General features: G+C 43.0%; 1 protein-coding gene and 1 pseudogene across 3 annotated transcripts; both read right to left on the reverse strand.

Moving 5' to 3' along the window:
• Positions 1–14,553: 14,553 nt before the first annotated feature.
• On the reverse strand, positions 14,554–107,550 carry UACA (uveal autoantigen with coiled-coil domains and ankyrin repeats). 3 transcript variants are annotated; one of them, XM_075858364.1, is made up of 19 exons: positions 107,362–107,550; positions 29,393–29,526; positions 26,162–26,250; positions 25,157–25,221; positions 24,745–24,802; positions 24,586–24,656; positions 24,354–24,460; positions 24,068–24,249; positions 23,939–23,976; positions 22,862–22,921; positions 22,487–22,594; positions 21,940–21,972; positions 21,725–21,823; positions 21,038–21,074; positions 20,765–20,817; positions 17,625–20,393; positions 17,413–17,532; positions 16,974–17,039; positions 14,554–16,812 (listed from the first exon to the last, which is right to left on the reverse strand). In XM_075858364.1, the coding sequence occupies exons 1-19, from the start codon at positions 107,407–107,409 to the stop codon at positions 16,741–16,743; spliced, it is 4,209 nt and encodes a 1,402-aa protein (XP_075714479.1). In that variant the 5' UTR covers positions 107,410–107,550; the 3' UTR covers positions 14,554–16,740. The 3 variants fall into 3 exon arrangements, with proteins under 3 accessions (XP_075714479.1, XP_075714477.1, XP_075714480.1); XM_075858362.1 differs by having other exon boundaries at positions 21,038–21,077; XM_075858365.1 differs by lacking the exon at positions 107,362–107,550 and adding an exon at positions 35,012–35,394 and having other exon boundaries at positions 21,038–21,077.
• LOC142751150 (U2 spliceosomal RNA) lies at positions 82,834–82,945 on the reverse strand (annotated as a pseudogene).
• Positions 107,551–140,986: the final 33,436 nt, after the last annotated feature.

Raw genomic sequence — 140,986 nt, forward strand, 5'->3', positions numbered from 1 at the left:
TAAAAGTAGGGGGGGGGGGTACTGGCTGTGATTTAGACACATTCATAAATGCGACGACTTTAATAAAGCAGACATTGGCTAAAATCACTTGATAAAATGTGGGCCATTGGCTTTATGAATGTATTTTCATATGCATTGATGGTTTTTATTTTTAGTCTGTTGTCCACAATACTATGAATTTCTAAGGACAACCTGTAGAATTGGGAATACGGCTTTATTCGTGTATACACAAATGTCTGCAATAAATGGTGTTCACGGGGGAATACAGGCATTGCTTTCATTATAGATGTGCTCATATCTAACATATTGTATATGTATAAGAATGTAACTGGTTTTGAGTTTTCCCCGGCATCGGACTACAAATTATATGATGGTTGTCTGTGGTCGCACAAATATTCTCAGCAGGGTACAAAAGCCGAGCTGCTGCTACATGGGTGGCCAGAACAGCAGTGCCTGAAGATGTTAAAAATGGTTTATGATCAAAGGAGGGTATTCTGAGCTGAACACAACACTGGGAACTTGAAATAGAACAGTGTCTCAGACAGGTCCAAATTCACGATCAGCTACCCTGCTAATAACATAATACTGCCAAGGCTCTTCTTTCATGATCCTACAATCCTAGACTGTCTATGCAGATCCAGATCCTGGGGCCCGGGGTTTCAATCTGACCAAGGACAACATCTGCATGGAGTTTGTATGTTTGTGTGGGTTTCCTCCCTCGCTACAATTTTACTGATAGTCACTGGCTTTCTTGAGATTCTGCATGGGTCTGAGATCGATAAATTGATTGTGAGCCACCACTGGGGACTGATGTGGATGGTGACAATCTGTACAGCGTTTCAGAACATGTTGGTGCTTTATAAGCAGTGGAAATAAGAGGAAAACTGACTTCTGTACATTTTCCTTTATGACGTAGTTACTAAGAAGATCTAACAAAGTATTCCGCACTGCTGTCTGTTGTAACCGCTTCATAATGTTTGGAGTCATCATTGAGAACAAAGCAGTTTGCGAATTTCATCAATGTGAACATTCACGTCACATGCATAAGGCTCTATTCACACAATGGGCCTCATTTATCAAAACTGTCTGACAGGAAAAAAAAATGGCCGTATTATCCATAGCAACCAATTATAGCTCAGTTTTTTTGTTTTTTTTAAATATCAAATTAAAGGTCAGATTTTCGGTTTGTTTTGATGAGAGCCCCCCTATTTATAATACTGGTGTCCTTTTGTGGTAGAGGGCCCCCTTAGGTGCCGAGGCCTGGGTACGACTCCTACCTCTGCACCCCCCTATAGCTATGCCCCTGATTCCCTGGAACATTAGCCCCTCTGGTTAATCCTATGTGCTACTGTGTACAGCGATGAACTCATTTAAACTGAGCTTTCAATAAGTTAAGTGGTAGCTTGTGACTATTTAACAGGCTAAGCTGCATTGATGTCATATTCAGCACGGGATAACAGATCTGAGAGAAATATCCATATAATTGCTAGCTTAAGACATGTTTAAAATACTTTGCCATTACCAGAGGCTCTGCCCCTTACCCAGATTGCACCCTACAAAGTTCTTGTACAAGTGCCCTCATCCTAATAATGCTCTCTTCAGTTACAGGTCAAACCCTCTGAATACTGGCAGGATTAGTGCCTAGGGCAGCAGTCTATGCTCTCACATGTGCCACTTACTATACTCAGAATAAGCGGTAATGCAGACAGCTAGATGAGCTGAGGGCGGCTAATTACTGCTACTGGATATACAGGGGGGCAGGGGTCAGATGCTGCTCATTCCACGGTCTGCCCGGCCTTAGAGTGGGGCTTAGCTAATTATGGTGCAGGGCTCCAGTCTGGGCCTGAGCTTCTGTACTTAGCCCAGCTATTTACACTGCCAGCTCCTGGCACAGAGACGTACAGCAGACGTTACATTTGTTGCCTGTAGTTTACACTAACATCATGACGTCTCCCCGTTCTTATAGTCCAACAACAGGATTATATAATCCAGATAGAAGCGTTAATAGACGCTGTGCCCTCACACGTCAGTGAATTTCAGTCCAGTAGCATTTATCTTATGTCTGGACCTTACGGAACAGCAGCAGTCTGTTATTAAGAAAAATAAGATGTAACATTCTGTAGAAGCAAAGCACAGGCCCATAGATTGTATTATTAAAGAAGCAGACTCCACAACAGACAACGCACTTCAGTTTTAGGCCTCGTTTACACGAGCGTGATATACGTGCGTGCGACGCGCGTGCTTTTCACACGTGTCGTACGCACCTATATTAGGCTATGGGGCAGTGCAGACAGTCCGTGAGTTTCACACAGCGTGAGTGCGCTGAAAAAAACCTCACGACATGTCCTATCTTTGTGCGCTGTTCGCGCATCACGCACCCATTGAAGTCAATGGGTGCGTGAAAACCACGCATGCCACACGGAAGCACTTCCGTGCGAACTGCGTGATTCGCGCAACAACTGTCAAACTCTGAATGTAAACAGAAAAGCACCACATGCTTTTCTGTTTACAAACATCCAAACGGAGTGTCATAATGATGGCGGCTGCACGAAAATCACGCAGCCGCGCATCATACGCTGATGACACACGGAGCTGTTATGTGCCTTTTGCGCACGCAAAACGCAGCATTTTTTGCGTGCGCAAAACGCACACGCTCGTGTGAGGCCTTAGGCTGTGTTTACATCTGCGTTGGAGACTCTGTTTGAAGCCTCCGAGCTGCACTATTTTGTTCAGTAACACAACAAACCTCATTATAGTTGACGGGATCCGTGGGCGCCGTTGGTGTCTGTCATGTGACGTATCTGTCACAGCCTTTATTTTTGTCGCTCTGCTCCTATGACAGAACAGAAATAACGAGCGTAGATATGAACAGAGCCTTAGACAATAACATGTTTAGCCAAACTTCACATGTAAATGTTACAGATATACACCGTGTTCCAAATTATTATGCACATTGGATTTAAGTGTCAAACATTTAATTATTAGTTTTTCAATTAAACTCATGGATGGGATTGTGTCTTAGGGGGTCTTTGGATCATTGTAATCAATCTCAGACACCTGTGATAATTGGTTTGCCCAATCAAAGGAAAACTACTTAAGAAGGACGTTCCACATTATTAAGCAGGCCACAGGTTTCAAGCAATATGGGAAATAAAAAGGATCTCTCTGCTGCCGAAAAGCGTGAAATAGTGCAACACCTTGGACAAGGTATGAAAACATTGGATATTTCAAGAAAGCTTAGGCGTGATCATCGTACTGTGAAAAGATTTGTGGCTGATTCATAGCACAGACGGGTTCGTTCAGATAAAGGCATAATGAGGAAGGTTTCTGACAGACAAATGAATAGGATTAGGAGAGCAGCTGCTAAAATGCCATTGCAAAGCATCAAACAGGTATTTGAAGCCGCTGGTGCCTCTGGAGTCCCGCGAACCTCAAGGTGTAGGATCCTCCAGAGGTTTGCAAGTGTGCATAAAGCTATTATTCGGCCACCCCTAAACAATGCTCAAAAGCAGAAACGGGCTCAGTGGGCTCAGAAAGTGGGCTCAGAAATACATGAAGACTAATTTTCAAACCCTGTTGTTTACTGATGAGTGCCGTGCAACCCTGGATGGTCCAGATGGATGGAGTAGTGGATGGTTGGTGAATGGCCACCATGTCACAACAAGGCTGCAACGTCAGCAAGGAGGTGGTGGAGTCATGTTTTGGGCTGGAATCATGAGGAGAGAGCTGGTAGGCCCCTTTAGGGTCCCTGACGGTGTGTGAAAATGACCTCTGCAAAGTAGGTAGAGTTTATGACTGACCACTTCCGTGGTACAAAAAGAACCGTTCCTTCCGTAGCAAAATTATCTTCATGCATGACAATGCACTATGTCATGCTGCAAAGAATACCTCTGTGTCATTGGCTGCTATGGGCATAAAAGGAGAGAAACTCATTGTGTGGCCTCCATGTTCCCCTGACCTCAACCCTATTAAGAACCTTTGGAGCATCCTCAAGCAAAATATCTATGAGGGTGGGAGGCAGTTCACATCAAAACAGAGACTCTGGGAGGCTATTCTGACAGCCTGCAAAGATATTCAAGCAGAAACGGTCCCAAATACTCACAAATTCAATGGATGCAAGAATTGTGAAGGTGATATCAGAGAAGGCGCTATATAAATAAAGATTATTATTATTATTATTAAGGGGTCCTATGTTAACATGTAACTTGGCCTGTTAAGTTTTTTTTTTTATTGAAAGAGCTTTTGATTTCTGTAAATATGACCTCCTGATGCTGCAAATTCAACAAATTACCATTTTAGTTCTCTTTACAACCTTTAAAATGTTTTGATCTCTGTTGTGCATAATAATGTGAAACAGTGCATTTTGAGTTTTTTACTTCTAAAAAAAAATCTGTTATCATTAGGAGATTTGTTCAATAAAATTCGCATTATACTCCAACTGTCGATGGCTTGAAGATTATACTGACTGTCATTTGCATCGACTATTTAGGAAAATCAACGAAAAATAACATTTGCATAATAATTTGGAACGCGGTGTAAAAACCCAAGGAAAGGGCTTTGTTACAGAGGCATCATGGGTAGGGAGAATCTCTGCGGTTAAGATGATGATCCTCCCAAAAATACTATATCTATTTAGAAATGTACCTATTCTGCTATCAGTATCTTATCTTAAAAGACTCCATGGTATAATTAATAAATATATATGGAAAAACTCCCGCCCTAGAGTAGCTGCTGAGGTATTATACCAGCCAATTGTTTTTTTTGTTATATATTCTTTTATTTGTCATTTTGTTTTTTATATTACAAATCTTACAGAATATACACAACACAGTGCGAAAAAAGGCAATGAAAAACAGTCTACGTTTCACTGGTCAGTTATCTGCCCCGCATAAGTACATGGGGTCACCTGAAAGTACCATGTCGCTAAATACAGTTAATTAAGGAATCTCCGATATGCACCCTGAACCCGCAGCCGTGCATGATATATCCTGAGTGCGCACAGGTGCATCAAAGGAGAAGAGAGATGCAGAGACAGAAAGAAGAAAAGACAAAAATAGTGAGGAAAGAAAGAGAAGGAAATGGGGGGAGAAAACAAAAAAGAGGGGAGGGGGGGGAGCTGACCTGACATACCGTGTCTAGACGGGGATTCACGAGGCCATGATGGTTTTATATTCCTCGGTCGTTTGGAAACTAATCCATTCACGCCATGTTTTTAGGAAGGAGGCATGAGTCCCCTTCATTGATGCCGTGAGGTCCTCCATTCTCATGATCTCCTGGATCTTGCCGAACCACATGCCCACCGTCGGCGGACCGGACTGTCTCCACAGTGCAGGAACACATGCCCTAGCCGCGTTTACCAGGTGTTGAACTACCGAACGTCTATACAAGGGCAGTGGGACCTCGCACAAATGAAGCAGGAAGAGGCCCGGAGATCCAGCCAATTGTTAAAGGGGGTTTGGGTCTCCCGAACTTGGCTCATTATTATTATGCAGCAATTTTGGATCAAACTAGAATGTGGAAGACTAAAGTTCCTATGAAACATTGGATTTCTATGGAAAAGGAATTACTTGATGGATCTTCTGTAGAAGCGCGCATGTGGCTATTGTCCACTGGTGCTAAAATATCTAAATCTTCTTTTTTAACGATTGATGCAGGGCTCCAGGTCTGGAAAAAAATTACTGTTACTCACCCTATAATCCCGGTGAGATTTTCTGATCTTCCTCTTCGACTGCTTCCGCTTCTGATACCTGATATTGATATCCAAAATTGGCTGATGTCCGGCATTGAGTGTATTTCTGACATTATGGAGCGAACTCATCTAATGGCATTTAATGATATATGTCTGAAGTACAACATACCCCATAGGGACTTTTATAAATTCTTTAGAATACGTCATTTGTTGAGTACATTGCCTCCTCTGATTGATTCCCCTAAAACGCCTTTTGAATTGTCATTCACTAATCTGGATAAAACATGCAAAGGGATATCAAAAATTTATAAGGTATTGTGTGAGGGTTTGCTTCGGGAGGAATTTCCTTGTCTGGGGCATTGGGAGAGAGATCTGGGAATCCCTATAAGTACGCAGGATTGGGAAGCTACTTTCAATCTAGCTTGCTCTCTCTCTAAGTGCGCTACACATTTGGAAGCGTCTAGGAAAATAATGTATAGGTGGTATTACACTCCTAATCGTTTGTCGCGAATATATCCAACATCATCAGATAGGTGCTGGAGGTGCCACACTTCTAAGGGTACCATCCTCCATATTTTCTGGGAGTGTACAGTATTGTCCAGCTTTTGGCAGCAAGTAGAAGATTTCTTATGATCTCTTTTAGGGGTTGACATTCAGCTCGCTCCTGCTCTAGCCCTACTGCATGTGGGATTGGTGGATTTCTCTCCGGGTGTCAGAAACGTACTTTTTCATGCATTGCTGTCTGCAAAAATATTGATTGCAAAATACTGGAAATCTACAAAAGCGCCTAGTATGAGTGAAGTGATTTTATATGTTAACAATAATTGTGTTATGGAACGCGCTTTAGCCTCTATTCAAGGGTCCTACGCTCGTACTTCCTTATGGGATCAATGGACTGACTCTACTTACTCCGATATACTCTTATGATTACCTTAGTCGAATATGTGGTCAATTTGCCGTATCTGGATCGGGAGTTTTGTTTGTATGTTTCTCTTTTGTTTTCCTGTAAAAAATGTGATCCTTATCCCAATGCTTTGTTTGCAATGTTTCATTGCTGTATGTAATGATTAGATGTATACTGGATCAATAAAAATTTGTTTATCAAAAAATAAGGCTTCACCCTGCAAATTACAGGGGTACTTAACTAACTTTGTGTTCACATCAGTGTTGCCCTTCCGTCGAGGGGTTCCCCGGATGTTTCCGTTCAGTAACCTTAGTTTCTGTTTGCATCACCATTGATCTCAATAGTGACGGAAACGTTGCTCAAGGCTTCCGTTTGTCACTGTTGTGATAGGGTTCCGCTGTTTTGATGGAATCAGTAGCGCACTCGCAGCTAAGGTTTCCGTTTGCCTTATTATTGAGGGGGTAACCTGACGGAAACCTCAGACGGAACCCCTCAACGTAAGGGCAACGCTGATGTGAACAGGCCCTAAACCAACATCTAATACATACCAACAACAGTCCAGACCATGAGAGGAAACATTTCATCGATGTTTAGTAGATTAGGGGTATCGCTTTGAGAAATATTGGAAATTATACTCTGGACTATTAGCATATGCAGGAGAACCCCCAATAAAGTCCTAACAATAGTGGGGAAATAGTAGGCCAGTGACATAGAAGAGAAGCATTAGAAGATAAACTCAAGCACTCCTTAGGTCAATATGCAAAAAATTGGTTTATTAGTGTAAGGCAATATTAAGAGATAAGTAACGTTTTGGCCACAATCCGGCCTTTGTCAAACTCTATTGCCACTGGTCAATAGAAAAAAAAACTACCTCTGGGAAATAGCACTGTGGAATGAAGTAACTGGTACCATTGGTACGCGTATACCAATGGTACACTAGAGAGAAAGTACTATGCACACCAGAAGGGAAATTATTTACCAAATAAATTTTATTTATAGCCAGTGACAGTGAGACGTTTCGGTCAATACCGTGACCTTCCTCAGGAAATTTGTCAATGCTAGATCCTGTTTGATGGCACATTCGTATGGCGGCTGACTGCTAGAGTGAGGCGAATACGCCATCAAACAGAATTTCCCTTCTTGTGTGCATAGTACTTTCTCTCTAAAGGATCGGGTTGGGCCCCTACTTATGCACCCACGCCTAAACCTAGTGCTATCCAAACCTTGCTACGCCAATGGTACACTAGTTACCCCGTTCCACAGCACTATTTCCCAGAGGTAGTTTTTTTTCTATTGACCAGAAAATATTTATATTGCCTTATACGAATAAACCAATTTTATGCATATCGACCTAAGGACAGGGTGGGAACCCTACCCATAGCACCCAGACAACCTGCAGAGTGCCACAGATTTGATCTACAGAGAAGAGAATAAGGCACACTCCGGGGTACTATAAACATTGGGGCAAATTTACAAAGCTGTCTAAGATAAACTTAGACCAAATATAATATAGTGGTGCACGCTGTAGAGTAAACTTGCCGCATCTTGCTACACAAGCTAGATACTTTTCTCTTATATTAACTCTTGGTTGGCTTAGTCTTCGTTTGGTGCACTTTAGAGCATGTCCAGCCACCCCCTCTTTCCACTCAGCCACATCCCTTTTTCTAGACACTTTATTAAAAGTGTCTAGTGAGGCAAAAAAAAAATCTGTTCTTCAAGGGAATGTGTTGCCAGAAAAACATGTTTGTTTTTTTTAAATTAAACTTTTAGTGTGTAGGTGATTAAACATTGTTCACATTTTTTTTATTTTTTTCACGAGTCAGGAAATATTATAAATTAGATTCTAATTTATAATATTTCCCATTGCTGGTCACTAGATGGAGCTATTCCCAAAATTGCAGCATTGCAAAATTGGGTAAAAAGCCCTCGCTCTAGTGAGCTCTCAGCATCCCCCCCCTCCTTTATCCTGGCTAGTGCCGGGATAAACGAGGGGTTTGAACGGTCTAACCTCCTACACTGTGTGTCGCCATTTTTTGAGCTAACACACAGTGTAGAAGGTTTACATACAGTAGTAAACGTACACAAACACGAACATACATTGAAATCTCTTACCTGCTCCTGCCGCCGCGGCTCCCTCCGGCCCGTCCGCTCCGTCTGCTGCCGCTGGTCCAAGTGCACAAGTCCGGAAGCCGCGACCGGAAGTAGTAATCTTACTGTCCGGCCGCGACTTCCGGTCCACAGGGAAATGGCGCCGGACGGCGCCAATTTCAAATTAGACTGTGTGGGAGCGGCGCATGCGCAGTTCCCACACAGACGGCGTACACAGAAGTGGATGGGACGGGACCCGTTCGCAGTCCCTATGGGACTGTGGCTGCCGTATTCCATGTCTGTATGTGTCGTTAATCGACACATACAGAAATGGAACAAAAAATGGCAGCCCCCATAGGGAAGAAAAAGTGTAAAAATAAGAAAAAGTAAAACACAAACACACAAATAAATATAAACGTTTTTAATAAAGCACTAACATCTTTAACATATAAAAAAAAAATTTGTGATGACACTGTTCCTTTAAAGAGAATCTGTCACCAGATTTCACAATACCAACTGCATGCATTATTAAATAGATCTCTCAGACCTGGTAAAGCTGGTGCATTTACTTTAAAAATCTGTGTAAGACCCCCCCCTTCTCAAAGCTTTTGTGCCCTATGTTTACCATGTATGTCAGGAAAGCTCGTGATCTACACGATACACGTATTCATAGGGCTCCATTAGTCCGACAAAGACCAAGAGTATTTTTTTGGTTTCCGTCGGACTGGTATGTGTCAGCATACCTTTTTTTTTTTTTTAAAGTATGTAATAGCATACTAGACAACGCTATTTCATCCTGAGGGATCCCGCAAACAAACATCTACTGCAGGCTATATGGTTTTTAACATGGGAGCCTATAGGTGACAGATGCCACAGTATACTCCTGAGGAAGCAAGGTTTCTCTTGGCGATACGCGTGGGGCTGGTCTTTATTTTTTTTAGTGTGCACCCCTCTGCCTGGCTTGTATCTATTGTCTTATTCTCATGATGTTTTAGGTATGTGCCTTTTTGCATTGTATGTCACATTAATTCATGATCTTATCCTATTTTAGGAATTACCACATGTATTGAAGTGGGATCCTTCTTACGGCCATTCATGTGTCCGACAGGTCTTATCTAGTTTGGGGCTCTTGCACACTTTACGGTATATCTTACGGTGTAAGCATATACTGTACTTTCTTTTCAGTAGGCCAACATTTCGGTATCAAAAATCTTTTTTTAAAATTGGGCTTATTGAACCCCTTCAGGACACAGCCTGTTTTGGCCTTGCGGATGCAGCCGATATCTTCAAATCTGGGGTGTCACTTTATGTGGTAATAACTTTGGAATGCTTTTACCTATCCAAGCGATTCTGATATCGTTTTCTCGTGACATATTGTACGTTATGTAAATGCAGAAATTTGGTCGATAAATTCAGTATTTATTTGGGAAAACCACAAATTTTGCAAAAATTTGAATTTTTCTACATTTAAATGTATCTGCTTGTAAACCAGATAGTAATACCCCACATACTTACTAGTTTACATTTCCAACATGTCTACTTTATGTTTGCATCGTTTTTTCAACATCCTTTTATTTTTCCAGGAAGTTACAAGGCTTAGAACTTTACCAGCAATTTCTCACATTTTCAAGAACATTTCCAAAACCTATTTTTGCAGGGACAAGTTCAGTTCTGAAGTAGCTTTAAGGGCCTTATATAATAGAAACCCCCATATGTCACCCAATTTTAAAAACTGCGCACCTCAAAGTTTTCAAAACAGCATTTAGAAAGTTTATTTTGAAACTTAATTTAATTTCTTTTTTTAGAAAATTTATTCTAATCCATTTTTTTCTGTAACACTGAAGGTTTTACCAAAGAAACGCAACTCAATATTTATTGCCCAGATTCCGCAGTTTTTAGAAATATGCGACCCTAGTGTGGTAATGGACTGAAACTCAGAAGCAAAGAAGCACCTAGTGGATTTTTGGGCCTCCTTTTTATTAGAATATATTTTAGGCACAATGTCAGGTTTAAAGAGGTCTCGTGGGGCCAAAACAGTGGAAACACCCCAAAAAGTCGCCATTTGGCAAACTACACCCTTCAAGGTATTTATAGAGGGGTATAGTGAGCATTTTTACCCCACAGGTTTTTTGCTGAACTTAGTGGAATTAGACCATGAAAATTATTATTTTGTCCAATAAAACTTAGAAATTATAAATTTTTACAAGGAATAAAGAAGAAAAATGACACCAACATTTGAAAAGCAAAGGAACGTGCAGCATTTGGCTTTTGGAGCTCCAGTTTGCTGGATTGGTTTTCGGGTGTCATGACGCATTTGCAAAGCCCCTGTGGGACCAAAAGAGTGGAAACGCCCCAAAAAGTGACCCCATTTGGAAAACTACAGACCTAAAAGAATTTATCTGGCGGTGTAGTGCAGTTTTTTTGCTTAATTTAGTGGAATTAGGCCATCAAAACTTCGATTTTTTATTATTCTTTTTTTTTTTTTTTTTAAATCGTTCATAGTGCGCTATAAATTACATATTTACTTTATTCTGCGGGTTAATGCGATTACGGCGATACCATATGTATATAGTTTTTTTTATGGTTTACGATGTTGGCATGATAAAAGCACTGTTTTAAAAAAATTATTTCGTTTTTGTGTCACCATATTCTAAGAGCCATAACTTTTTTTATTTTCCTATCAAGAAAGCCATGTGGGGGCTTGTTTTTTGTGGCACAAACTAGTTTTTATTGGTACCATTTTTCAGTACATGATCCATATTACATTTTTGGGGGGCTGAAGTGACTAAATATAGCGATTCTGGTATTGTTTTATTATTAAAAAAAAAAATTTACGCCGTTCACGGTGCAGGATAAATAACGTTACATTTTTATAGTTCAGGTCGTTGCAGACGTGGCGATGCCAATTATGCATAGTTTATTTGTATTTTTTTTACTTTTTTTATTTTTATACATTTTTTTTACCTTATTTTTTTGAAGTCCCACTAGGGACTTGAAGATCCAACTGTTGGATCGTTGTTAGAATACCGTGCAATACTTATGTACTAATCGCCTTCCGTAGATGGCAGACCCAGAGACCATTGATAGGCCTCCGGTTGCCATAGCAAGCATCGGCACCCCTCAATCGCTTGGCGGGGTGCCGATGGGGTTTTAACTCCTTAAATGCGGCAGTCGCTATTGACCAACGCATTTAAGGGGTTACGGCTGTGATCCAACCCGATGTCTTCTGTCAGTACTAAGGCTGCTAGTAGCAGCAAGTACTGGCAGATGCCAGGCTGCAAGGAATGCCTGTGCGCTCCGTTAGGAGCACATGTAGATTAACGGGTTGCAGGTACAAGGACCAGTGCTGCAGCCCGTTGATCTACGTGGGGTGGTCGGGAAGGGGTTAATAAAAAAAAAATGCTGGCAATAGATCACTGTGTGTGTAATGAATCTATATAATATATGAGTTTCACTTTTTGAGTTGAATTACTGAAATAAATGAACTTTTTGATGATATTCCAATTCATTGAGAAGGACCAGTATGTGGCAGATTTTAGATGGAATGCTCCTTTGAAAAGACCCAAAATAGCTGGATGGCCTCAGCAGGATAATGTGCCCTGCCACACTGCAAAAATTGCCAAGTTCCTCAAACCATTCCTGGACAAAAGTTAAGAGTTAAACGGGTTTTCTTGGACTCCAAATTCCCCAGATCTCAATCCGATCGAGCGTCTGTGAAATGTGTTGGGAAGAAAATTTGAACCATGGAGGACCCACTTTGCAACTTACAGGACTGCTGCTACACATACCACATGACACTTTGAGATTTCTTGTAGAGTCCATTCCTGGATGGGTCAGAGTTGTTTTGGCAGCATGAGAGAGGCCGAATGGTATGTATCTTTTTAACATACTCTGAGGCAGACTTATATTAACGGTCTTAAAATTTTCTTAAAACTAGACTAGAGAGGTAGAAGATGCGCCAAATTTATCACAGTGGTGCAGAAGTGGTGTGATGAATGTGGTGCATCTTGCACGTTAGACACTTTTCTTCCTTACGTCACCTTTTGATTGTCACAAATAATTGGTCTAGGGTAAACCAAAGTTCTAGTACAAGTGTGCCTTTTAAGCCATGACCCCTTTTTGCTAAGCCACACCCCCTTGTCTAGACCCTTTTAAAAACTGTCTAGTGAGCTACAAAAATTGTCTAACACATAAATGTGGCGCAGGGCATGTATGCCAGTTTTTTGGTGGTGCATTTGGCTTCATAATTCTCTCCCTCTACTACGATCCCTTACAATTTAATGGGAACTAAGTGTTATTGTTTTAGCAAAAAAAAAAAAAGCATCCTCATTGTGTAATTAAAGGTTACACACGTTTCCAATATGCTTTCTGTATCACGTCATGGTTTACTTCCATTGGATAAAAATCTGTCTGGGTCCCACTCTTGATTTTGTTGAGGTTAAGGGACGGCTGTCCTGGTACGTGGTCAACGAGACATTGACGGCTATACTTCTATATAAAGTGGACAAGTTTTACGCTATTTGGTCCTCCTGGGCTGACTATGTCGGCAACTCTCTGCGTGACCTGTTTGACTCCTCCATATATGATAGGGTTGCTTTTTCCTTTTCACTTATTGATTTGGGCTTGTCACAAGCGGGATCTCTGTTCTTCCCCTCCTTCTTGCTTTTCTCCTTTCCTTCTTCACCCTCGCTGGTGCTCTTCAGCACATTTGCTCAGTGGCCTCCTATGCTGTACCTGGCCCAGATCTCTAGAATATAACAGTTTTATTGTGCTCCGGGTGCTACTTTCTAATGTATTGTTCCACTGTACTATTTTAATGTTATCCATTCTATGCCTTCCCTATTGTTGGCACACATACGGGTCTTGACTAAACTTTGATGCCAATTGTTTTAGCATGTGCCCGACTACAATTGGTCTCATGTTGTGACTTATTGTCCTGCCTTCTAATCCAATTGTATCTTGACAGTTAGGCCCTATTCACACATTTTTTTTGGCACTAATTTTGAAGCGGAAACCACGTCTGAATCCGCACCGAAAAGCGGCCGAAATGGCTCCCATTGGGAGACAGAGGCATTTTTTTCCCAGGCTACTTTTGGTCACCTCGCAGGAAAATGAAGAGGTATGCCCTTTCTTGTCATGGTTTCCACCTCTGACGAATCAATTGGAGGCAGAAAAAACCTGCGGCACTCTTTTCCAAGCCTTTTTGGCTGCGTTTTTTACCCGCAGCCCTTGCCTTAGCTTCAATGGCCACAGGTAAAAAACAATTTGTATTGTTTATGCCTTTCAGGCTTTGGACTTGACTGTTTACAAACAAAATAATTTGTAAATCGGTCAATTGTTTATTTTCAACAAATCTTTCTATGCCTTGTAGGGTCCCATGCACACAACCGTAGTTTTCATCCGTAATTACGGATGAAATTGTGGACCTATACAGTTCTATTGGCCACAGACACCTTTCCGTATATATTTACGGATGGGTGTCTGGGCCGTAGAAATGTTCTGCAAAATATAGAACATGTCCTATTCTTGTCTGCTTCCACAATTGCAGCGGGATACGGATGTGTATCCGTAGCAATTTGATCCGTATTTGCAGACAGTAAAAACCCTTACGGTCGTGTGCATGAGACCTAACTTTGTACTTTTAAAAAGGTTTATAAATAAGCAAGTTTAAATACAATCTTTCCTGGTCATGTGATCGATACACAGTTGTATGACTCGTTACAATACAGTTATTAGAGCTGTGAAATGTAATGTGATCCTATTAAATTCGGTAATAAATAAACTTCTGTTCAATTTAAATGAACTGGAAGTGTATTGCTGTATATTTTGTGCAATGAACAAGCATAGAAGACAAAACAACAGGAATCTCCCCACAAACTATATTTATTATAATTTATATTTATCCAGTTCAGAACCAGCGAACACATATTAGCCATAAGTCTGCAGTTTATCTCAAAGTTGTGTAGTTATGCAAACCGTAGTTCTGGACACCACACAGTCCACAACCAATGTCCCTGTGTATAACTGTATTCCATTACGGAAAGGACATTGGTATTAGCTAAACTAGAAAGCATGATTGGTAAGTACCAAGCCTATAGGTCTACACGATAAAGATCTGCCACCCCAAGGACTATATACTACATAGTAAGATCACATGGAACGGCATTCAGGCCAGCTGATCGATTCCACAGAACAGGCACGTGAATCAAAATATCCATACAAAATATATAAATATATATCTATCTCTATATACTGGGAGTGTAAACGTATATTGGAAAGTGTAAACTGGCATAAGAAATTCTAGCGTCTCTTTAAAAAGCACAGATTCTGAACCTGGCCAGCCAAGTCCATACCCTGGGTGACAGGTGGACCACATTGCTCTGCTAAATCACATCACAAGTCTCCTATCTCACATCTTTATGAACCTCAGTTTGTTTCCTTTCAAATTCATTGGTTCCCACTCAGATGTCTCAGCTGAAACTGCCTGTTGAGACCAGATCATGCCTACCTCCTTCCACAAAATGATCTATACTTTTCTGAAAGTCACAAGCAAGTGCACTATGAGGAAGTCTGAAAAGGAGCCAAGTAGAGCACAATGCCAACCAAACGAGGCGGCAACGAAGAAAAAAAGCTGGCATTGTACAAATTATGGATTTAACTGGCAATGATCTAATCAACCAGTCGGCCCATTTAAGCCTGTCGCTTATTCAACCAGCTTAGTGTCTTCTCATAGTGCCAAGTCATGATTATAAAAGCTCATAATATTCTTGAGCCATTAAAGTCAAGAGTCAAAGCTACAATGTAGAAGATACAGGACTATTAAATAACCCATTCAGACAATAAATATAAATCTGTCAGGGCCACTTGCCTGCCTGCTAAGACACTAGATCAACCACTCAAAGACAAAGTGCATGTCTAAAGTCAAACACCAAGTTACTTAAATATACCATACTATAACTTGGTAAACACATGGTTTCATTTAACTTGTACTAATCCGGAGTTACAGCCTGTACTATAGTCCAGAGCTCCATTCACAATCCTACAGGCTTCAGAGCCTAAATCTCCCAGCATTCCTTGCGGGCTCAATGTTGAGCTGGTAATTGCTTCTCCAACATCAGATTACTGTAAAGTGCTTGGGGCAAACTGTCCCACTGCATTTTTGGAGCTCAATGTCGTTGGGGAATGTGTGTTCCAACTGTCAACGGTTTCCAATGAGTCATGACGACTAGCAGAATTCTGAATGGAGCTCTGAGGTATAATACAGGCTGACTCAAGATCAGTACAAGAGAAGTAATGTAATGTATTTACAAAGTTACTAAACTTTTTATGTAGATTATATCCATCTATATTGTGAAATGATGTTCAACGCTGGACATACCCTTTGACATACATAAATAATAATTAAAAACCTGGTATCCTGGATTCCAGAGGCCTTTCAGAGGGAACCTCCATTTTCAACTTCACAGGTTCCTATGACTTGTTTAGTTGCTGCTGTGATACATATAAATTACCTTCCATATAAAACTATTCACATTACCTTCTATTTTCGAATACAAGTCGAAAATACGAGCCCATAACATTTCTACCCAGCATGCCACAATGTAAGTGTTCACCTTCTACCTCATGTGAGCCAAGTCTTTCCAGCGTCTCTTCTATTCTTATTCTTTCTTACACACTTTCAACATAACTTCTATGTAGGACACTTGCTTTTCGTTCTCTATCCATCATTCATGTTATTTCTTCTTTTATCAACTTTGGTTGACCACTTACGTGTTCCATCCCAGCCAACATACCGGTTACCCTTTCAAAAGCGAACGTTCACATACTCCCACCCCACCATTCCTCCTTACTTTATCTAAACCACAATTCTTTTAATACATACATTATCCAGTGTATCACATTCCTCAATTTTTAAGCAGAGTGTGTGTAGGGTGTGCATGTTTTCATTTCCACTATGAGCATATATTTTTTTTTTATTGTGTAAATGTGGATTCAGTCTCCTGCAGCAGCTTTATTGCCCACTACCCCACCAATTTAGAGACTGTTTATTGACAACACATCAGCAGACAATTTCTTGTCGCATGTGTATGATCTGTAGTAACGCATCTTGTACATCTGCATCCATGTGGCCCTGTGAAGAACAAAACAATGCTTTAGTATAAGTTATCCACATGCCTATATGTCAGATAGTACAATTAATGTATGTCTCTAGAATAAACAACGATTTTATTTCACAATTAAACAACAAAAGGACACATTGTATATATTTATTACTCTATATTCCTGGCTTACCTGCACAGCATTCAGAAGATGTGCACGATAGATAGAAATGATCTCCTGGTGTCTTCGATGGGTGTCCTGTGACAAAGCATTATGGTGAAGTAAGGATTACAGATTGAAGAGGGTACAATACATAAGGATTATTATTGTGATATTGACCAGAAGAATGCAAAGTTGAGATTGTCCACCACTGGAAATACTGAAGCGCATATGACTTACATGGGCTAAACCCTCAAGCTCTTTATTGCGCACGTGGGCAAATGGGACTGGTGGATCACCAAAGATCAGTTGTGTGGTCATTTATGGTCTATAACAACAGGTTTTAGCAACTGGATATGTGCTGCCAAATCAAACTTTAGTCTTACTACTCCAAATGTGCCAAGTGGCAGGAGAGGCTTGGTGGTATTGTTAATCTATAATTTAATTATAAGAGTCGTATTATAGAACTTACATCTAACTGGCACTGTAGGGATTTGATCTGATTCTGCAGGGCCTCGGCAGACTGGGTCTTCTCAGGGAGCAGGGACAAACTCTGTTTCAGCCTGTCCACATCATTAAGAAGGGAACGGATCTGGTGACCGGACAAAGAACTTTACATTAGATCTTTGTAGTATCTAAAACTTCTACAACCGCGACATACAGCATACACATTTCGTGTCTCACTTGCTTGTCTTTGCTTTCCAGATCTCCACCTGATCGCTGAATGGTCTCCTTTAGTCCCTCCATTGTAGACAGCGATTGTTTGTGCCTCTCCATGAGTTTATTGATCTCTTGTTCTTGACCGCTGCTCTTTTGCCTTAATTTCTCGCTCTGCCGTAAAGCTTCTTGCAGGTCTTTAGCTGCTCGGTTGCTGTCCTCTCTGAACCTGTTGCTGGCCTCCTCAAGCTGAGCCACTCTCTGTTCTAGTGCGATCCTAACCACACTAAAATCGTTTTTTTCTCTATTGCTGTAACGCTCCCGTTCATCTAGATTTTTATGTGCCTTCTTTAATTCCTCACGGAGTTTATTCATTTCCTGCTCAGCCAACGACCATTTCTCGTCCTTTTCCCTTAATTTCTGTTCTGCTGCCGCGGCACTCCTCTGCCAGGCCTCCTTTTCCTCAGCATGCAGGGTGCTGGAGACAGAGCCAGCTTTCTGTTTCTCCAATTCTTTTTCCAAGTTTTGGACTTTTTCCTGCATCTTCTCACTCAGGAAAGCTTTGGCTTGAAGTTCAGCCTCTAGAGTTGTCTTTGTGTTGTTCAATATGCTTTGCAACTCATTGTGTTTCTCTATGGGAATGTATTGACAGCCGAGACTTTCCTGCATTTCCTTGAGTTTCCGTGTGACCTGGAGGTTCTCTTCCTGTAACACATCATTTTTCTCTTTGAAGTCTATCTCTTTCTTCTGAAACTGCTCTATGCAGCCTCGGAGATGCTCCAATTCAGAAAGCATCGAACTTCCTTCTCCCTTTCGGGACATGCGTTCCTCAGCAAGGCTACATTCTGCAATCTCCAGTTCTTTCCTAAGATTCAAAGTTTCTTGCTGCTGCTTGGAAAGATCATCTTGCGCTGCCTGAGTTACACGACGCTGTTTCTGCAGCTCAGACTCCATCTCATTTCTTATTGCCTGGAATTTTTTCTCCTTCTCCTCAATGCTGGTAAGAGGAGCATATTTTTCAGTAATGCAGTGCTGCAATGTGTCCAATTCTGCGCTCTGTTCTTTGAGAGCTACCTGTAGCCGCCTCACCTCCTCTTTTTCATGCTGATAGCTGGCGTGCACCTGCATATACTCCTGCTCAATCTGTTCTTTACATTTCTGCAGCTCTGCCACTTTCTCCTCGTGTTCTTTTTGCATCACAAAATCAGAACTCAACTGTTTTTTGATATTGTGCAGATGGGTCTGCAATTCTGCTCGTGCAGTAGCCTCTTTGGTTGCTTGATCCCGCAGTCCTGCAGTCTTTGCAATCTCACATTTCAGCTTCTCTTGCAATTCCGCCTGCTTTGCAACCTCAATCTTCAGCTGTTTCTGCATGTCAGATTTAAGTGCAGACTCCCTGTCCAGCTGTGCTTGCAGTGCGGTTTGCTTGGCAACATTTCTTTCTAGCTCTCGTTGAACCATTGTAATCTCCTTTGTCTCACTTTCCAGTCGTTTCCTGGTCGTGGTCACCTCCGCTTTAGTCTTCTCTAACTCAGCAGTGAGAGACGCAGAAGTCTGCAGATGTGTAGTCAGGGGTATGTGGTTCTCTCTCAAATTAGCATTCTCTGATAGAAGAGAGTTTGATCTCTTTGCCTCCTCCTCGTGTTTCTTTGACACTTCTGCTAGTTGTTTTTCCAGTTCTCTGATCCTTATCTGCATATCCTTCATATTTTTCTCATGCTCTTCACGGGAAGTAGTGGATGATTGGAGAAGCATCATACCCTCTTTTAATGTTTTCCTCTCCTTCAGCAGCCCCTCTTGTTCCTGCTCTGCTTTCCTGTGACTCGCCTCGGACTCTACTAATTTTTGGCTTAGTAGAGCTATGGTTTCCTCGCAGGCTCTCTTGGTCTCTGCATGCAATTGTGCTGGAATATGTTGACTTCTCATCTCTCCTTTTAACTCTTCAATTTGCCTTTGCAGCAGAGTTTTCTCAGTTTTTAGCTTTTCGCCTTCTCGACTAAGAGTGCCGTTCTTTACTTTAAGCTCATCCAATTCTTTTTTGAGCATATCCCACTTTTCTTCTGATCGCTTCTTTTCTCGATTTGCATTTTCAAGATCATCTCTAACTTTAGTCAGTTCCTGCTCAGTTTCTTCCAAGCTCCGTGACCTTTCATTTACTTCATTTGTCAGAAGGCATCTCATGTTCTCAAACTTGTCTGTGGTGACAGCAAGAGCTAGTTGCTCTGCCTTCTCCTGTGCCCTTCGTTCTGCACGTTCCTTTTCTTCCTCACACAGTGCTAGTTCATCCTGGAGGCGGCGATTCTCCTTACGCAAGCGTGCATCTTCCCTCCGCAGCTCCTGCACCAGAAGCTCATTGTGACGCAGCTGGTTGCGTAGCTTTCCAACTTCAGCAGATGCACCTTCATATTTGCTCTTTATCTCTTGCAGCTGCTCCTGCAATTCCTCTGCCCGAGAGGTGCCATTCAGAGCTTCTTTCGTTAGGTGATCTTTCAGTGCCAAGAAATGTGTTTGCATCTGTTTCACTTTACTTTCAGAGTCCAGCATGCGCTTCTGGACATCACGGAGTGCTTCTTCGAGCTGACGGATCTGCTTGTCTGACTCCGCTTTACTCCGATCCCTCTCTGATGCCAGGGTTACACACTCAGAAGATCTCCTTGAAAGCTCTTGCTGCAGCCTCACAGTCTCCTCTCTGGCCATTTCATAATATCTGCGGATGGTGTCCTGTTCCTTGCCAGCATTTTCCCCGGGAAGTTCCAGAGGTCGCAGCTGAGACCTGGCCGGCAGGTGAGCTGCAAGCTAAGAGTAAAGATACAAAGTGTAAATGCAATGTAAAGACTTTCTTTTACATAAACAAAAAGTTGTCAACGCCTTCCCCAAAATTTAATTAGTTTCTCGACCAGACACCAACATGCATCAGGACTTTGCCACAAGCACTCAGAGAAAAACATTCAGATTTTATTCAATTGGACTTTTAGTGGCATTGACCAAATCTGGCCCACCCAAAAAAAAAAATGATACATGATACATTTAATTAATGTTTCAGGACAATCTCAAAGCTTTATTAAACGGTACTAAATGAGTAGCATTGTCCATCGGAGGAGACCAAACATTGGAGGACAATCTCAAAAAACATTGCAGTCATACATTCCCTTCTTCACACTCCTCACCTGTGGATCAGCATGAAGAACAAGGTTTTGCTTCATTACTAGGTCTTCTTTACCTAGAACAGAAAAAGAATTAGACTGGGTTCACACTGCACTAGTATGGTGTTTATAACATGCGTTTTCTGTTGTAGTACACAAACTCCCATGCCTCTCAGTGGGAATTTATCAACCAAAACAAAAAAAACGCAACAAAAATGCACATTGTAAACCCAGCCTTAGAGATCCTTACATCCAGGTAGGACTGTCCGTACGTTGTGTGAACGCCCTCATACTCACCATTGCTGAAAGGGCTGTTTGGAGCGGAGTGATTTTTCTGCTGAACAATAAAAAAGGAGAAAATAGTTTGTATTTTAAAAACTTCTCAAATTGTCCTTGGGAAGATAAATAAATAATAAAATTCAAGTTCTGACAAAAACAACCACCAACAGAATTACTTGAAAATATTCCAGTGATCTGATGCAGCTTCAACTTCAGAACCCCCCCCCCCCCAAGCAAACGATAATCGTTCTGCCTATGGTAATAGGGGGGTCAGTTATAATCGGAATAATAAGTCTTTCGTGATTAACATTGGAACTGTGGCATTTCAATAAGAACATTTGCAATAAATAGGTTTTCTGGTATTTTACATTTGCAGCTTTAAGTGTGGTATTATATACCTCCAATTGCAATTTAGGTCACAAACACCTCCATGTACTATGGTACTGCGATTTTCACTCATGGACTGAAGTGCTGCAGCAGTTAGATCAGAAAGTTCCAACATCTTACAAGCTGAATCTGCAGTAATATTCCAGAGAATTCCTTTAAACCATTATAGTTCCTTCCTATGGCCGACACCTGTACACCATAGTCTGACTAGTCACATTGCATAAAAGGTTCTTCACTTGACTGCGGACCACATTCTGGTTGGTCTCCTTATTCTCCAGCCACATCTCGGCACCAGCCTATATCACGACTCATGCTAACCTCGTAATATCTCAGTTTCCCACGCAGGTTCTCCATAGTTCTCAGGCTCTCCTCAAGTTCTTTTTCTTTAGCTTCCAACAGTGATTTTAGCTCCTCTCTCTGCGATTTTAATTATGGAGAAGAATAAAAAGTAAAAAATGTAAAAAAAAAGTTCGGTAAGTTGCAAACAAAAGTACGATGATGTACGTTACATCCCAAACACGATGCCGTCCTACCTCATTCTCCAGATCATCGGTCATCATCTGTTCCTGCAATATGAAGTAAATATAAGTGCCCCTGTCGGATACAATAGACTGGCCCCTCTTCTTTATTACTCACCGCTCTTGAACACACAGACCCTAACTGGAAACCCCACCTAGTTCCCTGCATAGAGAAATAAAGTCCACCCCGCCTGGGAAAGTTGCAGCTATTTCCTGTCTCCGATGCACTTGTTTGTAGCTTTATTTTTTTCCCCCTCCCTTGTTTTTCTATTTTAAAGTGAGGATTGTAAGGTTGATTCTTCCTTTTCAGCAGAACTCCCAGTGTTTTATTAATGGCGATTACAATACGGTTATCAAACACCATGACAGAGTCGGTGATGACTCTCATCATAAACACAGACTCATGTCGCTGTATAAACAGACCATTTAATGAGCTATAAATATGAAATGCCTCACACACACCTGACAATAAACGCTAATTATATACTGAAGCCCTTAATCAGATTGCGATCCCTCCACCCGCTAATAAAGGTAGAAATGCGGAGAAGACACCGAACCCCACCTGGCTGAGCTGGTGCTGTAAGCCTCCCACTTTTTCCAGCAGCGCTCTCTGTTCTTGCTGTACTTTTCTGACTCTATCCCGTAGATCTTCATTCTCAGTTTCCAAGTCCTAAAGGAATGAGGAAAATAAATACTCTGTTTAATGCAACTATTATAGCACCTCACCAAATCCCAGGAGCCAGGAAACCAATACACCTAGAAATTCTCTGCTGGTGCCTAACTTTTTGGTTGTTTTCTATTGAGGTCTAAAAAAATTTAAGCCGGCTTCTAGAGTGGTCTAACTGGCTCCTGAAGGCTACAGTAATTTTTCCACCCCTACCATATTACATACATATATCATTGCTAGAATGAATAGTAAAAACATGCTTACACACACCTGGGACTGGTCCTTTGACTTTGCTGGGGTCTCCTCTTTTGAATTATACTTTGCCCATTTCTGTGTGGAAGTAACACATAGCACCAGTTATAGGCAGATGCGGAGAAGAATGCCCAAAACACACATTAATAACTTTGGTTATAAAATAAAAGCTCCCACCCCAGCGTCTGACTAGTTTGGTGTCACATCTTTGCTGATGGGGTGAACATGGTTTGTGGAAGTCGCAGGTTGGGTGGGAGTAAACGAATAGAGGACATTAACACGGGAACAATACTGTGAGCTATCTGCAATAGAAGTGGCAGCCACTACATATAGGCAGGGCAATGTAAGATAATCTGCATGCCATGGGAGGGAACCTGCAAATATACTATGATTTTATAGAAATATTTCATGTACATGCACACACATACTTCACACAGACCCCTGAGGTGAACTGCAAAAAAATATTTTCCATACATGAAGGCTAATGGACTACTGGTGAGAAGATCCACCATCGTTGGAGAGGTTTCTAAAGGTTTACAATCTTTAACGAAGCTTATGAAATTTTAGTCTTTAAAGGTAGACAAAAAAACAAAAAAAAAAACGTATTCAAGTTCAATCTATTAGAAAGAGTGGCAATTGTGAATCACTAGAATGTATGTAAAGGTTTCTGGGGGCGCTCAGAACAAGGAGACTTTTTTTTTGGACTCCCTGTCATTAATTCCATAGAAAACCAGCGTCAACCTCTAGCCAGTCATTACAGCAGCCATACTAGTTGCGGTTACGTCCTTGTTTGTGATGTACCAAAGAGTGAGTTCATGTGGCGGCTACGGGGCTCTGGGAGAGAGGGGGGCTTGGTCCCATCCTCTTTTCTATTAAGTGACGAGAACCTGTGCAGGACTCTCCCCACCACAGAAATTGCAATATTAGCAAACAAGGGGGAGGGAAATTGACCCAAAAAAGAACAGGATTTTCAATCTTTTTGATTGTAGGGTGAAATGCTCTATGAAAGGTACACGGAGCACGAACATATTTTCTGCTACTATCAGCAAAACAAGAACGGACAGAAGCGGTGTAAAAAAAAATAATGACACTCACAGAGCGTAAAGACACCATGCTCCTTATAGGTTCTGCTCCTGTGAGAAAATACAAACAGGTCAACATTACACTTCTTGAGAATAATCCCTTGTGCAATAACTTAAGATCGCCATAGAGAAAAAGGTTCACCTCGAGGAGAGCTCCCAACTGCTGTCCTGATGAGGGACAAGATCTCAAGGTTATCCCCAATTCTGCTATAATAGGCGCAGTCATGTCCCAAAGTGTCGACCAGTGTAACATCAGCCCCTGCTCTCAGCAGGACTTCCACAGCTTCACGGCATCCGTACTCACAGCCCAGCATCAGCGGAGTCCTGAGTGATATAGACCGTATCATATCAGTACATATATATATATACACACACATACACTCACACACACAAATTATTTTAAATGCCTCAGCGTTAACTGAACTTACTTATGCTGCTTGTCTCGGGCATTGATATCTGCTCCTTTCTCTTTCAGAAGTTGGCAAATAGCTGGACGACACATTTGTGTGGCCAATGCTAGTGGGGTCCTTCCATCCTGGAGGTACAGAAGAATAAAGATTGAATCCCTGACTTAATGTTACATATTTCTGAGGGTTTTTTATGTCAGGTGGTGGAAACCGTAGCAATAAAATTGAAAAAATATAAAGCTAAAATTCTCACCAAATCTTTGGCATTTACTAAAGCCCCATGATCGCACAAAAGCTGCACGCTGGAACAACAATCAGACATGGCTGCAGAAGAGGAGACATCAGGCACAGATTCAGATGATGGGGACGAAAGACATTGTTCAGAGACGTTTCATCACACGTGTTCGCTTACCTGCATCATGCAGCGCGGTCCTGCCTTGCAGATCCACATTCTCAGTTGGACAATTAAACTGATGATAAAGCACAAATCTCTCAGAAAACAGATAACTAAATACAATTATAACATGTACATGTGTGAGTAACGGAATAAGATCTTCCTCTCATCCAAAAATATAACATTATGAAGAATCCGCAAAGGTTTTGTGAGCCAATGTCCAACCATCTGTTTTAAAACGTAGATAGCCACTTGATCATTTACTTGGGAATGAGCGTCACGAGGCACTAAAAGTCAGGCAAAAGCCACACTCCTAGAAATACTGCGAGGTGCACAATATTTGAATTTTTTTCCGACCATTTGCAGAACATTTACAAGTAGCTCCATTGAAGTGCACTCTAAATGTAAATTCCAGTACCGCGCCACCTACCTGCAGAAGCTTCTGTAGACAAAGGGAGTGTCCAAACTTTGCTGATAGATGCAACGCATTTCGCCCTGATGCAAGAAAACAAGTGTAAATTGCTGAAGACACATGGTCATTGAACAGTTGAGAAAATTGCAGATTTTTGTACCCCCAGCTATAAAAATTGTTGTAGGATAATATTTAAAAAGGGATCCCAGACCTAAAATGTATAAGGCTGGATTTTCCCATTGCGTTTTAAATGTGTTTTTTGCTGCGATTCTTAGGGTATGTTCACACGAGGGCGTCCGTAACGGATGAAATTACGGGGATGTTTCAGCCTGAAAACATCCCCGTAATTTCAGCCGTACCGGCATGTGCAGGCGCTTGAACGCCGCGTCAATTACGGCCGTAATTAGCGCTGCTTTTCATTGGAGTCAATGAATAGCGGCTCCAATTACGGCCAAAGAAGTGACAGGTCACTTCTTTGACGCGGGCGTCTATTTACGCGCCGTCATTTGACAGCGGCGCGTAAATATACGCCTCGTGTGAACAGACAAACGTCTGCCCATTGCTTTCAATGGGCAGATGTTTGTCATCGCTATTGAGGCGCTATTTACAGACGTAATTCGGGGCAAAAACGCCCGAATTACGTCCGTAAATAGGCCGTGTGAACATACCCTTAATGAAAATTGTGGAAAAATGTTTCACAGAAAAAAAAAAGAAAAAAGAAAAGCATTTAAACTGTGAGAACCCAGCTTTATGGGGAAAAAAAAACAATCAAAACAAATAATTTATTTGACAGCCTACAATATCGCTGCAGGAAACAGGGCTTCGCTTGTCTGTTCTCCATTGCAGACTGAGCAGTAGGGAAGGTTTCTGCAAAAGCAAGCTGCCTCCCAGCAAGAGACAAAGCTTCCTGAGCAACACTTCTTTGACAAACATATCGTTTTAAATGCACTAGTACTGGAGAAAAGGGGAAAGAGGGCAGATATTTCATCCCGAATAGTGAAATTACACGCCCAGTCAACATACCAGCAGCATCAGGGGCTATGAGATCGACCCCATGTAAGAGGATGGCATTCAGACATTCCAGGTGACCCTTCGAAGCAACAACATGGAATCTGAGTGTAAACAAATAGACAATAAATAGAATAAATAACTACACATAGATGATGCAGATAACTACTTCACCCCTCCCCCACAAGGGAACATCTTTCATGGAGGCTGTATGCCTCCCGCAAGCCTTTCAAATTAACAAACACATCAAGTTATACATCCGATCCTGTCCACGGGGTTTACAGGCTTGTCCAGTTTTCATAATACTTAAATGCCTATTGAGAGTGTGAGAAGTATATCATTTACAAAAAATACAACAGAAGGCCAGGTCAACACACAGCGGACAAATCCACTGTAAATCCGAACCGCAAGTCAATTTCTGATCAGCAAAAATCCCAAGGTATGTGGATGAGATTTGTTGGAAGTTCAACCACATGGCTGGTACGGTAATCTGCTGCAGATTTTGCATGTGCAAACCTGCATGGAAAATCTGCAGCATTTCTACTACGTGTGAACCCGGCCTTAGTCGAAAGCCGGCCATACACACGTGTTTGTGGTTTCAGCCAAACGAGCGTTCAGCCCACGACCATCTCCCCCATAAACAGCTGAGCTTGCATGTTTATTTCACTGGTGAAAGCTGCAGCCAGAGAGTCTCCATAGCTTGTATTCCACAAGAGCAAAACTATAGGACATCTTGGAACCCTACATGCCTAATCCACCATTCCCCCTGACATCTGACACTGTGGTTGAAATGTGATGAAACGTGCATACACATTAGAATGATTGCCAATCCGGACTGGCAGGAAGGTTAAATGTGGATTACTATAGAATGTCGGCTGTCATTTCCACCATATTATAATGATCATCATGAATTATGAAACCTGGGTGGTCAAACCTAGTTTTTAGTTTCAAAAGGTTTTTTTATGAAAAAAAAAACAAAAACTAAAAAACACAACAACCAGGATATACAATTGCAAAAGTAGAGTATCGAACCCCACACAGGGAGAGATGGAGTAAAGCATATAAGAAAAGGGAAGGGAATGGGAAACAAAGGTAAAAGATACATTATGGTGAAATTGGCCAATGGTAACAAGAGCCATTAACCGATACAGTAGGAAAAGTCACAAAGCCCCCTATATATGAATGAATAGTAGTATGCAAATCCGCCAGAGAATGATTATGATGATGAAACCATTCTATAAGATGGGTATTCGTAGGGAGTAAACCTAAGCGGTTTCTCTCCCAGTAGGCAAACGGACAACTGTGTAAGGACCGTAAGCGGGCAAATATCAGAGATTAGTGTACATATTTGAAACCAAAGGGTTACTTCCAATGGGCATGACCACCATATACGGTACATGGTCTTTTCAGCAGTGCATTTTCTGAAGCAACAGGGCGAAACATCAGGGTATATAAAGTGCAAGCTAGCAAGAAACAAGTAGGTTCTACGTAGGATCATTATTGAGGTCTCGGCTAAGGAAACCTGCCAGTTACCCTTGCTGATAGTCTCACAACACCGTTGGCACTCATCAGTAGAAAGGCTAATACCCATGTCCTCCTCCCATTAGTTTTTAATGCATATCTACAATTCTGGGCTGGGAAGTTTAGTTTCGAAAATAGGATCAGAATAATTTTTTCCAGCAATAGCGCCATTCTTGTCCATAGGTAGTGCCCAGTATTGCAGCTTTCAGTCCAATTCATATACCCAATACAGCCGATGGATAAGAGTGGCACGGTTTCAGAGGGGGGGATGGGGCAGACCCTTTCTTTATAATATCTTATGTAACTTTAGGTAGACACGGAGGGACATATTTGCAAAACTAGTGCAAGTGAAAAAAAGCAGAAGTTGTCCATAGCGACCAGCCAGATTCTAGTTCTAAATTTTCTTAGGCTATTTGGAAAAAAAATAAATAAAAATAAAGCAACAATGATTGGTTGCTATGGGCAACTGCTCCACTTTTCAGTTTCACTAGTTCTGATAAATCTCCCCAATTGTCTCTCCTGCCAATGCCCCCCTCAGAGGATCTCAACGCATAGTTCAAAATATTATTTACATACCTAGAACTCCTCTCTGGGGAGCGGTGGACATCTTCTACCTCTGCATTATGCAAGAGAAGTGCTGGCGGCGCTGCGTCCTACCAGCATTTCTCGAAGGGCTTATTTACACTAGCCTAGTTCACGCCCGTGATACGCGAGTGAAAATCACGCACGTTGCACGGACCTATGCTAGTCAATGGGGCCGGTCAGACATTCCGTGTTTTTCACGCAGCGTGTCCTTGAAGTCAATGGGTGCGTAAAAACCGCGCACTGAACACTGACGCACACATTGTGTTTTTTGCACGCGCAAAACGCACACATTCGTGTAAATAAGGCCTAACAGAGGTGATAATGCTGGATCTACACTGTGCAGATTTGTCACACTTCCCTCTAACTTTTGCTACACCGCAAGCCAAACTCATTCAGACACTGCCTGCCTAGTAAGCTTTAGACCATATTCACATGCTGTATTTGTAGCAGCGGTTTTACAAAACAAAGATGTGAATGAGGCCTTAAAGGGGTATTACAGTTACAGAAAAAGGTTAGTCATTGCATAATAATATTTTTCCAATATATTTCCTGTATTGCTCACAGTTTTTAAAATCTCTGCTTGCAGTCATTTATGGTTTGTTTCCAGGGGGATGAAAATCAATCCTGGTCATGTGATTATTACACGTTCTCGGCTTGATACAAGACACCGCTCTGATAACTAAACTGGACATATAAAATTTGTCCTGCACTTGTCACATGACCAGGACAGATTTTAATACCCTGGAAGTACACAATGAATGTTCCGAATAAATGACTGCAAGCAGAGATCTTGAAAACCATGAAGAATTGATTTAAAAAAAAAAGTATATTGGAAAAGTGTATAACTTTTTAGAATACAAATAATAAAACTGTATTCACCGAAACCGTAGTACCCCTGTAAAGTACTCCAGAACCTACAGTCTGATACTCCTGCTATTACCTCAGTTCTCTCTTAAAATATCTCATGCTTATTGATGCTAGAGAGGGAGGGACCTAAAACAAGCCTGTGTAGCATGGAAAGGCAGTCTATTGTATAGCAGGTGGCCCACTTTAGTACAAGCACTTGAATATATTCAGATGGCGGTCACCCAGTCAGAATATAAAGCAGAACGATTCACACTGTTTTGTAGTTAAACTTACGCCGAGCGTCCTTCCAAGTCCAGCTTGCTGGGATTAACACCCTTCTTGGCAAGTGTCGATGAAATTTTCTCTACATCCCCCCTTTCAGCTGATCTCATCAACCGTTCATCATATTTATTCCAGTCAGCAGTTTGCTAGGAAAGGAAAGATAATATTAGAATGTTAGCCGACAATCATTACATGTAAATAACACACGTCACAGATGTGATGGAGTAACACGTGAAATTGGACGTAATTATATGAAGTGTTAGGGAATAGCATAACCAGCAATTCAGTAATGTACCACCAGCTTTATTCTACCAATAAACTTAATGTATTTACTGCGGGACGGCCCAGCTGGTCACACATGTAATCAATATTCCAGCCTTCTAGCGGTCAGCAAGGTATCAGCCTATTATGCTGCATGTCCGCCTCCCCATCTAGTAACGCTGGCGAGATACCCCAAAACCCCCCTGAAGGAAATCGGAGCAAAAATAGAAGGTAAGCGGCCGCCAGAAAAGTCAGTTATACGAAGAGATGATTTTGCATATTAACATATAAACAAATATGTAGTCTTGTGAAATGTATGTCAGAAGCTAACCAGATAATGCTTCCAATGTAATAAATAATTTAATTTAATCATCTTCATTTCATGACCGGAAAACAACTACGTCATAAAAAAAAATTAAAGCGGCACAATTGATGTCAGGAGTCAGTGCGCCATTAACAAGTCAACGGCCTATGTACAAGAGATTCATGCAGCCGTTCGTTTTGCATTTCTAAGGCTGTGTTCACACTACCTGTAAAAGACGACCGGTCACCTCTCCTGACATGTCTATCTTAGTAAATGATTGTATTGATCCCTAATGGAATAACAATTCTGGAGAATCTTTTCTTCGAGCTTTACGTTGTGCTGTTCCTGTTATTTCTCCTAGAAATTTATGAATAAATTGACAGCTGGGTGTTACTACTTGGAGGTGTGTCCCTAGACGGTCTAACATTGTCCAATCAGTGCTGACAGAGTGAGGCCCCATGCACACGACCGTGCTCGTAATTACGAGCATGGCCGGCCACGGGCAACCGGCCGTTATTCCGAGCCGTGCTCCCATTATAAAGTATAGGAGCACGGCCCGTAAAAGAAAAAAATAGAACATGTTCTATCTTTTTCAACGGCACGGGCACCTTCCCGTGAGAAAACGGGACGGTACCCGTGGCCAACAGAAGTCTATGGGCCCGTTATTTCGGGTCGTAATTACGACCCGTAATAACGGGTGTTTTTACGGTCGTGTGCATGAGGCCTGAGACGGTGTAGAGACACGCCGATTTGACAAGGAGAATGGTAACACCCAGTTGTCGATTTATTGATATATTTCCAGAAATAACAAACAAATGACACGAGGATTTCTGAAAAATATTCCAGTATGTATTTTTCATGGGTAATACAAGCATTTACTAAAATAGACACGTCAGGAGAGGTGACCGGTTCTTTTTAAGGCTTCACTGTATAACCGTAAGCCACGGCACTGTAGAAGATCTGGTAGTTTTTACAGAACGAATAGGGCTATTCTTGGCGCAAAAAAAAAGAAAAAAAACCAAAATGGAATTCCCAAAAGAGACTCTCAAAGCAACTGTGTACTGAGCCCAAGGCCGGATTCACACGAGCGTGTTCAGCCCGTGATATACGGTCCGCACGTCGGCCGCATTTTCCGGACTGAGCACACTGCAGGGAGCTGGGCTCTTATCGTCATCTATGACGCTAGGAGTCGCTGCCTCGCTGTGGGAAAACGGTCACGTACTGTTTTCAGTACGGGACAGTAGCTCCGCGGAGAGGCAGGAACTCCTAGCGTCATAGATAACGATGTTGCTAGGAGCCCGGCTCCCTGCAGTGTGCTCAGTCCGGGAAATGCGGCCGACGTGCGGACCGTATATCACGGACTGAACACGCTCACGTGAATCCAGCCTAAGGCTGTGCAGTTGGGTTTCCATTGCATTTTGATGTTAAGAATTCTTTACCCATAAGAATGAATACACCAGGGCTTATTTGTGTGATCATGGCTTCATTAAGAACGCTAATGTAAATGATGAGTCGTGTTCGTTTTCCAAGTAGCTACCATTCAGAAGAAGTCAAAGCAACCCATAAGATTTAATAATGCCCCATCCAATAATTGATGGGTTTATGGTGACATCACTTCAGACCAATCAAAATTTGTTCCATTGATCAGAATGGTAATCATAGCATTAAACAAACAGATATGTGATGTGACACAAATATCCATTCAAATTTGCACATTTTTGCAATAAAAACAAATTTAGATAAAAATAAAAAAAAAGATTCTTGTATGTATCAAAATATTTGTGCATGTATATACTATAGTGAAAAATAATATTGCAATAATTATCTGATCATACACACAGATTTATCTCTGAAGAGCAACTAAACCACAGCAGTCAGTTTATAGAAAATCATTAGGCCCTGTTCACACAGTTTTTTTGCAGGCGGAAAAATCTGCCTAAAAATTCCTTCAGTCTGCACTCTTTGGCGCGTTTTTAAGCTGCGGCCATCGCGCGCCTCGGGCAAAAAAATGCAACGAAAACCGCTTTCTATGCCTCCCATTGAGGTCAATAGGAGGTCAGAGACGGAAACGCCTGAAGAAAGGGCGAGAAGCTTTTTTTCCCCGCTCGCGGGGAAAAACGCCTCCACCTCCTATTGAAATTAATGCGAGAAGTTGTCGGCTGTTTTTTGGTGCGGTTTCTGCGTCACAAAAAGCGCACCGAAAAACTCTGTGAACTGACTCTAAGACCCTGTTCACACAGAGTTTTTTGGCGCCGATTCGACGCGAAACCTGAAATCATCCTCTATTAATTTCAATGGGAGGCATAGGCAGGGTTTTTTCCCCAGGAAGAAAAAAAAAAAAGTCATGTCCTTTCTCGCAGCATTTTATGCCCAAGATCCTTACATTAGCTTCATGGCTGCGTGCGAAAAGCACCACGATAAAAAATAAATGTGGAAATACATATGCAGGCAGTGGAAGATCTGCCTCAAAATTCCTGAAGGAATTCTGAGGCGGATTTTTTCTGCCTGCAAAAAACTCTGAAGCAAATGGACAGCGTACTTGCACCACCATGATCATGGCTTTGAGGCGGGGTTCACACGTTGCGGATTTGTCACAGATTTCACCATTTTGAATTGCAAAGTGTAAAATCTGCGCTGAAAATCTACGTGAAATCCGTGACGTGTGAACTCAGCCTTACATTGCAGTATTTATGCTGAAAGAATCACAACATGCCCCAAAAAGCTGTATGGTTCGTTACGGCGAAACCTAAATGAGACGTATAAAACTCGTATTCACTTTAAATGTCTGTATGTCTAGATTTGCTACATTAAAGACCTTTAGGCGGGATTTACACGAGCGTGTGTTTTGCGCGCGCAAAAGGTACTTAACAGCTCCGTGTGTCAGCAGTGTATGATGCGTGGCTGCGTGATTTTCGCGCAGCCGCCATCATTATGACACTATGTCTGTATGTTTGTAAACAGAAAAGCACGTGGTGCTTTTCGGTTTTCATTCATAATTTTTACTGCTGTTGCGCGAATCACGGGCGTCACACGGAAGTGCTTCCATGTGCTGCGCGTGATTTTCACGCACCCATTGACTTCAATGGGTGCGTGATGCGCGAACAACGCACATATATCGGACATGTCGAGAGTTTTACGCAGTGGACACACGCTGCGTGAAACTCACGGACAATCTGCACGGCCCCGTAGACGAACATAGGCCCGTGCGAGGCGCGTGAAAATCACGCTCGTTGCACGGACGTATATCACGTTCGTCTAAATAAGCCCTTAGGGTATGTTCACACGGGTCGGATACTATGCGGAAAAGTCTGCAAAGTATCCGACCAAGATCCCGCAGTGAAATCCAATTATACTTACATTTAATACATTTCTAAGCCATAGTAACAAAATCACATGCCGAAATTCAGGCTTCCCATACTTAAAAATGATGGTCATGATTTTACAAACGCTAACATGCAGTAGTTACGCTAAGGTGCCTTGCTAGTACGATTACATACGCTGGTGCTCATGTGTTCAATAATTATTAGGGTATGTTCACACGCAAACGCAAAATACGTCTGAAAATACAGAGCTGTTTTCAGGCGAAAACAGCTCCTGAATTTCAGAAGTTTTTGCAAGTATTCGCGTTTTTCGCGGCGTCCATTAGGGACGTAATTGGAGCTGTTTTTCAATAGAGTCAATGAAAAACCGCTCCAAAAATGTGCCATGCACTTCTTTGACGCGGGCGTCTTTTTACGCGCCGTCTTTTGACAGCGACGCGTAAAATGACACCTCGTCTGAACAGAACATCGTAAAACCCATTGCAAGCAATGGGCAGATGTTTGCAGGCATAATGGAGCCGTCTTTTCAGGCGTAATTCGAGGCGCAAACGGTCCATCTTATGCTAGAAAGGCAATATTCACTCGAATAAGATGATCCATCTCCCCCGTTTTTTTTATATCACTTCCATAACAGTCCCATGCTGTGCCTAGTTTTTTTTATTCCCCAAGGCCTTATTCACACAAGCGTGTCTGATTTGAGTCCTCAAAAAAAAACAGGCCTTTTTTCCATGCATATGACGGTCCGTGTTGTATCAGGGTGGTTTCCGTGTGTCATTCGTTTTCCTTGTCCATGCTCCTCAGCAAGCACTTCTTGGTTGTACTTTTCTTTTTTCTCTCTGCATTTCTTTAGCAGCGGATGCGTGAAAAAAAAAAAAGACCGCACACGGATGTTGTCAGCGTGCGTTTTTTTTTTTTCACACACCCATAGACTTTAATGGGCCAGTCTGATCCGCAAAAACGGACCAGAATAGGACAGGTGAGTTTCATGCAACGGACACCCCCCCCCCCCCCATTGATTTGCATTGGTCAGTGTGCTGTCCGTTATTTAAACGTGAAATACATGAATAAGTCCTAATGATTTTGTGCCTCAGATCGTGAACCATATTTATAAAATCATTAATAAAAGCCATTTAGTGATATAGTAATAATAAATGCATATACAGGCCTCTTACCAGGTCATCCTGCCGGGTACTGCTCAATAAGCTCCACTATAGCCTTCAGGTACATGGATAGCTGAATCACGGTAGTATTGTGGTGCGGTCTTCACGCCGGGAATGAATGAGTTTACAGGTGTAACATTACTTTACCGTACACGTGCCATTGCTCTATCAATCCATTTTGAAGTGCTGCACAGAACAGGTCATATGCAGAAGTAGGGAATTTGCCATATAAAAGTAAATAAATCACATCTATTAACAGTCACCCCTGGCATAAAGCTTTTTTATGGGCATGACAAGGAGAGAACAGAATAGTATAATTTGGTGAAATCCTTCCATTATACACAAGCAGGTGGACACGACCACATATCCATTAAAAGAAGCAACACAAGTTCAAGACTAGAGGCAGTCACATAAAACATTTTCCACAAAGTACTAAATAACCCAGCCACATAAAAGACAATGCTCCCAAAACAGAATTCCAAGTGCCCCCAGAAAGGAACTATGTTCATCAATGTGGACATAATGCTTGGTGTGAACGTAACATGTATCGGATCTCAGGCGCACTCATACAGTAGACCAAGCTTACCTTGTGCTTGGAAGAACAGGTAAACCAGGGTGTCATCCTGGTCCTCCAAGCTTCAAATCACAGTTACCAAGTTACTCGATAGGAGCGTAAACCGGAACACCGCACCGTCAGCAAATGTTCAGGTCCTGAACACGCTATGCCAACGTCCATCTGCCCCAAGGATACGTGCCCCCTTCCTGCCCAGAGACAGGGGAGCACAAGCAGTCATATCCTGGTCATTTCTTGCCTGCTCCCTCTTCTCTGTGGGACTTGGAAGTTCTTTGTGATGTTACGTCCCCTCCTCCTCAGCAGTGCACTGTGCTCCTGGGTCTACTCTTTGAGGCTCAGCTCCTCACACAAATAGTGGCTTCTCCCCTTGTAAACAGTCTCTGGCCCTTGTCCCAGTGGGAGGGTTACTCTATTTTTTGCCTTGGAGGAGGTGAACAGCTGAGATAGTGAGGAGGATCTGTACACACATGCCCTGCATTCCCATGTACTGAGCCATCCGGCCTGCCTCATAACTCAGGGCAGGGAGCACTAGAATAACAATTACAGCATTGACACCAGGATTTGCAATTCAGCGTCTAAATGTCCCAGTCACGGACTGAAATAAATGACAGCTCCTCTACTTCTTCCAACATCAGAAGACAACAATTAAAGATTTCTAGGAAACAGAAAAGCAAGATTTCTGAAAAATATACAAGTATGTCCTTTTAGGAGGGAGGATCTAGTGCTGGGATGTAAGTCTTCTGATAGCCATCAAATAATTAGATACAAAATAATCAACTTCTCTTTGAGGAAAAGGACAAGTTGCCCAAAACAGCAGATTTACACCATTTTGGGCAATGGCTGTAATAAATCGTATGCAAATGGTTATTCCATGCTCAACCAATGTCTACTAAAAGTGGGATAGTCTCCCCAGTGTCTCCCAGTTTAGGTACCTAGGTGGAGTAGTATCCGCTGACATGCGAAAATATCGGCAACTCCATCCTGAGCTACTTGTAATCTCTACTGAAAAAAAAACTGAAGGCCTGGTCTTCACTTCCACTATCCCCTATGGGATGTATTAATATATTATGATCCATCTCCCTCAATTCGGACATCCCTTGCATAACTGTCCTATTCTGTCCCTTGTATTTTTCCGTAAGATTGATGGCAAGCTCCATTTATTTTATTGGCAAGGTAAACCCTATAGCACTGTATGGAGGACTCTGTGGTTTATATGAGGGCCTTGCGAAAACTTTCTTCTGCTTTAAGTCCCTTGGAGATGACAACTTACTTCCTATCAAAGTAGCGGCTGATGGCTGGAAGGTGGTCCATGTGAAATTAGAGAGTAAGCCCATCCCCCTTCAACTTCTAACAAGTACAATTCTCACCTCCCCCAACTTGATGAGCATCGTAACATGGGTTACTAGGCTTTCCAGATGAAATAAGTATATGCAATAGATTTTCCCGGACTGGTCCAGTTTTCCATCTTTTTCGGAATTGCAAAGCACCTCCGATTTACCAGGTTCTATAGGTACCTACAGCGGGTACTATAGCTACTTCGAACTCCGGCATGCCCTCTTGGCGGAGTGTGGCTCCTTGCAAATCTCCCTAGCTTACTCTATATTCGTGACTTTGCTCCATACTCCGGTTCTAGCTGAACCCCTTACTAGCTTCTATACTCCCTTACAATCAAATGCAGAGATACAGCTTGGTATAACAAGAATTTTTTAATAATGCTTTACAAAAGCGGTCTGTAGATATCCCAGAACTTTCCGCGAATGACGAGGAGGACATGGTTGACTTCTCTCCCTTGCAGTGGTTCATGCTATAGATATGCTAATCCAATATAAAATGTATCCAAAAGGGTTTATTACACCGAAGCCAGAGACTACGCTAGGTATTTCTTATAATGATGCCTGCTTTAGATGTCAAACTGAACAAAGGACATTTCTGCATGCAGCGTAGAAGGTATTCCCTTCTGGATGGCTATCCTATTTATGAATGCCCACTTTCACTTTGCTATAGTCCTTTTTCCCCAGGAGTCTTTTGGGTGTCCTTGACACTTTAATCTCTGGCTCATTGAAGAAGACATTTTCCAGTTTCTGTGTATGCAAAAGTGTAGTCATGACCTCTAACTCTAGTGCTAGGCTTCCCCTCGCACTCTGGATTAATATGGTGAATTCGTATAGCCCCCTTTACAGGATTTTATATAATAACCGTAAATGCCCACTAAAGTTAAACAAACTTTGGTCATCAAGGATAGAGATACCCGCCACCACACTAAGTAATACTGATAAGTATGGTCAAAGGGTTTTATCAGACACTTGTTCAACCTATGAAGGTGTCCTGTGGTATAAGGCACAAGGGCGTTGGCAGCAGATCATTCTAGATTATACGTGGCCTATCTCCTACATAATCTGATCGGCGCTGTAATGTAGATAACAGTGGTTTTTATTTTGAAAAACTACCATTTTTGAGCAAGTTATGAACAATTTTAGATTTATGCTAATTCATTTCTTAATCGACAACTGGGTGTTTTTTACCTTTTTACCAACTGATCAGCGTCCTACACTTCTCTGTACAACGCCCAATCAGTGACCAATCAGCGTCCTACACTTCTCTGTACAACGCCCAATCAGTGACCAATCAGCGTCCTACACTTCTCTGTACAACGCCCAATCAGTGACCAATCAGTGTCCTACACTTCTCTTCATTCGTTTTTAGCTGTACTCACAAAAAAAAAGGTAAAAAAACGCCCAGTTGTCTTTTAAGAAACTAATTAGCATAAATTTAAAAATTGTTCATAACTTGCGCAAAAATGATCGTTTTTCAAAGTAAAAACCACTGTTATCTACATTACAGCGCCGATCAGATTATGTCAGAGCCTCTTTAAATCACAGGTTAGGGCCTCCATGGATTGGACTTGTTTTTTCAGCGCATCCCACAGATGCTCAAACAGATTGAGATCTGGGATTTGGAGGTCAAGTCAACACCTTGGACTCTGTCCGGTTCCCCCAAACAATTCCTGAACGTTTTTTGCAATGTGGCAGGCGAATTGTCCTGCTGACCGAGCCCGATCCATTAGGAAATTCCATTGCCATAGGTGTTTACCATTTACTTCATCTAGAACAATATTTAGGTAGGTGGTACGTGTCAAAGTAACATCTACATGAATTCTCAGGACCCAAGGATTCCCAGCAGAACATTGCTCAAAGGATCTCACTGCCTCCACCAGCTTGTATCCTAGTGCCATCTCTTCCCCAGGTAAGTGACATACCCGGCCATCCACATGATGTAAAAGAGAACATGATTCATCAGACCTGGCCACCTTCTTCCATTGCTCCATGGTCCAGTTCTAAGGCTCTCATTGTAGGCGCTTTCAGCATTCGGCACTCTGACCGCTCTGTGGCTACACAGCAAGCTGCGATGTATTGTATGTTCTGACACTTTCAATCATAACCAGCTTTAACATTTTCAATAAGGCTCTGTTCACATCTGCGTAGTGGTCCTGTTCTGATGTTCCGTCTGGGGTTTCCGTCAGAACGGGACCCTGAGCAGTCACAAACGGACACCGACGGAAACCAGAGGTTTCCGTCTCCATCACCATTGATTTCAATGGTGACTAAGCCGGTGCCTGTGGTTTCCGTTTGTCTCTTTTGTGCACCGGATCAGTCATTTTGCCGGAAGCAATAGCGTAGTAGACTACGCTATTGCTTCCGGCAAAACGACGGGTCCGGTGCACAAAAGAGGCAAACGGAATCCACGGGCATTGGCTCCGTCACCATTGAAATCAATGGTGATGGAGAGGGAAACCTCTGCTTTCCGTCGGTGTCAGTTTGTGTCTGCTCAGGGTCCCGTTCTGACGGAAACCTCCGACGGAACGTCAAATCGGGACCCCAACACAGATGTGAACGGAGCCTAACTTGTGCTACAGTAGCTCTTTTGTGGGATCGGACCTTACAGGCTAGCCTATGCTCCCTATGCACATCAATAATCCTTGGACGCCCATGACCCAGTCACTGGATCATTGGCTGAGCTTCCTAGGACCACTTTTGTAAGGTACTAACCACTGCATACAGGGAACTCCCCACAAGACCTGCCATTTTTGAAATGCTCTGTCTAGGCATCACAATTTGGCTCTTGTAAAAGTTGTTCAGATCCTTACACTTTTTTCCTGCTTCCAAAAGATCAATCTCAAGAACTGACTATCCACTTGCTGCCCTAGGCTGGGTTCACATGGTGCATTTTTTTTTGTGTTATTAGCATGCATTTTTTTGTTGTTTTGGTAGATAAACTCCTAGTAAGAGAAATGCGAGTTTATCAACCAAAGCAAAAAAAAAAATGCACCATGTAAACCCAGCGTAATCTATCCCACCCCATGCCATTATGAGATAATCAATGTTATTCACTTCACCGGTCAGTGGTTTTAATGGTATGTAGGTCTGTCTAGCATAATCAGTTGTCAAGTCTGATTCCTAGTAGGTACAGGGACATAACTTTCATTACACATCCACATCAGTATTTAGTTGCGAATGGATAAAACGCAACGAAAATGGATAAAAAAAAAGCAAAGAAGAAGAAGAGGTGGAGCTCACTAAGCTTGGTCTACGAGTACTGTTAAGAATGGTTTCATCACTTCTGATGGCATGAACAGCACAGCATAAGAAATACTATTCTTGCCATAAAAACAATAAAAACTTAGACGGCTCCCAACAGAAATCAATGGGGTGTCTGGGACGACGGTTGGATCCGTTGAACTACAGATTTACAGCAGCACAATTGCTTCCGTTGTAAACTGAAGGCATAATGCAAAAGTGCTCCATGAGCAGAGAAGACGTAGATGCTCAGCACTTCACATGAGAGGCCACTGGATAAATCATTGTGATAAAAGGAGAGGAAGTCCGTGTAGGAAAATCAACCCCAACATTACAGCTTTATCTTAAATACTCTATCTCTCCAAGTACCGGAAACATGAATCATTTCCAGAACTCCTCACTTGAAAATCTTTCCTCTGCTTACTACCTCGGATGATTTTTGGCTGAAAGGGAACGTTAGGCAAAATAATATGTTATAATAATAAATAAATAAGTTTTTTTGCTGTATTTTTTTTCTTCCACAAGGTGGAAAGTATTAAAAACGAAATAATAATTTGACATGTTTTCCTATGTTGGCCACCAGAGGGAGCACTTCCCAGAATTACAGCAAGGTCAATCAGGCAGAGCAGTCTGACCTACAGTAGCTGCTGAAAATATTTTTGGCTACAAGCCAGGAAAAGGTGTCTTCAAATTTTGATAAAGCATTGCCCGGCTCCCATTTTGGGAGTGCTTTTACAATGGCAGCTGGAAGAGCTCTAGGACACTCCTAGGACACACCAAAAGGCTAAGGCAGGATTCACACGACAGGGTTTCCCGGCCGGGTGCCGGCCGTTCATAAATCGGCCGGCACCCGGCTGCATTAGGGATAATAGACCCCTAATGGGGCTATTCACACGACCGATTTTCTGACGGCCGGGAAAACCGGCCGTCAAAAAATAGGACATGCTCTATTTTCGGCCGGGTGCCCGGCCGCCCGGCTCCCATAGAAGTCTATGGGGCCGGGTAATACACGGCCATCACCGGAATGTGTCCCGAGTGATGGCCGGGTCTAACGTCGCTCGCGCACTCTCTCTCCTCCTCCTCACAGTGCAGAGTGCATGTGAGGAGGAGAGTCTTTTTTTTTGCTCCCTGTAGGAGTCGGAATCCCGCTACAGGAGAAGTGCGTGACTGCACTGTCCATATATGGACACAGCGAAGTCACGCACTTCTGCAGCGGAATCCCCGACTCTATGGCCGGGGATGCCGCTACAGGAGAAGTGAGTGACTACACTGTCCATATATGGACACAGCGAAGTGACTCACTTCTGAAGCGGAATTCCCGACCTGTGGCAGGGAATTCCTCTTCAGGAGAAGTCAGTGACTACACTGTCTATATATGGACATTGAAGTCAGTGACTTCTCCTGGAAGGGGGGGGGGGGATGGGTGCAGCCTGCAGGGGGGCAGGGTGGCATCGCCTGCAGGGGGCAGGGTGGCATCGCCTGCAGGGGGCAGGGTGGCATCCCCTGCAGGGGGCAGGGTGGCATCCCCTGCAGGGGGCAGGGTGGCATCCCCTACAGGGGGCTGGGTGGCATCCCCTACAGGGGGCTGGGTGGCATCACCTACAGGGGGCTGTGTGGCATCACCTACAGGGGGCTGTGTGGCATCACCTACAGGGGGGCTGTGGCATTATCTACAAAGGGCTGTGTGTGGCAACAAATTTAGGCGGGATTCACACGAACGGGTCGTTCCCGAGCCCGAGTGCCGGCCGGTAAAATCGGCCATTCTGCCCGGCCGGTTTGCATAAAGTTTTGCATCCGTGCCGGGCCGGACAGATCCGGACAGTGACATCAGCGGCAACTCCTGAAGGGGAATCCCCATGTGTTCGGGGATTCCGCTTCAGGAGTTTCCCCTGATGTCACTGCCCAGATATGGACAGAGACATCAAGCGCTCTGTCCAGGAGCGGAATCCCCGAAAACACGGGGATTCCGCTCCTTCAAGGAGCTAAAGTGCGGCTAGCACATAGAAGAGCGGGGCGATACCTGCCTGCTCTGCTATAGTGGCGTCGCTACAGTAGTAGCAGCCGCAGCAGCAGCAGCTACTAGCGGCGCCATCGAAGGTGTCGCCGGGCCAGGAAAACAAGCAGGGGACGGGAGCCAGCGCTCCCTTCCACCTGCTGTACACCCCGGCCCTGCCACACAGTGTACAGCGATGCCATTCGTCAGAATGGCATCAACTCCTCCTCCTCACATGCACTCTGCGCTGTGAGGAGGAGGAGATCGAGCGCAAGCGCCGGGAAACCCGGCCATCACTCGGAACACATTCCGGTGATGGCCGTGTAATACCCGGCCCCATAGACTTCTATGGGAGCCGGGCGGCCGGGTACCCGGGCGAAGATAGAGCATGTCCTATTTTTTGACGGCCGGATTTCCCGGCCGTCAAAAAAATCGGTCGTGTGAATAGCCCCATTAGGGGTCTATTATTCCTAATGCAGCCGGGTGCCGGCCGATTTATGAACGGCCGGCACCCGGCCGGGAAACCCTGCCGTGTGAATGAGGCCTTAAATGAAATTCATCCGATTTTAAAACTGACAGGGAAAAAAACGGATGCAAATCGGGTCCAAATCGGCCGGTAAAAACGGCAACTCGGCCCGGAACGGAATCGGAACGGATGCAAACCGGCCGGGAAAAAAAATCGGCGAAAAACGGCCAATTTTCCCGGCCGACACTCGGACCCTGTCGTGTGAATGAGGCCTTAGAATGATGAAATTCAAGAGGGAAGCCCCTGTGGTGAATGGCTTTTCAGTTGACCGGTTCACGCGGCATGTATTTGACGGTTTTTTTTACGCATTTTACGTGCAGAAAAACGCAAACGCTTGATTAAGCTTCCCATTTATATCAATGGGAAAGAGCGCCGGTCGTACATACAAGATTTTTTCCGCAAGCGTTTTTAACAAGCTCGTTGCGGAAAAAAAAGTAGTGTCTTGTCAATTCTTTGGAACGTAAAGCGTACCAAATGTACCCATTGTCTATGGGACTAATAATTACGTGCCAAAAAAATTTGCAATAAGCCCCTTGAAAGACGCGTCAAAAAACACTTGATTAAGCTTCCCATTTAAATCAATGGGAAAGCGCGCCGTTAGTACATACAACACGATTTTTTACACGAGCGTTTCTAAAAGAACTCGGAGAAAAAGAAGAGTCTTATCAAATGTTCCCATAGTCAATGGGACTCCTAATTACGCGAAATACGTCAAACGCGTGGAAAAACACGTAAAAAACGCCTGTATTTTAAAAGGCGCTTCACAACACACACTGGTGCATTTTACACAACTACACGTCTTTTTGTTTTTTTAAGCGCTGTGTGAACATGCCCTAGGGGAATTATCTTTGATTGGCATGTAGTTTATATCGCGGTGCAGGGAGAAGACGGACGTCGCTATGGGTGAGAAGATTTTGCGAACTTTATTTTTTTATTTTGCAGGTTCTGCTCGACCGTTTGGACTATGTCGTAGATACGCTGGACTACTTTGAGGATCTACGTTTTTTAAAACACATAAAATGGTTAACGAGGGTTGTGCGGGGGAGTTTTTATTTGAATAAAAAAAATAATTCTTAGGGTGAATATTTTCCCCACGCAGCCGTAAACCACATTGAAAAAAATTGTGGTAAAAACGCATGCGCTATTCGATGTGGTTTTCGGGCACACGGGAAAGACGTGGCAAAATACCCTTAGGCCCTGTTCACACAGTTTTTTTGCAGGCAGAAAAAAAAAAAACATGCCTCAATTCCTTCAGGAATTTAGGACGATTTTAAACTGCCTGCCCTTTATTCCGCTGTTTTCGTGGCGGTTTTCGTCCGCGGCCATTGAAGTTAATGCAAAAATGCCACAAAAACGCCTCCGAAAGGATTTTAATGGGAGGTCAGAGGTGGAAGCCGCAAAAAAAAAAGGAAACGGCGCCCCCCCCCCCCCCCGTGAGCGGTCAAAAGTCACCCGGGAAAAAAAGCGCTTCCGCCTCCCATTGAAATCAACGTGGGGAGATTTAGGAGGTTTTATGGCACGGATTCCAACATGATTCCCGCATCAAAATCAGCACCAGCAAGCTCTGTGTGAACAGGGAGCTAGAGTTCTGTTTTTTAATACTTTATTACCACCTTAGTAAAGGCAGTTGTCTGTTATACGACATCCATTACTAAGCCGGTGCTTAGTGTTGGCCAGTAAAAAGGCTGCAACTAACCTCCCATCATTACCTAGGTATCCACCACCACCACCAGGGGTATCAGGAAGAGCTGGGTACGATACAGTACCTGACCATCTGTAGTCAAAAAAGAGAGATAGAAGCAGCACTCAAAAAAACTCTGGTTTATTCATCCAGCATCCATTGCAACGTTTCACCTTCTCTATGAAGGCTTTTTCAAGGTCTTGAAAAAGCCTTCATAGAGAAGGTGAAACGTTGCAGTGGATGCTGGATGAATAAACCAGAGTTTTTTTGAGTGCTGCTTCTATCTCTCTTTTTTGGATACACGTTTGTGCAGGGAGAGGTCACTCCCTGTTTGAAAGCTGAGCACCAGCCTTAACAGGCAAGGAATCACAGTGCTGCTCCTACCCTTGATTTGTCTATGACCATCTGTGGTGACGGTCAGGGACTGGGGCAGCCGCAGGCTGGTACTATTATGCTGGGAAGGGCCAGAAAAAGTGGCCCTTCCCACCCTGGTAATGCTAGGCTGCAGTGTAGTTACACGGCGGTTCACAGTAGGAGCAAGGAACGACGGAGCAGCTGCTCCGTCAAGCGCCCCCCCCCCCCACGCACACTGAGGGTATGTTCTCACGGCCTATCTTCGGCCGTTTTTCAGGCCGTAAATGCCCGAAAAATCGGAAGCAGAACGCCTCCAAACATCTACCCATTGATTGCAATGGAAAAAACAGCGTTCTGTTCCGATGGGCTGTTTTTTTATGTGGCCGTTTGGAAAAACGGCCACGTAAAAAAACGGCCACGAAAAAGTGCAGGTCACTTCTTCGGACGTTTTTGGAGCAGTTTTTCATAGACTATTGAAAACCGCTCCAAAAACGGCCGTAAAAAACGCTGCGAAATTCTTTGAGCAAGTTATGAGCAATTTTAGATTTATGCTAATGAGTTTCTTAATGACCAACTGGGCGTTGTACAGAGGAGTGTATGACGCTGACCAATCAGAATCATACACTTCATTATTCCAGTCCAGCTTCTTTCACTGCACAATCACACTGTAACAATGGGCTGGAACAATGAGAAGTGTATGACGCTGATTGGTCAGCCTCATACACTTCTCTGTACAACGCCCAGTTGGTCAAAAGTAAAAACACGCCCAGTTGGTCATTAAGAAACAAATTAGCATAAATCTAAAATTGCTCATAACTTGCTCAAAAATGATTGTTTTTCAAAATAAAAACCACTGTTCTCTACATTACAGCGCCAATCAGATTATGTAGGAGATAGGGCATTTATAATCTGGTGACAGCTCCGTATTCTCAGATGTTTTCAGTCTAGCGTGTGAACATAGTCTAACCCTCCCAAACATGCAACCGTGCCACACACAGACCCCCCCCCCCCCACACACACACAGAACAATGCACGCACACACCTTACCTGCATGTTATGGAGGGGGGGGGGTTTTTGTGTTTGTGGGGTACTCGACTTAGCGGATGTGAAGGGTGCCTCTGATCCTTCATAGCCACCAATCAGCCGTTTTGTAGGAACAGCAGCGAGCACCACCCAACCCCCCTCCCCCCAAACATGCAACCGTACCACACACGCAAACCCCCACAACCTACTTAACTGCATGTTTGGGGGGGGGGGCTCGACGGTTCTGGGCTCCAGTTCATAGAAAGGATGCCCTGGAGTTGGAAAAAATACAAAGAAGAGCAACAAAGCTAATCAGGGGCATGGAGAATTTAAGTTATGAGGAAAGATTAAAAGAACTAAACCTATTTAGTCTTGAAAAAAGACGACTAAGGGGGGACATGATTAACTTATATAAATATATGAATGGCACATACAAAAAATATGGTGAAATCCTGTTCCATGTAAAACCCCCTCAAAAAACAAGGGGGGCTCCCTACGTCTGGTGAAAAAAAGGTTCAACCTGCAGAGGCGACAAGGCTTCTTTACCGTGAGAACTGTGAATTTATGGAATAGCCTACCACAGGAGCTGGTCACAGCAGGGACAGTAGATGGCTTTAAAAAAGGCTTAGATAACTTGTGTAGAATTTTTTTTACTTCCCTTTTCCCATCCCTTGGTTGAACATGGACATGTGTCTTTTTTCAACTGTACGAACTATGTAACATTATGTAGCGTCTAGCTCAATACACAGGTCCACACTCAAACGCATGGATCTGTTCCCCGCTGCTGATTTCAACCTATCCAGAATGTTGAATATGCCACACGCACTTTGAGTCCATAGTAACGTAATGTTACATAACTGCGTCATCCAATCATCGTAGGCCAGAAAAATATTTCCAATGGTGATTTTTTTTTTTTTAACATGTTCCAGGGGTTAATGAAAAATGTCAGGACTCTGGCCAGCCCCTTCTATAGTGGTTTCCCATACTGCACCATTTTAGGCAGCTAAAAATGTTCTAATGCTCTAATATTGCTAGCCATCCAAAATAACACATTCCGTCATTATCATGTTTAAAGAACAGTTTCCTCTTAGCCTGCCCTAAACCAAGTATAAAATATATACGGCTATAGCAGTACGTGTCTAGTACATAATATAATGTAAGAGGGGCGGTACATGACACCGTTTCTGCTGAGGTGCACCCAAATCAGGCTTGTGTCATGCAGATCACCCAGTTACAGCTCCGAAACGTGGTAAACCGAAATGGATCAATACTGCAAACCGCAAAACTCAAAAGGAGAAAAATAAAAAAATGAATCTAAACGGATAAGGAAAGAAATAGATTATAAACAAAGTGCCTATATTTTGTGTATATGTCACACAATAACAGACATCCTAAAGTTTTTGGCAGAAGTGTCCGGAAAACAAATGGTTTTTTATGCAAGTACATGCATCAGAATTTTCTACCACAAACTTTGTGTAAATCCACCCCAGATAGAAGAAAAAAAACATTTCACTAGCCCGATTTTGGCTTGGCAGCGAGAGACAAATGAGCCCCTATCAAGAGCACAAGAAAGAAATGAAAGGATCTGGTAAGAGGAACGAGACGAGCTGTGAATACCAAGCATATAATGTACGTGAATATTAATGGTTTTCTTCCACCACCACAATGTTTGACAAGAACTTAGCCTTTTTTTGTCACTAAAATATTATTTCCATTGACCGAGCGTGAGAAAAACAAAAGCTGGAACCTGGCGTCCGGCTGCGAGATAAGGCAGCTGCTGGTGAATGGACATTGTGCTGTGGTTGCAGGGGTAGCGGACGAGTGACTAGAGATGAATGGGAGGGCTAGTCTGCCAATCACTGTTCCCAACAAACACACACTTCAGTGGAACAAAAGCTCATTACATGGTCTGATAATGAAAAATAAAAAACACAGAAAAATCTGATTAAAAGCGCCAGGAAACCCCAGAACAATTTCCCATGACCCTAGTAGAGACTGCGTCACGCTTACGAAGCGACTTTTATCATGGAAACATCGCTTGGAAAATATTTTGAAAAGTGGTCAGTTTTAGAACTTGCATCATAGAGAAGCGTAGCAGGATCAGACTAACAGAGAAGGTGAGCTATAAACCAGCAAGATGTCCGTAAAGTGTTAAACTAATGTGTGCTGTGTGTGTCAAAAACAAACAAGTCAATGAAGAAGAAAATAAAAAAATTAAAAAAATTCAGAGATGTGTACATAGCCTTTAACTTTTACACGGGCAGATATTCTCCCCGTTAAACAAGCGGCGATCTACAATACAGCTTGTTTTTTTTTTTATAATTATGCTTTTACGTCAAACAGAGCAACGATTGCAAGCATGGAGACGAGCAATTACTACAATCATTCGTCCCCATACATTTTGCATCTTGTCGGCAGTGCCTACCCCGTTTACACAGGGAAATGTGCTGCCCACTTGCGCGCAATTTTCTGGGAGCATAAAAGATCCGATCAGCCGACAAACGAGCGTACACTTGTTCAACAACTGATCGTTGCCCGGTTTACATTTTAAGTTAATACAGGAGTCTCATTTGGGACCTCAAAACAACTTATATGTAAAGGCCATTTTACACAGACCAGTTATCGGGTAAAAAAGCGTATATATTGGGACGGACGATCATATGTCCCCATACTTGTAAACATTACTCAGTTTGAATGGAGCAAACAAGCACGGATAGACATGCTGTAGTGACAAGCGTTCAGCCCTCATACAACAGGCGAAATATCTAAATACCTTAAATGGAGCAATGAATGCAAGTATTGGGATGAACGATCGTCAATACGATCGTTCGTCCCCATACATTTTGCATCATGTCGGCAATACATCTCCCTATGTAAAGAGGGGCTGTTTCACTAGAGACCTTTTTTCTGCCTGTATTAAACATTCAATCATCCGAAGAACAAGCGTTTCCTTGTACATTGGCTGATCGCTGCCCTGTTTATATAGGGCAATGATCTGGAACAAAAGGGTCTTCAAGTGAACCGGTCACCAGAATTTGACCTATTGAACTCTATTCACCCCTTGCTCGCCGCTGGTGTCAAAAGTTAATTGCCGTTATCCCCTCTCCTAAACTTCTCCTCCGACCGTAAATAACGGTCTGCAAATATTTTGCGCCTTTTATGGTAGCTATCCAGCAGTCTAGTTCGTTCCTCTTCTTATGCCCGCCCACCGCCGAAAACTGGCCTGCCCTGAAAGCCAAAATCTCATCTGAGATCGCGCACATGCGCCTGTCATATATGGTCCGATACCGTTCTCTGCTTCGTCCGGGCCTCAAATCTAGTTCCTGCGCATGTGCCGCTATGGTGTCCCATTGTGCGCATGTACCAGAATATCGATGCACAAGCGCTATATTTCGTGTGTGCTGGAGGAGGCGAGGAGCTGTCAATCAAAAGTAAGGAGGCGGGATTAACTGGGAAAGGCTTGAGGGATGAAGATATGACCCTTTTCGAACGAAGATGTGACTTATGTTCATTAGCATACGGCGCAGGAATGCTAAAAACAATGGAATACTAAAAGGTACAGAGCCTACTTAGAAGAGAATGATAGGTTGGGCTACGTTTACACTACCAGAAGTATATATGTTTACGTCTCTTCCGTCAGAGGAAGAGAGGATCGAAAGATTAAGAAAGCAACTGTTAGAATTACTATTACATTTCAATGGTAATTCTTTTGCTTCAGTTGCTTTCCGTTTGTCTCTGTTCTCTAGGTTTCCATTTTTTTTGCACGGAAACAAAAAGTTCTGCAGACTGCAACTTAATTAGTGGAGAAAAGTTAATGTATTTGTGTATTTTATCTCCAAACTTTACTGAGCAAAATAGAAAGCAATGTTTGAGCCACAAAATAGACTAAGGGCCGGATCACATTAACGTTCGCTTTCCGTTCAGGGGTTCCGTCGGGTGAACCCCTCAACGGAAAGTCAAACGGAAACCTTAGCTTACGTTTGCATCACTATTGATGACGGAATCAATATTGCAGTCGACTGCGCTATTGATTCAGTCACAAAAACTGAAACCTGCCGGAGTGGTGACAAACAGAAACCATCAGCAATGTTTCCGTCACCATTGATCTGAATGGTGATGCAAACTGGAGCTAAGGTTTCCGTTTGACTTCCCGTTGAGGGGTTCACCCGATGGAAACCTCCGACGAAACCCCTGAACGGAAAGCGAATGCGGATGTGAACCGGCCCGAATACATATTAAGGTGAACAAATACTGGGTGGCATTATAACCAGTGTGTTTATAATCCGTCCAGAGTCAATGCCTGCCAGGCAGATGGCACAAAGCACAGCTTGTAATTGACTTAAGGAGTAACTCCACCTAGAATGCAGGATTCCTTAAGGCGTAACTAAACGTTCGATCAACTTTTTATTTTTTAGCAGCATGTGTAATATAAATAGATTTTGTAATCTACTTTATTAATGAATTTGGGCTCCTTTTTGTGTTATATGTGTTTTAAATGGCCACTCCTGTTGCTAGCAGAAATCCATAGACCGTTTGAATGTACTCGGTGTTTGGACTCAGCTGCCTGTGTGTACGGATGGACGGCCCCATCCTGACGTCAGATGTGCACACCCCCACCGTGACGTCCGGAAGGTCTCGCTGCCTCCATGTACTATACAGTTCTCTATAGAGTAGCAGGCAGAACGCATGGAAGAGAACGTGATAATCTGCTGCTGTCCGGTCTCTAGTATGGGAAAGTATCTCTAGTATCCCAGGGACCTGATGGGTTCAGTGTCGGTGGGTCCTGCGCGTCTATAACACACAGGATTCACCTGTAATCTATCACATCTAAATTCATAACTTAGATGCAATAGATTACAGGTGGATCCTGCGTGTCAGGACCCGTTGTCACTGAACCCGTCAGATTCGTGGGACCGACGGCTTCGGTGATTATACAGAGCTGCTGTATCTAGTGCTAGAGAATACAGAGCAGCTGTATCTAAAAAAAAAAAAAAAAAGTAAAAGTTACAGGTTTACATAGCCTTTAATAGTTAAGTTATCAGGGATTTATGCATATATTTTTCACATCAGGACATTATTTTTGTACAATTTTTATATACACAGTTTTTGTATTTCTGGTGTAATTAGAGTTTTATCCCAGTTTTACACAAGATTAATACTGGCGCATTTTTTTTTGCACCAGTATCCCGATGGTGGGTCTTGGCGCCAAAATTTCCCCCATATTACATTTGTGTGAGGCCAGAATAAGTGTATTATAATAGTGAAGCCTGGCTTGCTTGGTTATTCTGCATGCGGCCACCTCCACATTCAGTCTACACCAGGCTTGAAGGGAGTCAGGGACCTAGTTCTCCACAAAAGGTGTGGGTCCCAGTGGTGGGAACCGCATCAGACATGTATGGCATACCCTGTGGTTATGGTATAAATGTCTGAATTGGTAATACCCTTTAAGGACTTAACAATCATGTTCCCCAATAACCCAAATATCTTGAAGTTTTTTGAGATCCCATAAAACAATAAAAGACCCATTATTCACCTGACATATCCCCCGGTGTTCCACTACAGCTGCTCCAGCGCTCCCCGCCGCTCTTTGTTGACAGCGCTCCAGCGAGGACGTGTCCATACACCCACGTGATCACTGCAGCTAGTTACTGGCCTTAGTAGTATACGGGCATTTCATCACTGTAGCACTGCCAACAAAGTTTCTCCAGTAACCAAAATGGCAAATTTTAAAATGAAGATCTGCGGAAGAAAAATAATTGATACATCTGATCCAATCTCCCAAATCAAGTTGAAGTAGAAACTGCAAAGCAGCAGTCATGGCTACAACACTTGTCTATGGTGACAGCTATAAATCAGGGAGATCTTTAAAAAGATTGCATTATAAATAAAATAACACAGACATAGAAAATCAACACATCTGACTGACATACAGCCCAGTCCTGATTTATAACCGTCTATAACTGCACAGGATTCCTGCCCAGCGTCACCAAACCTTCTGTCTGAGCGCAGACTGTAAACATATTTTTCTTGGGACCCTCAAGGCTTCTAATAAACGTCCAGAGAGTTATAAAAAGACGCACAGTATTTAAAGGTCCTACAAGGTGACACATTAGAGATCATTACCAGGGACACGCAGCAAGAATGTCACAGGAATCTGCCCTTGTTGTAGCTTTTTCTGGTCCTCTGACCTCTTCTATATCCAACCAACTCCAGACTACCTAAACCTGTCTATGCTCCAGGCTGGTGGTCTGGGAGGATAAGTGCCTGAGCAGCATGCCGAGGTTAACAAGTGTTGTTCAATAAAAAGTCAGCAGCATCATACACAGAGTAGGTATTCAATATTTAAATCCGTGGAGTCATAAATTATATTTTATAGGGGGTTGGGCGTATGCAACACTAGTTACATATAAAAAACAAAAAAGCAAAAAAACTGCCTTGGTACAACATAAGATCACATCTGTTAACAGAGTACTAAGCGAACGGCTCAAGCACATGACTAATTACAGCTCCGTACCCCTGCGGTACATGGAACCCTACCAGTGTTGCTAACTGTACTAAAATCATACGTACATACATACATACAGTGTGCTTTCAACTACAGAGCCCCCAGCCACAGCTGGCCGGGGACTCCGGGATGGAAGAAGCCCCTGACATGACTGTCCATATATGGACAGTCAAGTCAGGGGCTTCTCCTGTCACGGAGTCCCTGGCCAGAACACTAGCGATGACAGCACTGTCCATATATGACGCTCTTTTCACCTCTGTGGGGCTAATGGAGCCCTATAGACACGCTAAATGAAGGGTAAAAATGTGATGTGAACAGGCACTAACAGTCAGCCTCTCCTCAACCTTAAATGGAAGAAAACAGGAAGCAATAGACTGCATTCAACTGAGCAAATTGAAATGAAATAAACTGTAGGCTATATGCAGAAGTTTCCGCTGCTCTGGCCAATTTTTTGAGCAAGGGTGGACAACCACCAGACCCCCAAAAAAAAATAAAAAAAAGAAGATAATACAGTAATCCTAGCAAGGGAATGAGGAGCAGCAGGTGAAGTGCAGGAACATAAACTCCATTACAGAATGATACATTCTCAGAGCTGCAACTATATTAAACATGTGTGCTACATGCCAATACCACACCAGGTATCGAGCGCAAAACCGCAACGTGTGGTATCGCACCCACACCTGCATAGTGGTCATTATTATTTTCATACGCCAACACCGCAGTGAGGTGGCAATTCTAGACTGGGAGAAAAACCTGCTCACGCAAGGATTCGGTGCATTTTATATAAAAAGAACAGTGGATGTTTCCATTCAGATGTCACAAGTCATTGTACGGCCTGAATCTTTATCTGTTACATACCCGCATAATTCAATTTTGTCATTTTGGCGGAACTAATTCAATCATATAGCTTATCTCCTAATGGAATCAGGCATGACGACAGGCTGCTTTTGCTGGTTTGTATGCGGATATATACAAATGAGGGTACAAAATACAGATGCTGCATTTGTTCCTTTTACCGGCTCCATTAAATTCCAAAGAGCTGTAATACAGCCTCAAACATAGCTTGCTGAATATTAAAGGGGTATTCCGGTTAGAACAAGTTACCCCCTATCCATAGATAACTTGCTGATCATAGAGTGTCCAACAGCTGGGACCCCCACCGATCTCGAGAACGGGGGTCCCATACTCCACTGGTTGAACAGAGCGGCAGGTCACTCATGCGCACGGCCACTCCATTCATTCTCTATGGGAGCACCGGAAATAGCGGAGTACAGCATTCGAGATCGGTGGGGGTCCCAGCTGTCGGAAAACCCATCAATCAGTAAGTTACCCTCTATCCTATTAGCACCAAATTCAGGACCTTCTGGCTATAATGCAGATATGGATGGGAAATATGTTCTTGTGAATTAGCCCCTATAATACCTACCCAGGCTTATCCTCTCAGTAGATGCAGGAACACCCAGTAAACAAAGATATCTTCTATTCATACAGTAAAATACAAAAAAAAACCTGAAGTTAGCACTTATTCTGGAGCTAAATGGAATGTTAAATACTTTTGTGTCAAAAAAGACAAAAGTATAGTAGGTATGATACCTTTGTTGGCTAACCATAAAAGTTCTATATGCAGCTTTCAGAGCACACAGGCCCCTTCTTCAGTCAATTTACAAATGAATGACTTAGAAAAAAGCACAACACTGCAATCCACAGTGACTAGGTTATGTTATAGCTTCCGTCTCACCCATCTCCCCTACCCTATAGTACAGCTTCCTTTAAATTAGGGATAAAAAAAATATAATTTTTTTTTACAAAAATGCTAAAAAAAAAACCATTTTTAATTTATTTGCATAGTCAAATGCTTTCACAAAACATACCAAACCTTTCATGTAACAGAAGATAGTGTGATACTAGTAATAAGTGAACATAAGAACTGGTTTTGTCTGGTAAACCAAAAACTAGATATACAAACAATACATTTTGTAAATGCTACCATGTCATACATCGCCATCTAGTGGTCATATAGCAAATGGCTGCCTACTGATCGCTCAAATAAAATCTAAGGCAATGTCCACACGCTTAGCAAAAAACATCTGAAAATACAGAGCTGTTTTCAAGGGAAACCAGCTGCTGATTTTCAGAAGTTTTTTAAGCCACTTGCGTTTTTCACGGGCGTTTTCGGAGCAGTTTTTCTATAGTGTCCCTGAAAAACTGCTCCAGAAATGGCTCATGAAGCGACATGCACTTGTTTTTTGGGCATTTTTTTACGCGGCCGTTTTTCCCATTAAATCAATGGGCAGATATTTGGAGGCGTCCTGCTTCCGGATATTTGGCCGTTTACGACCCGAAAAATGGCCAAAATAAGCCATGTGAACATACAATACATAACCACTTTAACCCTTTTCCGCTTATGCCACTTTATTTTTTTTAAAAACTCTTTTTATTGAAGAAATTCGGTACAATATAGAGTATTGCAACAAACATTTCTGCACATGTGCCAATCATAGCATACAGTGGAAGTGCTCACAGTAAGGCCTCATGCACACGAACGTGCTTTTGCGGCCACAATTCCCCCGAAAATCCATGGGAGAATTGCGGCCCCTTTCATTCCTATGGGGCCATGCACATGACCTTGGTTTTCACGGTCCGTGCATGGCCTAGGAGCCCGCACCGCAGAAAGAACGGGCAAGTCTTATTACAGCTGGGTTCTGCTGTCCGGGCTCACTGAAAATAATGGCCGCGGCCATGTGCACGCCCCGCGATTTGCGGGCAGTTCACGGCTGTCACTCCATGGTTGGCCGACCCGGAAATCACGGCCATGCACATGGCTACGGTCGTGCGCATGAGGCCTAAGAAGAAGATACAATTCAAACCTGAAGCAGAAGAATGTGTCAAGCAATTCAGTAATAATTAAGCAGTACAAATTACTTTACAATATATGTACATTCCAACCATGGCTTCAACCTATGCACCTAACTAGGAGAGTCCAGCTCTCAAATATTCATCGAAAAAAAACAAAAAAAAAAAAATGCGAATCGCACCACGCACCCCAGATTTTCACAAACTTCCTGGAACAGCCTCTGTTTTTATACACCACCTGCTCGAAAGGTATTGCAGTATTAACTCGTTTTTTTTCCAATCGATGGACTGGAGGAGAGAGTGATCGCCCATCCATCTGATTGCTATTACTCATCTGGACAAAAATAGTTATTTGCGTAGTAAAATTCGCATATGGTGTGGCCATGAGGATTCATCCAGGACATCCAATAGGCATAGGAGTATGTGGTACTGGGATCAGAAGAATACTGGTCAATAAAGAGATCACTTCAGACCAGAAGGAGCGAATGTAGGTATTAACGCAATCATGGGCCAAAATATATTAGACTGAAATTTGTAATGGGTATGTCAACCGATACCCGCCCTCCAGTGATTTATCCAGCTTCCAAATCATAGGTAATAGATATATATATATCTGAGAGAAAAGATGACACAGGAGACCATGCTTGTATGCTCAAAATCCTTCTCTGATCTTTATTGATGATAATGACTCTGATTCAGCCAATGAGAATATTTCAATGCATTATAATAATTCTTCACCCTCTAAGCCCCAGGTGGCCTGAACCTTGTCCTATGGGAAGACACACATTTCAGATAAACAAGTTAAAGGAACAGTGTCACGAAAAAAAAAATAATTTGATATCAATTTGCATTTAGTGTTTTATTATAAAATCTTTTATTTATGTGTGTGTTTGTGTTTTACTTTTTTCTAACTTTTACTTCACTATGGGGGCTACCATGTTGTTTTTCATCTCTGCATGTGTCGATTAACGACACATACAGACATGGCATACGGCAGCTACAGTCCATAGGAGTCAATGAACGGGACCCGTTCCATTGACTTTGCTCTATGGCTCTGTACTGCGCAGACGCAGGTCAGAGTCACACAAAGCAGAGCAGCTGTTTGCAGGGAGAGAGCAGGCGCCATCTTGAAGACCAGCTGCACTGCAGGTAAGATGTGTGTCTCTGCATGTCCCACTCTCTCTCTCACAGACCGCCGCTCTGGTGACCCACGATAAATCTCTAGTTGTGCCCTTTCCTGGTTATATCTGCGTCTGGGAAAGCTGGGTGACCACCATTACCCCTCATACTGGAGTGTTTAGGGATGTGACTAATGAACCTCTCACACTCCAGTGGGAGGGGTAATGGTGGTCACCCAGCTTTCATCAGACCCCTGAACGGTAAATCTCTCTAGTTGTGCCGAGACTGTTTGGGGATGTGACTAATGAACCTCTGTCTCAGCACAACTAGAGAGATTTATCGTTCAGGGGTCTGGGAAAGCTGGGTGACCACCATTACCCCTCCTACTGGAGTGTGAGAGGTTCATTAGTCACATCCCCAAACACACTCCACCAGGAGGGGTAATGGTGGTCACCCAGCTTTCCCAGACCCCTGAACGATAAATCTCTCTAGTTGTGCTGAGACAGAGGTTCATTAGTCACATCCCCAAACAGTCTCGGCACAACTAGAGAGATTTACCGTTCAGGGGTCTGGGAAAGCTGGGTGACCACCATTACCCCTCCCACTGGAGTGTGAGAGGTTCATTAGTCACATCCCTAAACACTCCAGTATGAGGGGTAATGGTGGTCACCCAGCTTTCCCAGACGCAGATATAACCAGGAAAGGGCTGGATGCACGGGCTGAGGGTGCACAGGGTTTTTGGTGATCCCCCTCTGTCATGTGATCGGACCTAGGTTACCGGTTCATCAGACGGGGTTCATGTGACTATAAGGGTATGTTCACACGACAGCGTCCGTAACTGCTGAAATTACGGGGATCTTTCCGCCTGAAAACATCCCCGTAATTTCAGCCGTAACGGCATGTGCAGGCGCTTGAACGCAGCGTCCATTACGGGCGTAATTGGCGCTGCTATTCATTGGAGTCAATGAATAACGGCTCCAATTACGCCCAAAGAAGTGACAGGTCACTTCTTTGACGCGGTCGTCTATTTACGTGCCGTCATTTGACAGCAGCGCGTAAATATACGCCTCGTGTGAACAGACAAACGTCTGCCCATTGCTTTCAATGGGCAGATGTTTGTCAACGCTATTGAGGCGCTATTTTCGGACGTAATTCTGGGCAAAAATGCCCGAATTACGTCCGTAATTAGTGCGTGTGAACATACCCTAAATCTGTCCATAAGAGACAGTGCACTCAAAACAAGCCCTGCCCTCATGCCGTAGTTGTGTGGTTCTGTCTGCAGTGATGGCGGTGGGTGGCTCTGACACCCGCCCCCCCGTCGGGTCATCTCAGGACAGAAGGGGTGTCTGGACTGGAGACACAGTGCCGCACCTGTCCTCAGGTTGTGTCTGGTATTGCAGTTCACCTCCATTGAAGTGAATAGGATAGAGTTGTAATACCACACACGACCTGAGGACAGGTGGGGCGCCATGTTTTTCTGGACGACCCCTTTAAGACTGTGTGTGTGTGGCAGAGCGGAGTGTGCACAGGCGCCGCTGATACTTCATAGCCGCTTATCAGCTGTTTTGAAGAATCAGCGGCGAGCACCCCCCCCCCCCCACACACACAAATCCCCCAAACACGCAAAATCAAGTGTAATCAAGCGTTTTTTATGTGTTTTTTTGCACGTAAAATGTGCAAAAAAAAAAACATGTCAAATACACGGCGTGTGAACCGGTCAACTGAAAAGTCATTCACTTCACTTTCATCATTCTAAGGCTGGGTTCACACGACCTATTTTCAGGCGTAAACAAGGCGTTTTACACCTCGATTTACGCCTGAAAAGACGGCTCCAATACGTCGGCAAACATCTGCCCATGCATTTGAATGGGTTTGCCGACGTACTGTGCCGACGACCTGTAATTTTACGTGTCGCTTTCAAAAGACGGCGCGTAAAATAACAGCCTCGGCAAAGAAGTGCAGGACACTTCTTGGGACGTAATTTGAGCCGTTTTTCATTGAATTCAATGAAGTACAGCTCCAAATTACGGCTGTAATTGACGCCTCGCAAAACGCGAGTACGAGCAATTACGTCTGAAATGACGGAGCTGTTTTCTCCTGAAAACAGCTCCGTCATTTCAGACGTAAATGCAGTTACCGTGTGCACATACCCTAAGGGTATGTTCACACACAATGTTTTCAGCTGATAAATTCGGAAGCAGAACACCTACAAGCATCTGCCCATTGGTTTCAATGGGAAATACGGCGGTCTGTTCAGACAGGGCGGTTTTTACGTGGTAGTTTTCCAAAAACAGCACGTAAAAAGACATCCGACCAAAATGAAGTGCACATCACTTCTTGGGACATTTTTGGAGCCGTTTTTCATTGACTTTATAGAAAAACAGCTCCAAAAACGGACTTAAAAAAACGCGAGTTTGATTAAAAAATGGCTGAAAATCGGGAGCAGTTTTCCCTTTGTTTAGTAAGCGTGTGAACATACACTTAGCTTTTTGGTGTGTCCTATAACTTCTTCCAGCTGCAGAATCACACCCAATATGGCTGCCGGACACTGCTTAGCAATTTGAAGACACCTTTACCTGGCTTGTGAGAGGGGGGGGGGTGAGGTTCCCTCCCACATTTACAGCAGCTGTGAGTCAGGTTGCTTTGCCTTATTCACCTTGCTGTAATTCTGGGAAGTGCTCCCCCTGGTGGCCAACATTGGAAAACATGTCAAATTATTATTTAATTTTTAATACTTTCCACCATATGGAAAAATAAATAAATACAGCAAAAAACTTAAAAAATATAATAGAAATAAGTAACGAAACTTAAAAAAAAGGTTTAATTTGCAACACATTCCCTTTAATTTGTGTCTACTTCTTATCTCACTAGAGAATGGAGACTGCAGATAAGTTTAAATAAATTAAATAGAGCGCTTCTTCCAGGGCTGAATCACCTCCCTCTGGTAAACAATGTCATTGTCCATTCCACCAATGTTATTTGATCTGCTCCTTACAAGAGTAATAAAACATTCAATTCAAGAACACATAACATAGTATTGCTTCAAGACATCTGCTGACAATTACTTTTTACTTATTAATCTCAAGATGGCTCCTTCAGGCCAAAAGATGGATTCCAATGACCCAAAATGGACGCCTACCAAACAAGATGGAGTCCATGCAAAATGTTATCTTTTAAACATATTCTAATCACTTTCACATTTCCCACCTTTTGTTTATATGAGGACATTTTGCATCTACGCCAGGTACTTAAAGGAGGGCTTATCCCCCCTTGAGGACTTACCTAACCGTTTCACCTCATCCCCTGGGCATGTCAACAAAATTCCTTCCCATAATTGTTTCACTCATAGGGTACACTTGATTAAAAGATCCAGGATGGGGGGTAATCATTTTAACCTTTGCTGCGAAGCATTGCAAGTGTTTTGTCAGGCCTCAAAATGAGCCTCAGAAGCAAATATAATGTAATACATAAAAATACAACCTGCAGGGGACACTGGAGCAGACCCATTACTCATCCCCCAAGACCCTTAATCCAGTTAGAGGGATTGAGACATGACAACCAATCCGGCCACTCCAGGGTCCAATCATCTTAAGAATTGGCTTTCCTGAACTCTTCCTTTATTTTCTCAGCTTTATCTACAGTCATACTTGTCCTGCATATTGCCAGTAGGGTCTATATCAGGGGTCTCAAGCACGCGGCCCGCGGGCGGCCCATGGGGCTGTCATCTGCGGCCGGCGGGACACAGAGCCGCTAGTATCGGCTCTGCTCCGAGACTCTGGAATTCCCTGACATCGCTGTCCACATTTGAACAGCGATGTCTGGGGCTTCCCCAGAGCCGGAGTCCCGGGCAGAGCGCTAGTACAGGCTCTGCTCCGGGACTCTGTTCATATATGGGCAGCGATGTCAGGGAATTCCACAGAGTCCCGGAGCAGAGCCTGTACTAGCGCTCTGCCCGGGACTCCGCTCTGGGGAAGACCCTGACACACTGTTCATATATGGGCAGCGATGTCAGGGAATTCCACAGTGTGTCAGGGTCTTCCCCAGAGCGGAGTCCCGGGCAGAGCGCTAGTATCGGCTCTGCTCCGGGACTCTGTGGAATTCCCTGACATCGCTGTCCACATATGAACAGCGATGTCTGGGCCTTCCCCAGAGCCGGAGTCCCGGGCAGAGCGCTAGTATCGGCTCTGCTCCGGGACGCTGCGGAATTCACTGACATCGCTGCCCATATATGGATAGTGTGTCAGGGTCTTCCCCAGAGCGGAGTCCCGGGCAGAGCGCTATTATCGGCTCTGCTCCAAGACTCTGGGGAAGCCTCTGACATCGCTGTCCATACATCGACAATGAGGGCATCGGGGCAGCATCCACAGAGGGCACCGGGGCAGCATCCACATCTAAAGTATTTAAAAGGGGGCTGCCCAATCTTGACATGTGTGCTAACTGAGCCGCCGGACTGCATTTAGTGACACTTAAACTGGAAAGCTTGATTGTTGAAATAAGCACGTGAAGAAATATATCTCAAATTTTAAACCTAGCGGAATTATTATAGTAATATAGTGTTATTGTAGTTAAAATAACTAATTGATTAACAATAATTTTGTATTCTATGAAATTTGAAAGTAATGCGGCCCGTCAACTTCCCATTTTTTCTATATGGGGCCCACTTACCCGGCCGAGTTTGAGACCCCTGGTCTATATAATGGCAACAGGCTGTATCAACTACTTGGCACATGCACATCCATCCTTGGGCAGCATTCAAAACATCAAACACAATCTGTAACGGTGTCCAATCTGTTGGCCACTTTCTCTATATTATGAGCATTTTTTACTGTTAAACCTACTAATATTGGCAATAATCCAAACTTCTCCTCCACGGTACATGTATTGGTCATAATTGTCGTACTGTCACTTACTGTCCTAATATGACTTTTACCCCTGCAGATATAACAGGTCGTGGGCAGCATCTTTCTCAAACCTAAAGACACCCAGGTCACATAACCTCCGCGCTCTCAGTGCTGCCATGTACTTCTTACATATGAGTGACAACAACCAGTGACCTTCACCTCATAACTCCACATAAAACACCTCAAGTTGTTATTCACAGTACCATGGCATATTTACACACATTATAATTATAAACCTCAGACAATATAAACAATAGGGCCTAAATTAATAATATAATGCTATCACCAACCTACAGGGGGCCATTGTCTACAGAGGGCATAGTGACTGGCGCCATCTACAGGGGGCATAGTGACTGGCGCCATCTACAGGGGGCATAGTGACTGGCGCCATCTACAGGGGGCATAGTGACTGGCGCCATCTACAGGGGGCATAGTGACCGGCGCCATCTACAGGGGGCATTGTGACTGGCGCCATCGACAGGGGGCATTGTGACTGGCGCCATCGACAGGGGGCATTGTGACTGGCGCCATCGACAGGGGGCATTGTGACTGGCGCCATCGACAGGGGGCATTGTGACTGGCGCCATCGACAGGGGGCATTTTGAGTGGCGCCATCGACGGGGCATGGTGAGTGACACCATCGACAGGGGGCATTGTGAGTGTGTGTTGTTTTACTTTACAGTGTTTGACAATTTAATTCCTGGGCACAGTGTATGGTACTATTATATTCAGGGGCGCAATGTACTGAGCTTGGTTCTAGTGCTGTATATATGTACTGAGCTTGGTTCTGGGTCTGTATATTTGTACTAAGCTTGGTTCTGGGTCTGTATATTTGTACTGAGCTTGATTCTGGATCTGTATATATTTACCTTCTCTTAAGGGAAAAGTATATGTTAAATCTACTTTTACCTTAAAGGTAATGTGTCGCTAGAATTTTTTTTTAGTGTATAAATTATTACACATTGTTCTAATTTTTTCACGAGTTAGGAAATATTATAAATTAGATTCTAATTTATAACATTTCCCAGTGCTGGTCACTAGATGGAGCAATTCCTAAAATTGCAGCATTGGCATGTGGTAAAGCAACCACATTGCTTTATGCTGCAAAATTTGAGAAAACACACTCGCTCTAGTGAGCTCACAGAATCCCCCCTCCCTTATCCTGGCTAGTGTCAGGAGAAAGGAGGGGGTTGAATGTTCAAACCTCCTACACTGTGTGCCTCCATTTTTTGAGCGAACACACAGTGTAGTAGCCAGAAGAAGGGAGGAGGGGGGGGGGATTGTTTGAGGACACTAGAGGAGAGTGTGTCCACCCCAAATTTGCAGCATAAATCAATGAGGTTGCTTTACCACAGTGACCATACTGCAATTTTGGGAACTGCTCCCTCTAGTGGCCAGCACATGGAAATGTTATAAATTAGAATCCAATTTATAATATTTCCTGACTTGTGAAAAAATTAACAATGTGTAATCACTTAACTACTAATTGTTTAACTGAAAAAAAAAAAAAAAATTCTAGCGACACATTCCCTTTAAAAAGGCTCTCTGTCACCACATTATAAGTGCCCTATATTGTACATAATGTGATCGGCGCTGTAATGTAGATTACAGCAGTGTTTTTTATTTAGAAAAACGATCATTTTTGACGGAGTTATGACCGATTTTAGCTTTATGCTAATGAGTTTCTTAATGAACAACTGGGCGTGTTTTACTTTTTGGCCAAGTGGGCTTTGTGAAGAGAAGTGTAGGACGCTGGCCAATCAGTGACCAATCAGCGTCCTACACTTCTCTGCATTCATTTACACAGCACAGCGATATAGCTATATCGCTATGTACAGCCACATACACAAAAACAGTGTCCCGACAGTGAATATACTTTACCTCCAGCCAGGACGTGAGGTCTATTCAGAATCCTGACACTTCGCTAATGTTTCTGTGAGATTTACAGCAAGTCAAGCGTAATCTTGTTTTAAATGACAGTTTACAGCGTAATCTCGCGAGATTACGCTTGCCTTGCTGTAAATCTGACAGAAACGTTAGTGAAGTCTCAGGATTCTGAATACACATGTCCTGGCTGGAGGTGATGTATATTCACTGTCAGGACACTGCAGTAACGTTATAGTGTGTTTGTGTATGTGGCTGCACATAGCGATATAGCTATATCGCTATGTGCTGTGTAAATGAATGGAGATTAGTGTAGGACGCTGATTGGCCACTAGATGGTCAGCGTCATACACTTCTCTCCACAACGCCCACTTGGCCAAAAAGTAACACGCCCAGTTGTCCATTAAGAAACTCATTAGCATAAAGCTAAAATCTGTCATAACTCCGTCAAAAATGAGTTTTTCTAAATAAAAAAAAAACACTGCTGTAATCTACATTAGTGTCGAACACAATATGTACAAGATAGGGCATTTATGTGGTGAGAGAGCCTCTTTAACTGCTTTCATTTGTAGACTGCTTACATAGGCATCTACACCTGAGACACCTCTCCACCATTAAGCCACGCCCTTTTGTCAGCTGAACCACGCCCCATTTGTTAAGCTCCGCCCAACTGCTATTCAAATTAAACATTATCTAATGCTTATCCCTCTAACCCTCCAGCTCCTGCTGTGTAACTGGACCCCCCTCACCTCTACTGTACGGTGTGCCTCACCAATGTCCCCTATACTAAGTTATACACCCCCCTCACCTCACTGTAGCAGGCAGCGTGCAGGTTACATGAAGCAGCTGCAGAAATAAACCTGCTGGTGCTGCAGTAACTCTACTCCTCGGCAGGGGCAGTAGAAAAAGCAAGCCTATCACGGATTGGCTGATGCTCGGCTAACCAGAGCTAGGCTTGATTTCTACAGGAGGCAGGGCAGAGACTGGTTCTCCTTTTCCTTTGCAGCGCCGAGATTTATGAGGGTATGTTCACTCGGGCTATTTTCAGACGTTTTTCGGGCCATAATCATCCCGAAAAATGGCTGAACTATCGGAAGCAGAATGCCTACAAACTTCATTTTCAAATAACGGCGCGTAAAAAGGCACCCCATAAAAAGTGCATGTCACTTCTTGAGCCATTTTTTAAGCTGTTTTTCATTGTCCCAATAGAAAAACCGCTCCAAAAACAGGCATAAAAAACGCTGTAAAAGACGCCTGATGTATAAAAAAAAAATTGTCTGAAAATCAGAGGCTGTTTTCCCCTGAAAACAGCTCCATATTTTCAGCTGTATTTTGTTAAGCGTGTGAACCCTAAGGCCTTATTCACACGAAGGTGTCCGTTCTGCGTGCGTAAAAAAACGCAGCGTTTTTCCTGCGTTGCAGTTCCGTGTGACATCAGTGTATGGTGCTTGTCAGTGTTTTTTACGCGCGCATGTCATCCGTTTTTTACGTCAGCAAAATAAACTGAAGGAGATTGTTTTATTTTTCTCATCATTTCTTTAGAAACTGTTGCGTGAATAACGCACAGCACAAGTAAAGGACATGCAGTGAGTTTCACGCAGCAGACACAAGCTGCATGAAAAACACAATGTCTGAATGGCCCCATTGACTTGCATAGGTCCGTGTGCCGTGCGTTATTTTCACGTGCGTAACACGGACGTGAAATACGCTCGTGTGAATTAGGCCTAAGGGTGCGCTGATTAGATGAAAAGGGGTGCAGAAAACACATCTAGCGTGGATTAGCGCTGGGTCGGCCCACCAGCGCTATACATGGGTTCCGACGTGCTCCTTCCCATCATTGCAGACACAGCAATGCACAGGTTGGTTTGAACACCAGGGGGCAGAAGCTATTGCTTAGTTGGTGCCTGTGTATGAAACACAAAAACACCAAATGGGTATGCATAGGAGGCAAAGAAATTACCATGAAATGACTATATAAATAACAAAAAAAGGGATTTATTTAAAGTTAGTACATAGCATACAAATTGCTAAACAAAGTCTCCAGGAAGGGGGGGGGGGGGCACCGTGATAAGTGGCTAACAATAGAAAACCCTACTCAGGTACCCCCTATTTTTTGCTGTATGTCTTATACTAAGAACGCATATTGAGGGGTCTAGGTGGGTGAGTGTGGGTTTCTATTGTTAGCCACTTATCAGGGTGGTCCCCCTCCTGGAGATTTTGTTTAGCAATTTGTATGCTATTTTAAATGTTTTTAACTATTCATGTGGTGTACTAACTTTAAATAAATATATTTTTTATTGTTACTTATATACTCATTTCATGGTAATTTCTTTGCCTCATATACATACCCACTTGGTGTTTTGTGTTTCATACTGTGGTTTACAGGGTATGTAGCAATATTTATGCAGTGCCCGCCGGGGAGAGTATATAATATATATATATATATATATATATATATATGTAGTTGGTGCCCGTGCTCACCAAAGTCCGACACAAATTGTGTGGCCGGCCAGCAGGTGGCCCGCTGTTCACCGGCCCATCTGGCATTTGCCAGAACTGCCTGTCTAGCCCTGGTTGCCAACCTAATTTTTTTTCTGGACAACTAACCATAATAAATGCTAACGATTCTAAGTAATATATATATCTAAGCTCAGAATACTTAAAAGGCTATGTATAATTTTGAAAACGTGTTTTGTTTTTTAATAAAAACGTGTATCAGTGTGATTGGTGCAACTTTGTAATTACATTTTAATAAAAATGATTTTTACTTTGAGATACAGCTGCTTTGTATCCTGTATACAGGGAAGCTGAATCTAGCGCGGAGACCTGAATCAGTCAGGTCAGTGGGACTGACTGTTTCAGGGAGCGGGTCAGACACGCAGGATCGAGCGGTTACGGATCACATCTATATTCACAACTTAGGCTTTGTTCACATCTGCATCAGGGCTCCATTCAGGGATTCCGTCAGAGCTTTCGGACAGGGGAACCCATGAACGGAACCCTGACTGAAACCATAGTTTCCCGTTTGCATCACCATTGATTTCAATGGTGACGGATCCGATGCAAATGGTTTCCGTCTGTCTCTGTTGAGCAAAGGTTCCGTCGTTTTGAAGGAAGCAATACCGTAGTCGACTGCGCTATTCATTCAGTCACAATTCCGAACGCTTGCGCAACGGAGACAAACTGAGACCATTTTCACAGGATCCGTCACCATTGAGATCAATGGTGATGCAAAAGTAAACCTATGGTTTCAGTCAGGGTTACGTTCATGGGTTCCCCTGTCCGAAAGCTCAGACGGAACCCCTGACACAGATGTGAACGAAACCGAAGATGTGATTGGTAACTGGTGGATTATGCGTGTCTCTATGGCCCGCTGTCACGGAAGTCTCATTGACCTGACTGATTCGGTTTGCATGCATGCATACACATATACAGTGAAGGAAATAAGTATTTGATCCCTTGCTGATTTTGTAAGTTTGCCCACTGTCAAAGACATGAACAGTCTAGAAGTTTTAGGCTAGGTTAATTTTACCAGTGAGAGATAGATTATATAAAAAAAACAACTGAAAATCACAGTCAAAATTATATATATTTATTTGCATTGTGCACAGAGAAATAAGTATTTGATCCCTTTGGCAAACAAGACTTAATACTTGGTGGCAAAACCCTTGTTGGCAAGCACAGCAGTCAGACGTTTTTTGTAGTTGATGATGAGGTTTGCACACATGTTAGATGGAATTTTGGCCCACTCCTCTTTGCAGATAATCTGTAAATCATTAAGATTTCGAGGCTGTCGCTTGGCAACTCGGATCTTCAGCTCCCTCCATAAGTTTTCGATGGGATTAAGGTCTGGAGACTGGCTAGGCCACTCCATGACCTTAATGTGATTCTTTTTGAGACACTCCTTTGTTGCCTTGGCTGTATGTTTCAGGTCATTGTCGTGCTGGAAGACCCAGCCACGAGCCATTTTTAATGTCCTGGTGGAGGGAAGGAGGTTGTCACTCAGGATTTGACGGTACATGGCTCCATCCATTCTCCCATTGATGCGGTAAAGTAGTCCTGTGCCCTTAGCAGAGAAACACCCCCAAAACATAATGTTTCCACCTCCATGCTTGACAGTGGCGACGGTATTCTTTGGGTCATAGGCAGCATTTCTCTTCCTCCAAACACGGCGAGTTGAGTTAATGCCAAAGAGCTCAATTTTAGTCTCATCTGACCACAGCACCTTCTCCCAATCACTCTCAGAATCATCCATATGTTCATTTGCAAACTTCAGACAGGCCTGTACATGTGCCTTCTTGAGCAGGGGGACCTTGCGGGCACTGCAGGATTTTAATCCATTACGGCGTAATGTGTTACCAATGGTTTTCTTGGTGACTGTGGTCCCAGCTGCCTTGAGATCATTAACAAGTTCCCCCCGTGTAGTTTTCGGCTGAGCTCTCACCTTCCTCAGGATCAAGGATACCCCACGAGGTGAGATTTTGCATGGAGCTCCAGATCGATGTCGATTGACAGTCATTTTGTATGTCTTCCATTTTCTTACTATTGCACCAACAGTTGTCTCCTTCTCACCCAGCGTCTTACTTATGGTTTTGTAGCCCATTCCAGCTTTGTGCAGGTCTATGATCTTGTCCCTGACATCCTTAGAAAGCTCTTTGGTCTTGCCCATGTTGTAGAGGTTAGAGTCAGACTGATTAATTGAGTCTGGACAGGAGTCTTTTATACAGGTGACCATGTAAGCGTTGTCTTTAATGCAGGCACCAAGTTGATTTAGAGCGTGTAACTGGTCTGGAGGAGGCTGAACTCTTAATGGTTGGTAGGGGATCAAATACTTATTTCTCTGTGCACAATGCAAATAAATATATATAATCTTGACTGATTTTCAGTTTTTGTTTTTTATATAATCTATCTCTCACTGGTAAAATTAACCTAGCCTAAAAATTCTAGACTGTTCATGTCTTTGACAGTGGGCAAACTTACAAAATCAGCAAGGGATCAAATACATATTTCCTTGACTGTGCATATATATATATATATATATATATATATATATATATAGGTAAAGAAAAAAAAAAAAAAAGTCTACACACCCCTGGCAAAAACCTGGCATTTTAACAGGTTACAAAATAAGTCCAAGATGAATATTTCAGAACTTTTTCCACCTTTAATGTCACCTATAATCTCTACAATTGTATTGAAAAACAAGCTGAAATGTTTTTTTGTTTTTTTTTTAAATATGCACACCTTTAGCCTTTATTCACATAGAACGTCTGTCACCCGGCTGCAGTAGGAACAATAGACCCCTAATGGGGCTATTCACACGACCGATTTTTTGACGGGCCGGGAAAAACGGCCGTCAAAAAATGTGACATGCCCTATTTTCATCCGTTCACCCGGCCCCCATAGAAGTCTATGGGGCCAGGTAATACACGGCCATCACCGGAATGTGTCCCGAGTGACGGCCGTGTCTACCGTCGCTCGCTCTCTCTTCACAGCGCAGAGTGCATGTGAGGAGGAGTTTATGCCATTCGAACGAATCGCTGTACGTTGGAGGTAAGTTTCTACAATGTAAGGGTGCTGTATACAGGGGTACTGTGTGGCAGGGCCCGGGTGTACAGGAGGTGGAAGGGAGCACTGCGCTGGCTCCCTTCCCCTGCTTGTTTTAAAAGCGCCCTGGCACGGCGACACCTCCCATTGCCGATGGTGCCGCTAGCAGCTGCTGCTACTGCTGTAGCGACGCCACTATAGCAGAGCAGGGAGGTATCTCCCTGCTCTGCTATGTGCTAGCCCCACTTTAGCTCCCTGAAGGAGCGGAATCCCAATGTGTTCGGGGATTCCGCTCCTGGACAGAGCGCTTGAGGTCTCTGTCCATATATGGAGTGTTATATCAGGGGAAACTCCTGAAGCGGAATCCCCGAACACTCTGTGACCGGGGATTCCACACCAGGCGAAGCCAGTAATGTTCAGTGTCCATAAATGGACACAGACAGGGGCTTTTCCTGAAGTGGAATCACCGGCCACATGGGGATTCCCCTTCAGGAGTTGCCCCTGATGTCACTGTCCAGATATGCCCGGCCGGAATGGATGCAAACCGGACTCGGTCGGGACCCTGTCGTGTGAATAAGGCCTCAAACTAATAATTTTGATGAATTACCTTTTGACTTTATGACAGCATTCAGTCTTTTTGAGTAGAAGTCAGCATGGCACATCTTGACTTGGCAATTGTTGCCCACTCTTCCTTGCAAAAGCGCTCCAAATCTGTCAGATTGCGAGGGCATCTCCTGTGTACAGCCCTCTTCAGGTCACCCCACAGATTTTCAGTGGGATTCAGGTCTGGGCCATTCCAAAACTTTGATCTTCTTCTGGTGAAGCCATTCTTTTGATTTGGAGGTATGTTTTGTGTCGTTGTCCTGCTGAAAGGTGAAATTCCTCATCTTCAGCTTTTCAGCAGAGGCCTGCAGGTTTTGTGCCAATATTGTCGGATATTTGGAACTGTTCATAATTCCCTCCACCTTGACTAAAGCCCCAGTTCCAGCTGCAGAAAAACATCAGACCATAACCCGTTCTCCCACATGCTTTTGGCAGACTTTATGTAGGTCTTTGCAAAACATAGCTGGGCTTGGATGTTTTTCTTGGTTAGAAAAGGCTTCAGTCTTGCCACCCCACAGCCCAGTAATGAAAAAAAACGGGAGATTGTTGTCACATGCACTACACAACTAGTACCTGCCAGAAAGCTCTGCAGCTCCTTTAATGTTACTGTAGGCCTCTTGGTAGCCTCCTGGACCAATTTTCATCTGGTCTTTTCTTTTCTTGGTAACGTCACTGTTGTGCCAGATGTAATCCACGCCTTGATGACAGACTTCACTGTGTTCCATTGTATATGTAATGCCTTGGAAATTCTTTGGTACCCTTCTCCTGACTGATGCCTTTCAACAATCAGATCCCTATGATGTGTTGTAAGCTCTTTATGGACCATGGCTTTTGAGGTCACATGCAACAAAGAAAGTGTCAGGAAAATCCTAATAGAACAGCTGAACTTTATATGGGGCTACTCAATCACTATAAATAATGGCAGATGTATGGACTACTATTTAACATGAGTTTAAATGTGAATGGCTAATTCTGAACACAACCACATCTAATTATTAGAGGGTGTTCACACTTCTGCAACCACATTATTGTAGTTTTGTTATTTTTATTTTTCCCCTCTAAATGATTTCAGTTTGTTTTTCAATGGAATTGTACAGTTTAACGTCTATGGCCGCGAACCGTCGTTCAGACTTACCCTCTGACGGCCCTGGACGTCTGTGATCTCGGCGGCATCTCCCTCCAGGGAGACGCCAGCACTCACTTCCGGGTTCTGAGACTATTTCCAGCAGGGCGCGCGTGCCCGTGCGTTCACGGCCTTAAGGGGCCAGTACGCGTCCAGTTGTGGTGTATCTCGATGACATTTTGATTTTTTTCCCCAGATCTTGTGACTCATCAGGGTCATGTCCGCCAGGTGTTGCTTCGATTAAGGGAGAATCAACTTTATGCCAAGCTGGAGAAGTGTGTATTTGAAAATAAGTCTCTACCCTTCCTGGGCTATATCATCTCCAATCAGGGTCTCAAAATGCACCCCGAGAAGGTAAAGGTTGTCCTGGAATGGCCACGCCCCCAAGGCTTAAGGGCCATACAATGCTTCCTGGGATACGCCAACTTCTACCGGCTGTTCATTCCCAACTTCTCTGCATTAACAGCTCCCATCTCCAGATTATGGGTCACTAGTCACTAAAAAAGGGCATGAATGCCAAGGTGTGGAATCCAGAATCAGAAGTCGCATTTAAAATCTTAAAAAAGGCCTTCACGTTAGCCTCTATTCTTCATCACCCTGATGTATACCTACAGTTTTCATTAGAGATGGACGCTTCCTCTGTCGGTGCCGGTGCACTTTTGTTCCAGAGAGGTTCGAAAGGCAAGACTGGTATGTGGCTACTATTCTAAGCGGTTTTCTCCCTCAGAGCGCAACTACTCGATTGGGGATCGGGAGTTACTGGCCATCAAGCTGGCCCTGCAGGAGTGGAGACACCTACTGGAAGGTGCAGCTCATCCTATCCTATGTACAGACGGCTCAACGGCTGAATCCTCGTCAAGCCAGGTGGTCGTTCTTTGCTCGGTTCGAACCCCACTACCGACAAGTATGTGAGGGCCGATGCCTTGTCTAGGTAGTTTGAAACAGAGGACACTGTGGAGTCCCCACAGAATATTATTGATCTTTCCTGCATCTTCTCTGTTAACCCTCTGCAAGTTTGAGACATTCCTCTGGAAAGGACTTTTGGACGTCTGGCAGACAGAGGAAGAATCCTTTGCTGTGGTCACAGTTCCAAGTTGGCAGGTCACGCGGGTGCCCGTAAGACCCGAGACCTAATTGCCCGTCAGTTCTGTTGGCCCCCGCTGCCCAAAGACATCATGGACTTTGTCTCCTCCTGTAAGGTGTGCGCAGCAAACAAAATTTGCCCACTCCAGACCAGTCGGTCGGTCTGCTCCAACCACGGTCTGTGCCTGCTGTCCCCTGGCAGCATGTTGCTATGGTCTTTGTCACAGATCTGCCTCTCTCTGCGGGATGCAGTGTGATCTGGGTGATGGATGATCAATTTTCTAAAATGGCTCATTTTTTTCCCACTGACTGGCCTGCCTTCTGCTGCTTGATTGGCCGACCTCTACATTCAACACATCTTCAGTCTGCATGGCTTGTCTCTGCATAATGTCTCGGATCGAGGGGTCCAGTTCACCTTGAAGGTCTGGAGAGCACTCTGCGGCCTCCACAGTGTAAAATTGGACTTCTCCTCGGCTTATCGTCCTCAGTCCAATGGACAAGTCGAAAGGGTTAACCAGATTATGGAGAACCATCTGTGGCACTTTGTCTCCATACGGCATGATGACTGGGTGCAGCTGCTCCCGTGGGCTGAGTTCTCCTATAATAAACATACCAGTGAGTCCACCACCTCCAGTCCGTTTTTCATAGTCTACGGTCAACATCCTCGTATACCTCTTAGTGTCTCTACTATGCCCCAGGTGCCTGCAGCGGACTCTACCTTCAGGGACTTTCTGCAGATATGGCAACAGACAGGATCTTCTATTCTGCTGGCGGTGGACCGCATGAAGAGAAAGGCAGACACTAGAAGATGAGAAGCTCCCCAGTTTCTTCCAGGTACGAAGATCTGGTTGTCTTCCAGGAATATCCGGCTGAGGGTGCCGCCTTGCAAGTTTGCTCCCAGGCTCCTCGGATCCTGCTACAAATCAATTCTGTGTCTTACAAGCTTCGGCTGCCTCCTACCCTCAAGATCCCCAACTCCTTCCATGTCTCCATGCAGAAGCCCGTGATCCTGAACCGCTACTCCAGGGCGCCTAGTTCCGCAATGGCTCCTGGCGGCTCGTCAGGGACTTGCGAAGTGAGGGAGATCCTGGCCACCAAGAAAGTGGGAGGAAGGACGTTTTATTTGGTGGATTGGAGGGGATTTGGTCCAGAGGAGAGGTCTTGGGAGCGAGAGGAGAACATCGATGCCCCTGTCCTCGTGAATAAATCGCTCTCCCGCTCTGGCTCCAAGAAGAGGGGGCGTAAGAGGGGGGATACTGTAACATCTATGGCCGCAGACCATCATTTAGACTTACCCTCTGACGGCCCCATCCATGGATGTCTGTGTTCACGGCGGCATCTCCCTCCAGGGAGATGCCGGCACTCACTTCCGGGTTCTGAGACTGTTTCCCACAGGGGGGGCGCGGCGGCCCGCGCGTGCATGGCCTTAAAGGAACAGTGTCACGACAAAAAAAAATTCATGTCAGTTTAATGTTAGTGTTTTATTAAAAACGTTTTTATTTATTTGTGTGTTTGTGTGTTACTTTTTTCTATTTTTTCACTTTTTCTTCCCTATGGGGGCTGCCATTTTTTTTTCTATTTCTGTATGTGTCGATTAACAACACATACAGACATGGAATACGGCAGCCACAGTCCCATAGGGACTGCGAACGGGTCCCGTCCCATCCACTTCTGTGTACGCCGTCTGTGTGGGAACTGCGCATGCGCCGCTCCCACACAGTCCAATTTGAAATGCGCGCCGTCCGGCGCCATTTTCCTGTGGACCGGAAGTCGCGGCCGGACAGTAAGATTACTACTTCCGGCCGCGTCCGGACAGTAAGATTACTACTTCCGGCCGCGGCTTCCGGACTTGTGCACTTGGACCAGCGGCAGCAGACGGAGCGGACGGGCCGGAGGGAGCCACGGCGGCAGGAGCAGGTAAGAGATTTCTATGTATGTTCGTGTTTGTGTGTGTTTACTACTGTATGTAAACCTACTACACTGTGTGTTAGCTCAAAAACTGGCGACACACAGTGTAGGAGGTTAGACCGTTCAATCCCCTCGTTTATCCCGGCACTAGCCAGGATAAAGGAGGGGGGGATTCTCAGAGCTCACTAGAGCGAGTGCTTTTTTCCCAATTTTGCAGCAAAAAGCAATGTGGTTGCTTTACCACATGCAATGCTGCAATTTTGGGAATAGCTCCATCTAGTGACCAGCAATGGGAAATATTATAAATTAGAATCTAATTTATAATATTTCCTGACTCGTGAAAAAAAAAAAAAAAATGTAACAATGTTTAAACACCTACACACTAAATGTTTAATTAAAAAAAAAAAAACATGTTTTGCTGGCATTCCCTTTAAAGGACCAGTACGTGTCCAGTTGTTAATAATCAGTAATTAGCCCAGAATGCTACTGGACTATAAAAAGGGCTCTGCCCACTTGATCTTTGCCTGAGCGATGTTGTATGCCTAAAGTTTGTCTTGCAAATGGTCTCCCAGTGTTTTCCAGTTCCCAGTGTCACCCGTTCCTGCTGCATGTACCCTGTATCCCGTGCCTATGTGCCATCTACAGTAAAATTCAAGTCTTTTTTTCCGCTGCATCTACTGTGCCATCTACAGTGAAAGTCGAGTAGTGTCACCTAGGGATGCACGATGCATCGAAACGGTTTCGATACTGTGCATCCCCCCAAACGGTTCAATATCGTTATTTCATGTATTTCGATACTGAGCTGTGCAGCCGCACAGCTCAGTATTGTAACAAATGAACGTATGAGAGCGAGGCTGCGGTTGTGTGAGATAGTCATTGCACTGCTCCAGTGTCCTGACAAGTGTGCAGCGCGGGGTCAGGATGATGCGATGCGGCCGGCGCCACACTAATGAGCGGCGGCAATAAAAACAGAACATGGCGGGCGCACTGCAAAACACCCCCATGTTCTGTCTTCAGTGCCTGAACCACTGCTCATTAGTGCAGCGCCGGCTGCATCTCCTCATGCTGACCGCACGCGCACTTCCTGTCAGGAGTGGGACAATGACTATTACACAGCCGCAGCTCCGCTGGCAGAGATCAGAGAAACCTCTCCTCTCCGCCGTTATTTCCCTGAATGCTGCGATCACAGTGGACTGCAGCATGCAGGGGAAAATTAGAAGGGGGATGCCCCTTGGATCGCATCACAGGGAATTCCTGTGACGCGATTGAGGGACATAACATATTTCCTGTTAGGGCATACTGAGGTATGTCCGAACAACTGCCTGTGTACTATCCGTACACAGGCTAATGTACTTGTATATAGATATATGCCGGTACATTACTTTGTTTTTACTTTTTATTTTTTAAACTTTAATGTTAAATTTAAAAAAAAAATACACACCTTTTTTACAATAAACATTAAAATAAGTCTCAATACATAAAATATTAACACATTGGGTATTGGCGCGGCCGTAATAACCTGCACAACAAATTTTTTGCATCATTTATGATGTGTACACTGTAAAAAAATAAAATAAAAACTGCTTTCTTTCACTTATTGTGGGGCACAAGGTGTAATGAATTTAACCTCCATGTGCCTCACATTAATAGTAATTGACCCCATCATGTACCTTACATATTAGCCCATTATAACGGAGAACCATGATGGGGTTAATTACTATTAATGTGAAGCACGTGGAGGTTAAATTCATCATCGCACCTCGCGCCTCACATCAGAAAATGGAAGTTTTTATTTTTTTATTACTGTTGGAAAAGTATCGAATAGGTATCGAAATCGCAATACTAAACGACGTATCGGTATCAAAGTCCAAAAACCTGGCATTTTAACAGGGGGGTGTAAACGTCTTATATCCACTGTATATATGCATGTGTGTGTGCTTGCGCGCGCGCGCACGTGTAATTACACTGCCGTTCAAAAGTTTAGGGTCACTTAGAAATGTCCTTATTTTTGCAAGAAAAGCAGTTTTTTTTCAATGAAGATAACATTAAATTAATCAGAAATACACTCTATACATTGTTAATGTGCTAATTGACTATTCTAGCTGCAAACGCCTGGTTTTTAATGCAATATCTACATAGGTGTATAGAGGCCCATTTCCAGCAACCATCACTCCAGTGTTCTAATGGTACATTGTGTTTGCTAACTGTGTTAGAAGGCTAATGGATGATTAGAAAACACTTGAAAACCCTTGTGCAATTATGTTCGCACCGCTGTAAACAGTTTTGCTGTTTAGAGGAGCTATAAAACGGACCTTCCTTTGAGCTAGTTGAGAATCTGGAGCATTACATTTGTGGGTTTGATTAAACTCTCAAAATGGCTAGAAAAAGAGAGCTTTCATGTGAAACTCGACAGTCTATTCTTGTTCTTAGAAATGAAGGCTATTCCATGCGAGAAATTGCCAAGAAATTGAAGATTTCCTACAACGGTGTGTACTACTCCCTTCAGAGGACAGCACACACAGAGTAGAAAGAGAAGTGGGAGGCCCCGCTGCACAACAAGACAAGTACATTAGAGTCTCTAGTTTGAGAAATAGACGCCTCACAGGTCCTCAACTGGCAGCTTCATTAAATAGTACCCGCAAAACGCCAGTGTCAACGTCTACAGTGAAGAGGCGACTCCGGGATGCTGGCCTTCAGGGCAGAGTGGCAAAGAAAAAGCCATATCTGAGACTGGCTAATAAAAGGAAAAGATTAATATGGGCAAAAGCACACAGACATTGGACAGAGGAAGATTGGAAAAAAGTGTTATGGACAGACTAATCGAAGTTTGAGGTGTTTGGATCACACAGAAGAACATTTGTGAGACGCAAAACAACTGAAAAGATGCTGGAAGAGTGCCTGACGCCATCTGTCAAGCATGGTGGAGGTAATGTGATGGTCCGGGGTTGCTTTGGTGCTGGTAAAGTGGGAGATTTGTACAAGGTAAAAGGGATTTTGAATAAGGAAGGCTATCATTCCATTTTGCAACGCCATGCCATACCCTGTGGACAGCGCTTGATTGGAGCCAATTTCATCCAACAACAGGACAATGACCCAAAGCACACCTCCAAATTATGCAAGAACTATTTAGGGAAGAAGCAGGCAGCTGGTATTCTATCTGTAATGGAGTGGCCAGCGCAGTCACCAGATCTCAACCCCATAGAGCTGTTGTGGGAGCAGCTTGACCGTATGGTACGCAAGAAGTGCCCATCAAGCCAATCCAACTTGTGGGAGGGGCTTCTTGAAGCATGGGGTGAAATTTCTCCCGATTACCTCAGCAAATTAACAGCTAGAATGCCAAAGGTCTGCAATGCTGTAATTGCTGCAAATGGAGCATTCTTTGACGAAAGCAAAGTTTGAAGGAGAAAATTATTATTTCAAATAAAAATCATTATTTCTAACCTTGTCAATGTCTTGACTATATTTTCTAGTCGTTTTGCAACTCATTTGATAAATATAAGTGTGAGTTTTCATGGAAAACACAAAATTGTCTGGGTGACCCCAAACTTTTGAACGGTAGTGTGTGTATATATATATATATATATATATATATATATATATATATATATATATATATATACAGTCCAACGGTAGATGAACACAGCACTCCAATGGTTTCCAGAAAATCAGGCCATGTGCTCGTTACCTGGGGGTGAATCAATTCCCCAACATCCAATAGAAAGAAGCATAGAACACAGCAACGGCACCAGGACTTCAGAGTAGATGAAAGCAAAAGTGGATTTATTCACCTCAGTAAAGCAACGTTTCGGTTCAACAGGAACCTTTCTCAAGCCATCAGATGGTTTGAGAAAGGTTCCTGTTGAACCGAAACGTTGCTTTACTGAGGTGAATAAATCCACTTTTGCTTTCATCTACTCTGAAGTCCTGGTGAAGTTGCTGTGTTCTATGCTTCTTTATCTATCTATCTATCTATCTATATACACACACACACATCCATATCCACATATATACACCGTGCAGATAATGCAGATGTTACCTGTGTAACACCACAGATAACATACAGTGATATATCCCTTTAATATGGACACACCAGGAGCATTTACCGTAAAATTTAAAATGACAATTACAATCATTAAAACCTGCACAAGCTCCTCCAGATTCAGAGGAATGGGAAAGAAAAAAAAAAGGAAAATAAAAGCCTCTAATTTTTACGGATTGTCCACAAATTTACAGGAGGTCAGCAACCCTGGAAATAAAAATAGCGGCCCTCCAAAAAGAAAACAAGAGGGTTCTGGTGGTACTACAGAGATAGTTTTCTTCCTTTTGGCGGAGATATTGCATTCTTGAAGCCAGTAACAGAAAGTGTGCGGTCATTAAACAATACGGGTAAAACCAGTAAAATTTATGTCAGAGTTGTTTTCTTCTGTCTAAATTGCTTAAAATTGTATTTAGTCATTATTTTGTCTTAAAGAGGCTCTGTCACCACATTATAAGTGCCCTATCTCCTACATAAGGAGATGGGCACTATATTGTAGCTGACAGCAGTGCTTTTTATTTTGAAAAACGATCTATTTTTACCATGTTATTAGCGATTTTAGCTTTATGCAAATTACTTTAATGCCCAACTGGGCGTGTTTCTACTATTGACCAAGTGGGCGTTGTACAGAGGAGTGTATGACGCTGACCAATCAGTGTCATACACTTCATTCATTTAGTCAGTGCATAGGGTCCTGCTAGATCAGTATGTGCTGTCTTAGGGCGGATTCACACGAACGTGAATTGCGTCCGTGCAGGCCGCGTGGTTTTCACGCGGCACGCATGGACCAATAGAAGTCTATGGGCCAGTACAGACAGTCCGTGTAAAAAGCGTGACACGTTCAATATCTCCGCGTATTTCGCGCATCACGCACCCATTGAAGTCAATGGGTGCGTGAAAACCACGTAGGTCGCACAGAAGCACTTCCGTGCGAACTGCCTGTTTCGCGCAACAGCTGTCAAAAGGATGAATGTAAACAGAAAAGCACCACGTGCTTTTGTTTACAAACATCCAAATGGCGTGTCATAATGATGGCGGCTGCCTCACGGAGCAGGTAAGTGGCTTTTGCGCAGGCAAAACGCTGCGTGTTTTGCGTGCGCAAAAACGCCACGGTCGTCTGAATCAGCCCTTATACTGACACGTTACCGAAGTGTTGACAGTGAACAGACATTCCTTCCAGCCAGGACGGGATGTCTATTCACAATCCCGACACGTCGGTAAGGTTTCTGTGGTACTTACAGCAGAGCAAGTGTAATCTCGCGAGATCACGTTGTAAATGACAGGTTACAGCGAGATTACACTTGCTCTGCTGTAAGTACCACAGAACCGTTACCAAAGTGTCGGGATTGTGAATAGACATCCTGACTGGAGGTGATGTCTATTCACTGTCCTAAACACTTCAGTAACGTTAATGTGTCAGTACAAGACAGGACATACTGATCCAGCAGGATCCCTATGCGCTGAGTAAATGAATGGAGAGAAGTGTATGACACTGATTGGTCAGCGTCATACACTCCTCTGTACAACGCCGACTTGGTCTAAAGTAAAAACACGCCCACTTGGGCATTAAGAAACGCATAAGCATAAAGCTAAAATCGCTAATAATGTGGTAATAGATTGTTTTTCTAAATAAAAAGCACTGCTGTCATCTACATTATAGCGCCGATCTCCTTATGTAGGAGATAGGGCACTTATAATGTGGTGACAGAGCCTCTTTAAAGGGGATCAGCATAAATAAAATTATAAACTTTTAAAATAGCAAGAGACACTCATTTTGTTTAGCAGGTAATCAGTGTGTTAAATTAAAATGACTGTCACACTACTTGGTCAGAAACCAGATCTAATTCAATAGAACAGAGGAGAAAAGCTTATCCTCGGCTGTGCCACAACCAGCTGCTGATGCTGCAGCCTACGTCCATGCCATTGCAGCCATTCGGTGATCAAGTGGAGCTCTGAGCGATGCAAGAGGGCCGGATTACTAGTACACAAGCGGACAAACTCTTGCAGCTCTTCCACCTACCATGCGTCCATTTAGACGAGCATATATGTAGTCCGTCACACTGACTCATGTAGTTCAATGGGGCCATCCACACAACTGTTTCAACGGAGCGTGTGAAGAGCCCGTGAAAAAACAGCACGTCCAATTTTTTTTTGCGCTTCACACATCCCTCCATTAGACTCGTCTATGGGGGATGCGGGATAACTCGTTCCGCAGGGGTGCAGCACGGGTGCACCTTAGACGTGAAAAATGGCAGATTTTCACATCCGAGGTTGGCTACATTCGTCTGAATGTAACCCATGGCTACATTCACACGAGTGTGACAGATTTCCGCGTGTAAAAAATGTGCGTAAATCTGGGCCGTGTGCGTTGCATTATTGCATCTATGCTTTGCGAGTGGCATGTGTTTTTCACGCACTCACAAAGCCCAACTTTTTTTTTCTTCAAAAGACTGGATACGCAAATCACGCACAGCACACGGATGTGCATCCGTGTGCGGTCCGTGGTTTTCACGCACCAATTTACTTCAATTGGCGCGTAGTTGCATGAAAACGCACCAATATAGGACATGCAGCGGACGCTTGCTGCGTGAAAACTGCTGCATGTGTGAACGGCCCCATTGAAATTAATGGATCAGTGTGTTGTGCGTGATTTTTTTTTGGGGGATGAGACTTCCCTTTGTGTGAATGGGCCCTTAAGCCTTACAGAGACGTGTTCAGTGTGCAAACACACGGTAGTAAAGTTTGCTGGATGGAACTAGAAGTTGCTGCCAGTCGGTCTTTGAGAGGTGCTTCCTCATGTAACCTTATCCTATTGCGTGCACTCCGAATTCTATGACGGGTTTCTGACCGAGTAGTGTGATTATTTTAATTTAGCAGAATGATTACCCGCTAGACAAAACGAGCATCTTTCACGAATTAAATTTGTTCATGATTTTATTTACACTGACATTATCACATTTTTTTAATTTTAAAAATAAAAAAGAAGAAGGTGGCCATGTACATTAACCAAATGCTAGTTCAGCCAACTGTTAGTTCTCCTGAAGTCACCCCGCCAAAAACAAGCCCTCATACAGCGAGATGTAGTTTCCATTGCTATCATTTTGGGGAACATGGAGCTTCTTGATTAACTTTTATTTATTTTTCGGGGGGGGGGGTTCAATGCAAAAATAGAAATTCTGCCTTTTTTTTTTACGGTATTCACCTCGCGGCTTAATCAACATGTTGAAGGGGTTATCCAGGGAACAAAAATTGAATTGCATTAATATATTTATGTGAAACTAAGTAACTTACTAATGTACTTTAATTTACAATTCTCTACTAAATGGTGCAGTTCAAACCTCGAGAATTGTTCCCCGAAGTCCTGAAGCTTTTGTAATAACGATGACGCTCCGACACGGCCCCACGTGACCGAGGGCTTGCTCTGCCTGAGGACTCCAGCACTTCTCCCCATGTCACTGTCAATATATGGACAATGACGTCAGCAGTAGCACTGGAGTCCTGCCCTGCTCCTGATGTCACGGCCATATATGGTCAGTGACTTCAGGGGTTTCCTATCGTTGGGGTTCCCAAGCAGAGCATCCGCTGATGCTCTGCTTGGGGACTCCAGTACTGCTGCCTACGTCATTGTCCATATATGGACAGTGACGTGGGGAGAAGTGCTGGGGTCCCCAGGAAGAGCATCAGCTGATGCTCTGCTTGGGAACTCCAGCGATGGGAAAACCCCTGAATTGACCAAATATGGACATCGGGAGCAGGGCAGGAGTCCCGAGCAAAGTGCTAGCTGATGCTCTGCTCGAAACTCAAGCAATAGGCAATGTGACAGCCTCTTGCGATCATGTTCACGAACAGCACATGAAGCAAGCCCTCAGTCACGTGGGGCCGTGTCGGAGCATCATTATTACAAAAGCTCCAGGATTTCCAGGAACAATTCACGAGGTTTGAACTGCACCATTTAGTACAGAATTGTAAATTAAAGTACTTGAGTAAATTACTTTGTTTCACATAAATATATTATTGCAATGCAATTTTTGGTCCCCGGATAACCGCTTTAACTTCATTGTTCAGGTCATCACAATGCGGCGATACCAAATAAGTGTGACCATTAGAGCAGGATCCCGGCTATCATGAGACAGCTGAGCACCCATACAAGACTTGGACTAGGCTGCAGCGTAAAGGCGGCGGCCTAGCCTGAGGCCCATTAGTTACCGCTGTGAAAAGTCGTATTGGTGGTCACTAACAGGTTAAGGTTTCTTCAGATTTCTTTTGTAAAGAAAAGATCAATAGCTAAGATGACTACACAAAAAGAATGAACAGTCCATTACAGATAATCTTCAAACCTTGCATCAACCTTTGCGACTCTCGCATACTTCTCTGATTTACATGCCTATCCCACATGTGTGATGCTGGAAACAATCTGCCTTCCTGTTGTGCTCCTTTAACTTCTTTCCAAAATACACAAAGTTCAGATTCTCCAAAGAACCCACCAGAGTTTCCTACCTTTATTGACACTTCACTAACTGAGTACACAGCCCAGACCACTGTGTTTCTGGTCCTCAACCTTGCCCATTTCTTTGTACTTCAACATTATTGTACGAACACAAGGACAGATACACAGTGTAAAAGTACACAGCGTATCCGTCCAGGAAGCTGCAGGGAATTCCAACCAAAAACTCACCAAATTGTGGTGCAGTTTTTTCAGGCGGAATGTCCACTACGGAAATACCGCAGGATAGGACAATGCTTCCCTCTGTTCTGAGCGCAGCCCGGCCTCCTGGGATGACTCTGTAGTCCATGTGACCGCTGCAGCCTTTGATTGGCTGCATTAGTCACATGGGATGAAAAGCCGCTAGTACAGAAGTATTTTTTTTATTCCCCCCATTTCCGGCACAACACATAGCTAGCTCTCTGTTGCGGGCTTTACCTCCCCATTGAACTCAATGGTGAAAACCTGCAACAGAAGAGAAGGGATTCCACAGCATAAATTGACATGCTGCGGCTTAAAATACCGAACCGCAGGTAAATTTATAAACAGTTTATCGGTGGGTTGTTTTTTTTCGCTGTGTGTGGATGAGATTTGTTCAAAACTCATCCACACTGGTGCTACTAATATACTACGCTGTGAATTATCTGCAATGAAATATGTTGTGGAAAATCCGAAGTGTACACGCCCAGTCTGTTCCTACCCTAAAGTTGGATAGAACACCTGGAAATTCTTCTCGGCTGCAAAATTTATTGCTGATGCAGGACAACCACTTATGTCTTGCTGCTATGTTTACTTGTAAGGCCCACAGAACAACTTCCAAGTGCCTGATGGACATTTCCATAAGTAAAATCATTGGGGAGGTATTTCTATTTCTTTACATTTATGGATGCCGCTACCAGTATACACAGCCACCGTAACTCACTGGTGAGGTAAATACATTGGACTCATCTTTCATATCCTATATTATACAACCTGGATAATATTTTATATGCCACTTGGTGTAATAGTTCAGAGCTGCGTTTTTTGTTTTTTTTTATAAAAAAAGGTGGAAGGCCCCTACAAGACTTTCCCAAGCCTCGGAGACAAAATGCCCTGCAAAGGTCAATGGCCTCCCTCCACCGAAGCTTAGGGAGATGCAATCTTGCACCTGGCTTCCACCCCAGTGTCCGCCAGGAGTCAAGGTATGGTTCCCCCAGAAGGACGAGCTTGAATTTCAGTAGGGTAAAGAACCGGATGGCCACAACCCCACCCCTAGATCTCTAGGAGGCACATCCCATAAGGGCTCCACATCCTGAAAAAGTCCTTGTGATAAAAACAAACGTGCACCATGAACACAGTGGCATAAAAAATAAGTTAAATAAAGCTGTTTGCAGAGAGTACGGCACGGACATCCGACTGGAAACATAGAAATTCTGCTTTTCCTAGACAGAAGGCCCAGGCAAATATAGGTATATGTGTTCGAATGTGTGAAAGAAATGCTCTGCGAATGCGCCATCACTGAGATCCCAACCCCAGTGAGTTCAAGCACCCCAGGCTCACCGCTCCTGGGGCACTAGTGCACATCAGGCTTTCAAACTGCCCAACCTTATGGCTTCAATCGAGGGTCCAAATACCCGTTGGACTAACCTGCGTACACCAAGGAGCTTACACTCCCTCTGCTTAGTTTACCTGCTCCAGAACAATGTCCCAGGCAAGCCACTGATAAGAACAGATACTACACTTGATCTTAGCCAAAAGCCAGAGAAGCTTAAAAAGGCTCTAGATATGTGTGTAATACTAATCCACAATGTACCGTCGCATCCACTTTCTGTCTATTCTTAGTGCCTGTGTAACTCTACACATGAGCGCTGTGTGCCGCAAAAACGGTTACTGGAGATTTAGCAAAATAGAGTGTGAGTGAGTGTGTGAGTGAATGCACAGCTAGTAACCACCAGCTGTTGGGAAATGACAACTTCCAGCATGCTTTGACATGTGCAAAAGACTTGGGCACCCACCCTAATTTTATATCTTCCTAAATAATTAATATGTTACTCTCTTTAACGATAAACAAATCGCTCTAACATATAAGAAATAGATTACGTTTTTATATTGAAACTGATCTCTCATCAGTATATGGTGATTTTTTTACAGTATGTTTTAAAGAGGCTCTGTCACCACATTATAAGTGGCCTATGTTGTACATAATGTGATCGGCGCTGTAATGTAGATTACAGCAGTTTTTTTTATTTAGAAAAAAATCATCATTTTTGACAGTTATGATCTATATTAGCTTGATGCTAATGAGTTTCTCAATGGACAACTGGGCGTGTTTTACTATATGACCAAGTGGGCGTTATACAGAGGTGTGTATGACGCTGACCAATCCGCATCATACACTTCTCTCCATTAATTTACACAGCACTAGCGATATAGCCATATCGCTACGTGCAGCCACATAAACACACTAGAACGCTACTCATGTGTCATGACAATGAATATACATTACCTCCAGCCAGGACATGAGGTGTATTCATTCTCCTGACCACTTCTGTAGCGTCTCTGTGAGTTACAGCATAGCAGGCGTAGTCTCGCAAGATTACGCTGTAAGCGGTCATTCACAGCGAGAACTCGCTGTGCTGTAAATCACAGAGACACTACAGAAGTGGTCAGGAGAATGAATACCTATCACATCCTGGCTGGAGGTAATGTATATTCACTGTCAGGACACTGTTTTTGTGTATGTGGCTGCACATAGCGATATAGCTATATCGCTATGTGCTGTGTAAATGAATGGGGAGAAGTGTATGACGCTGATTGGTCACTGATTGGTCAGCGTCATACACTCCTCTGTAAAACGCCCACTTGGTAAAAAAGTAAAACACGCCCAGTTATCCATTAAGAAACTCCTTAGCATAAAGCTAAAATAGGTCATAACTCCGTCAAAAATGATTGTTTTTCTAAATAAAAAACACTGCTGTTATCTACATTAAAGCGCCGATCATGTACAATATAGGCCACTTGTAACGTGGTGACAGAGCCTCTTTAAAACATACTGTAAAAAAAAAATCACCATATACTGATGACAGATCAGTTTTAATATAAAAACTTAATATATTTCTTATATGCTAGAGAGATTTGTTTATCGTTAAAGAGAGTAACATATTAATTATTTAGGAAGATATATGTCTGGATAATGCCACTCATGCATAAAACATAAAATTAGGGTGGGTGCCCAAGTCTTTTGCACATGTCAAAGCATGCTGGGAGTTGTCATTTCCCAACAGCTGGTGGTTACTAGCTGTGCATTTACCTACACATAAAACACACACTATATAATTTTGCTAAATCTCCAGTAACAGCGCTCATGTGTAGAGTTACACAGGCACTAAGAATAGACAGAAAGTGGACGCGACAGTACATTGTTGTGGGTTAGTATTACACACATATCTCCACGTCCCAGTATGAGCTGACATTTTGCTATAGCAATTCATATTCTCTAGCTGAAAGTCTCAATTTCAAATGCTCAAGAGTATAAGAGACTTCCAAGTCAAGTCCCAGCAGAGACACTAGGACGATTTTTCGCAGTAACAGTAAAGACGTCATATAAATGGCGTTATTATACAATAGTGGTGTATGTGAAGGTTCAGGACATTTTTCCTGACTGGCCGGTATAACAAACTTTGTGACAACCATTTAACACCGTGACAAACTAGTAATTTTGTGCTTACGAGACCCCTTGACACCTGCAGTCTTCCTGCTGTTCGATCACATTATTCACGAATTGCACTTGCAACCAGAAATCTTACTTGTCCGTATAGGATAGAAAACATGACCTCACAGCTCAGCTACCACCAAGTTGTCGGAGACGGAAATATCGTTCTAAAATCTGTGACTGGTGACAGATGAATACAAGACATCAACTAAGACATTTACATAAATGTAACAGATTTATTTGTCCTATGTAATCACATTAATAAGAGTGATTGTGTATCATGAATAGCGTAACCGATTATAATATCCATCATGTTTGTAATATACCATTTCCCGTTGCTGCTGTTTTCACTTATTTTTCCGTCTGTTTTTCCTTTGTGCAGTGTAGGAAATAAAAAAACAAAAACTCCTGTTACAACCTGCAGTCAGCAAGCTGCTGCTGCTGCTGCTGACTGATCTGTTATTTTTTATTAAAAGGAAATGTATCAACTAATTTTTTTTACCGATTTGAAAACAAAATAATCTGTATATATTTTGAATCTGTTTTTATATTGCAATCTACAGAGATTTGCCTTACAACAGGCCCCAAGACACAAGTAAACCAAGTCTGAAAATGGCTTATTGACTTCTGAGTGAGTGTTGTGGGCATGCTCTATAGCACATGCACAGGTCACTGTGCAGGTAGAAGGAGGATGCTGTCTGCATTACCTATTGTCAATAGTGTGTTTCTGTGTTATCTGCCTTCATAATATAATATAGACTGTATCATTCACTAATGATAATGAGATGACTTCTGACCCTGCCCCAAAGGACACAGCAGATTAAACAGGTCAGGAAATGTTAGCCTATTGTGAGGGCATGGAGGGCAGATTTTTTTTCCCCATAGTATTATTGAAAATTATATTAAAAAAAACAAAAACACAACAATTGTTTAACATAAAAACAGTAGGTCACTTTCTGATGATGGATTTCTTTGATTTGTGTATATTTAGCACTTGGAGCTTAGTGGTATGGGCTGTAGATTAGATTTGCCAAGTAACAGAAAATAAATATTATGTATTAATACTTTAATCAGAATATCATATTTGGATGCTTGTGTGTTAGTAAAATGAGCCGTCTACGGGTAGTCATACAAGAAATAATTTGAATATAACCAAGCTACAATAAAGTACATTAGCCGCAACGATCCTGCTCGCTGACCCTTACTGTGCAGATGTTCCTACACTACCCAGAGTAAAGTCAGTTGTATATATATTATAATATTCTGGAGATTCAAGAACTTACATTTGCCGACTACAAAGCCATTGTTAAATCAGGAGGAACTTAATTTTTGCACTGCTGTAAAGGGTATGGTCACACGCAACAAATTTGTTGCAGAAATTTCTGTAGCAGTTCCATTAATCTAAATGGGGTTCTGAAAAATCCACGCACGTTAGAAACAGCATTATTCAGATGGAGCAGATTTTAGAAAGATTTGCAGACAATTCTGCAACAAATCTGCCATGCGTGAACCTACAGTAACAAGGCACACCAATGCAGCATTAGGGTATGTTCACACGAGGGCGTCCGTTACGGCTGAAATTACGGGGATGTTTCAGCCTGAAAACATCCCCGTAATTTCAGTCGTAGCGGCATGTGCAGGCGCTTGAACGCCGCGTCAATTACGGACGTAATTGGCGCTGCTATTCATTGGAGTCAATGAATAACAGCTCCAATTACAGCCAAAGAAGTGACAGGTCACTTCTTCTACGCGGGCGTCTATTTACGCGCCGTCATTTGACAGCGGCGCGTAAATTACGCCTCGTGTGAACAGACAAACGTCTGCCCATTGCCCATTGGGCAGATGTTTGTCAGCGCTATTTTCGGACGTAATTCGGGGCACAAACGCCCGAATTACGTCCGTAAATAGGCCGTGTGAACATACCCTTACGCAGAACAAGAATAGCAAGACTATGTAACTATGTAACTATGATGCCCCAAAACATTTTTGTTGTTCAATGGAAACTTATAGCACGTATTTTAGGTTATCTGTACCTCTATATGTAGTAGCTGGCATTAAAGCATGTTTTAGACTCGCTATAGGTCATTCAGCAACAAAGTGTACATACCAGCATTCTATAAAAATCCATATGTAGACAAGGTTGATGTTCCTCTCCCTTCAAACGATCGACTGGCCTTTCTATAACAGATATCATCCAAGATCTTCCTGTCTAGATTAGAACACTCTAAAAATATCTCCATCTCACTAGAGATGAAGACAGATGATCTACAGCGACTTCAAGTAAGTAGGTTACACAGCCTTTAAAAAGGGGCGGTCTGTTTTTTGCTTTTTAAATAAAAAAAATATTCATATACTCAGTTAATATTGGGGGATCCATGTTCAGAATTCTCATCTATTAGGGCTTGTCCACACGTAGAAGAAAGGCTGCGTATTTTCCGTCTGGAATTGCGGACGAAAAATACGCAGCATAATACAGTAGCAGCCAAGTGGGTGAGATTTAACAAATCTAATCCACACACACTGCATAAGATTTGACCGTATTTTTCATACCGCAACATGTCAATTCCTGCTGCGGAAAGTGGACTGAATTGCTGTGTTTTTCCAGGAGGAGATGTCACCATCTCCCAACATTGAGAAAAACAAAAGCAGCAAAATTCGCTTCATTTTCTGCAGTAAAAAACACAGGAAATGGTGCGGTTTTTCCACAGTGGAAATCCTGCTAGTTTTTGCGGAATTACTGCAGAAATTTCACTCTGGAGGACTTGTCCTGTCCCGCATTACACAGGCAACCCATTACCATTGAAAAAGCGTTCCATTGCGTTCAATGGCAAACCACTCCATTGTTCATTCAAAGCAGAGTTTTACCCACGGAATTGAAAACTGTGCATGAATCTGCTGCAGTTTATACTACAAAACCTGGCAGAAACCGGAGGGTCTAGCCTACGGATTCTCGGGCAAATCAGCTATGTAATTTTCATGTGAAAAAAATCCATCGTCTGAACTATGGGGTACCCCCAAATGTAGAAGATTCGTTGCGAATTTTGCTGAAAAATGTAGCTGCATATTTCACCCGTTCTACATTGAAGAGGGTGAAATCCGCTGTGAACATCTGAATGCGCATGCAACAGATTTAAAAAGCTGCAGAATGCTCTGATTTTCGTGCAAAAAGTGTTCAGCAACATGTCGATGAGATCAGCTTAGGCTCTTTTCACATCTTCATCGCTTTTCCCATCGTCCTGTTCCTAGGTAAAGAATAACACAAATAATGGAGGCACCAGATCCGTCAAATAATGTACATGCCAACCATTGATTTTAATGGGTTCCGTCGGCTTTCAGTCATGGTTTCGGTCACATTCCTGGACAAAATCTGCAACAGGGGCACCTAATGGAGCCTCCAACGCATATGTGAGCAGGGCCTTCTAGTCAAGGGACATTTCTAACATGTAGGGATTGTCCAAAGTGGAGAACCCCTTTAAAGCGACGCGATCGTTAGACATGCCAATAATGAGTTAATATTGCAGTTGCACAAACACATATTGAAAAGATAGATAAGGCCTCAAGCACACTTCAGTGAAATGCTTTAATGTGCCATCTGTTTTTTTAACCCTTTAATTTCTATGGGGCCATGCATACATTCGTTATTTTAACGGTTCTGTGCGTCCATGGAAGCCATGTGCGGCCGTACAGATAGGCCTCAAGCACAGATCCGTTGCTAACACATAGACCTTGTTTAAAGAGGCTGTCACCACATTATAAGTGCCCTATCTCCTACATAATGTGATCGGCGCTGTAACGTAGATTACAGCAGTGGTTTTTATTTTCACCACGTTATTAGCGATTTTAGCTTTATGCTAATTACTTTCTTAATGCCCAACTGGGCGTGTTTTTACTTTAGACCAAGTGGGCGTTGTACAGAGGAGTGTATGACGCTGACCAATCAGCGTCATACACTTCTCTCCATTCATTTAGTTAGTGCATAGGGATCCTGCTAGATCAGTATGTGCTGTCTTATACGGACACATTAACGTTACTTAAGTGTTCAGACAGTGAATAGACATTCCACGGGATGTCTATTCACAATCCCGGCACTTCGTTAATGTTTGCGTGGGACTTACAGCAGAGCAAAGCAAGGGGCGTAGCTGGGGGGGCAAACAGGGCATGTGCCCCGGGCGCAAGGGAGGGGGGGGTGCCGAAGAGCAGCTGATCGCTGCCGATAGGCGCCCCGTATGTTTACACAGCGGCGTTCTGACTGGGTTCTGTGACAGCCAGGGAGTGGACCAGTCCAGTCACCTGACCTGTCACCTGACCTGTCAGTGACATGAGGTCAGATGACTCAGGTCAGGGGACAGGTCCACTCCCGTGCTGCATCCTCCCAGCATCTGCCTCTACTCTGTGCTCTGCTGTTACACAGCGACGAGCAGAAGAGGAAGCTCCGCCCACAGCCCGTCCTGACCGGTCAGCAAGGAGACATGGTGAGTGTCTCTGTGTATATGTGTGTGTAGTGTGTATACAGTGTGTCTCTGTCTTAGTATGTGTATATGTTACTGTGTGTGTCGGTCTGTGTCTCTGCATGTGTTTGTCTCTTATATCTACTACATTATCTGTACTCAGAGAGTTATCACTGTTATCTGTGGTCTTACACAGAACTGCAGGTAACACTACCATCTGTATTTAGAGAGTTATCACTGTGTGTTATCTGTGGTGTTACATAGGACTGCATGTAACATCTACTACATTATCTGTACTCAGGGAGTTATCAGTGTGTTATTTGTGGCTTTACATAGGACTGCAAGTAACATCTACTACATTATCTGTGCTGTGTACATATGTGCCTGTGTGGGTATATATGGGTCTGTTTCTGAATGTGCCTTTTATGTATTTGTATATGTTCCTGACTGTGTATTTATCTGCCGGTGTATGTGTGCGTATATGTGTCTGTACGTCTATATATTTACCTGTATGTATATATTCCAGATGTGTGTATGTATATTTGCCTGTATGTCTAAATATCTGTCTTTATGTATGCGTGTTCCAGCGTGTCCATATATGTGGTTAATTTTTGGTTTGTGTAGGGGGCGGCAATAGAGAGTCCCGCACAGGGCGCCATCCGAGCTAAGGCCGGCCCTGGCTGTCACCGACCCAAGTCAGAAGAAACTCCGCCGCTGCCTGCGCAGCATAACCTCTTCTGCTCCTCCGGTAAGTCACACCAGGCAGAGCGGAGTGTGGTGGCGGTAGGCTACCGCTCATCGGTCTGTTCACAGTGTGGTGCTATTTACAAGGGGGGGGGGGGAGTGTGGCACTATTTACAAGAGGGGGGAAATGTGGCGCTATTTACAAAAGGGGCAGCGGGCTGTGTGTGGCACTATCTACAGGGGGCTGTGTGTGGCCTCTTTAATTTATTTTCATGTTAATTACATTATAGAACTATATCGCTTGTAAAATGTAGAGATGCTTTTATACTCGAGTTACATTCAAAAAATTGTGAAAAACAATTACATCTCATTGATTGGTAGAGAAAGCAAACATGGCGAGGGGGAGGAGATGTCGGGAAATAAGTTGGGGGGGGGCGCCAATCTGAATCTTTGTCCCGGGTGCAGGAGAACCTAGCTACGCCTCTGGCAAAGCGTAATCTTGCTGTAACCGGTCATTTACAGCGTGATTTCACGAGATTACGCTTGCTCTGCTGTAAGTACCACAGAAACGTTAAGGAAGTGTCGGGATTTATAATGTGGAGACAGTCTCTTTAAGGTCCTTTTACACCGGCCAATTCAAGCTCGTTCATCGGGTGGTTGTATTGTTTTAAAAGCTTTAACCCCTTAATACCGAAGGTATTTTAAACCTTAATGACCGAGCAATTTTTTAAGTTTTTCCATTTTCTCATTCAAAGATCTATAACTTTTTTATTTTTGCGCGACATAGCTGTATAAAGGACTTTTTTTTTGCGGGACAAGTTGTATTTTATAATAGCACCATTTTGGGGTACATATTTATTGATTAACTTTTTAATAATTTTTTAGTGGGGTACTGGAAAAAAAACCTGAAATTTCGCCATTTTTTCCGACTTAATTTTACGCCATAACTTTTTTCTTTTTTGACTGATGCAGCTGTATGAGGGCTTTTTTTTTTTTTGCGGAACGACTTGTAGTTTTTATTCGTACCATTTTGGAGTAGATGCGATGGTTTAATCACTTTTTATCAAATTCTTTTGAAGGCAGGTAGAACAGAAATCAGCAATTCTGGCGTGGTTTTTTTTATTATATTTTTTACGGCGTTCACCGTGCGGGTTAAATAATGTAATCGTTTTATAGCTGGGTTCGTTACGGACGCGGCGATACCAAATATGAGTAACTTTTTTTCATAATAAAGTATTTTGTAAGAGGAAAAAGTGGGCTTTTTATACTTGGGACATTTATTTCAAACTAACTTTTTTTTTTTTTAGTCCCATTACTGTGCAAACTTTTGATCGCTATTATAATACACTGCAATACTTCTGTATTGCAGTGTATTATTGCCGGTCAGTGTAAAACAGACAGGTATCTGTTAGGTCATGCCTCTGGCATGGACTAACAGGCAATTACTAAAGGCAGACCTGGGGGCCTTTGATGCATGCAGGGATGCCAGTGGGATGAGAGAGGGAGCCCCCTCCCTCTAAAATCACTCCGATGCGGCGCTAACATCTGAGGGGTTAAATATGATCGGAGACCACGGTTTCTAATAGCCCGGGCTTCAGCAGCGCCCCGCACGATGCGGGGAAAGTTCTTCTGAAGTGCCGACGTGAAAAGGCGGCGCTTCAGGAGATCTACCCTGAACGGCCGACGTAAAAACACTATACGCCGGTCGTTAGGGGGTTAAATATTATCGTTGTAGGCAGGACATCTCCCTGTGTAAACAGGGAGATGTGCAACCGACATGATAGAAATGTATGATGATGAGCGATCGGAGTAACGAGTGCTCGTCCCCTAACATAGCTCCTTGTGAAAGGAGCAATTGAGTGCCGACCAACGAGCTGTCTCGTTTATCGGCGCTCGTTTACATGGCCCACGTCGGGCTGTGTAAAAGTACCCTTAGACATGGTGGATTTGCAGTTGGGATTTGGCTCCGATAATAAAATGAAAGTACAATTCTAGGTAGTACGATTTCACAAAACCCTCTTCACATACAGCGGAAAAATAAATATGCGCATATTTTAAAAAGAGGTACGTCGTGGATCTTTCAACTCCACAGCATCTCGTTGGTTGCCACCTTTTCCATCCAAAAATACCAGCCAGGATGTATTTACTCGTGTCGATTTTGTGCCAGGTTTTGGAGCCTCAGACAGACAGTTACTCCCTTGACTCTCGGGGCTGCGCAGGCTGGAAGTGTCTGGCCGCCGAATGTGAGATTTTCTAGCTCTCTGCTGCCTTGCCCGCTGCATTCTCCTGCCAATCTCTCACTTGATCTAGTCCGGACGCTGCTGACAGTCCTAGGGCTGGGCAGATTAGCACAAGAGGAGTATCCAATCCAAATACAAAGTAACCCAACTGCTCACACTCCCTTAATATGCGAAGTTACTGGCCGTTGCTATTGGTGGTAACAATATTTTACTTTTACTGGCCTCTCAGTGTAAATACTGGCTGCACTGGTGGTTTACCGGCTGGGTGGCAACCCTACGTATCCTTTGTTGCAGATTTCTTCTGGATTTTTGCTTCGGTTTTCACCCTTTGAAGTGAAAATGTAACATCATACCATGTCATAATTTTCCACTGCGCATGAACATACTCTAACAGACATTCTTTACTTTGCACTCTTGGCTCTTTGTCCTTTATGGTTACCCTGTCCTTCAGTCTACTTCTTAAGGTGGGAAGACTCTTTCAGTTTGCAAGATCCAGTTAACATCAAAACCTTATAAACCAATTGCAATAAAAATAAGTCCTGAGTAACTCATACATGTAAACGATCAAAGAAAATGCAAGCTGTATTTAAAATAATAAGAATTGTGAGCGTGTACTTTTCACATTGGAGGCAACAGATACAACAGCAATTCCTAATCCTAGAGATCATGTTCTGTCTGCTGAGCGTGGAATGTCCGGTCCATGATGCCACCCAGGGAAGGAAATGCCAACACTCAGCAAGTGCATGGCAAAAATGACCATGCGTCACAACAGTAACATTACCTGCAGAGAGGACACACGGACAAGGTCCAGGAGTAATAGAGACAGTAAGGGCTCATGCACTTGGCCCTAATAATATGGCAACCATACATAATCTATGCACCTATACTGTATCTCCGTATGCTTTCAATTTTAGAGAGGTTTTTCTGCGCTCATGTACCATATGAAAAAAAATAAAAAAAATTGTGGTATGATCAATCTGTATTACAGTGATACAATGTGGCAGCAGATGGAATGCCTACAGTTCCCCAATGCTTAACCATAAAGACTCAGTGTCGCCCTACAGATACCACGCACCGGGATTTACTGTGTCCATGGGGCCCTTATAGAAATCTTAAGGTGGCCATAAAAATTAAAGACCATAGCTGTTGGCTCCCACTGACCTCACTGTAAATATGCGCTTAACTTAGGCTTCGTTCACATCTGCCTCAAGGTCCAGTTCTGACATCCTGTCTGAGCTTCCCGTCAGAAAGGGACCCTGAGTGAAACCATAGGTTTCTGTTTGCATCACCATTGAATAGCATAGTTGACTACGGTACGAAGTTCGTCAAAACGACAGAACTCTTGCATAACTGAGACAAATGGAAAACATTGGCACCGGATCCGTCATTATTGAAATCAATGGTGATGCAAATGGAAACCTATTGTTTCAGTCAGGGTCCCGTTCGGACGGGAAGCTCTAACGGAACGTCAGAACGGGACCCTGACGCAGATGTGAACGAAGCCTTAGAGGATTTGGCCAACTTTGATCTGTTTGTATGGGGAGTGCTATATAACAGTGGCTGCAAACCAGTACTATACTACACTACGGCAAGGATGGACAAATAGTGCAAACTTTAGGAGGAAATTCAATTTGCTTTTTTCAGTGGCTAGGTAATAAGAACTTTATTTTCATCAATAGAAAACCATACAAAAAGTTAAAGGGGTTATCCGGGATGTGAATTTTTTTTAGTAAGGGCTGGAAATTAAATAAATAAAAATAAAAAAAAATCAGGACTTACCTATGCTTGCCACCAGTGATCCATGGCTGAGGCTTTGGCGGCACTCTCTATGGTTGTTTACATGCACATAGCATGTGACCACTGCAACCAGAGGAGCTCAGTGGCGACAAATAGTATTTCTGGAATAATGCCAAAAATACAACACATGACTGCTGAGCCCTCTGATTGGCTGCAGCAGTCACATGCTACATGCATGTAAACAACCACCGAGACAGTCGGACCAACATCGTTGGATCGCCAGGAGCAAAGTTTGCTTTTTTGCCTTATTTATATAATTTCCAGCACCAACGGAAAAAAAAAAAATTCACATCCCCGATTGGCCACTTTAAAGAACTCTGCCGAACCAGCTGACCATCTAATGCGTATGAAGGCCACCCAGGAAAGAGGGATGGGGCATATTGGATTTCAACATTCCTGACCCTTTCATCCCATGGGTCTGGCTGCGGTTATTCTCTTCTTCCCATTGGCATAAACATACACGCTGGTCTGAGCCAAGTGTGCATGTTTTTGGGGGAGTTGGTAAAAATAACTTTTCTTTTTAATGTGTATGGCTAGCTCTAGGCTCGATCAGCAAATTTCTAAGCACAGTAACTACATCTCCTGGGATGCGTCCAGCCCTGCTGTAAGGTCAGGGTGTGGTAGACCAAAAAGAACCAAAAAGTTATTATATGGAGGTCAGTGTGCTTCTGCTGATCCCCCAATCAGAGCCTTGATATAACATTTAATTTATCCCTCTCCACCTCCCATCCGGCATAACCCGTGAGCTCAGTGTCATGAAATGCAGCATCAGGTGGTTTAACATCTGGATTTTATCAGCTTGTCATGGTGAGGAATTTAATCTTGCAAATAAAATAAAAATCTCCAGGAAAAGACGACTAGAAAGAATAACAGCTCCCACCCCAGATACACACACCCTGCAGCTGGAATCTAAAGAACGCAAAAGGTTCTTGGATATATGTGGGAGACAGGACCCTGAAAGTGGGATGTGATTCTGGAATAAACCCATCAACACAGCGTTAAGACGGATAAAGAACGAACAGAAGTGCGGAGGGGAATCTCTTCTGTGAAAGCTGAAAAAAACAAAAACATTAAAAAAGAAAGCCATGAAAATAAGGAGAGACCAAAGAGAATAGGAAAGGAGATGAGCAGCACCGCAAGTCAGTGGTCATATACTGAACAGTACATAGCCGTTCACAGGGCCGGGTCCCCTAAAGCGATACCAATAGAAAAGCCCGCCGAAACGCAGACCACAGTTTTTATTCATTAATGGCTCTACATTATAGTCTCTCTCAAGCAAAACAAGTGCAAACACGCAAAGGCTCACAAATACAGAACATACTGGACCCCGGGTCTCTAATCTCATACAGGGGCGCACAGAGGGGTTTTCTTATGAAGAGAATACAGAAGGTGAATTGGTTTTTCTATTAAAGGATTTGTGAACACTTTTTTTTTTCTTTTTTAACCTCTTTCTGCCACAGCCATTTTGTGGATTTTAATTTTTTCCTCCCCCACCTTCTAAAACCAATACCTTTTATTTTTCCATCAATATAGCCCTAGGAGGGCTTGATTTTTGCGGGAGGAGTTGTAGTTTTCCATGGCACCATTGTACAATATAATGTGCTAGTAAACGAGAAAAAAATGCTTTATGGGGTAGAAAATACAAAAAAACAGCGATTCCTCCATTGGTTTTTGCGCTTCATTTTTACAGCATTCGCCGTGGAATTAAAATGAAATGTTAACTTTTCTTTGTCAATACAATTACGAAGGTACCAAATTTACATAGCTTTTTTTCTTATATTTTACAAGGAAATAACAAAATGTAAAAAAAAAACAAAAAAAAAAAAAAACAATTTTATTGTGTCGCCATATTTTTTTATTTTTCAGCTGAGCGGTATGAGGGCTTATTTTTTGTGGTACAAGGTATCGTTTTTAATGGTACATTTTGGGGTTCATGCAGTTTTTTTTTAAACACATTTTGGTCCATTTTTGTGGGCGATGAGGTGACCAAAAAACAGTGATTCTTGCGTTTTCCATTATGGTTTTTTTTATGTTGTTCACCGTGCGTGTTAAATAATGTTATATTGTAATAGTTCAGACTTTTACGGATGCGGCGATACCAATTACTATTTATTTAGAAAGCTTTAAAAATTGTGATTTTTTTTTTGCCTATATATATACACATTTATTATTATTAATTTATTGGAATTAGGCCGTAAACAGTTATATCAACTTTTTCCCACTAAAAAGTTGAATTTTCTCATTTTCATAAGGGATAAAGAAGAAAAAGCCTCCCAACAGTTGTAACGCAATCTCCACCAGGTACGGCAGTACCCCAAAATTTGGTCATAACCTGCTATTTGGAGACACAGCAAGGCTTAAAAGGGAAGGACCGCAATTTGGTTTTTGGAGTGGAGATTTTACAAAATGTGTTTTCTGATACTTTGTTGCAGTGAGCTAAGGTACCAGTACATTGAAAAGCCCCAAAAAATTACCCCATTTTGGAAACTACATCAGTGAAGGAATTCATCTAGAGGTATTGTGAGAATTTTGACCCCACAAGAGTTTTGCAGAAATTAGTGCACAGTGGATGTTGCAGATTGAAAATTGCAATTTTTCCACGGATATGACATTTCAGTGACCAACATGTTGCGCCCAACTTGTGCCGCTGGAGATACACACCCCATAAATTGTTAAGCGGGTTCTCCAGAATACAGTAATACCCCATACGTGGTCATAAACTGCTGTTTGGGCACACTGCCAGGCCCAGAAGGACCGCCATTTGGCTTTTGAAGCGTAGATTTGGATTGGTAGTAGTTTTGTTTGGGGTCTTACTGGTATTTCAGCTTATAATGTGGGGGCATATGCAGGCTGGGCGGAGTGCATCAGGGCATATGCAGGTAGGGCGGAGTGCATCAGGGCATATGCAGGCTGAGCGGAGTGCATCAGGGCATATGCAGGCTGGGCGGAGTGCATCAGGGCATATGCAGGCTGGGCGGAGTACATCAGGGCATATGCAGGCAGGGCGGAGTGCATCAGGGCATATGCAGGCTGGGCGGAGTGCATCAGGGCATATGCAGGCTGAGCGGAGTGCATCAGGGCATATGCAGGCAGGGCGGAGTGCATCAGGGCATATGCAGGCTGGGCGGAGTGCATCAGGGCATATGCAGGCAGGGCGGAGTGCATCAGGGCATATGCAGGCTGGGCGGAGTGCATCAGGGCATATGCAGGCTGGGCGGAGTGCATCAGGGCATATGCAGGCTGGGCGGAGTGCATCAGGGCATATGCAGGTAGGGCGGAGTGCATCAGGGCAAAGCAAATGATGAGGTGGGGTCTTTAGTGAAAAACTACTGGACTTAAAAATTGAGTCTGGGCCGTCATTTAGCATCATTGCGTTCTGAGAGTCATAACGTGTTATTTTTGCATTGATGGAGCTGTGTAAGGGCTTGTTTTTTGCGGAACGAGCTGTAATTTTTATTGGTTCCATTAAGGGGAAGACGCGATTTATTTTTATCAATCTTCAGTCCATTTTTTGGGAGACGTGGAAACCAAAAAACAGCACTGTTTTGTTTCTTCTTTTTTTACAGTGTTCACCGTTCAGTATAAACGACATGTTAACTTCATTCCGTTGGTCGATACGATTACAGTGATACCAGATTTGAATTGTTCTTTTACGTTTTACTTGTTTCCCACAATAAAAATACTCTTTTCTATAAAAAAAAATAAAAAAAATCATGTTTAGTGTCGCCATTTTCTGACAGCCATAATTTTTTTTTTATGCGTGACGAACTGTAGTTTCTATTGCTACCATTTTGGAGTACTTGTTCTTTCATTGTTTTTTATTAAAAAAAATTTAGTGTTCACCCTGCAATAAATAACGTCATATTTTTTATAGGTCAGGCCGTTCCGAATGCGGCGATACAGATTATGTATAGTTTGTTTTTTATTATTTAAAAAGGACTTTATCAGGGCGATTGTTTTTATTACCTAAAACCTATTTATTTGTTTTTCTTAAACATTTTTATTTTCACTTTTTTTCTAACACTGAGGCCTCACTCACACGAGCGTGGCGTTTTTGCGCACGCAAAAACCACTTAACAGCTCGGTGTGGCCTCAGCATATGATGCGCGGCTACGTGCTTTTCGCGCAGCCGCCATCATTATGACACTCCATTTGGATGTTTGTAAACAGAAAAGCACGTGGTGCTTTTCTGTTTTCATTCATCCTTTTGACAGCTGTTGCGCGAATCACGCTTGTCCCACGGAAGTGCTTCTGTGCGACATGCATGGTTTTCACGCACCCATTGACTTCAATGGGTGCGTGATTCGCGCAAAACGCCCGAAGAACGGATATGTCGTGACTTTTTTTCAGCGGACTCACACTGAGTAAAAATCACGGATGTGTCTGCACGGCCCCATAGACTAATATAGGTCCGTGCAACGCGCGTGCAAATCACGCGCGTTGCACGGACGTTTTTCCCGTTCGTCTGAATAAAGCCTTACTTGGGGACTTGAATATCTGATCTCCTTTACAATATGCTGTCAAATGTAGTGCAGTGTATTGCAACTGTCATTTATCAGGCAGGACCTAATAGGTTTCCGTACCTGGCCAACCAGGAAGCAGTTACTAGGCTTCCTGCTTGCCATAGAAATCATCGGCACCCGCGATCTCTGGCGGGGGGGGGGGGACATAGGGAGCACCCTCCCTCTGTCAACCACTTCAATGCGGCAGACTCCATTGACCACCGCATTGAAGGGGTTAAACGGCAGCGATCGGAGGTAACTGCGATCGCCGCCGTTGCAGCGGGATGTCAGCTGTATATTACAGCTGACACCTGCTGAAGATGAATCGAGCACAGCTCCTGTGCCCGCTTCAACTACATGACGGGTCTGGTACATCAGATTGCGGTAAGTTACTTGCAATGCCGACGTACCAGACCCGTCATTTTGCGGGAAGGGGTTAAAGAGGATCTCTCACTAGTTTAGTAATGCCCCATCTCCTAGCTAATCTAATATTCACGGTCACACTGATAATGCCAGTGAAAGTTGTGTCCCAAAACGTTCATTATGTTAAAAGTTATGAGCTTTTTCCTAAATATGCAAATGAGGCTATACTAGCAAAGTGTGAGGTAACAGCAGCGATGCTCATGAGTTGGAGCTACCTCACAGCCTCCGGCGCTGTCCTATCAGCATGAAGCGGCTTCACACAGTGTGAGAGACTCAGGCTGGAGGGAAGGGGGGGGATCACTTTAAACTGCAATATCTCCGGCTGTGGATATGACACCAGGATCGCAGTTCTAGCTGTGAAACAATCGGAGATATCACCAGTTTAATACACAGTTGGGAATGGAAGCTGTATACTACATGATCACACAGTGTGGCTGGGCAGGGAAGGGGTAGAAGCTGTATCCTGCTTGGACAGCGTCATACAGAAAACATTACACCGCCCATAGTGAAAAGAAAGAGTCACCTCCTATTTGGCTATTAGCGCCACAACAGCATATTTAGAAAAATGCTCATAACTTGGCAAATAACAGTTTTTGAAAAAAAAAAAATCACTGTAGTTATCAGCATCATAGCACCTATTAGATTAGCTAGGCGATAGGACATTAATAATCTAGTGACAGATCCTCTTTAATAGGAGTACAAAGATGGAAGAGCTGGGGGGCCTTTATTAGGATCCCAGGCTGCCATGCCAACCATCGGCACTCGGTGATCACGTCTTGGGGAGGAGCGATAAGCTGTCAGAGAGGGTCACCCCGCTCCATTGACTGCGGCATCTAAGGGTTAAACAAACGGGATCGCACTCGGGCCCAATCCTGCTTGTTACAGTCGACTGCGCTATTGATTCTGTCAAAACAACAACGGGACCCGTTCACAACGGTGACAAACAGAAACCATTAGCAACGTTTCAGTCTCCATTGAGATTAAGAGATCAATGGTGATGCAAAAGGAAGCTAAGGTTTCCTTTCTCAACAGAAGGGCAACGCTGATGTAAATAGGCCCTAACATACAACAGACACCTTCGTTGTATGGAGCGTGCTGAGCCAGGGAGCCACCTCCATACTTCCAACCCATCTATGATGTAAGTATATGTCAGGAAGGGGTTAAATAAAACAACATATCATGGTGTTTTAAGCAACTTTTTAATTGTTTTTTATTATATCTATCTACTTACTGATACAGCTTCTAGGTATCCTGGGTACATAGAAGCAGGATTCAGCTATTATTAGTTCATGAACTTAGAGGTGACCGATAACAGGTGGATCCTGCGTGTCACAGATACATAGGACCGGCTCTCACCGAAGCCGTCAGTCCCTCTGACCTGACAGATTCAGCTGTGAGCGAAAGATACAGATTCTATGTACCCAGGAAATTGTATGTTTTTATTTTTTAATAAAAAAAACAATTAAAAAGCTGCTTAAAACACCATGATACATTGTTTTGTTTGTAAACCTTTTAAACACTTATTAAAAACATAGTTTTTAATTTATTCAATGAGTTAAAATTGAACTTGAAACATGTTTTATTTTATTTATTTCTGTTGCTTATGTAGTGCCAACATATTCTGCAGCTCTATAATGATTTGTCACCATTCACATCAGTTCTTATCACCAATGGGGCTCACAATTTAATTTCCTTATCATACACAGGGGTCACTTTCATCGGAAGCCAATTATAATAGCAGTACGTTTTTGGAGTGTGAAAGAAGACCCGCACAAACACGACAACAAACACAAAAACGTAGTCGACTGCGCTATTCATTACGTCAAAACGACAGAACCCTTGCACATTGGTGGAAACCAGAAACCATTTGCACAGGATCCGTCACCATTTAAATCAATGGTGATGCAAACAGAAACCTGTGGTTTCCATTTGTTTCAGTTTGGATTCCGTTCATGGATTCCCCTGACGGAAAGGTCAGACGGAACCCATGAACGGAGTCCCGGCGCAGATGTGAACGAAACCTAAGTAGCATAACGTAGTGGTTGCACGAAATAGAATTTCTATAGGCCAGATAACTTCTTTAATCGCTCCCTCTTAGAGCGTAACCTGTCCCATTCCCCAATATGTTGGGATCCCAGATGTAGAACAATTTTACATATGAAGTCAAATGAATGAGGCGTTCATTTAGAAATAGCGCTGGAAGAGTCCAGCAGCCCCCCCTCCTCCTCAGAAATTGACATGCCGATGTGGCTGAGCTGATAGTGTTAACAGCAGGATACAGTGGTAAAAACACATCAGTATCACCAGCCGAAGGCGTTTAAATGGAATCTGTCAGCAGTTTTAAGCCTCATAACTGCGGACAGTGTGATATAGGGGAGGAAGAGAGCATTGTAACTATACCTTTTGTCTCAGTCATACAAGTTGCATGACAGAGAAAATTATGTTTAAAAACTATGTACACCTATGTAAGCAATTTTTTTTTAATTGAATGTATGTATTTTGTGTTTTTAAAGCGTAACTAAAACTTAAAAAAAATAAAAACTTGACATGTGAGAAGAAGTTTTGATCGGTGGGGGTCCGAGTACTGAGACCACCAACTATTGCTAAAACGAAACGGCAGAATCACTGTGGTGAGCGCTATGCCGCTACGTTTCTGATCGGATTTTTTTAGGAAAGAGATCAAAAACAAGGAGGTACAGCGCTCACACCAACGCTTATGCCATTTCGATTTAGCGATCGGTGGGAGTCTAAATGCTCAGAGCCCTACCGATCAAAACTTCTGACATGTCACTATGACATGTAAAAAGTCTTGTTAAAGTTTAGTTACCCTTCTGAACTTAGATGTGACAGTTATTAGCTGAATCCTGCGTGTCAGACATGCAGGAACCGCTCTCAGAGGGATACATAAAAGAGGCATCTTAAAAAGTAAAAAAATTTTATAAATAAAAAAAAAGCTGCTCAAAAACACAAAATACAATCATTTAATGAAAAATAAATAAATAAATAGCCTACAAAAAAGTAGTACAGCGCCTAAGTGGCACTAGGCGGTCACTTGATCTGCAAGTGCTCCTGCATGCGGGGTTGCCAACCATCAGTAAAAATAAGGGTTCTTTATTCCAGGGTCCGTGATTTTTTTGAAGTTGAATGAGTTTGACAATTATTGCGATTGCAATTATCATTGGTTTAGAGGTCACTGTACATGCTACTAATGTGTTCATATCACTATTCTAAGCCATAGACATATATTACTTATAATCTTTAGGATTCATTGTGGTTTTCCAAATTGTCCGCAAAAAAAATGCTGTCCGGGATTTTTGGATAAGTTGTCTTGAAAAAAAAACAAAACATATCAGGTTGGCAACCTTGACTGCACGCTGCCGGCCCTGCCGCTCTGCATTGAGTGACGGCTCTATTAAGCTTCTTAATGGCCGTTACTCAGAGCGGAGAGTGGCACCGGTGACCACAGCACTGGGGGAAATCAGATGTCTGTTTCTCAGCCATGCGAGGCAAAAGGTACATTTACAACGCCCTTCACCTCCCCTATATAGCTGTCAGCAATTTTGAGGACTCAAAACTGCTGACTGATTCCCCTAAAATTGGGTTATCTAGAAAAAGGGTCTCTTTTTTTTTTTTTTTCCCCTCAGAAAATGTGCCATTTTTGTCTATTTCCTATGTCTGGTATTGCAGCTCATCCCCCATTCCAGTGCCCATGGACAGTTTATTAGAAGGAAAACGCTGACCTTTTTCCTACATCTTGATGTGCAGACACAGCAGTCAGTCATGAAAATCTGAACTTCCTGTACATCAGAGGAAATCAGAGGAACCTCTTATCTCCACACTCTAGGACTTCCAAATTGATGATGTCACTCGTCTATAACTTTATAACATACTTTCTACTTCAATTAATTGCCATTTTTAAGGTCTCTGATTACAGTCAGTGAATGGGGGAAAAAAAACAATTAAAACACTTGTTTACATGCAGAAGCTGAAAGCAGACCTACTACATATACATGTTTGCTACAATCTATCCAGTCTAGGCAACACTCAGGGAACTAAATATACCTGCAGCACAAATATCCCTCTCCTGTCTTGAGGGTTTGCTTCAATGTTTCAGTGTAGGAAACATGTATCAGCCTGGAGTCTAGGCATTTAGGCTGTGTTCACACTGAGTTTTTTTGCTAGAGGAAAGTTCCTCCTGCAAAAACTGCTCCACACGTTTTTTGCACAGTGGTTTGACAAAAACTCGTCAAGGTGTTTTTTTTTTACCCTTTCTGACTGAAATGAGGTTTTGGAGGGGGAAACTGCCTCAAGATGGGTCATGTCGCTTCTTTTTACCGCGACGCGTTTTTTTACTCGCGGTAAAAAAAACTTGTCCAACTCCCACTGAAATCAATGGGAGGCATTTTCTGGCGTTTTTGGACGTTTTGCGGAGCGGTTTCCGTGCCAAAAAACTCAGTGTGAACAGGGCCTTAAAGAGAATGTCACCACATTATAAGTGCCCTATCTCCTACATAAGGAGATGGGCGCTATAATGTAGTTGACAGCAGTGCTTTTTATTTAGAAAAGATATCTATTTTTACCACGTTAGGAGCGATTTTAGCTTTATGCCAATTACTTTCTTAATGCACAACAGGGCGTGTTTTATTTTAGACCAAGTGGGCGTTGTACAGAGGAGTGTATGACGCTGACCAATCTCAGTGACCAATCAGCGTCATACACTTCTCTCCGTTCATTTACTCAGCACATAGTGACACTGCGTTGTTCACTATGTGCAGCCACATACACACACATTAACGTTACTGAAGTGTCCTGACAGTGAATAGACATTCCTTCCAGCCAGGACGGGATGTCTATTCACAACTCCGACACTTCGCTAACGTTTCTGTGGTACTTACAAGCAGAGCAAAGCGCAATCTCACTGTAACCTGTCATTTACAGCGTGATCTCGTGAGATTAAGCTTGCTCTGCTGCAAGTACCACAGAAACGTTACCGAAGTGTCAGAATTGTGAATAGACATCCCGTCCTGGCTGGAAGGAATGTCTATTCACTGTCTAAACACTTCAGTAACGTTAATGTGTCAGTATAAGACAGCACATAAGGATCTAGCAGGATCCCTATGCACTGACTAAATGAATGAAGAGCAGTGTATGATGCTGATTGGTCACTGATTGGTCAGCGTCATGCACTCCTCTGTACACTCCTCTAAAGTAAAACACACCCAGTTGTCCATTAAGAAAGTCATTAGCATAAAGCTAAAATTGCTCATAACGTGGTAAAAATAGATCGTTTTTCTAAATAAAAAGCATTACTGTCACCTACATTATAGTGCCGATCTTCTTATATAGGAGATAGGGCACTTATAATGTGGTGACAGAGCCTCTTTAAGTTCATAGAGGATTACCTAAAGTAAATACACTACAGAAAACTTTCAACTGTGAAAAGTATTAGGCCGTAATTACACAAGCGTGTCCGATTTTCATCCATACAGACAGCTATTTAGTTTTTCTTCCATGCACCCATAGACTTCAATGGGCGACTCTGGTCCAGAAAAATGGACCAGAATAGGACACTAATTTCTCGCCAACGGTACACGCACTGTTAAAAAATACCAAATGCGTAAGGGTACGTTCACACGTAGCGTAAATACTGCAGATTTTCCGCAACTGATTTTGTTGCAGTAAAATCCGCAGCACAATACAGTAGCAGCAAAGCGGATGAGATTTGAACAAATCTAATCCATACGTTTCGTAAATGAACGGGAGAAAACGCCCAGAAATTTAACTGCAGTGCGTTGGTCACATGGGATAAAATGCCCTCCCAGGAGGCCAGGATGCAGGACGTCAGAGGGCAAGTATGTGTTTGTTTTTTTTATATACGTGCAGTTTTCCACAGTGAACATTCCGGCCGAAAAACTGCACCACAACTTGGTGCAGTTTTTCGGTCGTAAATCCTTGCGGTGCCCAGGGAAGATATGCGGTGTGCTCTTATGCAGCGTATCCACTCTGTGTGAACATAGCCTAAATAGCCCCATTAAACTGCAAGGGTCAGTGTGCTGCCCGTTGTTAAAACGGACAGAACACTGATGAGAAATACGTTCATATGAATAAAACCTTATGTCTTATCAGCCACAGGATGCAAGTAAGAATGTTCTTATTCACCGGCAGAAAACAGACTGAAAATTGTGAGCCAAAATATATAAGCAAGTTGGAGAACATTTCATCACGCAACGATTCAAGGGGCATTCCAGCCACAGACATTTATCACCTATCCACCAACCACTGGGAGCCCCTGATCATTAGAACCCGTGTCTCGTCCAACCGTGGACAGGAGTTTTGCATGGAGCAGTGGTCAAGCATGCCTGCTGCCGCTCCTTCCAAACGCTTTGTGAGTGACAACCATCCAAGCGCTGCCATCAGATCCCCACCGATTATATATTTGCAACCTATGCAACAGATAAGTGATAAATGTTTTGGAATACTTTTTTAAAGTGTACCTTCTCTTGTGATTTCCTGCCTGACATGGGTCATGGAGCGACACTACTGCACTCCTATTAATTAGAATTGGATTCGTGGACAATACTCTCCGAGCGTGCAAGAGTGTCTCTCCGCTACCGATGTCAGGTTGAGTGGAAGATCACAAATGGAGGTACACCTTAAGATTAAGGCCTTATTCACACGGACGTGTCAGTTTTGCGCACGCAAAAGGTCCGTGTGGCAGCAGCATATGGCGCTCGGCTGCGTGATTTTCGCGCAGCCGGCATCATTAGGACACTCTGGTTTTATGTTTACAAACAGAAAAGCACGTGGTGCTTTTCTGTTTTAATTCATTGTTTTTACTACTGTAGCGCGCGGCACCCGGAAGTGCTTCCGTGTCCCCAGCGCGATTTGCACGCACCCATTGACTTCAATGGGTGCGTGCAGCGCGAAACACGGACAAATATAGGACGTCATGAGTTTCACGCAGCGCACATACGCTGCGTGAAATTCACTGACAGTCTGAACGGCCCCATTCATTAACATAGGTCCGTGCGACGCGTGTGAAAATCACGCCTGTAGCACGGACGTATAAACACGTTTGTGTGAATAAGGCCTCATTTACATAAAACCAGAGAAACCCTTGTTCGAATCTGCGTTGTAGGCTCCGTTTTGGGCCTCCGTCACAGATCCGGTCAAAACCGTCAGACAAACTAGCATAGCCGATGAACACCATGGCAGAAACCAGACGTAACCCATTAAAGTCAATCAGTTCCGTTAGGCCCGGATGGTATCCGTTATGTAACGGATCCGGTGCTTACGGTATTTTCATTGTTCTACTTTTATGGCAGAATAGAGCAACAAATACCGAACGTGGTTGTGAATGAGGCCTAAGATAAAAACGATCCCGTGTACAAGCATTTCCTCTGTTCTAATCCTCAATGACCGTTGTTCTGTTTATGGTAAAGTATTTGTGACTGATGGACGTTTGACATGGACAGAATCCCTGATCTTTGTTGGATCGTGTCAAGTCTTTGGGCTGCCGAGTCTACGTAACTATGGAGATCCATTAGTCAACCCTGTAAGATTTGTGATCACTCCTGGAGCTGAACCTTTCTGCCTGATCTCTACCTTTCATAAACTCGCACCTACGTCTTTTATAGGAGATTCGTCCTCCCATGTGCACGGACAGCCATGTATATCCAGGTCTCAACCATCAGCTTCTCTCCAGCTAGTAGTCAGCTACATAGCAAAATAAATGGAGTCCTGTTCAATGTACTGACATTTATAGGCATTGCTGAGCAGAAAACAATGACAGCAGGCGTTGTCACCAGACGCTCCTAACAGATAAAAACCATACACCCACAGGTCAACCATGAATGGCAGAGTGATGCCACCCATCCAGCAACCCATGCAACGTGATGCTCACACCGTATACCATGTCACATTGCCCAGGCTGGTTATACTACATGACAAGCAGGATGGTCACAATAAGAGGAAACTGATGCCCCAACTCCACCTACAGCCATTCAAACGGAGAATGAGAAGGTTTGGCTGCGGGCAATGTCCTGAGTCATGAGCATTTCTTATAGTCATGTGTTTATTGAGACAAATAGGAGTAGAATGATAGATTTTTTTAACCATTACATGTCCAAACACTATTGTGTTACATTAAATCATCAACAAAAAAAAAAAGGGGGAGATGAAAAGTTATACATAGGACCCGGAGTGGTTTAGATCCTTGGCCCAGCTGTAGGAAAACCACAAATCCCAGCATGTCATGCCCGTCAACGATTAGAAAATGCTGGGAGTTGTAGTTTCTCCATATCTAAAGCCACAAGTTATAAACCATTGGTTTAGATAACTTCCTACTGAACCCCCATGTGTCCCACCCAGGCTGCACTCACTGTGATGGTAACTTCGTGCTTCTTCAGCCGGGATTTTAGACTCTTCATTGCAGGACGTTGCTTTTCCTCCCTTACAATCCTCGGTAGGTCCTGTTACAGTAACTAGCACAGACCGGAGCGCCCCAGCCTCAGTTCATTGCAGTCCGTCTCCTTTCGTCCCTCTTTCCTGGACTCACTCCCCTCACTTTCCCTATATTTTCCCCTCGACTCTGAACCGCTCCTCTAACGACGACCAATCGGATTTTAGCCTTGGTTGAGACTGATTTGCAACCAACCAATCGGCATCTTGAAAAAGTTTGCAGGCGGGACTTCCTCTGAGAACTTTTTCCTAGATTTCGGGCACACCTTTCGGCGGGAGAGTGACGTCACGCAGGTGGAGTATGTATGTATGTATGTATGTATGTATGTATGTATGTATGTATGTATGTATGTATGTATGTATGTATGTATGTATGTATGTATGTATGTATGTATGTTCTTACCTGAGGAATGTGTTTATTATTCTGTGACCAATGACTAGATATATGATAGGTACGTAATAATTTACTATATTCATAGGATTGATTTAACCCCTTAATGACCGGGCCATTTTGCACGTTAATGACCAAGGATTATTTTTTGTTTTTCCACGGTCGCATTCCAAGAGTCGTAACTCTTTTTTTATTCCGTCGACATAGCCGTATAAGGGCTTGTTTTTTCCGGGACGAGTTGTATTTTGTAATTGTACCATTTTTAGATGCTTATAACATATTGATTAACTTTTATTAACTTTATTTTAGGAGAGAATTGAAAATAAGCAGAAATTCCAGAATTGATTTTCACGCTATAAATTTACGCCGTTTACTATGCAGCGTAAATAACATGTTAACTTTATTCTATGGGTCGGCACGATTACAGGGATACCAAATATGTAAAGGTTTTATATGTTTTCCTACGTTTGCACAATAAAAACCCTTTTAGAAAAAAATTACTTGTTTTTGCATCGCCGCGTTCCAAGAGCCGTCATTTTTTTATTTTTCCGTCGATGTGGCCGTACGTGGGCTTGATTTTTGCGGGACAATGTGTAGTTTTCATTAGTACTATTTTGGGGTACATAGGACTTATAGATTAACTTTTATTTTATTTTTTATGGGGGAATGGGAGAAAAGAGAGAATTTTGCCGTTGTTTTTTGCGTTTTCTTTGGACGCCGTTCATCCGGCGGTTTAATTAATGTGTTCATTTTATTGGTCAAGTTGTTACGATCGCGGGGATACCATATATGTGTATGTGTGATTTGTTTTGACCGTTTTATTAAATAAAACCACTTTTTGGGGCAAAACAGTAGTTTTATTTGACTTTGACTGTAATTTTTTTTATTTTTTTTTTCACAAACTTTATTTAACGGTCTTACTTTTTTTTTTTTTAGTCCCACTAGGGGACTTCACTATGCGATGTGCCGATCGCATATATAATGCTTTGGTATACTTCGTATACCAAAGCATTATTGCCTGTCAGTGTAAAACTGACAGGCAACCTATTAGGTCATGCCTCTGGCATCGCCTAACAGGCAAATGCTGAAGACAGACCTGTCATGGAAACCCGACGGCGACCCGCGATTTGTTTGCGGGGGCGCCGATCGGAAAACAGAGGGAGTTCCCCCTTCTGTCAAACACATTAAATGCCGCTGTCACTGTTGACAGCGGCATTTAATGGGTTAAACTGCCGGAATCGGCGCGTGCTTCGATTCCGGCAGTTGCAGCAGGAGCCAGGCTGTGTATAACAGCCGTGCTCCTGCCGCTGATCGCGTGGGTAAACTGTCAGTACCCGCGCGATCACAGGACGGATATATCCGTCCTCCTGCGCGAACTAGCAGCTGCAGAGGACGGATATATCCGTCCTTCGGCGTTAAGGGGTTAAACATAGCGTTCACGCGTTTTTGTTTTTTTTCTCTCATAAAAAATAAATAAAAAAAAGCTGCAGCCAGATGTTATTTTAAAGTCTATGGTAAAATATGAGAAAGCTTACATAAACAGCATTGTGGTTTGTGGCATTTTTTTTCTGGTGTTTTTCCTATAGTTTTCTCTATAGGAAGAAAACATCGCTAAATTAATATAAAAAACATGTTACATTTAAAAAATGCTGATAAAAACCCTGTGGGAAGAAGGCTAAAAGCCTAGAAACTTCCGTCACAAAATTCTGTTTTTAGCAGGAAAAAAAGTGCTGCATGTCGCGCTGCCGTTTTCAGAATAATAAAGTTCTATGGGTGTATTCACATGTCCGGTTTTTTTAATGGCCCGTGAATACTGCCTGTCAAAAAAATAGAACATGTCCCCATTGAAATCAAATTTTTAACGTCCGTTTTACAGAAATCAATCCTTGTGACGGCTGTTAAAATCTGATCCTGGCCCTTACGAGGGCACTCCCAGAGCACAGCGATACTTTAAAGGGGTTTTCCAACATAGAAAATTTTAATTTTAATTTAATAAACATTTATATTTGTTACTTCTGTTCAACCTATGTTCCCCACCTGTTTTTATGACTCCATTTCTTCATTCTACTGTCCCTGAGGTTATTTTCCAGTTTGTTTACGTCGCTATTTTGCTGTGACCGGCCGTTTCCTGTTGCGAATAAAGACTACAAATCCCATGAATCAAAGCGCCGATGTTTCCTCCCCTAGTATTTTCTCCCCACGCAGATCCTGTGTCTCCGCCCACTGTGCCCCTGTGTCTCCCCGGTCTCCCCATGTGTCTCTCCACTCTGCCCCTGTCTCTCCCCTTGTCTCTCCCCATTCTGCCCGAGTCTCTCCCTGTGTTCAGCGCTGCAGCATACAACGGCGCTGAACATGGGCAGAGCATGCCAGTGTGTCTCTCCGCTCTGCCCCTGTCTCTCTCCGCTCTGCCCCTGTCTCTCCCCACTCTGCCGCTGTGTCTCCCCATTCTGGCGCTTTGTGTATCCGCTCTGCCCCTGAGTCTCTCCCTGTGTTCAGCGCTGCAGCATACAACGGCGCTGATACACGGAGATAGCATGCCAGTGTGTCTCCTCGCTCTGCCACTGTGTCTCGTCGCTCTGCCACTGTGTCTCCTCGCTCTGCCACTGTGTCTCTCCGCTCTGCCACTGTCCCCCCGTCCCCCCCCCCCGCTCTGGCTCTGTGTCTATCCACTCTGTCCCTGAGTCTCTCCCTGTGTTCAGCGCCGCAGCATACAACTGCACCGAACACGGGGAGAGTATGCCAGTGTGTCTCCCCGCTCTGCCACTGTGTCGCTCTGCCCCTTTGTCTATCCGCTCTGCCCCCGAGTCTCTCCCTGTCTTCAGCGCCGCAGCATACAACGGTGCTGAACAAGGGGAGAGCGTGCCAGAGATCAAGGCCCCACGTGCCAGCTGTGGCACGGGTGCGGGAGGTTGCTGAACCCTGGAATAGAGCATGCGTGTTGGACACTGAGTGTGTATCAACCGCACATGCTCTGAATAGGAGTAAGAGAACATGGTACAACCCCTTAACACCGTGTACAGTTACGTCATTTATGACGTGACCGTACACTCAGACTGCCGGAAAACGGAAGTTAGAGCTCATGGACGGGGCTGAGGCGAAGTTAGGATTTCGGGTTAGCGAGGCATCACGTGATAGAAGATGAGATACGCCGCAAGGAACATCTTTTCAAACGCAAGTACATTACAAAAAGATTTGATTTGGTTTGTTTAGTTTAACAGGATTGGATTCATTTGTTCCGGAAAACCCCTTTTAGACCTGATCCCAGGAAAGCCCCTGATGTCACTGTCCATATATTGACAGTGATGTCAGGGCTTTCGACTATGGAGTCCCTGGACAGAGCATCACAAGCTCTCTGACTGGGGACTCCTGTGTTGAGAAAGCCCTTGACGTCATTATCCGTGTACGGACTGTTACGTTAGTGGTTTTGTAATGTGAGAATCCCTGACCAGATCGTCGGAAATGCTCTGGCCGGGGATTCCGATACTAGAGGGAGCCGCTGATGTCACTGTCCATATATCTACTGGGGGAGTGGTGATATTTACATTAGAGCTGAGTGGCGCTATTTACACCGGGGGGTGTCCTAGTTGCCAACATTTGAATTTCATGGGACATTTAGGGTGTGGCTTCTTTGGTGGGTGTGGCTTGTATGGTGGATGTGGTTTATGGGCGTAGCTTTCTTCTCAGAATTTCTGCATAGAAAAAAATGAACAAAAAAGTCTGCACTAGTTTGGCCGACAACTCCTATGGTGGCTGGTATCTCTCTGGTTGTTTACAGGCAGGTGATGTCTCACTTTATCACTAGTGTTAGGTGATATGTGCTGACCACTACTGGTAGCGTAAAAACCAGCATAGATAATACCACACTCAGTGCCCCTTGTAGATAGTGCCCCACACTGCTCCTAGGAGATAGTGCCACACTCTGCTTCCTGTAGATAGTGCCCCGTAGAAAGGCTAAAACTAAGCCCCCCATTATTACCCCGATACCCACTGGCACCAGGGGTTTCGGGAAGAGCTGGGTACGATCCAGTACCCGGCCACCTGTAGTATAGTGCAGCAGACTAGCATTACCAGGGGGGAAGGGCCACAGTTTTGGGCTTTCCCAGCCCAATATTACCAGCCTGTAGCCGCACCTGTGCCCAGCCATCACGACAGACGGTCGGATACTGGATAGTACCCGACTCTTCCCAGTACCCCTGGTGGCAGTGGGTAGCGGGGTAATAATGGAGAGAGGGTTAGTGTTAGCCTTCGTTATCGGCTAACACCCGGACCATGTCGTGTGAATAGAGCCTATGGGGTTATTCAGGCGACAGGGAAAGTCGGCCACGTGACGGACGTTTTTTTAACGGCCCTCACTTGGCTGCATTAAAATTAATGCATGTCTTTGGGGCTATTCACACGGCCAGATTTTTTTCAAGGACCGTGTGAACAGCCTAGAAAAAAAAATAGGACATGTCCTATTTTTGCTGGTTTTCCCTAGATCCCTCGATAGACTCAAGTCTATGAGAGATCCGTGAAAACGGGTGCAAATCGGCTGTGCAAAACTACCTTTTTTCACCACCAATTTGACAGCTGGTCTTGTGAATGTAACCTATTTCCTGTCCTAAAGATCTTCTGCAATTTATCAATGTAGGTCAAATGTATCCGCTGTTTAGCTCACAGGAGATTGTTTAAATTAGACACATTGTTGCAAACCCTCAACTCTGAAGCTGAACGCATCATTCACACGTATGACGTACACTAAATGACTACTTTATTAGCGACACCTGCCCTTTTATAATTGTAGCTCCCCTGTATGGAAATTAGATACATGATCCGGGAGTGCAGCATAAAATCAAGTGAGCAAGTTTTCCGTGGATCGGTTTCCGTGTGAATCCACCGTAGAATGGGAAAAACAAGCGATCTAAGCGAATTGGAAAGAAAGACCAATATTTAAAATACTGCCAACCTTGTGCGGTTTTGTCATGCACTGATGTGGATAGTATTCAGAGTATGGTGTGATCAAGGAAAAACTTCCCGTGAAAAGGGATCCTGTATATTCCAACAACTCATCAGAGTAGGATGTCGAGTATCGTTTTGATGAACAGGCGGTGCACAGTCAAGCAAATTGCAGCTCAATATAACGCTGGTGCTCCAACTAGGGCTGGGCAATTATGACCTAAAACATAATCACGATTAATTGAATATGTAACCCCGATTAAAATTATTTATGCCGCGCCCCCTATTTGCCTGCTACGCCATTGAATTAATATTTATCCCCTGAGCCTGCTGTATGCTACTGTATATAATATACCCCCTGACTTCCCCCACACAGTATATTGCCCCCATAGTGCTCCCCACACAGTATAATACCCAATAACTGCCCTCCATACAGTATAATGCCCCCGTAACTGCCCTCCACACATTATAATGCCCACATAGCTGCACCCACACAGTATGAAGCTGCCCCCAATAGTGGCTGATAAAAATATGCATACTCACCTAACCCTGTTCCAATGACGAGAGGAGATCCCTCTGCTCCTTTGGTCTGTACAGCTCGGCACAGACAGGCGCGATGACGTCACTGCCCCGTGTCCAGAGATACAGTGAATGGTAGAGCAGGGACTTTACGGCCCCCTGCTCTACCATTGGATTCAACTGTATCTGTATCCTGAAGATGCAGATCCAGTTTAAACCAGGAGAAAATAATTGATGAAACGGAAATTTGCAAGATGACTTAGATTAATTGCGCTGAATTTCGATTATTTTTCGATTAACCCATTAATGACCAGACCATTTTGCGCGTTCATGACCAAGGATTATTTTTTGTTTTTTTCACGGACACATTCCAAGAGTTGAAAACAAGCAGCTATTCCAGCATTGATTTTCACGTTCTAAATTTGCACGTTTACTATGCAACGTAAATAACATGTTCACTTTATTCTATGGGTCGGCACGATTACGGGGATATCAAATATGTATAGGTTTTATATATTTTCCTACGTTTGCGCAATAAAAACCCTTTTAGAAAAAAATTACTTGTTTTTGCATCACCGCATTCCAAGAGCCGTAACTTTTTTATTTTTCCGTCAATGTGGAGGATGTGGGCTTCATTGCAGGCCAAGGTGTCGTTTTCATTAGTACTATTTTGGGGTACATAGGACTTATAGATTAACTTTTATTCAATTTTTTATGGCGGGAATGGGAGAAAAGAGAGAATTTTGCCGTTGTTATTTGCGGGTTTTTTTTGCACTCCGTTCATCCGGTGGTTTAATTAATGTGTTAATTTTATTGTTCAAGTCGTTACGATCGCGGAGATACCATATATGTGTATGTGATCCATACTTTTCAGTAGGCCTACATTTTGGTATTAAAAATAATTTTTGAAATTGGGCTTAATATTCAAATTTTCTGAAACACTAAATTTGGGTTTTCATGAACTGTTAACCATAATCTTCAACACTAAAAGAAAAAAAATGCTGGAAATAGATCACTCTGTGTGTAATGAATCTAATATATGAGTTTCACTTTTTGAATTAAATTACTGAAATAAATGAACTTTTTGATGATATTCTAATTCATTGAGATGGACTAGTGTATGCACCTACTAGAGCTGCCGAGTTAGAGGGAACCTGTCATCGACTTTATGCTGTCCTCTCTGAGTGCAATATACAGTAGTGACAGACATGCGAAGAAGGGCAAAATAAACGGGTTCTCTTTAAAGAGGCTCTGTCACCAGATTCTCAAATCCCTATCTCGGCGCTGCAATGTAGATAACAGTAAAGTTTTTTGTTTTTTTTTAAAAACGTTCATTTTTGGCCAAGTTATGAGCTATTTTATATATATATGCAAATGAGGTTTGAAATGGACAACTGGGCGTGTTTTTTTTTCGTATGTCCAACTGGGCGTGTATTGTGTTTTTAACTGGGTGTGTTTACTTGTTTTATTAATTGGGCGTTGTGAATAGAAGTGTATGATGCTGACGAATCAGTGACCAATCAGCATCATGCACTCCTCTCCATTCATTTACACAGCACATAGTCTTCTTACTAGAACGATGTGCAGCCACATACACAAGTGTCCTGATAATGAATACACATGACCTCCAGCCTGGACGTCATGTGTATTCAGAATCCTGACACTTCTGAATCTTTTCTGTGAGAATTACAGCAAGGGAAACTAAATCACGTTTACCTCGTAATTTCGCGATTAATCGTCCCCATACATTATTATCATGTCGGCAGCACTTCTCCCTGTTCACACAGGGAGATATGCTGCCGACCAATGATAATATTTTCAGTATTTAAAACGATACGATCAGCTGATGAATGAGCTGATCGTTGCCCTGTTTACGCTTGCTTGCCCAATAATTGGCGAGTGTAAAAGGGCCTTTACTAAAGGGAATATTATCTCAACACTATTGGTGTGGGGAAAGATATACAGAATAGGCTGGGCAGTTAATCGAAAAAAAAAAAAAACGCAAATCTTTTTTTCTTTTTTTTTCCCCTCCCCGGTTTCAACTGTAAATGCGTCCTCATGGCGCAGATACAGTTGAATCCAATGGTAGAGCATGAAGCCATAAGGTCTCTGCTCTACCAATCTCTAAGTATCGCTGGACGCTCACGGCTTGGAGCAGACAGGTGCGAGGCATTGATGTCATCGTAACTGACTATGCCGAGCCACACAGACCACAGAAGCAGAGGGATCTCCTCCACTTGTCATTGGAACAGGGTTAGGTGAGTATGTATTTTCTTAGGCACTACTGGGGCTGTGTGAGGTCAGCTATGGAGGCAATATACTGTGTAGGGGCAGCAGTGGGGCATTTTACAGTATGGGGAAACTATGGGGGACTTTACACTGTGTGGAGGGCGGTTATGGGGGCATTATACTGTATCGTGGGCAGCTATAGAGGGCATTACACTGCAGGGGGCAGTTAGGGGGCATTATACTGCGCGGTGGGCAGCTATAGGAGCATTCTACTGTGTGGAGGGCAGCTATAGGGGGCATTATACTGTGGAGGGCAGCTATAGGGGGCATTATACTGTGTGGAGGGCAGCTATGGAGGCATTATACTATGTAGGGGCAGCAGTGGGGCATTTTACACTATGGGGGACTTTACACTGTGTGGAGGGCGGTTATGGGGGCCATTATACTGTGTGGAGGGCAGATATAGGGGCATTATACTGTGTGGTGGGAAGCAATAAGGGCATTATACTGTATGGAGGGCAGCTATAGGGGGCATTACACTGTGCAGGGGGCAGTTAGGGGGCATTATACTGCATGGTGGGCAGCTATAGGGGGCATTACACTGTGCAGGGGGCATTATACTGCATGGTGGGCAGCTATAGGAGCATTATACTGTGTGGTGGGCAGCTATAGGGGGCATTATACTGTGTGGAGGGCAGCTATAGGGGGCATTATACTGTGTGGAGGGCAGCTATATGGGGCATTATACTGTGTGGAGGGAAGCTATAGGGGCCATTATACTGTGTGGAGAGCAGATATAGGGGCATTATAATATGTGGGGGCAGCTATTGGACATTATACTGTGGGGAGAACTATGGGGCAATATAACGTGTGGGGGAATTTATGGGGCATTATACTGTGTGGGGGGGAGTATTTTGGGGGCAATAAATTGTGTGCTGGCAGTGCCAGAGGGTATATTATTTACAGTATTATACAGCAGGTCCAGGGGATAAATATTAATTCAATGGCGTAGCATGCACTTAGGGGGTGTGGTATGCTAAAAGGGGTGTGGTTGAAATAATTTTTCATGAATCATAATCGAGGTTACATGTTCAATTATTCATGATTTTGATTTAGATCATAATCGACCAGCCTTAGGATGTGGAAACTTTTAGGTCACACAGATGTAATGTTAACGGTATGAGAGACTAGATCAAGTCAAGGAGAATACTCATTACAAGCTACAGCACAAGCAAATGTTTAACTTAGGGTTTTGGTTTCTGGGAAGGCGATAAAAGAAAACTGAACATAATTGCTTGTAGAAGAGGAAGGAGTGTGGTTGAATAACAACAGGTGAAAGAACAAAGCAATCGAGCCTGCAGAAGCCACAAAAATGACATTGTGGCATGAACGGAATGCGATTCATTATCACGGTAATGAGGAGTGAGACTTGTCCGTTTTGTTCTAGACATTGTGACTGAGGTCACAGGTAAGTAAAGAGCAGTCGTATTTCTTTCTTGTATACACTGCAGACTAAAGGACCTGCTTAAGTCAGTTTAAAAGTAGGTTGTCTGAGAATTTAAATATGGTTCTTTCTTTTTCCCCGGAAACAGTGCCACTCTTGTCCAAGGACTGTGTCTGGTATTGCAACTCAACCCAATTGACTCCCAGAGAGGCAAAAAGTGTCAGCACTGTGTAGCCTAATAGGGGTCTTTTGTAATAGACCTGGTGCTGTTTAGCATGACTGTTCAATCCATGTTTATCCATACATAGTTAGGATAAAAGAGCGGCACTCACTACGGTCACAGTTTTTGGTTCCTTTTATTTTTCAAACAGGAAACATAGTAGCAGTACAATTCACAGGCAAAAGTTGTAACGTGTTGATGCACCCTTTCTCAAGCCTTCAACGAGGCTTACCCTGTTTTGGGATTGCTGGATTAAGTGGTTTGTGATCAAGTGGAGTTATTAAACCGGAGTTTAAAAGAGGAGTTAGTCCCTGTAAGTACTCTTCTTCTTTGCTTTTTGAGTTTTTCCCTGTTTTTTTGTAACTGGGATAATGGACAGCAAGATTGGAGGTTTTCTTCAGTGCACAGTCTGCCTATGCACGACTGGAGCCGGAGTTCCGGGGTGAATACCTCTGTGGCAGATGTGAACAAGTTGTTCACCTGGAAGCTCGCATTAGAGATCTGGAAGAGCAAAATGTCTATCGCCCTCAGTGTTACAATCTTGAGTGGAGCATGCAGCTCACTGAGCAGGCAGTTAGTGGGGTAGAACTGGAGGGTGAAGACATGGGTCAGCAGGATCAGGCAAGCAGCTGGGTTAATATAGTTAGGAGCAGTAGAAAGGGGTCCAAGAAAAGGAAGGCCAATCCAGTTTCTATTATTCCAAGCAAAATTGCCAAGTTGGGTGATGATGCGAGGGTGTCAGTCTCAGAAATGACAGCCCTATTGGATACTGATCTCCCTAACAGCCGGGAGAACAGCCCATCTAGTAGTCGGAGGGATGGTAATGCAGGTAAGGCAAGAAAATTAGTAGTTGTAGGGGATTCTATAATCATGAAGACGGATAGAATAATTTGTCGCCAAGACCGCCTCAACCGAATGGTTTACGGTCTCCCTAGTGCCAAGGTTCGGCATGTGGTGGAAAAGATGGAGAACATACTGGGAGGGGCTGGTGATGATCCAGCTGTCGTGGTCCATGTGGGTACCAACGATAGAATACATGGTAGGTGGAGGAAATGTAAGAATAATTTTAAAGAACTAGGCTATAAGCTGAAGGGAAGGACCTCCAAGGTAGTATTCTCAGGAATACTGCCTGTGCCATGCACATCACAGGAAAGACAGCGGGAGCTCAGGGAGTTAAATGCATGGCTGAAGTCTTGGTGTAGAGGAGAAGGCTTTGGGTTCCTAGAGCACTGGGCTGACTTTTCATTGGCGTATAAACTGTATTCTGCAGATGATTTGCACCTAAATGGAAGCGGGTCCGCTGTGCTGGGAGAGAGCATTCTAGCTAGGGTGGCGGAGTATTTCATCTAGTGAGGGAGGTCAACGTAGAAAATAAAGGGGTAGTTAGGTTAGAGAGGGGTCAGAGTATATTGGTGGGGGGAGAAATAGACTGTGGGGAGAGGACTAGACAACAGGATAAGGAGATCCTTTTGTTACAATACCGCAATGAAAATAAAAATGCCCAAATAATGTTAAATAATCAAATTTCTGATACCAATCGTGGCAATTTGAAAGGCAAGTTAAAGTGTATGTTCACAAATGCCAGAAGTCTAGCAAGAAAAATGGGGGAGCTGGAGGCCTTGGTACTGGAGGAACATATAGATATATTTGGTGTTGCTAAAACATGGCTAGACTCTTCTCAAGACTGGGCTGTAAATCTACAGGGTTTTACACTGTTTTGGAAAGACAGGACAAATAGGAAAGGCGGTGGTGTATGTCTGTATGTGAGAAATGATATGAAGGCGGTGGTTTATGTCTGTATGTGAGAAGTGATATGAAGGGGAGTGTGAAAGAGACAATAGTGGGTGAAGATTGTGAGGAGATTGAAACCTTGTAAGCGGAATAACAAAGGGAGGTAAACACTAATTTTTTTTTATTTTGGAGTAATCTATAGACCCCCGAATATAACGGAGGAGATGGAAGTTCAGCTATATAAACAGATGGAGCGGGCTCCACAGGGGGGAACTGTAGTGATAATGGGAGCTTTTAATTTCCGGGATATTAATTGGTGTCATGGTTCGTCTTCAACTGCAAAGGGGAGAAATTTCCTCAACCTGTTGCAGGAAAAAATTATGGGCCAGTTTGTGGAAGACCCGACTAGATGTGAAGCTCTGTTTGATCTGGTCATTTCTAATAATGCAGAGCTTGTTGGGAATGTCAATGTTCGTGAAAACCTCAGTAACAGTGATCACAATATAGTAACATTTTACCTATACTGTAAAAAACAAACACAGGTGGGGAGTGCAAAAACACTTAATTTTACGAAGGTCAATTTCCCCAGGATGAGGGCTGCAATTTTTATAGCCAGCGGTCAGGGTCTCAGAAGTCCGCCGCATAGACTAATTACGGTGGCACTTCAGAGAGTGTGCACGCATGATCGCATGTACACAGCCCTGTGCCCTGGCTGTTGCTAACAGCCCTGGGCACTGGGCAGAGTGTCAGAGGCCAATATTTTGGTCCCTGAACATGTGATCGCTGTGACAACCAATAACAGCGATTACATGCATCTAAATGCAAAATATAATGTGCACGCAATTGCGTGCACACAGCCCTGTGCCCACGCTGTTACTAACAGCACTGGGCAGGGTATTAGGGACCAATCTGATGGTCCCTGAACATGTGATCGCTGTGAAAACCTATCACAGCAATCACATTTGTTTTTATTTTGATATTTCTGGCAGCAAATCTCCTGCCTCTTTTTTCTTCTCCTCACACGTTGTTTAAGTGTGAGGAGAAGAAAAGACTTGAGAGAATTGCTGCCAGAAGAATACTGTGAAAAAAAAGTGTTACACTATAAAATATTCTCTGTATAGATGGATAGAAATCTATCTATATATAATCTATCAATCTACCTTTCTATCTTTTATTATATTAGAATAGGCAGGTAGGGAATGTGTGTGTGTGTGTGTGTGTGTATATATATATATGTGTGTGTATATGTATACTAGTGTGTGTTTAGAAAAAAATAATTGTTTGTTTAGTTAGTGTTAGTGACATTATGGCGAGCAAGTTTTTTAGTGCTGAGGAGGCATACGCCATGCTGTGGTTAGTCTGAGACCACATCAGAGATGGCGTCAGAAATGGAACCTGTTTTAGGCAGTGACGATGATAGCGTCACTTCAGGTTCATCTTCAGGGGACGTTATCCCTGACGCAGTTGAAACTGCAGAACATGAAAGCGCAGGGCCTAGTAGCGCTGTAGCACAGGACAACCTGGTCCCTCCAGTTCAGGCTCTTGTATGGGCACTCGCTCCATCTTTTGGGCCTAGAATCCATGGATTTACTGCCACTCCTGGCATAACTGTGGACAATACAAATTTTGTCCAAATGGATTACTTCCATTTATTTATTACTGACGACATCCTAAATATGATTGTCCACGAAACTAATTTATATGCCGCTCAGTATATAAGGCAGAAACCTTCATCCACCCATGCCAGAGATTGGACAAGCACCAATTTGCAGGAATTCAAATTTTTTTTGGGGCTCATCCTAAATATGGGTGTTATAAAAAAGCCCTCCATTAGGTCTTACTGGTCAACAAGACCCGCCCAAGCCACCCCAGTGTATTCTGCAGTAATGCCCAGGTCTCGTTATGAGAGAATAATGAGGTTCCTCCACTTCACTGACAACGCACAGGCCCCCCCCCAAGTACCGATGCAAACCGGGATCGGTTGTTCAAAATAAGACCACTGATAAATTCCCTCTAATTTATTTATGCAACTCTACACCCCTGAGCAGAATGTAAGCGTGGACGAATCCCTCCTCAACTTCCATGGAAGACTTAGCTTTCGTCAATATCTACCTTCCAAAAGGGCAAGATATGGCGTTAAGCTTTATAAATTGTGTGAAAGCGGGTCAGGATATACCACCGCCTTCAGGATTTATGAAGGGCGGGACCGCACAATAAATGTTCCTGGATGCCCCCCTGATCTTTCCACCAGCAGTAAGATCGTGTGGGAGATAATGCAGCCTCTGCTTCACCAGGGGTACCACCTGTACTGTGATAATTTTTATTCCAGTGTGCCCCTGTTTAGGCATTTGCATGCTGCAAGGACTGGGGCATGTGGTACCATGCACAAAAAACGAATTGGTTTTCCGCAGCAATTAGTGGGGAAGCGCATGGTAAAGGGGGACTCCTGTGCTTATGCATCTAAAGAATTGCTGGGGGTCAAGTACAGGGATCGCAAAGATGTGTATGTGCTAAGCACGATTCATACCGCAGGAACAGTGGCAGTGAGGGAAAGAGGGGCAACATCGGACTAGCACAAACCAGTGAGCGTGTCCGAATATAACAAGTACATGGGGGGGGAGTGGATTTAAGCGACCAGGTTTTACAGCCCTATTTAGTAAAACGCAAAACAAAAACCTGGTACAAAAAAGTGGCCATTTATCTGTCACAGGTGGCAATCCACAATTCATTTGTGCTCTATAAAAAAAACAGAGGCAGAGACACATACCTGGATTTCCAGTAGAAAATTATTGAAGGCCTCATATTTGACGATCAGGACACCAGAGAATGCCCCCAGTCTGAGGATGTCACGCGACTGACTGAAAGACATTACATCACTCGGATTCCCACAACACCAACTAGAACCAACCCCCAAAAAAGTGCCGCGTCGGCAGAAAAGACGGGCACCGCAAAGATTCCCAATATTTCTGTCCCTCGCAACCAGGCCTGTGCATTCACCCATGTTTTAAAAAATACCACACTGTTCTGAATTATTAGATTTTAGTTAATTAGTTGAAAATATATTTGCCCTACATTACATTTTTATTTTTCCAATGATTTTACTCCAAGGGTGAGGGAGGGAATGGGTGGGGGGTGGATGTCATGTTTGCATAAGTTCATCTGCTGGAGAGCAACATTTGATTAAACCTGCAATTTCTTATTTTAGGAAACCTAAAAAAATAAATTCTCATTATACCCCTAGATGAATATTTTGGGATCTCTGCTTCAAGAGCAGATATTTTGGAAGTGTTCTAGAAACTGTGAAATAAGCTTCTTCTATCGTCCGCCCTCCTACATCTCTATGTGATAAATAAGACACACATATTTGGTATCCCCATGCACAGGAGAAGTGGCAAAATGCGAAAGGAGATGAATTTTGTCCGTGGTCTATACTGTGTGTGAAAAATGCTGGCATAAACTGACGCAATTGCTAAATTCTTGCATTTTTTCCAATTTTGCCCACTTTAGAGAAAAAAATAAAATTGATGTATACTGACAAATGCCATTAAAACAAAGCCTTATCTGTCCTTTAAAAAGAGTGTAAAATTCAAAGATGAGCTTTATTCACCGGCAGAGTTATAATCATCTAAAGAAGCGCATAGCAAAATTGTGACATTTTCTCTGGTCATTTAGCTGTTAAACACCCTGGTCCTTAACCGGTTAAAATCTATTTTGTATAATTCTAGTGCAAAATGTATTCCTATAGGTAACAAGTATAAACGACTAAAATTAAACGCCACATGGCTTACACCTTCTGTAAAAAGGGCAATATATTACAAAAAGAGGGCATTTGAAAAATACATATCCGAGGGTACAGCTGTAGCCCTTGTAAATTATAAAGAGTTTAGTAAAATCTTTAAAAAGGTAATAAGATCAGCAAAAATACAAAATGAAAGGCAGGTGGCCAAGGATAGTAAAACAAATCCCCAAAAAATCTTCAAGTATGTAAATGCAAAAAAGTAATGGTCTGAACATGTAGGACCCCTAAATAGTGGTAATAAGAAGTTGGTCATAGGGGATCAAGAGAAGGCTGAGTTACTAAATTGGTTCTTTAGCTCTGTATATACAACAGAAGAAAGAGCAGCTGATGTAGCCGGTGCCAGTGCTGTTAATATATCAGTTAATATACTAAATTGGCTGAATGTAGATATGGTCCAAGCTAAGTTAAATAAAATAAAATGACTGTTTCTGTGGTAGTTACAGCAGAGCACAGCGTAATCTCGTTGTAACCTGTCATCTACAGCGTAATCTCGCGAGATTACGCCTGCTCTGCTGTAAGTACCACAGAAACAGTAACGAAGTGCAGGGATTGTGAATTGATACTGGAAGAAAATATAGATATAGTTGGTGTTGCTGAAACATGGCTGGACTCTTCACATGACTGGGCTGTAAATCTACAGGGTTTTACACTTTTTCGTAAAGACAGGACAAATAGGAAAGGTGGTGGTGTATGTCTGTATGTGAGAAGTGATATGAAGGCGAGTGTGAAAGAGACAATAGTGGGTCAAGACTGTGAGGAGGTTGAAACCTTGTGGGTGGAACTAGAAAGGGAGGTAAACACTGAAAAAATTACTTTTGGTGTAATCTATAGACCCCCCAATATAACTGAGGAGATGGAAGGTCAGATATATAAACAGATGGAGCGGGCTGCACAGGCGGGTACTGTAGTGATAATGGGAGATTTTAATTTCCGGGATATTAATTGGTGTCATGGTTCGGCTTCAACTGCAAAGGGGAGACATTTCCTCAACCTATTGCAGGAAAATTTTATGGGCCAGTTTGTGGAAGACCCGACTAGAGGTGAAGCTCTGTTGGATCTGGTCATTTCTAATAATGCAGATCTTGTTGGGAATGTCAATGTTCGTGAAAACCTCGGTAACAGTGATCATAATATAGTTACATTTTACCTATACTGTAAAAAACAAACGCAGGCTGGGAGGGCAAAAACATTTAATTTTAAGAAAGTCAATTTCCCCAGGATGAGGGCTGCAATTCAGGATATAGACTGGGAAGAACTAATGTCAAATAATGGAACAAATGATAAATGGGAGATTTTCAAATCTACTTTGAGTTATTATAGTGCAAAATTTATTCCTACAGGTAATAAGTATAAACGACTCAAATTAAACCCCACATGGCTTACACCTTCTGTGAAAGGGGCAATACATGACAAAAAAAGGCCATTTAAAAAATACAAATCTGAGGGTACAGCTGTAGCCTTTGTAAAATATAAAGAGCTTAATAAAATCTGTAAAAATGTAATAAAATTAGCAAAAATACAAAATGAAAGGCAGGTGGCCAAGGATAGTAAAACAAATCCTAAAAAATTCTTCAAGCATATAAATGCAAAAAAGCCAAGGTCTGAACATGTAGGACCCCTAGATAATGGTAATGGGGAGTTGATCACAGGGGATCAAGAGAAGGCAGAGTTACTAAATGGGTTCTTTAGCTCTGTATATACAACAGAAGAAAGAGCAGCTGATGTAGCCGGTGCCAGTGCTGTTAATATATCAGTTGATATACTGAATTGGATGAATGTAGAGATGGTCCAAGCTAAATTAAATAAAATAAATGTGCACAAGGCTCCGGGACCAGATGGGTTACACCCTAGAATTCTTAAAGAGCTTAGTTCAGTTATTTCTGTCCCCCTTTTCATAATATTCAGAGAATCTCTAGTGACTGGTATAGTGCCAAGGGACTGGCGCAGGGCAAATGTGGTGCCTATTTTCAAAAAGGGCTCTAGGTCTTCCCCGGGTAATTATAGACCAGTAAGCTTAACATCCATCGTGGGGAAAATGTTTGAGGGGCTATTGAGGGACTATATACAGGATTATGTGACAATAAATAGCATTATAAGTGACAGCCAGCACGGTTTTACTAAGGACAGAAGTTGTCAAACTAACCTAATCTGTTTTTATGAAGAGGTGAGCAGAAGTCTAGACAGAGGGGCCGCTGTGGATTTAGTGTTTTTGGACTTTGCAAAGGCATTTGACACTGTCCCCCATAGACGCCTAATGGGTAAATTAAGGACTATAGGTTTAGAAAATATAGTTTGTAATTGGATTGAGAATTGGCTCAAGGACCGTATCCAGAGGGTTGTGGTCAATGATTCCTTCTCTGAATGGTCCCCGGTTATAAGTGGTGTACCCCAGGGTTCAGTGCTGGGACCACTATTATTCAACTTATTTATTAATGATATAGAGGAAGGGATTAATAGCACTATTTCTATTTTTGCAGATGACACCAAGCTATGTAATATAGTTCAGACTATGGAAGATGTTCATGAATTACAGGCAGATTTAAACAAACTAAGTGTTTGGGCGTCCACTTGGCAAATGAAGTTTAATGTAGATAAATGTAAAGTTATGCATCTTGGTACCAACAACCTGCATGCATCATATGTCCTAGGGGGCGCTACACTGGCGGATTCACTTGTTGAGAAGGATCTGGGTGTACTTGTAAATCATAAACTCAATAACAGCATGCAGTGTCAATCAGCTGCTTCAAAGGCCAGCAGGATATTGTCGTGTATTAAAAGAGGCATGGACTCGCGGGACAGGGATGTAATAATGCCACTTTACAAAGCATTAGTGAGGCCTCATCTAGAATATGCAGTTCAGTTCTGGGCTCCAGTTCATAGAAAGGATGCCCTGGAGTTGGAAAAAATACAAAGAAGAGCAACGAAGCTAATAAGGGGCATGGAGAATTTAAGTTATGAGGAAAGATTGAAAGAATTAAACCTATTTAGCCTTGAAAAAAGACGACTAAGGGGGGACATGATTAACTTATATAAATATATTAATGGCACATACAAAAAATATGGTGAAATCCTGTTCCTTGTAAAACCCCCTCAAAAAACAAGGGGGCACTCCCTCCGTCTGGAGAAAAAAAGGTTCAAGCTGCAGAGGCGACAAGGCTTCTTTACAGTGAGAACTGTGAATTTATGGAATAGCCTACCGCAGGAGCTGGTCACAGCAGGGACAGTAGATGGCTTTAAAAAAGGGTTAGATAATTTCCTAGAACAAAAAAATATTAGCTCCTATGTGTAGAAATTTTTCCTTCCCTTTTCCCTTCCCTTGGTTGAACTTGATGGACATGTGTCTTTTTTCAGCCGTACTAACTATGTAACTATGTAACTATGTAACATCCCGTGGAATGTCTATTCACTGTCTAAACACTTCAGTATCGTTAATGTGTTAGTATAAGACAGCACATAAGGATCTAAAAGGATCCCTATGCACTGCCTAAATGAATGTAGAGGAGTGCATGACGCTGATTGGTCAGCGCCATACACTCCTCTGTACAACGCCCACTTGGTCTAAAGTAAAAACAGGCCCACTTGGGCATTAAGCAACTCATTAGCATAAATCTAAAATCGCTAATAAAGTGGTGAAAACAGATCGTTTTTTAAAATAAAAAGCACTGCTGTCACCTACATTATAGCGCCCATCTCCTTATGCAGGAGATATGGCACTTATAATGTGGTGACAGAGACTCTTTAACCCCTTAAGGACACACACAGCCTTGTTTTGGCCTTAAGGCTCAGAGCCCATTTTTCAAATCTGACATATTTCACTTTATGTGGTAATAACGTCGGAATGCTTAAACCTACCCAAGCGATTCTGAGATTGTTTTCTCGTGACACATTGGGCTTCATGTTCGTGGTAAAATTTGGTCGATATATTCAGTGTTTATTGGTGAAAAATTGCAAAATTTAGAGAAAATTTTGAAAAAATAGCATTTTTCAGAATTGAAATGCATCTGCTTGTAAAACAAACGGTTATACCACCCAAAATAGTTAGTAGTTCACATTTCCCATATGTCTACTTTAGATTGGCATCGTTTTTTGAACATTCTTTTATTTTTCTTGGACGTTACAAGGCTTAGAACATAAACAGCAATTTCTCATATTTTTAAGAAAATTTCAAAAGCCTTTTTTTTTAAGGTGCCTCTTTAGTTCTGAAGTGGCTTTGAGGGGCCTATGTATTAGAAACCCTGATAAAACACCCCATTTTAAAAACTAGACCCCTCAAAGTATTCAAAACAGCATTTAGAAAGTTTTTTAACCCTTCAGGCATTTCACAGGAATTAAAGCAAAGTGGAGGTAAAATTTGCAAATTTCATTTTTCTTGCTGAATTTAAATTTTATTCAATTTTTTTTCCGTAACAAGAAGGTTTTACCAGAGAAACACTACTAAATATGTATTGTCCAGATTCTGCAGTTTTTAGAAAAGTCCCACATGTGGCTCTACTGCGCTCGTGGAATAAAACACAAGCCCTAGAAGCAAAGAATCACCTACTGCATTTTGAGTCCTCTTTTTTATTAGAATATATTTTAGGCAGCATGCCAGGTTTGAAGAGGTGTTGAGGTGCCAAAACAGTAGAAATTCCCCAATAGTGACCCCATTTTGGAAACTACACCCCTCAAGGAATTCATTTATGTTGTTGTTACCATTTTGACCGCAGTTTTTTCACAGCACGTATTTGAATTGGGCTGTGAAATGAAAAAAATGTAATTTTTACCAATAAAATGTCATTTGTTATCAAAATTTCTTATTTTCACAGGGAACAAAATACCCTAATTTGTCCTTAGTGTGGCAATACCCCATTTGTGGTGATAAACTGCCGTTTGGGCCCATGGGAGGGCTCAGAAGTAAAGGAGCGCTATGTGTTTGTTGGAGTCCAGATTTTGCTGGATTGGTTTTCGGATGCCATGTCGCATTTGCAGAGCCTCAGAGGTATCAAAGCAATGGAAACCCACCAGAAGTGACCCCATTTTGGAAACTACACCCCTCAAGGAATTCAAATATGGTTGTTGTTACAATTTTGACCACACAGTTTTTTCACAGCACCTATTTGAATTGGACTGTGAAATGAAAAAAATGTCATTTTTTCCAATAAGATGTCATTTTTTATCAAAATTTCTTATTTGCACAGGGAACAAAATACCCCATTTTGTTGCCCAATTTCTCCTGAGTGCAGCAATACCCCATTTGTGGTGATAAATTGCCGTTTGGCCCCATGGGAGGCCTCAGAAGGGAAGGAGCGCTGTGTGTTCTTTGGAGTGCAGATTGTGCTGGTTTGGTTTTCGGGTGCCGTGTCGCATTTGCAGAGCCCCAGAGGTATCAAAGCAATGGAAACCTACCAGAAGTGACCCCATTTTGGAAACTACACCCCTCAAGGAATTCATTTTTGGGTAATGTGACCATTTAGACCCCATAGTTTTTTCACAGAACTTATTTGAATGGGGCTGGGAATTAAAAAAATATATTTTTCCCAATAATATGTAGTTTTAGCTCAAAAATGCGAATTTTGACAAGAAATAAAATACTCCATTTTGTTGCCCAATTTGTCCTGAGTGCGGCAATACCCCATTTGTGGTGATAAACTGCCGTTTGGGCCCATGGGAGGGCTCAGAAGGAAAGGAGCGCTATTTGTTCTTTGGAGTCCAGATTTTGCTGGATTGGTTTTCGGGTGCCATGTCGCATTTGCAGAGCCCCAGAGGTATCAAAGCAATGGAAACTAACCAGAAATGACCCCATTTTGGAAACTACACCCCTCAAGGAATTCATTTATGGGTGTTGTGACCATTTTGACCCCATAGTTTTTTCACAGAACTTATTTGAATTGGGCTGGGAATTAAAACAAAATTATTTATTATTTCCACAAGAAACAAAATAACCCATTATGTTGCGCAATTTGTTCTGAGTGCGGCAATACCCCATTTGTTGTGATAAACTGCCGTTTGGGCCCATGGGAGGGCTCAGAAGGAAAGGACCACCATTTGGCCTACTGGGGATTTTCTGGTGCGAAGTCATGTATGCAGAAGCCCCTGAGGTACCAGTACAGTTGAAACCCGCAAGAAGTGACCATGTTTTAAAAACTACACCCTTAAGGCATTCATCTAGAGGCGTAGTGAGCATTTTGACCGGAGACCTACACCCCATAAACTGTAATGTGGGTTCTCCCGGGTATGGCAATACCCTACATGTGGCTGTTATCAGCTGCCTGGGCACACAGCAGGGCCCAGAGGGGAAAGACGAGGGGGGATAAGCTGTGCGGAGGGCATCAGGGTAAGTAAAATTGGGGTACATTATAAACCAAGGGATGTATGATAAATTTTAAAACACTCTTTCATACAGAGCTCTGGTTATTCAGGACACGTGTCACATTGATATATTGTGTCATCCCTTATCGCCCTCTTATAGCAGACTTTGCACCTCTTTTGACTTTTTCCCTTCTTGCCAGTTTGGGGAACTTCTCCTGGAAAGTGTTGCCCTGGTACGATGCGTGTGGCCCCGCTTCCAGCAGTACTGGGTGCCCCCCCCCCTTCTTGGTCCCTAAAGATTAGGTTCTTGATAATCACCTCTTGAAATTCCAGGAAAGTTACCCTCTGGCCTGCACATCGATGTAGCACATACGCATTGTACAATGCCATCAGTATGATGTGCCCGGCCAGCTTATACCTCACAGCATGGCGCTGTAGGGCTTCAGGATTTGATCTGACAAGTCCATCCCTCCCATGTACCTATTGTAGTCCAGGATGCAGTCTGGTTTGGGGTGGCCTTTCCTTCATATATCCTAAACCTGTAGGTATACCCTGATTCACTCTCACATAGCTTATACATCTTCACGCCATACCTTGCCCTCTTACCCGGCAGGTACTCGCGGAATTGAACCCTCCCTTTAAAATGTACCAGGGACTCATCAATAGAAATACACTTCTCGGGGGTGAATGCTTGGGAAAACTGGGCACTGAAATGGTCTAATAGGGGTCTCCGTTTATACAAACGGTCAAAGCTGGGGTCATCTCGGGGTGGGCATGGCTCATTATCAGTATAATGTAAGAAGCGAAGTATTGCCTCATTTATTTATTTTTTTAGGTTCCAGTTCAGTTCTGAAGTTGCTTTGAGGGGCCCATATATTAGAAACCCCTATCAAACACCCCATTTTAGAAACTAGACCCCTCAAAGTATTCACAACAGCATTTAGAAAGTTTATGAACCCTTTAGGTGTTTCACAAAAATTTAGAGCAAAGTAGAAATTTAGATTTTTTTTTTTGTTGTCAGAAAATCCTCTTTATACCATTTTTTTTATAACACAAAAGGTTTTATCAGAGAAATGCAACTTAATACGTATTGCCCAGATTCTGCAGTTTTGAGAAATATCCCACATGTGGCCCTAGTGCGGTAATGGACTGAAGCACCGGCCTCCGAAGCAAAGGAGCCCCTAGAGGATTTTGAGGCCTCTTTTTTATTAGGCACCATGTCCGGTTTGAAGAGGTCTTGTGGTGCCAAAACAGTGGAAACCCCCGAAAAGTGACCCCATTTTGGAAACTAGACCCCTTAAGGAATTCATTGTAGTTTTCATGGGGTGCATGCGGCTTTTTGATCAGTTTTTATTCTATTTTTAGGTGGCGTGGTGACTAAAAAACAGCAATTATTCTATTGTTTTTTTATTCTATTTTTTTTTACAGCGTGCACCGTGCGCTATAAATGACATTCACTATGTTTATAGTTTTTTTTTTTGTCTTATGGCGTTTGCACAATAAAATATGTTTTGTAAAAAATCATTCACTTTTTGTGTTACCTTATTCTAAGCGCCAGAAGTTTTTTATTTTTCCATCAATAAAGCCGTGCGAGAACTTATTTTTTGCGTAACGAACTGTAGTTTCAATCAGTACCGTTTTTCGGTACATGCGATTTTTTGATCTCTTTTTATTCCATTTTTTGGGAGGTGAAGTGACCAAACAATTGTGATTGTGGTACGGTTTATTATTATTTTCTTTTACGGCCTTCACCGTGCGGGATAAATAACGAAATCATTTTGTAGTTCAGGCCGTTACGGACGCGGCGATACCAATTATGTATAGTTTATTAGTTTGTTTATATATTTTTATTAATAATAAATGACTGATAAGGTAAAAAGGGGGATTTTTACTTTTAATACTTTTAAAACTTTTATTTTATTATTTTTACACATCTTTTTTTTAACTTTTTTTTTACTTTATTACTTTGTCCCACTAGGGGACTTGAGGGCAGGAGGCCCTGATCGCAATTCTAATACACTGCACTACATGCGTAGTGCAGTGTATTAGAACTGTCAGCTACTCACTGACAGCAAGCATAGTGGGTCCTGACGTTGTCAGGACCCACTAGGCTTCCGTCTATGGCATAGCCGGACGCCATTGTTTGGTGTCCGGTTGCCATAGTCACCATCGCCGGCCGCTATCGTGTAGCAGGCCGGCGATGGCAGCTTAACCCCTAAAAAGCCGCAATCTCTATAGAACGCGGCTTTTAAGGGGTTAATCAGCGGGGATACAGCGATCGGTCCCCGCTGTAGGAGCTGTGACAGCTGCTGTACGAGACAGCAGCTGTCACAGCTCCTGTATGTGTCGGGAGGACGGCCGAAATGGCCGTTACTCCCGAGACGTACTATTAGGTCATGGAGCGCGAACGATACAGCTACCCTGACCTAATAGTACGTCCAGGAGCGGGAAGGGGTTAAATGGAAGGTGTCATGATTATTTTTTTTGTGTAATTATATTGCTTTTTATATAGCAAAATTTAGAGAAAGTTTGGAAAAAATAGGATTTTTCGGAATTTAAATAACATGCTTTTAAGACAGAGGAACATTCTTTTATTTTTCTAGGACGTTACAAGTCTAAGAACATAAGCAGGAATTTCTCATGTTTTGAATAAAATTTCAAAAGCCTCTTTTTTTTTTTTTTTTTTTTTTTTTTTAGGTACCAGTCCAGTTCTGAAGTGGCTTTGAGGGGCCTATATATTAGAAACCCACATAAAACACCACATTTTAGAAACTAGACCCCTCAAAGTATTCAAAACAGCATTTAGAACTTTTCACTGGAATTTAAAGCAGAGTAGAGGTGAAATTTACAAATTTCATTTTTTTTATCAGGAAATCCTTTTTATTCAATTTTTTTTCTGTAAAACAGAAGGTTTTACCAGAGAAAAGCAACTCAATACTTTATGCCCAGATTCTGCAGTTTTTATAAATATCCCACGTGTGGCCCTAGTGTCCTAATGGAACGAAACACAGGCCTCCAAAGCAAAGGAGCACCTAGAGGATTTTGAGGCCTCCTTTTTGTTAGATTATATTTTAGGAACCATGTCCGGTTTGAAGAGGTCTTGTGGTGCCAAAACAGTGGAAACCCCCAAAAGTGACACCATTTGGCAAACTACACCCCTCAAGGAATTTATCGAGGGGTATAGTGAGCATTTAGACCATACGTTTGTTTGTTTTTTTGCTGCATTTTGTGGAATTAGGCTGTGAAATCCAAAATCACATATTTTTCAGATAAAAGATACAAAATTAATTAATTCTGTTTGGACAAATGGCAGGGCTCAAAGGCAGGAGCGCTATTTGGCATGTAGATTTTGCTGGATTGGTTTCTGGGAGCCATGTCGAATTTGCAGAGCTTCTGAGGTACCAGTACTGGGGAAATCCCCTAAAAGTTAATATTATCTTGCTTCTGTCCACTCCCGTGTACTAGATTTCTTCCATGGACACAAACACAAGCTTTGAGTACAGATTGCAGAAACCATATGCCCCAAGGCTCTGTCCACACTCCCATGGACCAGAAAATTGGCCGACCTCTCCTTGCAATCCTTGTCATTTAGTTCATACCACACTCTCCTAACTTTGAAATATGCACGCTGGACGGATACATTACTAGATCTGAACGGCCCTATGCTCCCGGTGACTGACCAACCCGATTTCTATCCGGAACGCTCCTCCAATCGTTTCCTGGGGAGGAGAAAATTTGCACTTTTGCATTTCACACACGCTTTATAGGGTAATACCTTAGCCCCCCTACGGTCCTTGATCCCGGAGGAAGGAGGCTTGCCAAGGGCACTGTATGACTATGCTCAACTTATACATTTTTACAACTCGATTAAACCACACACTCCGCCCCATAGAGATCTCTCAGAATTCGAGCAGGAATGTCTGGCGTCGCCCCTGCCCTCCCACACAGTGTCCATGCTGTATACTCTCCTATTGGAGAATTCCACAGATACGTTACCTCCGTATTGTAAGGCATGGGAGAAGGAATTGGATAAATCTTTTGATGAGGACCAATGGCTGCGGTGCTTTCGATTTGCTCAAAAAGCCCTTATAGCCAATAAAGCACAGGAAACCTCAGTCAAAATTGTCTCACGATGGTACAGCGTTTCCGGCTTTGTTGCATCACTGGTATCCTAATGTCCCTGACACCTGCTGGAGGTGCAAAACGGGAGAGGGGACAATGACACATATTTGGTGGGATTGGCCCATAATAAAAAAACTTCTGGTATCTCTATAACAAAGACGCCAGAGGCCCTCCTTCTTTTTATGATACCTACATGTTTCTCTAAATACAAAAGGGCCTTAGCAGGTTTCCTCCTGCGAGCAAAAATGGAACGCCTGGTACCTCCTACAATGGAGAATTGGTACACAGAGGTTTCACACCTTTATAGAATGGAAGACCTTATAGCACACAATTCTGACCTAAGGGAAAAGTTTGTTCATACTTGGGAGGCTTGGGTTGAGTTCCAACACTCAGAAGTTTTTAGGGACTTGACACTTCCTGTTTGATTTGGGTGGGGCCTTCTAGCAAGGTCACCCATAACCACAATCTCTTCTCCGGGAATCTCCTCCTTTCTCGACTGCCCCATGATATGAAGGTCCAGCTTTCACTGCCACCTGCTCGGTATGTACCTTTAGACTTTGATTAAATAGTCCTTCAGAAATATAGTGAAATGCAATGCTGTGTACCCTTTTTTCCTTCCCTCTCTCCTGCCCCCCTCCCTGTCCTACTTTTCCCTTCCCCCTTCTAGAACATGCTAATTGTCTGAAGATCTATTATACTGCTGTTATATATAATGTTGTCAGGTGATTCTCCCCTGATTGTCTGTGTTATCCTTATTTTGATAAAATCAATAAAACCTTGAATTTGAAAAAAACCAAACAAATTCTACTTCTCACATGCAGGCCACAAAGACTATGTCCAATAATTGAAAAAGGAGCACTAAATCCAACACCAAACAAACTTAAAATCTGGCTGTCCACATTGACTTACCTGAATACCGCCATCCCAAAGATCCTCTGCTGTCCAACCAGAAGCACAGTTTAGAAAACATCCCCCTAATACTACTGCTGTAGCCACAGATAATGGGGGAAATTTACCAAGATTAGTGCAACAGAAAAGTTGAGTTGCTGCATGTAGCAACCATTGATATCCGCTGTCATCTTTCAGAGGCCCTGTAGAAGTGGAAAGCATTAACCTTGGAAAAGTGGAGCAGTTATCCATAGCATCCCTTCCACTAGTTTTGACAAATCTCCCCCATTTTGTATTAGACCACATTAGTAAATGTTTCCCGTTGTCTGTACGTTTAAGGCCTAATGCACACAACCGTAGTGATTTTGTGGTCCGCAAAACCACTGATCCATTGATGTCCATTTGTCCGCAAAAAAACTTTAGTGCATCCGTGTCATCCGTATTCACGGATCCGCGCCCAAAAACAAAATAAAAAGCTGGATTTGGTCCCAATCCCGAGTAGGTTACATGATCTGCAAATATGGTCAGTAAAATGACATGTCCTGAGTTTTTGTGGCCCCCAAAATGGATCTTTGAACATCACGGTCGTGCGCATGGGGCATTGGAAATAAATAGGTCTGCGTGCTATCCGTAAAATTGCAGATCAAACACAAACAAAAAATCCATGGTCGTGTACATGAGGCCTAATATTTAGACATTGTAAACTTAGACTGGGCAGTCAGAAGATGCGCCAAATTCATCACAGTGGTGCATGCTGTATGATAAATTTGGGGCATCTTGTTAAGACACTTTTCCTTATACCACCTCTTGGTTGACTTAGTTTACGGTAGTGTTTAGTTCCAAAGTTTGGTCCATTAATGGTACGAACACGCACTGCGTATTCAGGGTGGATACACTGTGTCAAGCTGCGCAGTGTATCCGCCCTGAACACAGCAGGGAATGCCATCCGAAATCTCGCACCACGCCGTGGTGTGTTTTTTCAGGCATAAATTCCGTTGTGTAAATTAATCGCACATACTTACCCCCTCCCTCCTGTGAGGTCTGCTACAACCTCCCTGGATGACATTGCAGGCCAGGTGACCACTGCACCCTGTGATTGGATTGTCACCCAGTAAAAATTTGTGTTGTACCGCGTTAGGCGGAAACAATATGCAATGTTAACCCCTTAATGACCAGCCTATTTTGGACCTTAATGACCAAGCTATTTTTTACGTTTTTCAATCGTCGCATTCCAAGAGCTATAACCTTTTTATTTTTGCATCAACATAGCTGTATAACGTCTTGTTTTTTGCGGGACAAGTTGTATTTTTTAATAGCACCATTTTGAGGTACATATTATTTATTGATTAACTTTTATTAACTTTTTTTTGGGGGGAATAGAAAAAAATCTGACATTTCGCCACTCTTTTTTGCGTCCTAAATCTACGCCGTTTACAGTGTGGTATAAATAACACAATAACTTTATTCAGCGGGTTATTACGATTGCAACGATACCAAATTTGTATAGTTTTTGTATGTTTTACTACTTTTACACAGTAAAAACGCATTTTTTTCTAAATTATTTGTTTTTGTGTCTCCATATTTGAAGAGCCGTAACGTTTTTATTTTTTCGCCGATGCGGTTGTATGAGGGGTTTTTTTTTGCGGGACGACTTGTAGTTTTTATTGGTACCATTTTGGAGTAGATGCGACTTTTTGATCACTTTTTATCACATTTTTTTAAAGTCAGTATTCACAGAAAACAGCAATTTTTCCATAGTTTTTTATTAATTTTTTTACGGGTTAAATAAAATTAAATTCATCACACCTCATGTCTTACAGTAACAAGTGAAAGAAGTTTATATTTTATTACACATCATAAATGGCGCAAAAAAATTGTTGTGCAGGTTATTACGGCCGTGCCAATACCGATCGTGTATATTTTATGTATTGAGACTTATTTTAATGTTTATTGTAAAAAAATGTGTAGGTGTATTTTTTTTTTTCATTTAACATTGTTTTTACTTTTAAACTTATATGCCAGTACATTAATCTATTTGCCAGTACATTAGCCTATGTACTGATAGTACACAGGCAGTTGTTAGGACATACCTAAGTATGCCCTAACAGGAAATATGGTAAGACAGCCCTGGGGTCTTTCAATGGACCATGGGCTGTCTGCCCATATATGGTATATCCCTCAATCGCGTCACATGGATTCCCTGTGACGCGATCCTAGGGGCATCGCCCCTTCTCTTTTTCCCCTTGAATGCTGCAGTCTGCTTTGATGGCAGCATTCAGGGGAATAGCGGGGCTGCGGCTGTGTAATACAGCCATTGCCCCGCTCCTGACAAGTGCACACGCGGTCAGTGCCGCACTAATGAGTGCAGGCACTAAACACAGAACAGGGTGGTGTTTTGCAGTGCGCCCGCCATGTTCGGTCTTCAGCGCCGCCGCTCATTAGTGCAGCGCTGGTCGCATCACATCATGCTGACGCCGCGCACTTGTCTTGACTCAGGAGCAGGGCAATGGCTGTTTTACACAGCCACAGCTACACTCTTACATTCATGCGTTACAATGCTAAGCTGTGCGGTGGCACAGCTTCGTATCGAAATACGTGAAATAACAGTATCGAACCGTTTGAGGGTGCACAGTATCGAACTTTCGATGCATCGTGCATCCCTACATTCTTACAACAGGGATATACCATCCAAGGACTATAAATGATCAGATCTACAGAGCAACAAAAATTTCAAGGACCAATACTCTGGAGTACAAAAAGGGAGACAACAGCAGGGTGCCCCTAGTGGTCATATACAACCCCCAAATGAACGTCTTGCTGCTGTTCTCCAACCTATATTTAACAAAGACAATAAACTGAAGGAAATATTCCCAGATTTACCTCTCCCTGCATACAAACCGCCACCAAACCTAAGGAATCTCATGGTCAGAAGTGCCCTCTTCTCACCATCAGAGACTGGCACCTTTCCTTGCAACAGCAGAAAATGCAAGACCTGAACCATCATCTTGTCATCAAACACCATCCACATACCAAAGACAACCGGACTATAAAATCACTGGCACGTTCTCCTGTACATCCTCCAATGTAGTGTACATGATCCTGTGTACAAGGTGCATCAGTAAAGGAATCTACATTGCGGAAACCATACAAAAACTACAAACCAGGATGAATCTTCACAGACATACAATAAAAGAGCAGCTGGATCCACTCGTGGGAAAACACTTCTCTGGACCAGACCACAGTTTGGCAGATTTAAAGGTCCTAATACTGAAGGGTTATTTTTATTTATTTTTTTCCAATACATTTTTTATTGAATCTTGTAAAATCACAAAACCAAGAAGGGAGAATACTCAACATGATGATCTCCCCAAGACATAGAAACATAAAGTAACACATACATTACAGGGATTCATATGCAATCAAGTAAAATATACAAAAGAACAGCTCTGTTCTACAAATAACACATATGTATAACAGGAGACAAATCAATACAGAATATACTGAAAACCATCGAAATATAGACCCTACATCCAGAATCAAGCAAAAGGGGAAAGTGGAGATCAGGTCAAATCCGGGGCCAGAGCAAATTCGCTCCAAGGTTTTCAGGCTCTTTCAAATTTAGCTAGCGAGTGAGTCTTAGTAGCCCATGACTTCTCCATATGATAGGAAAAGTGAACCTGATTAACTCCGCTTTAGTCAGAGGATCCGACAACTTCCATTTACGTGCTAGCATAAGTCTCGCGGCCAGAATGACATGCGACATAACTATACGCCCAAAGGCAGGGAAGTGTTCCACACCCAGAAAGCACAAGGCCAATCCTGGAGAAGCCACTATATTAGATTTCAAGATTTTAGAGATGAGCCAGAAAGTAATCAACCAGAGGGAGAAAACAATTGGACATTTCCACCACATATGCATGTACGTCCCCCTTGCTCCACAACCCCTCCAATCAGACTCTGATGCAGAGCCTGACATTTTAGCCACACGTGCAGGTGTAAGATACCATCGGAAGGCAATTTTCCTAGACATTTCCCAATGTATCGAACTCTTAGAAACTTTTCTCACCCATGCCAAGGCTGTAAACCAATGTTGAAGAGAGATATCCAAACCTAGATCGATATCCCATGTGGACATATACGAGAATTTAGCAGTAGGTGTATGAGTAGTAAATAAGCCGTAAAATAGAGAAATGCCCTTAACCTTAGGGAGTTTATTAGCATAAAAAAAGTGTAGCCTGACGTGGAAGAAACGGGCTGGAAATATCCACTGAAGCGAGCGCATGTCTGATACAGAGATACTTATAAAAAGCTGTTCTAGGAATACCATAACAAGATAAATCCTGAAACAATCTAAAGGTAGAGTCGCTATAAAGAAAATAAATGGTCGTCATACCTGCAGACTCCCAGGTGTTGATATTAACATTGAATACAGGTACCCAAGGGGCAGAGCTATCAGTGACCCACCATCATCTACTGTAGGGCAGCAAAGCAAATAAGACCACGCCTGAATAGAGACTTTACCCCCAACAGGGGAACCCTCGAGGAAGCGCCAGAGGAAGAAGCCTTTATCAAACATTCTATGAGGGACGTGCCCACCGCACACCGTTCTATTCCTACCCAACGCTTCCCACTTCTAAGCATCCACCAACTTTTAACCTGGTCTAAGATAGTCGCCATATAATACATATAAAGGTCAGGAACCCCCCCCCCCCCCCCGACTGCCATGGTCTAATCAAAGTGGACATACGAACCCTGGGGTGCTTTTTCCTCCAAATAAATTGGGACAATTCCCTTTGCAACCTTGAGATAAAAGAGGATGGTAAGGGTATAGAGACTGTATGAAACGTATATAAAATAATTGGTAGAACCAACATTTTAATTAGCGCTTTTCTACCGGCCCAGGAAATAAAGAAAGTGGACAGTTTTCACAGTAGATTCTAAACCCTAGAAACCAGCGGAGAGCAATTATGACAAAACAGCAGAGAACTTGGGTAGGCAAGCTTAATATCCAAATACTGTATATTATCAACGTTCCACTTGTATGGATACTTGACAGATAACATCGACTGTGTGGAGTTAGATATTCCCATATTCAGAACCTGAGATTTATTTGGATTAACCTTATAATAAGATAACCGGCCAAACCCCTCCAGAATGGCCTGCACTTCTGCCAGAGATGACTCTGGATGGGATAATGCTAGAATAACATTGTCTCCGTATAAACCGATTTTGTGAATAGCCCCACCTACCTGTATCCCCCTATTCTCTCTATTCACAGCAGCAAGCATCATTAATGCAAAAATAAGCGGAGAAAGTGAACACCCCTGACGAGTACCATTCGAAAGCTGGAAGGACTCTGAGAGGAAACCAGAAACTAACTTTAGCCGAAGGCTTAGAATATAGCGCTAGAATGGCAGATTTAAAGAGGCTCTGTCACCAGATTTTGCAACCCCTATCTCCTATTGCAGCAGATCGGCGCTGCAATGGAGATAAGAGTAACATTTTTTTTTTTTTAAACGAGCAATTTTTGGCCAAGTTATGACCATTTTTATATTTATGTAAATGAGGCTTTCTAAAGTACAAGTGGGCGTGTTTAAAGTAAAAGTACAACTGGGCGTGTATTGTGTGTGTTACATCTGGGCGTGTTTACTTCTTTTACTAGCTGGGCGTTGTGTATAGAAGTATCATCCACTTCTCTTCACAACGCCCAGCTTCTGGCAGTGCAGACACACAGCGTGTTCTCGAGAGATCACGCTGTGACGTCACTCACTTCCTGCCCCAGGTCCTGCATCGTGTCGGACGAGCGAGGACACATCGGCACCAGAGGCTACAGTTGATTCTGCATCAGCATTTGCAGGTAAGTCGATGTAGCTACTGTAGCCTCTTTAAGGTGTTAGAAAGATACGCCCAATTCACTCGATAATGCTTTTTCTGCATCTAAAGCTAATAGTAAGGAGGGGGTTTTGTTGTGCTCAACCCATTGAATTAAATCAATAAAACGTCTGGTACCATCAGATGCCTGTCTCCCAGCCACAAATCACACTTGGTCAGGGGAAATAATGTCTGGAATGATATGGAGCAACCTTTCAGATAACACCTTGGCGAATGTTTTAACATCTGAGTTCAACAAAGAGATAGGTCTAAAATTGTCTGGGGTGTCAGGGGCCTTCCCAGGTTTAGGGATGGTGACAATAGTAGCAGAGAGCATTTTGAGGAGTCATTTTAAAAACAGAGAAAGAAAAAATTGGTAATTCAAGCTGATAAGATTCCAGTCATTGAGACAAGGCCTCAATCCAACACCTGGATTCATGAGCCACTACATTGACACACGTCACATCCCCCATCAGACTGACTACAGATCCCTTATCACCTAAATCATCAGCCCTATAACCTCAGTCTTAGGCCTCATGCACACGACCGTAGCCCGACCGTAGCCGTGTGCACGCCCGTGATTTTCGTGTCGGCCGGCTGCGGACTGTCAGCGGACTGTCAGCCGCAAGCCGCCCGCACATGCACATGGCCGGGCCATTGTTTTCAATGAGCCCGGACCGCAACTCCGGACCATAATAGGACATGTCCGTACTTTCTGCGGTCCGGGTTCCCGGGCCGTGCACGGACCGCAAAAACTACGGTCGTGTGCACGGCCCCATAGAAAAGAATGGGTCCGCAATTCTCCCGTGGATTTGCGGGGGAATTGCGGACGCAAAAACACGGTCGTGTGCATGAGGCCTAATTGCCCCGGCTTATCCTAATGATAATCACCTCATGTACTAATTGTCTTTGTGTAACATCTTAAAGGATAGGCGTCAGGAATTATTATTTGATTTAACCCCTAGGCGCACCACGACGCAACTGTACGTCCGGGTGGCCAGTGTCTTAGCGCACCAGGACATAGTTACTGCACGATTCCCAGTGCACACTGTCGGTGACAGTGCGCACCAGGAACGGGGAAGTCAGCTGTCACCAACAGCTGTCACTCC

Source organism: Rhinoderma darwinii, chromosome 3, assembly GCF_050947455.1.
Source record: "Rhinoderma darwinii isolate aRhiDar2 chromosome 3, aRhiDar2.hap1, whole genome shotgun sequence".
Lineage (NCBI taxonomy): Eukaryota > Metazoa > Chordata > Amphibia > Anura > Rhinodermatidae > Rhinoderma > Rhinoderma darwinii.

Excerpts from the sequence above, each read along its gene's own strand:
- UACA (XM_075858362.1), bottom strand. The coding sequence starts at position 107,409 with ATGAAGAGTCTAAAATCCCGGCTGAAGAAGCACGAAGTTACCATCACA. Across the intron at positions 24,461-24,585 it reads TAGTAAATGCCAAAGATTTG|GATGGAAGGACCCCACTAGC; the intron begins GTGAGAATTTTA and ends CTGTACCTCCAG. Across the intron at positions 21,824-21,939 it reads CCGATGATCTGGAGAATGAG|AGAGAGGAGCTAAAATCACT; the intron begins GTAGGACGGCAT and ends TTAAAATCGCAG.